Raw genomic sequence first — 144,179 nt, forward strand, 5'->3', positions numbered from 1 at the left:
GCCATCCCTGCTCACCCTTTATCATTGCACCCACCAATGATTACTAACAATTAGATATGGCACGCGGGCTGCATAAGCGTCAGCCGCACAGTCATTCACAGCTACGGCAAGGCTAGAGAAGAAGGCGCGTGCTCTCCTTCCCATTCGCGTTTGATTACGTGACCTACAACTAACCCGAATATTGAGCGCGTGGGAAGATAATGCCCTTCAAGCCACCATCCTTTTCGGCTCACTGTTACGTGCTTTTTCCCGCACCCACAGTGTATGGGTCGCTCATTGATCTGGCTTTTGGTTTAATACGGAACATCACGGCGACGATAACAGTGAAAATTTGACTGGAGTGTCGATATAATTGCGTTCGCCATTAAGCGAGAAATAGAAAATTGTTAGCAAAGCGTATATATATATATATATATATATATAAGTTAAACGAAGTCCAGGCGCACGTAGAAAAGAGTGATGAAGGCCGGACCCCGGCCAGAACGTCGAAATTAAAATGTTTGTGCGCCTACGTGCGCCTGCACTTCTTTTAACTTGTGAAACACTGGATATATATATATATTCAAAAATTCTTAATGTTTACCTGTGGCAGATAGCCCAAATCTAGTTAATGAGCCGGTCTACTCGTAGCGGCGGACATTACTTGCGCAAAAAATTGAAATGCATAATCGACTAATTAATAAAAATTCACGACTTACGTTTTAAACTAATTACCTGATGGCCCATATTGTAATCTACAAATTGTAGCCGTGGAGTTCGCAAGGCGGATCCACTTGGAACGAATTCCCGGGATGACACCGCTTTCGAGAAATTAATTCCCGAACTTTGCGAAGAAATGCATTGATGTTCCAGTTAGTTTCTTAAGAAAACGTCGCTTTATACATTGAAGCACAAAATTAACTGGAACGCCAATGCATTTATCCGCAAAGTTCGGGAATTAATATCCCGAAACTGGCGTCATCCCGAGAATTCGTTCCAAGTGGATCCGTCTTGCGAACTCCACGGCTACAATTTGTAGATTACAATATGGGCCATCAGGTAATTAGTTAAAAACCTAATTAGTTAACTTTTATTATTTAGTCTATTATGCATTTCAATTTTTTGCGCAAGTAATGTCCGCCGCTTCGAGTAGACCAGTTCATTAGCTAGAATTGGGCTATCTGCCACAGGCAACCTTAAATTTATTTTGAGTGTTCGCTGAAACACCCTGTATATATATATATTGTAACGCCGCACCGGAAGAGAATAGAAGTGGCGCGAGGTTTTTCGGGCATCGGCTGTTTCGGACCATCCCATGTCTTCTCTGCCCCTTTCATTGTAAATAAATCCCTTCTACATCCTTCACACGTGGTGGAGGTGCGGGGTACTGGACGCCCTGGACCACCCAGTCCTACCAGATCTTCGCAGAAGCAGACGCCTGGCCGGACTACCACCAGAGCGAACAAGCATGGCCGACGTCCAAGCAGGCCGGTCAATGAGCACCGCCGAAGAGGGCATCGATCAAGTCAGCCTGAGACCTAGGCAACCGAGCTACTGGACGCCGGAACCACGCATATTCTCCGTTAAAACAGATGAAGACGTGGATGACTGGCTGAGGCACTATGAAAGAGTAAGCCGCCATAACGGGTGGAGCACGTCCGCGCAACTTGTGAACGTTGCATTTTTCAAGTGCCTCTCGCTGATACTCAATGGTGGTGAGAGTGCCATCAATCTGGGCAAGCTGCTTTTCATACCTCCGCTTCCGCTGCAGAGCAGCAAGGGCAGCTCGCTTATTCTTCGTTCCGTGCTTTTTGGCAGCTTCTAGTTCTAATTTGACTTTCGACTCGAGAAAATTCTGCTTCTTATTAAGCATTTCTTCGATCTCGCGCAATCTTTGAATAGCCTCGCCTGGCGAAGGTGCTTTCTCGCCAGCTTTCCCGCCACCAAACAATTTCGCAAAGAAACTCATCGTGGAGTTAGTGTAGTCTCTCTGCTCGGGGATACAAGTGATGACACGTCAATACTAAAAAGAATTAAATCGACAAGTTTAGGGAAGCTTGTCGAAACTCTAGAAGAGGCTACCGTACCGTCCAAGGACTCTTCCTACGCTACACCGTAGCCTGGCCGGACTACCACCAGAGCGAACAAGCATGGCCGACGTCCAAGCAGGCCGGTCTATGAACACCGCCGAAGAGGGCATCGATCAAGTCAGCCTGAGACCAAGGCAACCGAGCTACTGGACGCCGGAACCACGCATATTCTCCGGTAAAACAGATGAAGACGTGGATGACTGGCTGAGGCACTATGAAAGAGTAAGCCGCCATAACGGGTGGAGCACGTCCGCGCAACTTGTGAACGTTGCATTTTTTTCTCGCCGGTACCGCTCTTCTTTGGTTTGACAATCACGAACATGTGCTGACTACTTGGGAAACTTTTGTCCAGGAACTGAAAGCCTGCTTTGGCGACTCGAATTCCAAAAAGAAGAAAGCGGAACACACGCTCTCGCGCAGAGCGCAATTGCCTGGCGAAACGTGCACAACGTACATTGAAGAAATATTAAAGCTATGCGGAATTGTCAACACGAATATGTCCGATGAAGACAAAGTGGGACACCTGTTAAAAGGCATCGCCGAAGACGTGTACAATTTTCTAATCACTAAAGGAAACCTGAACACTCCTTCCGAATTCCGGCAGCAATGTCGCGCGTTCGAAGCTCTGAAGACCCGCAGGATCTTATCGAAGTTCGGGCGCTTGGACAACGTTACCACAGTTGCAAGTATGGACGTCGCTGCCTGCGAGGACATCGCCTCGATCATGCGTCGAGTGGTTCAAGAGGAGCTAGCACGACTTCAGGGAATAGACGCTGATTGTCAGTGCGCGTTAAACAAGTGCTTTCCCGATACACCACCATCCTGGTCGCGAGAACGTGGCATTGAGCGCCGACCGCCATCGGAAGAACCACACTTCAACAACATGAGCTTTCGGTCCCTCCCGGCGAATCTCAGTCGCCGCCAGTCCTCACCAATCCGTCGTGATACTGCGGACTACTACCCAACATCTCGACGTGTTCCTGCAGAATACTCAATGCCGCGACATGCTCTTGCGGAATCATGCCCGGCGCCACACGTACCTGCTCCATTTAGTTCCAACCGCGACCTCCCTGTCTGCTACGCCTGCGGTTCCCGAGGACATATTGCGCGCTATTGTCGCCGCCGCCCGCAGCGAGCGCCACGTTTTTCGGCGTACCCAGCTCGTGAGCACGAAGACGCGTCTGCGCAATTCGGAGTCCATCCTCTGCGACAACGGTGGTCATACCAATCGCGCGATGAGTCCCCTGTCTCCGAGCGCAGCCTTACACCACCACCGACCCGACTGCGCCGTTCGCCATCCCCGCGCCGTCGTCGGTCGCCTTCCCCGCCGCAGCTGGGAAACTAGTTGGTGCGGCCGACGGAGGTGCGGTCGCGGGACGGTCAGACTCGCCAATTCCTCCGTCTGTTGTGATGCTGAAGAACAAGGTGTGTGTTTGTATAGACGGTGTACAAACTACTGCTCTTGTCGATACTGGTGCCGCTATTTCTGTTATGAGCCTCCGCTTCAAAAATCGCTTAGGACAGAAAGTTATATTCACGTGGGATCGCAAAGAAACTTTTCGTGGAGTTGGAGGTGAAATGTTGCGCCCTGTTGGTGTTTGTTCGGTTTTGGTTGCAATTGGTGGACAGTTTTAGAGCCGACTTCACTGCGTTGCTCCACGCAACTCATGATGTTATTTTAGGCATAGATTTCCTACGTGGATGCAGTGCTACCCTTGACTGCGGGACTGGAGAGATTTTATTACGCAGCACGTTACCAAGCGCCATACTTAATCATTTGCACACTGATCAAGCCGACGTGTTTTCGCTGTCTCAAGATGTGTTCCTGCCTGGTCGTACAGCCATGTTTGTTCCCGTGTGTTCTTCACGTGTCCGCATGGGATCATGCAGCGGTCTTGTCGAGCCAGACCACAACAATGCGCTTAAGAAGAATGTGTTGGTTCCCCGATCTATTGTTCAAGCCATCGACGGGCGTGCTTTCTTGTGTACAGTCAACGCTCCTATTGAGCCTGTTGCCCTGCCTGCCGGACTTAAATTGGGAACATTTGAGGAGCAAGTCACAATTGATGTACGAACAGTTGCAGCGTCTTCAGACATCCATCGTCCATTGCTGAACTATTCGGATGACTTGCGACGTATGCTCAACTAGTCGTTGCCGTCTTCCGAGCAAGATGTGCTCTTACAAGTGCTTACCTGCCACACGTCTGTCTTTGATTTTGCTCAAGGCGAGCGTTCTCGGATGTTGCCGGAATCCCGCATGCACCATCGCATAAACACTGCGCAAGCGACTCCGATACGCCAGAAACCCTATCGCGTATCTCCGACGGAAAGAAAAGTGATCGCCAAACAGGTCGAAGACATGCTGCAGAAAGGCGTTATTCAGGAGTCTTGCAGTCCTTGGGCAGCTCCTGTTATACTAGTGAAAAAGAAAGACAACTCCTGGGAGATTTTGTGTCGATTACCGCCGCCTGAATGCCGTCACAAAGAAAGACGTGTATCCCTTACCGCGAATCGACGATGCTGTAGACTGCCTTCACTCCGCCTCGTACTTTTCGTCGGTTGACCTCCGGTCCGGATACTGGCAGATACCGATGCACCCGTCTGACAGAGAAAAGACCGCTTTTGTAACGCCTGACGGACTCTTTGAGTTCAACGTCATGCCGTTTGGCTTATGTAATGCCCCAGCAACCTTCGAGCGGTTTATGGACTCCATCCTCCGCGGTCTCAAATGGGAGATCTGCATGTGTTATTTATACGATGTGATTATTTTCGGCCGAACATTCCACGAGCACAACCAGCGGCTCGGCGTTTTCTTGGACTGCATCCAACAGGCTGGCCTTATTTTAAACTCTAAGAAGTGCCATTTTGGTGAGCGTCAAGCCCTTGTGCTGGGATATCTCGTCGGCAAGGACGGTATACGGCCAGACCCCTAAAAGATTTCTGCTGTTCGCAACTTTATGCAGCCGAAGACAGTGAAAGACCTCAGAAGTTTCCTGGGCCTTTGTTCTTATTTCCGCAGGTTTATTAAAGACTTCGCCCAGCTTGCTTGGCCCCTGACTAACCTGCTTCGCAAGGACACTCCCTACGTATGGTCCACTCAGTGCGAGGCTGCCTTCGAGCAGCTGAAGTTTTTGCTCATCTCTGGGCCACTTCTCCGCCATTTCGACGCGGAGGCGGTCACCAAACTGCATACTGATGCCAGTGGTGTGGGCGTTGGTGCTGTGCTCGTCCACGTTTCACGACGCTCGCCAACACGTCGTTGCCTACGCCAGCCGTACTCTGACAAAAGCAGAGAGAAATTATACAGTCACAGAACTGGAATGTCTTGCTGTTGTTTTCGCCATCCACAAGTTCAGACCATATTTATACGGCCGCCATTTCAAGATTGTTACTGACCATCATTCTCTCTGCTGGCTCGTTGGACTGCGTGACCCAGCTGGCCGGTTGGCTCGGTGGGCCTTGCGGCTCCAAGAATACAACTTTTCCGTTGCTTACAAAAGTGGTCGGTGCCACACAGATGCCGACTGCTTATCTCGTCTTCCCTCTCAGAGCAACGGCACTGATGATGACGATTTCGACGACTACCTAACAGCCATCTCATCCGACTTTCATGACTTCGCCGTCTTCCAGAACGAACAACAGCACGACCCTTCACTAAAACCGATTATTGATGCGACTCACCAATCCGAACTGCCTACACCATTTGTAGTTCAGGACGGTCTGCTCTACCACAAGTATTATTCTAACAACGGTGCTCCACTTCCTCGTCGTCCCAGAATGCCTGCGCCTTGCGGTACTTCGGGCCATGCACGACGGCCTTACATCCGGGCACCTTGGATTCGCTAGAACGCTCCATCGCCTCTGACAACGTTTCTATTGGCCTCAATCGTGGAAGACAACCAAGCAGTATGTCGCCAGCTGTGATGTATGCCAACGCCACAAACAACCGACTACAGCTCCTGCAGGAACGCTGCAACCAGTTAGACCGCCGACTTCACCTTTTGAGAAAGTGGGTATAAATTTACTCGGTCCCTTCCCCAAGTCTTCCACCGGCTGCCACTGGATCATCGTGTGCGTGGATTATTTAACACGGTGTGTTGAAACAATGGCGCTTGTCGCAGCTACAGCAGCCGATATTTCGGGTTTTCTTCTGCATTCGATTATCCTCCGCCACAGGGCCCCCCGTGTGGTGATAAGTGATCGCGGCCGGCAGTTCACCGCTGACGTCGTGGAAGACTTACTACGCCTTTGTGGAACACAATATCGCCATTCTACGCCTTACCATCCGCAAACCAATGGTCTAACCGAGCGCACCAATCGTACACTCGTCAACATGCTTTCGAAGTATGTCTCAGCGGATCATAAGAACTGGGATGCCGTATTACCGTTCATCACGTATGCATTTAACACAGCCAAACATGAAGTCACAGGATACGCACCTTTCTTTCTCCTCTACGCTCGCCATCAAAGTTTTCTCGACACCATACTTCCTCTTTCACCCAACGAAGATGCTTCTGTCGCGCAGATATTGTGTCGTGCCGAAGAAGCACGCCGACTTACCCGGCTCAGAACTCTATCGTCGCATGCTCATGCTAAGGCTCGCTACGACACACAACACTTGCTGGTCAGATTTGCCACCGGTGACTTCGTGTGGCTGTGGACACCGGTTCGGAAAAGGGGACTGTGTCAAAAGCTTCGGGCCCGTTCGTCATTCTGCGATGCTTGAGTGAAGTGACCTACGTCATCGCTAAACTGACGGCTGATAACCGCCGTTGACGCAAGACGCGAGTCGTGCACGTCGCACGGCTGAAGCCGTACCATGAACGCGAACTCTGACTCGCTCGGTGAGCTTCGTCTAACCCGGAGGAAAATGTAACGCCGCACCGGAAGAGAATAGAAGTGGCGCGAGGTTTTTCGGGCATCGGCTGTTTCGGACCGTCCCATGTCTTCTCTGCCCCTTTCATTGTAAATAAATCCATTCTACATCCGTCACAATATATATATACAGGGTGTCCGAGCTATCGCGCAGCACGATTTAAAAAAAGAGCAACGGCGTTACGCGAAGCAAACCTAGTGTGTATTGTTTCCAGTACAGTGTAGTAGCCGCCAGCAATTTTTTCGTTACTGATATTTAATTAATTCATTGTAATTATCTAACTCGAGAAATACTGTCCTAATTATCAAAGTGTCAATGAGGCGTTTGTAGGCAACCACGTGGGGCATCTAACTGCGGTATTTTCAGCGCCGTACTAATTGCGTACTCATTTTTTCCAAGTGATAAAGACACCCCGCGAAATATAAAAAAATACCACTTGACGACGCTCCAACCCGCATAATAAAGCAGCGCCCTCGAACAAGCTCCCTCTGAGTTAGCCAGAATGAAATAAACGAAAGAAAGAAAGAAGAAATCGTGACCGGAGTTAGTGCTTTACCCGGACCGAAGGAGCACATCGCGTTTGGTGTTAGTTGGAAACGAGCTGCGATAGCTCTTGTCTTAGCGTAGATAGTGTGCATGGGTGGCTTTTTTTTTTCTGCACAGAACCTGTCACCGCAGAAGCTGATCGATAAAATCCGCGCAAAGGTTTAAAGGTGTGTTTTGTATCGCCCCAGTCGCCATGTCTTATTCTAATGAGCAGAAGGCGAGCAAGATGCTTGCTTTGCAGCTGCAAATGGCAACACAAGAAAGGCCGCAAAGATTTATCGGTTATGGAAGTGTGGCGGTAGACCCAACGCATCGACAATCATCAGAAATTATGAAAACCTGCGAGAAACCGGCAGCTTCAAGAAACAGCGGCAGAGGACTTCATCTTTAAGTCCTAACATACGCGCGGATGTTCTGGCATTTATGGGCTCAAACCCTCAAGCTAGCGTGCGAGACGTGGCCACCCAGGCACCAATTTCCAAGTCGTCAGTTTGGGGGATTTTAAATGACTCGGCCTTTCACCCGTATCACGTTAACCTGCACCAATGCTTGGAAGCGAAGGACTTGCAGAATCGTCTAGATTTTTCGAATTGGATCCTCACAAAATCCGATGAATCACCGAACTTTCTTAGCAACGTCATCTGGACAGATGAAGCCGATTTTTGCAGAAATGACCAGGTAAATCTGCATAATGTACACTATTGGAGAGACTCCAATCCACACTGCAGGTAAAGCGCACTCGGCACCGATGTGTTCAATGTGTGGTGTGGAATTTAGAACGGTGGTATAATTGGTCCCATATTCTTCGATCAGACACTGACTGGACAGCGTTACGTAGACGAAATCCTTGAAGGGACGATGGATGGGTTTTGCAGCGAAGTCCCGCTGTCTTCCACTTCTGTGGTATCGGCAAGATGGGGCGCCAGCACGCAGCAGCAGCCGAGCACGAAACTGGCTGAATGCGACTTTTCACACACAGTGGATTGGAAGGCAGGGGCCTGTCCATTGGCCGGCTTGGTCACCTGATCTCTCTCCACTCGATTTCTTTCTGTGGGGTTACGTAAAAGATCGTGTTTATGTGACCGAGACGAAGACGTACGTCAGATGAGCTCAAGGCAAGAATAACGGATGTCTGCAGCAGAATCCCACCCTCGGTCATCAAAAAAGCCACTGAAGATGTGATAAAGCGGGCTCAGTACTGCGTGGCTGCAGAAGGGGACCTATTCTAACACGTCCTATAAGCGGTAGTTAGTGTTCAACGGCGCTTACGAATGCACCGATAATAAAGCAACCCTGAAATGTGAATTTTTCCTTTGTTTTTCGCTCACGTTCCGATTGCCAAATCGGAACATTAGGCAGTGGAACATTACTTAATTTAACGCATCGGATTTGTCTTTTCTCTACACGTGGCCGGGTCACTTCCGAGTGTGTTTATTTTACTTTTATTTTTTGCCATGAACCTCTTTTGGAAGCACGTACTCATGAAAAATAACGCCCTCAATTTAATTTGGTTTTAGTCTGGAGCAAGCTTGTGGCGCGAAGTATAGCTGCGCATGCACTCCTTAGATGAGGTGCGGGCAGAGCTGCTATTTTGAAATATTACATGTCTATTTCATTGCTTATTGTGTTTCGTCCGTGATCAGAGTATGGCTTCTACCGCGTTATCAAGGACCATTTTTATCAATGGCTCACTCAGCCGTGAGAGACGGATAAGAAGCGTGACGTATAATTGACAGGAAGAAATCGCTGCTATGCCGCGAAACTTGCTGTTGCGGATCTTTCCATACCATTGTCAAGGTGATGTGTTGTCTCTTGGGCGGTGCCACAAGCAAAAGCCGTTGCTTTCAATCCGCTTACTTGAGGGCGCTCCTTTATGATGCGGGTGGGAGCGTCGTCACATGGTATTTTTTTATATTTCGCGGGCTTTCTTTATCACTCGGAAAAAAATCAGTACGCAATTAGTACGGCGCTGAAAATACCGCAGTTAGATGCCCCACGTGGTTGCCTACAAACGCCTCATTTACGCTTTTATAATTAGGACAGCACTTGTCGAGTTAGATAATTAATTAAAATAATTAATTAAATATCAGTAATGAAAAAATTATTGGCGGCTACTACACTGTACTGGAAACAATACGCACTAGGTTTGCTTCGCGTAACGCCGTTGCTCTTTTTTAAAATCGTGCTGCGTGATAGCTGGGACACCCTGTACACACACACACATGGGTAGGTTTCGGAAAGCTTTTCTCTTTTTTTAATTTAAATAAATTCTTGGGTCTACGTTGCAAAACCACGATATGATTATGAGGTTTAGTTTTCACCACCTGGGCTTCTTTAACGCGCACCTAAATAGAAGTACACGAGTGTTTCTCCATTTCGCTCCCGTCGAATTCCTCGCCCGCGGCGACCCGTCTGTCTCCTTTTTTTTAAAATGTAGTCTGTGGTTTCTTGGGCTCCCGGCGTATTCTTGCGTTCCTTCTGCACTGGGACAAGACAACACTGCACTCTTGGACGACGGCAAGGTGAGAAATTTTCTTTCACAGTATACGACGCAATGAGGCTTATGCCACGGGACCGAGACTTAAGACGCAGTTAGCGAAAAACAGCTCGGCATCCTGGCGCAGTTAATTTGACTTAGTGAATCGTGCTGGGACATGTTTCCAACGCTTCCCAGGGGATTATTGTAACTTGTTTCGGTTCTGTTGAGGCACACTGGCCGCGCAGCGCGCTGTGACGCAGTTAGCGAGAACCAACTCGGCCGTGGTACGTATGGTCTAGTGCATCTTGCTAGGAGAAGTTTTTGCCGCTTTCGCTGACGCCAGGCATTACTGAAAGGTAATTTCGTAACTTTTTGGGGTACTTTTGAGGCACGCTGGCCGCACAGGGCGCAGGCGCCGTGACGCAGTTAGTGAGAACCAACTCGGTCGTGGTGCGCAGTGTAGTGCATGATACCAGAAGTTTGTGCCGCTTTCTCTGACGCCAGACATTATTGTAACTTCCTTTTTTGTTGAAGCTAATTGCCCTTGTTCGTAATCTCGCCCGTTCGCCACCTTTGCACGTGTTGCTTTAAGTTTATATCAATGAAACATGCTTGTAATTTACGTTGTTCAACAGATGTCCACCTGCAGCGGTTCGTACGGCAACTACTGTTGTGTACTGTGGCACGGCCGCTGGATAAAAAAAAGGTGCGGCCTGCCGCGTCGGGCGCGCTGCTATGGGAGCGAACGTGACCACGACCTACTGAACTACAGACCTGCACAGATCTCCCTGCTCCAGCACGCCTGGTCTAGTTCACCCATTTTGCCGCTAGGGACAGAACGTACGAGCAGAGTGGCGCTAGTTATAACCTGTTCGCTGTCGTCTGCTTCTGCGATCTGTTCCAGTGCTCGTGCCGCTATTTCTGCAGCCACAGATCGTTTACATTGTTTGTAAATGCATAAATTCATGAAAATAAAGAAAGCACAATTTACGAACGATTGCTTCTCATTTCAATCACGAGGTACAGTAGGAAGAGCGGTGCAAGAAAGGAAAACGAGTACAGCCGGCAGACGATAACATTTCCTCCCGTTGCCTTCGCAGTACAGGAAAAAAATCTGATTACCAGAAGTAGCATGTTCTAGTACACTCTACCAGAAGATTCATAATATAAAATATAGTACAGTAGAGTAATAAAGAAATAAAATAATAAAGAACTTGATGTATTGATATGAACAAGGACATTTAAAGAATCACGCAGAAGATATGTATACGCAGACCACACACAAACTGCTGATCTGCAGACGCTGCAGAAGGCATGGAACTTCAGCCATAGCTACACGCAGCTTGCTTGAGTTAATTACAGATGGGATAACGTAAACGATCACATTGTGGTATATTGCTGTGTGCCATCATGTAAATCAGAACAAAGCAAGGACTCTGGCATCAGTTTTCACAGTTTCACAAAAGCTTTGCGAGGCATATTTGACGGGCCGAACAAACACGTAAACAATCACTCCATCAGTGAGTTTTTGTTTTTTTTTCTTGTGTGGAGCGGCGCGACATTTCTGCATAATAGCAAACCTAGAAAGAATTCGTGTACTATTTTACGCGTTCTTACATACCACTACAATGAGTACACTTAAACAATTTGGACATACTAACTGTTGTCTTCGTAAAAAATTGTCACATATGCTAGCAGCCCGCTTCAGAAGAGCAGGCGCACATATTGGAACGCCGCCCAGCCACCCACCGAGTAGCAGACGAACAGGTTATAAAAGCGCCACCTATGGCCACCGGTTGAACGAAAGTGGGCGCAAGCTGCTCCCATAGAAGCCGGACATCTGTGCAGGTCTGTAGTTCCAGTAGGTCGAGAACGTGACGGCCGTAGTTGCATTGTCGGCCGCTTGGCTGGGCCGAACGGCGCTAGCTGAGGGTACAGTGTACTAGAAGGGGGCAGTGGGCTTACTCTCTGGCGGAGGCTATGCGATGCGGCGGCTCCACGAATGTCACAAATATGAGCTTCTCCAATAGCCCGAGCGCGGCGCTGGCGTCGGTTTCAATGGAACGTTGGTGCGACGGCGCAGCTGCCTAGTGCCCGCCCAGTGCCCGATCATATTAGTTGGAGTTGCTGAGCTGCGTTGTTTTTTTTCTGTGGACGTCGTCGCGTGGTTTTTTTTTCCTTCAGTGTTTTTTTTCGCACATAACCTGCACGAGATTAGTATGCCTTGCAGTAACTGAGCCATGCCGCGGCATCGACAAAACCACTGTTTCGCGCTTGGGTGCCAAACAGGCTATGTTTATGTGAAGGATGGGCCGAAGTTGTCCTTGTTTGGCATCCCGAAGGATAAAAATAGGCGGAAAGAGTGAGAAAAGAACCTCCATAGAACCTCCCCTGGACGACACGAGCGCAGTATGCGAGCTCCATTACGAGCCACGTTTTGTGCTCAACCCCAACGTAGTTCCTGATCACTCTGAATTGTTTTTCTTTTTATGGTCTAGTTAGGTCAGTTAGCGAAGGAAACTGCGAAGAAGGTACACTGGCCTCCTTAGTGGAAGTTGACTCTCTCGAAGCATCAGGTGACAGAAATGAGTGCAGTCAAACTGCTGCTAGCGCTACTGCCACAGAGGCCACACAAACGTGGTACCCTAGCATTGCACAGGCCTGCGGGTTTCAAACGACCATAACCAGCACGTGGCCAGAAGCGACTCGAGGCTCACTTACCACATTGCGGGCTATGTTGCGCGGAAGTGTATTGTCCTTTCCAGCACAAAATGCCAAGAATGCATAAAGCTGCTCACTATGACGCCACCAGGCGAAAGTTTTCAACTTGCCCGGCTAACAAACTTCTGTGACCAAGGAGGCCTCCTTTATCCCTCCAGTCAGCTGTACGGCTTTGTGAAAATTCTAGAGGATCTTTTCACAGAAGGCTTCTCTCAGAGTGAGCTACACTCTGACAGCGTTATGGATATGCTGGAAGTTGTTAAGAGTAAGCTTTCCCTCGAAGTTGGCTGCAATGTGCACTCTCTTAGCCTCACAGCTAAAATAATTAGCTTCTACATTGTCACACGTCTGCATTCTTATGTGAAAGGAATTAACTGTGACAAGGCAGGAAAGCGGCAGAGGGCCAAGCAGCTGAAGTTGAACCATTGCACATGAGTCGAAGTGCATGAAACAATGGCTTGCTGTACTTCTTGCAAATAAAAGCTTTGTGTCAGCAACAGCCCTGTTAACTTCATTTTGCTTACCCTTATATAACTGTACATGAGCATAGGCCGGAGCCTTTGTCAATTGAACTAGTTTTCACTTTTTGTTCAGGCCTCCCTCCATTTCTTTATGGAAAAAACAAACCTGATGTGATTTAACAAATGTGTGCCGGCGTAATGATGGTTAATAATAAACGCAGAAGGCTACTGTGAGGCATGGAACAACTAAAGTGGAACAATGAAATATTTAAGCCATATATACATATTCATTTTGGCTAAGCAAATTAGGCACAAACCTGGTTAGCATGCCTGATTTTTTTTTTTTTGAGCCCAGCTGGGAAGTATGCACGCACTGTTTTCTGTCTGACAAAATTTTACATTAGGTCGACACGGCATGAAACCGTTTTCAAATTTTTTTTTTACGATTGCCCGATAATTCGAAAAATTCGAAGGCCCCTTCCGCATAAGCAACGTCCGTCAGCGACGAGCTCTTTGCACAAAAGGTCTAAGAGTTAGGATAGGCAGCCAATTGCCCAAGAGTTGCCGTCTTCCTTTTCCACAAGGTTCTAATATGGCAAATATCATGTGGCCTAAACAAATATAGTGCTTGCTAAAGATATGTAAAGACTGTCAAGTACGCCAAAACTAAAAACAAATAAGAGTGTGAACTGCTTCGAACTGAACCGCCAGAAACGCAAGGAAAATCAAAGCTTCTGCAAGCAAAGCTTCCATTGAAGTTGCCAGTCGCGCCACCTCTTGGATGCGACGCTGACTGCGTCAGAGGAGCGGCTGAGTAAGCCCACTGCCCCCTTCTAGTACACTGTACTGAGGGGGATGGAACGTTTCGGCTTGCACGCGCGACGTCGTTCCAAGCGCATTCCTGACGCATTTGCTATGCCGATGCCAGAAAACAGACCCCGGCGTGTGGCGCCGCGGCGGATCACACCGTTTTCGATGCACGCGGCAGGCCGCACCTTTTTTTTTTTTTTTTTATCCAGCGGCCGTGACTGTGGTGCCAAAAGAACGGAAGAACGCGAAAGAAGCCCGGAACCCGTTTTTTTTCGCATCCCACAAGACGGCAGGTTTGTTATTACAATTTATCAGCTGACTGTTTCTGCAGCTTTCAGAAAAATACCTAGCCATGAGGAATACGATTATAAGTGTTATTCATTTGAAGCAATCCGATGAGAGGCATACCATGGTTATGCTACTGAATCTGTTTGGGAGTATGAAAAAGTATTGAGCATTTCCAGGTGGCAGCTAATGCATTTTTGTGGTAAGCAGTATGACCATTGCACCCGTCAGGTGTTGCGTATCTCTTCGTCGGCATCATCTTGTTATAGAAAAATTGCAAAAACAATCATTGTATCACCTCAAGCCAAACATTGCACAGGTCCCTACAGCTGTTAGGCAATTTGAAAACGAGTCTAATCATTGTTTCTTATTAAGAAGCAATGTACTGCGTAAATGCATGATGCATCCTGCATGTACGCACTCATGGTGAGCTGCAATAAAATACTCGATGCTTATTATTTGAGCGATATGACACTTTTAAAAAACATGTGCGCAGGTCGACGGCATGGGTGACATACTCCCGAAGAGTCGACCTTATGGAAAAGCCAGCCAGCGTATTATACAGGTCATATAGGAAGTGCAGCGACCATTTTACTGCACAAGATTTCATGGACCCAGGGCACATGCGGCTCACTAAAACAGCCTTACCTACAGTTTACTCAGGTACGCAATGGGACAAAGTTGCAGGTTTCAGCACTATCTTGGTGTGCCTTCCATGTAGGTTACGGCTATCCTGCAAATGAGGAACAAGCTGGCGAGCACGTCTTACAGGAGGCGTACAAGAAAAGTTCCCTCATGACAACAAGCGGTGTTGCTGAAGGTGAGTTGGATATAAAGTTATACTTGACAAAGTTACAATGACAGGTAATTTTCCAGGAAGCCTACAAATGATGTCTTGCTCGTAACCCTCAAAGAAACTCGTAACCCTCTGCATCACGGACTACAATATCCTCCCCAAGCTATTTGTCATCCAATCAGTAAACATTTCCAATCAGCTCTTCTCTATTAGGATATACAAGCTGCCTCCCCATGACTCCTGCAAGGGTCTCATATACATCAGGTTCAACCCCACACTTGCGACATCTTCTCTGCTCGCATGATGGGCAAGATCAGCACAGCCCTCATTAGATTTCGTGGCTCCCATGTCCTGTACACAGTTTACTACAAGAACGGGGCGCAGCGATTCGCACTTCACCACCCCAATTGGCACAGTTCTGCCACACATTTCTGGCCATCGGTCATGTAAAGATGTTTGTCCAGGCCATGATCTACCCTGCTGCAAAATTTGCGGCGCTGACATCCCAGATCTTGATATACCGCACGACTGTAAGCCTGGCTGTCCAAATTGCGGCAAAGACCACGCTCCCGATGACCCCGGGTGCAAGGTTCATCAAAAGGCTGATCTTAACGTCCACAAGGCCGCCTACCTCAAACAGCTCAGCCTACACGCAGACCGATCAACCGTCCGCTTCTCTGACAACATCGCCTCCACTCTGCATTCTCAACAGCCGCTTCAGGACTCGGCTGCACCATCAAAACCGAAAAAACAAGCCCTCTTGTTAAGTAACGCCTCTAAAACAACCAGACACACTACTAAACGCAGCCTGAGCAGCCATCCACAGCTCTGTTCCCAGCCTCCAAGGACTCGCCAGTAAGTCGGCCACACCTCCGTACTCTAGTAAACAACCCCATCTTGACGATGACTCTTCTTACGCGTCCTCACACAGACCCCCGATCCCTCATGTCATTAATTCCGATGTTCCCACAAAAGTTCCCCGAAAAAAAAGTGCATAGAGCAAACCACACACAAACAAGCACCAGAACACCGGCAGCCACACTGCTGTCTTTTCACATATGTTGCCGGCAGTTCGTGTGAACACTTGGCTCATAATAGCCGCCCTCGGCACTCGTCTGACCCACAGTGGCAGTCAATCACACGTTCAGGCACACTTCCAACTTCATAGTCGTAGTCCAAGGTAAGTTCCACACCAGCTTTGATGTGTCTGCAAACAAATATAAGAAAAATGAAATGTTGTTGCAGTTTCTCCTAATAAAGTGCACTTCTGTATTCAACTCCAGTGAGTTCGATTTTTTGGTTAATTCAATCCCAAACAATGGTCCCGGCCTGCGCCCATACATTTCTATGGGCCCAACCTTCCGTTATTTCGATCTCAATATTCGCCTTTGTAGGATAATTTGAACATAACTGGCCAGCTTCGCCGCAATACAGCCCTGTAATGCGGTGAAGCATACGCAAATTATTGCGGAAATCATAGTAAGAATGAAAAGGGTCCACAGTCACAGGAAATAGATTGCGTTTCTTAATTGTACAGGCATGCATGCGCGCCATCTTCGGTTACAGTACGAGCACCTAGATGCCTACTAAGCACACCGGCAGCCATTCAGAGCTGTTTCTGACGTTGCTGTGGCAGTTTGAGCAATGGTTTCGCGTGTCGTGTGTGTCTCGTATATGAGACTGTTAACGGGGCCTAGTACACGTTCCTTAATTATATGCGTGTGCACGCACCGTGCACCAAGAAGCAGAGAAAAACCATCTGTGTTTTGGGAAAGCTAACGAAAGGGAAGGCGGTAAGATTAAAAAACTCGGAAAGCCAAGAGGACGTTTAAAGCCAACAAATGGTTGGTAGCCTATCTAAAACTCTGACAGCCTGCCAGTAGACTTATTAGGCGTCTCGGTGCTTGTATAAATTAAGAAACACGTGCTGTGTTCCTGTAACAGTGCCACTTCCCCCGCTTGGTATGCTACACGGCTGTACTGCGGTGAAGCCAACTTTAAAGACAATACTGACAAGTGAATTCTTGGCGTGTTTCGGCATTCTTTCTGCCTTTTGATAATTTGAACAATTTCATCGGTCCCGTCAGAATCTAATTAACGGCAATAGAATGTATTAAGTCAAAACCTTAATGTAACAAACGTATTACAAATTAACAGATACAGTTGCGCGCCTCTACAAAGAAATGGCCTGTATATCGAAGGAATAATTCTGTCCCGGTTCAATTGCGAGTGGTACTGTGCGGGACCGTTACAACGAAGTGACCTATATAATGAATAGTTCGGAAGCTCCAAGCTCTCTGTTATAAAGGCATCGCACTGTATAACAAGGTAAACCTACATGTTTCGTGGCGATACCAGGGTGCAACCAATTGTAACGACTGTGCTTATAACAAATATTGAATATAAAATGCAACATCATTACATTATTCAGCTGTGTGAGATTTGCTCACTGCAGTCGACTTCTGTTATTTCAACCCAGATGAGACCAACGAAACTGATCTAATTATATATATCTGACGGTCATATTAAACAAGACGCAGAAAATATTCCAAAACACTGCTGATTCATTTGGCAGTATTTGCCTGAATTTAACATTCACCTGAATTTTTTAGCTAGAAAATGGGGACAGGAACAATGGCAGCCAGTTTTTTAAAGTCAGCTTTGCCGCACAGATTTTTAAGGCTTGTTTATAGTTTGGCGTAGCCTGTGAGAGCCAGCGAGCATCGGTCAAAGTCAGCCACGTCGCACGCCGCTCTGCACACTGTTCCAATGCTCCGTTTTTATAGTCTAGCATTGCTCCACAGTATAGTGTTCTAGAATAGGGGTAGTGGGCTCAGATGACGGCTCCGCTTGAGGTCCTTGATGTCGCCTCCGAGAGGCGACATCAAGGACCTCAAGGACGGTAACATCTATGAAGGCGATGATGCGCTGCGGTACATCACAGACGTTATCAGGCATAACTTCGGTACGAGAAAAAGCGTAGTTCAGACAACAGATCCAGCAACAACAGAGAGGCTTGAGAGATCAAAATTCAGCATAGAAAGCTTTTATTGGAAAAAGGCAGCAGAAAATGTCCCTAACAACACGGCAGCAGGACCCGATGAAATCCCAATACAGCTAATCAAAAACCTCGGTCCAAAAAGCAAGGCACTGCTGACTAATGCCATAGAGCAAGTGATTAGAACAAAGAATATTCCCGTTGGATGGCGTGAAAGCAAGATGAATCTCATCTACAAAGGCAAAGGAGATAAGGATAAGACGAGCTCGTACAGGCCAGTTACAGTAACGTCGGTGATATATAGAATGGCAATGCAAGCCATAAAATTAGAACTGTCAAAGTGGGTGGAGGAAAACGGTGTATTGGGGGAACTACAGAATGGGTTCAGGCCAGGCAGACGCTTAGAAGACAATATGTTTGTACTAACTCAGTGCATAGAGATTTCAGTAGCTCAGAAAAGACCTTTATGGGTAGCATTTCTAGATATTAAAGGAGCTTATGACAACGTAGACAGGGAATTGTTGTGGGATATTCTTCAATACGAAGGCATAGATGACGATTTCGTGGAGCTGCTGAGGGAGATATATCGAGACAACCAAGTACAAGTGGCATGGGAAGGCCGAAAAGGAAATGAAATGGTGGGAATTCACCAGGGATTGAAGCAAGGATGCCCTCTGTCACCATTGTTGTTCACGCTTTACGTCAAGGGCATAGAAAGACGACTGGAAAACAGCGAATTAGGTTTTGATTTATCCTACATGCGTAATGGACAAATGGTGCAACAGAAGGTCCCTGGATTGATGTACGCAGACGACATTGTGCTACTAGCGGACAATAAAAAAGATTTACAGATACTTGCGAATATCTGTGGGAACGCAGCGACAAATCTAGGCCTTAAGTTTAGCACAGAGAAATCAGGGATTATGATCTGTAATGAACACACGAGTAACTTTGTGGTGTCAATTCAACAGCAAGTAATACCCATAGTGAAGCAATATAAGTACCTCGGCGTACACATAAACGAAGGAAAGAATTACTCAAGCAACCACCAAGATAATCTGAAAATAAAGGGGAAGCGGAATGCAGCATTAATGAAACACAGAGCACTGTGGGGCCACAATAAGTATGAGGTGGTGCGTGGAATCTGGAAAGGAGTAATGGTGCCAGCGCTAACATTCGCAAATGCCATTATATGCTTAAAATCGGATATATTGGCGGGTTTAGAAGTTAACCAAAGATCAGTAGGCCGGTTGGCTTTGGGAGCACACGGTAATACGACAAATGAGGCAGTGCATGGAGACATGGGTTGGGCCTCTTTTGAAGTCAGAGAAGCACAAAGCAAAATTAGTTTTGAAGAAAGGCTCAGGAACATGGATGAAAATAAATGGGCGGCTAAAGTGCACAAGTATCTCTACATGAAAAGCATGGACACAGAATGGAGGAAGAGGTCAAGGAAGTTGGCAATCAAGTACAGGATAATCGAAACTGTAAATAGACAAACAGGGGTCATCAGAAAGAAAGTGAGAGAAATAGAGACCGTGAATTGGATGCAAAGAATGGAAACGAAAAGGACAATGGAGATTTACAAGAATGAGAAGAAAGAAATTAGAAGGGAAAATCTGTACGATAACACGAAGGGCAGTGCCTTGCTATTTGAGGCTCGAGCCGGTTGCCTAAGGACGAAAACATATCGGAACAAATATTCGGAACTAGATGAGACATGTGTATGCTGCAGTAAAGATCCAGAGACCACTGAGCACATCCTAATGGAATGCGACGGGATCCACCCAGCGAGAACCGTAGGTAACGTGCAACTCCCAGAAGCGCTTGGGTTTAAAGTGGAAAAAAACATAAACAGATCAGCCGTAGAGATCAGCAAGAGACGATTAAGTACTGGTGGAAAAAAAGCAGGGAAACGATGGATACGACCTGATCTCTTAAAATCATAGGCAGCGGTACAAGCTAAAGTTTTGAAAAAGTAAGATAATGAGAGGGGGTTATACAAAAATGCTAGATAAAGAACATGTGTAGTATACCTGATGAAATCATGCAGGCTAGGTGACTATTTGTCGCCACCCCGTTTCAAAGGGGATGCCAATAAATCATCATCATCATCAGAGATGGCGCTACAAATATTTGCACCTGAAACGTTTTGCAGTCTTGCGCCTACGCAATGCGGGTTATTTCACTGCATAGCGTAAATTTAAAGTTCTTGCTATCTGTATTACCGGAAAGGCATCAATTCGCATTTTGTGCTCTATATATAAAACTTTACCATTGTGACTGCGACGGCTCGGGAGGCGTTGCATGAATTGGGCGCTGGTTCGCCACCAAAGTGGGCAGCTTGCAGTAGTTTGTAGCAGTTACTGTGACGATAATATGAGTGCGATGCTTATATATATAGTGCTAGTTATCAGCGTGTAATCGTCCACTGCGGTCCACTAAGGCCAGCGTCGAGCTAGCGCCGCTCTCATTAGCAGTGGACCATTGCCCAAGCTGACCGCACTTGGTCAAGTTTTGGACAGTTTTCTTGCATCATAAATGCATATACACGACGTGTGGGTACACATCGCCGGAAATAAAAACGCGGCGCATATATTTATGAAAAATTATTTTCCTTAAAATATCAAACAAGCTTATTTCTAATTGTATACAATAATTCGAGCAATGATTTCAGCGAGCAGGCGGCATTGCTCTTTGAGCGCATAAAATTGCTTTTATTTTCGAATGCACTTTCAAGTTCGTACATTTTATTAGGAACAGCATCGAAACAAAAACGATGTACAATATTGTTGCAGCAGTGAAAAATAATTAAGCAAAATCAGCTCAACTGAAGAATACTCAAAGAACTGCACAGATTCCAAAAATATTGCAAATCTCCCTGTTAGTGCATGCAGGAAATATTTCTTTGTACGTACAACAATAACAATGTTTACAAAATAAAACAAATCATTTTTTTTCTCACAGAGCACACACTAGATACAAAGCACTTTAAGAGCATGCCTAAGAATATGCAGTACGGCGAAATGAAAAAAAAAAACACTTTGCCGTTAACGACGTGAACGAAGTCCCTGATTATGTAACGCTGCTCAAAGTGCAATTCGCACACGGCAAATGTTTGGTCAAGCTTCTTTTCTTCACAGTGTAAGTTCCTTTCCCACTGTTGTCTCCTTTCTTCGTCTTGTGGGACGCTGAAAAGAGACGCCTTCGGCGAGCCTGTGCGGCACCCTGGTGCAAAACTATAATTGCGCCGGCGACTATGCATAGTTTCTTAGTGCACCGTAGAACGAGCACAAAGGAAGTCCGAGGACGTTGCAGAGACAAGTCGACGAACGTTGCGCTTTACAAAAACTATCAAAATCAAGTCGATTCGCGTCCTCGTGTGCAGACTACGTTGCGCTTTACAAAAACTATCAAAATCAAATCGATTCGCGTCCTCGTGTGCAGACTACAGCAAGCGAATGGCAGTGACGGGAGCGCACGCGCTGGCACGGGTCTTCAGGTGAAACTAGCTCCAGCGCCCCTAGCGGCCTCCGGCTCCGGCGACATGTGCGGCTTCAGTTGGAAGCGTGCGCCGCATAGGGCAGAGAGCACACTACCCAATATTCTAGTACACTGTACTCCACAGCAATGGATATCGAGCGTTTGCACACAGCAGGAGTAAATGGACAGATGCTACGGGTGCTCTTTCGAATATGGGTGTCGGTGCCACACGCAACCATGATGCACAAGCTCACCTATCTAGCTTGTTTTGGCTACAATCTTGCTTCACGCTAACTGCTGCTGACTCCGCAGCCGCGGCTCCGAACACGCTGAGCCAAAAGGTTGCCGCTTATGCACGCAGTAACATAGCGGGTAACATGAGCATCGGACTCGCCGAGATAGAGCATGCATTATCTCGATGACAGCGCTGATGGACACCAGTTACGACAACTACTTAGTGTGCCGAACTATGAAGGGTTCACCTCTTCCCAACGTAATGTAACGTCCGTGCACACGCACCGATGTTACCCGGACTAACGATGGCCTTTAAAATCAGTTTTGCCACAATACACTGATGTTATGCGATTAAGCATACAAACATCAAAGGCAGCTTTAGTTTTGCATTCGATTACATCGCAATGGAAAAGTGGAGAAAAAGCAGGCTGGTGAGCAAGCAATTGGCAACTACGGCATCGATTCTAGGAACACTAGAGCAGAGATGTTGGTAGAATTCGCTGAAAGGAATAGGCTCCGAATAATGAATACCTTCAGAAAGTGCAGCAACAGGAAGTGGACCTGGAGAAGCCCTAATGGAGAAACAAATGAAATAGATTTCATACCCTCTACCGATGCCAGCAGAGTGCAAGATGTAGAAGTGTTAGATAGGGTAAAGTGCAGTGACCATAGCTTCGTGAGGTCATAGTCCCTTAATAGCTTTTTCTGGGCACGAAACTCCCGCGTCAGTTTGATATAGAGCCAGCGCCTGCCGCTAGGGGCGCCATAGTAAAAGAAAGGCCACCAAACCGAGCGGCCGCCGCAGGTGGCAGCGGTATTTTTTCTGCTCTGGTCGTGTTGCGGCCTAAAGCCCAGCTTCTTTTCGATTGTATTTACATTCTATTTTGTCGTAGCAGTTACAGTATCAGGGGCGGATCCAGGTTTTTTCTGAGGGGGGGGTCAGCTTCTGTCAATGATGATGATGATGATAGTAGCCTTTCTTATTTACCGAAATTCACCGTTTCTGCTCCCGATGAACCCGCGTTTTATACGGTTAGAGCAACACCTGTAGCCCGCCGTGGTGGCTCAGTCAGTTCAGGCGTTGCGCTGCTGAGCACGAGATCGCGGGATCGAATCCCGGCCACGGCGGCCGCATTTCGATGGAGGCGAAATGCAAAAACGCCCGTGTGCTTGCGTTGTAGTGCACGTTAAAGAAACCCAGGTGGTCAAAATTAATCCGGAGCCTTCCACTATGGTGTGTCTCATAATCAGAACTGGTTTGTGCACGTGAAACCCCAGAAAGAGAAAGAAGACCTGTAGCAAAGCCAGGTATTGGTTTCTCCGAGCTTATAGGAAAGGGACGTTACCCAATACAGCCATGTGCTTGGCGGCTGTGCCTGATAATACAGGGTGTTCAAAACTAAGCTTTATGGTTTTCTTAAAATTAGGCACTGGTAGGCATGCGAAGACCACTTGTGCAAATAAGTTATGTGGCCAGGCGGGCACAAAGTGAGGTGATAATTGTCGCTGTGAGCAGCCCAATTAACTAAAATTGAACAATTATTTTTTGTCGACTGCAGTAAGTGGGTATGTTTGAATTGAAAAATTAGAGGCAGTTGTGTTTCAACACAGTATCAGCCGTAAGAATTATTCTAGCGTGTCCGTGCTCCGAGATATCCGACTCCAAATTTCAATTGTCATACTGCGCAGAGTTATCGAGTCGACGCGAGAGCGGTTTATGCTTTGTGTTGCTGTGGAAGGGAGGCATTTTGAACACTTTTTAGAGCATTGACATCTTGATGGGTGAAGTGTTGTCATGAGATTTGTGCATGACAACACCAAACTTAAAGCGGCAGTATGAAATATTCGTTAGCATAGCTAAAAAGGTTTCTGCTGTTGATGGTGCAGTTGTTGCTCTTGATTTCAATAAAACTTACAATACTTGGAAATCAGCAGTCACTTTATTTGCGTAGCCCAGACAAGGACCATGCCCGGTCGTCTAGTCACCATTACGCACGCGTACTGCCCTCCGGCTTCGCCGCTCGCACCATTATCTCTGCATGGCAGCTGCCGCCATCTTTACAGGCTGCGCGGTCGCGTGTTACGACAGCGGTTATGGGTTCTTAGATTTTTTTTTTTCATTTCGCCAGCCGTGAGGGGAAGGTGGACAGTTATTATCTTTGCCAATGCCTCCGCCCCGTTGTCAGACTAAACGCCGCACGCAACAGCCGCGTCACATCAGGGACGAGCTTTGCACCGATCCTCACTCTCTTGCAAATTGCATGCGTAATCATGCGAACGACAATTAAAATTTGGAGTTGGATATCTCGGAGCACAGACAGGCCAGAAAAATTCTTCCAAGTAAAACTGTGTAGAAACACGACGGTCTCTAACTTTTGAATAAAAACACACACACTTACTGCGGTCAATAAAAAGTTAATTATTCAATTTTAGTTAATTCGGCTGCTAACAGCGATAATTATCATCTCCTTTTGTGTCCCCCTGGCCACATAACTTATTTACGCAGATGGTCTACACGTGCCTCCCAGTGCCTAATTTTAAGAAAAACATAAAGCTTAATTTTGAACAGCCAGTATATCTAGCCTGCATTGTTTCTTAAAATAAAATTTAGGATGATCTGTTGCAGGTTCGTTATAAATGCGTAAGCACGCGTCCGTTTTTGGAGTTCTGTTGGGACACCTTGATTTCCTTAAGAAGATTCTTTGTGTTCGGCTGATACACCTTCGTTTGATTTGGAGGACTATAACTCCCCTATTCTCAAACAGCCCTCGACTCGAAGCTCTTCCTCCACTCCTCCTTGTTAAGCACAGTGCCGCCTCTCGACTGATAAAGACGCGACAATTCTAAAGAATTCCCGTGCATGATCATGAAGCTCAGTGACCACTTCATTGGAGGGATGGCTGCGCTATCTTTCCTCTTGAGTCGAGGTGTTATGTTGACTAGAGGAGCGTTCTTGAATACGGGCGTAACGCCCCGCTCCAACGCGGCAACCACTACGCTGGGTGTTTACGATATGCGAATCACCGCGTATGAAGACTCACGAAGCCACCTACAAGAACAACGATGTGGCGTGTTAGCCGAGAGCGCGAGCCAGCATCTTCATGTTTTGTTTCCCACTCGACGTCATCCTTTTACACAAGGAGCGCATCTGCTCCCGTTTCTCTAACCACGCGACGCCATCCTAGGCCCGCGCGCTGGCGTTGGCCACTGACGTCACGCTCCCCCACTTCGCAGACGCGGCTCGAGGCTTCACCCCGCTCCGCGAGAACGCCCACTCAGCCAAACGGATCCGGCGGGTTTGAGCCTCCTATGCTTAATGTACAACGATAAAACTGCAAAGTTTCAATGAAAAACTTGTAGCATACGAACGGTACTGTGCTCGTGCTGGATATTGTCAACGTGTAACTGTGATCACAATGAGTGCTACAGTTTAAAAAAATTGCCTATGCGTAGTTCTTAGTTTAGCTGTTATTATTTATATGTGAACACTTCAGCGAGAGACCTCTTTCATTAAGTAGGTTGCTCGCAGAACCAATGACAGCCAATGAGGCAACCGATGACACCCCGAGGGGGAACTATGTTAATCAGGCGCGAAGGCGCTAGCGCGCACATCGGCGTGCTTGGCAAAAGGGACGTCCTCTCGTTCATTCGACGCCACCGACGGGACGAGTGGGGCACGGCCGGTCCCAGGAGGTCCAAGGTGTTCATGAGAAAAAATAACTACGGCAACTGCGGGACACCACACCCCTACGGAATATAACTAAGCTTGTGAGCGAGCTAGCTTCACTTCTACATGGCTGCTACCACTGGTACTCGCGCAAAATACTTTTGAAGAATGCTGGCGGCCATATGTTTTGCGACAGGGCCATCCCCCTGTCAGCGAGGGGGCGATGCAGAAATCTGAGGGGGGGGTCAGGACATCCGGACATCCCCCCTGGATCTGCGCCTGAGTATCCAAACTTGAACATCTGAGAGTGTTTTCTAACCAAAATCAAGGTGCGTACAAAAAGTAAACAATCTCAGTCAGTTGGTGGCTCCGTGTGTCAGCAGACGACGCGCCAGTGGCGCACCGACGGGGGGGGGGGGGATTCGGGGGTTGTAACCCCCCCCCTCCTTTTGTTTAACCCCTTTTCTTTCCTTACGCATTTGAGTACTGCAACTAAGATGCAAGACGCGCAATCGTCTGCACACTCGCAAAAAGCGAATTTTTTTGACAATTTCTCGTGAGGCAATCGAAATTAGTGCTGTTTAGATGGTATTGGCAAACTGTCAATCCCCCCCCCCCCCTGGCAGAGATCCTGGGTGCGCTACTGCGACGCGCATAGAATTCTTCTGAGCAATCTGTCGTTAGTTGGCCGAACCGGCTTTGGTTAACAACTTTTAAGCGACTTTTATGCGCTGTACAAAGTATAAGACATTATAGCGGTGTGGCATTGCCAGTAAACGACAACCTGAGCTCAAGGTTGTGTGCTTTTACTGAATTCCGATTGCACTCGAGCCGTTCAGGCGATGGCGACGGATTCTAATCGCACGTAACAAAATGTTCTATGATGTCAGAATTAGTTTGGAACAGGTACATCGGCAAGATCGTAGCCGTGAATGAAATGCTTGCTCAAAGGCAAGTATTGTCATTTCCATGTATCGCGCAAGCTTTGTTAGTTTTCGTGCGTATTATTCCAAATGTGCGACAAAGCTTTCAAACGAGATTTTCGTTGTCAATATACCCTATGAAAACCCAAACGCATTATTATGCCCGACTGACTCAGCACTGCGCTTATTCATCTCTAACTCCCACAAGCAGAGTGACGAGGATTGACGGTCCGTTGCACTCAGTACCATAGCTCCTCGGCGAACTGTGACGCTAATAGCATGTGAATTGCGAGCTTTCTTTGAAGCAAATGTAGCCGTTGAACTCGCGAAAATTCTTATGACAAATAACATTTAATTTTCGCTTTCACTGAGCACTGCTGTAGTGTAGAGCTCAAAAACGATCTGAAAGTTGTTTTAATACAGCAAACTGACATCTTGTTTTTTCCTGTTGTACTAAGTTCCTAACGTCCCATTTATCACGGCTGGAAGCCTACTTTGTTTCAGGAAACAAAATTACTTCTGTGGCATGGCCCTTATTTTTGTGAGCTGCACAGCGCTGAGGTAGCAACGTTAAGCAAATGTTAGAATTGTCAATAGCTGTTGCTATCAGCATGCGAAATACATAGGCAAGAACTGAAACTAAGTGGCTATGAGAATAATTTGCCGTCTATAAATATCAACACACAGATAGTGCAATCATGGTTACAGGCAGTAGCGCACCCAGGATCTCTGCCAGAGGGGGGGGGGGGGGGTTGACAGTTTGCCAATACCATCTAAACAGCCCTAATTTCGGTTTCTTCACGGGAAATTGTCAAAAAAATGCACGTCTTACATCTTAGTTGCAGTACTCAAATGCGTAAGGAAAGAAAAGGGGTTAAACAAAAGGGGGGGGGGGTTACAACCCCCGAATTCCCCCCCCCCCCCCCGTCGGTGCGCCACTGGTTACCGGTCATAAATATTTTATTGTTTAAACCAGGACAAAGTTTTTATATGTGCCTATGTTCTCATGGAGGCCTACTAATAGGTACCGATTTTATTTGCCATCTATAAATGAAACAAATCTTGTAATCAGAACAGGCTACTGAGAATCTCAAACACACACACGCACACACACAGACATACGCACACACGCACACACACAGGCCGTCGAAAAACTCGAGGAATGGCAGTAGGCCTGGGGCGCGCCTTGTCCCTCGGCAACGATACGGCGTCACCGTTTATTGTGAAATAGTTCGTACGGAGATGGATGATGGATCAAAGTGATTTTGCGGACACACGTAGATACTTGGACTCGAAGCTGAAATCGTCCGTTTCTTGCCGTGGTATGGCTCGTTTCCAATTCTCGAAGTGCCCACGAACACTCGGCATGCAAAATAGCGATACCTTTTCGGTAGTGCCTTTGTAGCCGGAACGGACGCCCGGCACACAACACCTGAACAGCATCGTCAGACGAATGTACGTGCCACTTTAATTGTAGAATGCCAGAATTCGGATCGTGCCTAAAAATCAATCACAAATATAAAGTACGCGTCCAAAATTTCAGCCCACGCCGGCCGCATCTGCAGTCTCTCGATCCTGGTTTAACACAGAGAAAGGTGGCCTCTCAGCGGCAGTGGTGCCGCAGCGCGCCGGCTTCATGCAACATATCAAGCTCTCCCATAGAGTGACGGCGGAGTTTCATGACCAGAAAAGTATTGAGGGACCATGCTGAGGTCTAGCGTTTCTCTCAATTTGAGGAGAAAGAAAAATTTGTCAAGAAGAAACAGGCCAACCTTGACGCAATTACGGTAAAAGCAGACCAATTCAGGCTGGTACTCTCAAACAAATATGCAACTTTAGAACAGGAAGATTAAGATAACATAGAAGTAATGAATGAAACTGTAACTTGGCTGATCTCGGAAGCAGCAATTGAAGTGGGAGGTAAGGCACCAAGGCAACCAGTAGGTAAGCTCTCCCAAGTAACAAAGGACCTAATAAAGAAACGACAAAGCATGAAAGTGTCAAACTCAAGCGATCAGATAGAATTTGCTGAAATGTCAAAACTGATTAATAAGAAGAAAGTAAGGGATATTTGAAATTTAAATGTGGGAAAGATTGAGGAAGCTGTAAAACATTGATGCAGCATGAACTCAGTCGGAAGAAAACTTGGCATAGGCCAAGGCAAGACGTATGCATTGAAAGATAAGCAGGGTAATATCATCAGCAATTTCGATGACATGATAAAAGCAGCAGAAGAATTCTACACTGCAAGACATGACCTGGGGAAAATGGAATCAGGGCAACACTTGACATCAGTCAACCAAGGGAACAGGCTGGCTTCAGGAAGGGATATTCTACGATGGATCATATCTATGTCGCCAATCAGGTAATCGAGAAATCTGTGGAGTACAATGAACCTCTCTATATCGCTTTCATTGATTATGAAAAGGCGTTTGATTCAGTAGAGATACCAGCAGACATAGAGGCATTGCATAATCAAGGAGTACAGAAGGCATACGTGAATATCTTCAAAGATTCAAAATATCTACAGATTCCACAGCTACCTTGGTTCTCCACAAGAAAAGTAGAATGTTACCTGTCAAGAAAGGGGTTAGGCAAGGAGAGACAATCTGTCCTATGCATGCTTAGAAGTGTTCAAGCTCTTAGACTGGAAAGGCTTAGGAGTGAGAATCAACGGTGAATATCTCGGCAACTTTCGGTTTGCAGATTGGGTCCTATTCAGCAACAATGGGGACGAATTGCAACAAATTATTGAGGACCTTAATCGAGAAAGAGTGGGGTAAGAGTGGGGTTGAAGATTAATAGGCAGAAGACAAACATAATCTTTGATAGCCTGGCAAGGGAACAAGAATTCAGGATGGCCAGTTAGCTTCTAGAGTTTGTAAAAGAGTATGTTTTATCTAGGTCAATTACCCACAGGGGACCCAGATCAGGAGAACGAAATTTACAGAAGAATAAAATTAGGTTGTGGATACGGCAGGCACTGCCAAATCCTGACTGGGAGCTTACCACTGTCATTGAAAAGATAAGTGTACCAATCACTGCATTCTAGCGGTGTTAAGATATGGGGCAGAAACTTGAACGTCAACAAAGGAGCTCGAGAACAAGGGCCACACAAAAAGCGATGCAATGAAAAATGTTAGGCCTAACGTTAAGAGACGGGAAGAGAGCAGCGTGGACGAGAGATATAATGGGGATAAGAGAAAAAAATGGAGCTGGGCAGGCCATGTAATGCCTAGGATGGATAACCGGCGGACCATTAGAGTTGCAGAATGGATACCAAGAGAAAGGAAGCGCAGTTGAGGATGGCAGAAAATTAGGTTTGGAGATGAAGTTAGGAAATTTGCAGGCGCAAGTTGGAATCGGCTAGCGCAAGACGGGTCATTGGTGATCGCAGGGAGAGGCCTTCTTCCTGCAGTGGACATAAAATTTAGGCTCAGGATGATGACGTCACCTCAAAGAAATTTCTGACTCAATTTTCCTGAGAAAAACAGGGGCTCGTGAGAACCTGGTAAGTACCGTAATCCGACATTCTATGCTATGGTTATTGCTTGAAAATCTTCCTGGAGACGACGTGTGTGCAATGCATTCATTGACCTCTAAGCTTCGACAAGACAGACGCTGCCACTAAAGGGGCCGCTAGTGGCATCACCAGAGGTGGTCAGGGGCATGTGGGCTGACTGGTCAAGTTCGAATTATGCAGCAAAAGCAAATTTTAGGATCAAAATTAGGAAAGTTTGGCCCTAAAGAAATGCATTAACACCAGATGCAACCTTTGGTAGGGGTCGAATTAATAAAAAGTAAAATTAACTGAAGCTGAATTAAGAGAAGTTTGCCGTACAAGCATGCCTAAGCATTGCACATGCACTGCAGAAAAAAAGCCAGCAGATCCCACACCCTGTGGAAATCAATGTTATACGAAGCAGTGTGCAGGGAGCCTACCCAGTTAATGAAACGACCATAAGAGCACCAAGTCGTAGGCAGCTGTTTCATGACCTACATGACACGCATGTCATGACCGATCATTTATGTTCGTCATGCACTCTTGTCATACTATGCCAATTTTGTTACATACTAAGTTAACAAAAAGACCATGAGAGCACCAAGACACAGGCGGCTAGATAGACAGATACTATCAAAGAGACAAATGTTCGCCGAGAAATGCTTTGCATTTAGGAGCAGTCGTTTACTATATTTGTACATACACAGCTTCTAGTAAGAAAACTGATTGTTTTGTGGGTCCCCATCTTCCTGTTCTGTAGTATGACGACGGCTCTGTCTTCTGCATGGCTCACCATGTCATGACTTAACTCTATATGCAAGTTTGTGGGTCCAAAAAGAAGATTGTGTACTTGAAAACTGTCCCCTTACAGAAAGTAGAATCCTTCAACCCTGGTTCCAGCCAATGGACTGAGTTGCTTTAACCCACTGGCTGCCAATGCCAGCGACCCAGGCATCAAAATGCCAGGCATAAAAACGAGGACCATATTGTCAAAGCCGGCGATACGCCAGGTAGGAGGTACTGTTGGGTTAAAAAGCTATAATAGATGCTGCAGCAGCCAATATACACTGGACAACCTCAGAAATGTCCATAGGTGGCACTATGTGTCCACTTCAGGGGTGAGTTGTTTGATTTTTTTAAATTTATATTTGTAGAATGTTTATGCGCACATTCTGACATCTAAATGCTTTGAGCAGCACAGTGGGTGCATTTCCCACATCAGATTGAAGCCGAACCCTTGCAAACAATATCCGTCGCGACAGTGTAAGAAAAAAAAGAAAAATACAGCCAGCAAGAGTCTAAAAAGTGCAGCATTGCTCTCTACATCCCTGAGTGCTACAACCTTTTCCACAAAGAAATCGGTAACAGGCAGTTAGGGTTCTGAACTGAAGAGTGCTGCTTCATATTGTATATAAAACTTGTTCGCATGATTTTTTTAGCATTTATTATTACAGCGCATTATATAACAAACGCAACAGTGTAAGTTGGCTTAGGGCATGTAGGAGGCAAAAGTAATTGGATAGGAGGGCCAAGTGGCACGCATACAATTCGTCAGCGAATGAGCTAAAAGTACATTTTGATTTTTTAAGCATTTATACTTATGAGAGACTAATCGTCGGGCATTTGCATTGTGTGTGAATGAGTCATTTTCATATGCTCGTGTCTACGATTTTCTCTTTCCTACAGTGTAGAGTAGACAACCAGACAAGAACCAGACAGTTACTCTGGTTAACCTCAGCCTTTTTTCTCATATATTTCTTCTCTATGAACATTTTATTGCACCTCATCTTTGTGCGCACAGTACAGTTTAATCACAAATAAAATGGTATACAGTCGAAGCCACTTATAACGATACCAGTTTTAATAATATATCGGTTATAACAATAAAAGCTGCTGCACCGTCAACTTTTTAATGTTTTCTATGGTGAAATAACCCGCTCACTATAATGCCCACATGCCGCATTATCGGTTATAACGATGAAGTCTGGCTACTTGGTGCAAGATCCATATAAATAGGTCGCAAAGCTGGGAACGAACAGCGTGCCAAAAGATATCGCCAGAAATATCAATTTGCGGTGCACGATTGTAGCACGACTAGACTACGTGAGGGGGGGACAAACACTGAAACTAGAGAACCTATGTGAAAAAACAAATGTTTTCAAATTTTTAATCAGAATACTGTCATACGAGTAAACATACCATTTCAAGTATTTTTGCTGTACTATAAACAACAAATGTTAATTTTATTTATTTCACAATTTATTAGTTTGTTCTTGGTGACCCCTACCAACCAGTGATTCTGACGCAAGACTGTGCAAACCAAATATGTCGTGTGGAATGATGTTTCTCACTTGACCACAGTGCTTTCATCCGAGTTCCTTTATTTCCTTATGGGTTTGTTTATGCGCTTCACTTGAAATTTTGCAGTGACCTAGCGCATGGCATTCACTGGCGAAACGTGTGAGTGCAGGTTTTTTGTTGTCGTGCAAGTTCACGCTGTGGCATCTGACTCGCTGTGTCTCATCATGACGATAAATGCAGAATGCTCCGCGAAGAAACATCACGCTATGTTCATTTACTCTTCGTAACGCAAGCTCCGAGTATCTGATGGGCAGTAAAATTAGTAAGTTGAATGTTTTCTAAATGATAAATGAGGCAATGTTGTCTAGTGTGATAACTGTTGGATATGAAGACATGGTGTCGCACAGAATTCCGAATAATTCTGTGAAAAGGTTTCGCATATGTTGCTATTAGTGGCGAGAAGTTGGATTGGCCCCCTCTCCCGAGTGACGTCACGGCCAGGACGCTGCTCGCTCCAGCTCGCTCAGCTGCTGCGTGCTCGTTTGCTCGCTTCGTGCATGCTCGGTGTATGGAGCGCACCAGCTGTACTTCCAGAATGATGTTTGGCTGCTTTCTGCCATCACGCCTAAAGTGCAGTCTCTTTTTCGAAACTGCGTGGATCATGAAAATTTCCTGCTTCGATATCGAAGCTATATAGAGTTGGAGGGACTACTGCTTTTGCAATGCAGAGGTGGGCCGTGTCTGTTCAAAAATATTGCAAAAAAACAATGTCTGCAAATTCAGAATGGAAAATTTTAATTGTATGATGCTTTGCTCCAAACTTAACATTCCATTAGTACTTAGTTGTGACAAACATTTTGTTTTACACGGAACAGCAATATTGATATTTGGCATCAACTTTCTTATAAATCGTCATGTTAGAATAGGATACTGCTTGTGAGGCTTTCATGAAGCTTATTATTGCTCTGTTGAGTTGTTCTACTCAAATGTGGGTACTGCAGTAATGCGTAATAACAAGGCGCGTATGTATTCCGAAAGAAAATTGCTACTACTTTCACCTTTCTTCGAAACTGCCACCAATAAAAAGCATTCTACATGGCTGTAAACATGACTGCGCTTCATGTATGTATAGCAATCACATGAAAGAATAGGTTCGTGGTAAAGATAACATGCCATGCAATGTTCACAGTGGCCTGAAGCGTCTTTGTCGACAATATGGTAGACAACTCCCACAATGGAAGCAACCGACAATCATTATGACGTTATGACGAGGCTCTTATTGTTCGGGAAACCATTCTGTACACAAGTTCAAATTGAAACCATATAGGAGTCCTTTACAGTGCCAATTGGAATGCCTCTAATGTACTCGATTCACCAGAGTGCAGCTTGGGCTGCTTGGAAGAGGCATCCCCCCGCCTCATAAAGACACTATATATCCAAGCCTCATATGAATGAGTTTTGACCTCCTTCGGTGAATGCTGATATTTTTTATGTGTTCCATACCCCTAGAGAATGAAGCTTCGGCTTCGTGCTGGCTGCAGCTATATGGTCTAAATAGAATATTTCACCTAAAAAGTTGCGCCGAGCACCTGTATCAGTTTCACCAAGCAGATTGGTCAGAATGATTCCCCAAGCAACAAGCAGAGCTAAATTGTTCAACTGAGTACAAATTGTAGCATCGAAAAGAGAATAAATATTGGTCCATGCCTTCTTGTGTGTGGCAAACAGTTTAAAGCCTCAATTAGCTTTACTTAAAATTCATCATCGCCCTATATTTACGTCCACTGCAGGATGAAGGCCTCTCCCTGTGATCTTCAATTACCCCAGTCTTGGGCTAGCAAATTCCAACTTGCACCTGCAAATTTCCTAACTTCATCACCCCACATAGTTTTCCGCCGTCCTCGACTGCGCTTCCCATCTCTTGGTATCCACTCTGTAACTCTAATGCTGCACCGGTTATCCACCCTAGGCATTACATGGCTTGCCCAGCTCCATTTTTTCTGCTTAATGTCAACTAGAATATCGGCTATTCGCGTTTGTTCTCTGATCCACACCACTCTCTTCCTGTCTCTTAACGTTAGGCCTAACATCTTTCGTTCCATCACTCTTTGTGCAGTCTTGAACTTGTCCTCGAGCTGCTTTGTTAACCTCCAAGTTTCTGCCCCGTGTTAGCACCGGTAGAACGCAATGATTGTACATTTTTCTTTTCAACGACATTGGTAGGGTGCCAGTCAGGATTTGGCAATGTCTGCCGTATGCACTCCAGCCCAAATTTATTCTTCTGTAAATTTCTTTCTCATGATCCCTCTGAGTATTTGACCTAGATAAACGTACTCCTTTACAGACTCTAGAGGCTGACCGCCGATTCTCAATTCTTGTTCCCTTGCCAGGCTATTGAACATTATCTTTGTCTTCTGCATATTAATCTTCAACCCCACTCTTACACTTTCTCGGTTAAGGTCTTCAATAATTTGTTGCAATTCGTCTCCATTGTTGCTGAATAGGACAATGTCATCTGCAAACCGAAGGTTGCGGAGATATTCGCCGTTGATTCTCACTCCTAAGCCATCCCAGTCTAAGAGCTTGAATACTTCTAAGCATGCAGTGAATAGCGTTGGAGAGATTGTCTCCTTGCCTGACCCCTGTCTTGATAGGTAACTTTCTACTTTTCTTGTGGAGAACCAAGGTTGCTGTGCAATCCTTGCAGATATTTGCCAATATATTTATGGATGCATCCTGTACTCCTTGGTTGCGTAATGCATCTATGACTGCTGGTATCTCTACTGAATCAAATGCTTTTGCATAATCTATGAAAGCCATAATGAGAGGTTGATTGTACTTCACAGATTTCTCTATTACCTGATTGATGACATAGACATGATCCTTTGATTGATGACATAGATATGATCCTGATTGATGACATTGATATGATCCCTTCCTGAAGCCAGCCTGTTCTCTTGGTTGGCTGAAATCAAGTGTTGCCCTGATTCTATTGGAAATAATCTTGGTAATATTTTATACAATACTGAAAGCAAGCTAGGATGGGGCTATAATTCTTCAATTCTTTAACGTCTCCCTTCTTATAGAGGAGTATAATGTTGGCATTCTTCCAGCTTTCTGGTAAAGTTGAAGTCATGAGGCATTGTGTATAAAGGACCGCAAGCTTTTCAAGCATCATATCTCCTCCATCTTTGTTTAAATTGACTGTTATTCCATCTTCTCCATCAGCTTTTCCCCTGGTCATGTCTTTCAAGGCCCTTCTAACTTCATCGCTAGTTACAGAAGGAGTTTCTGTATTCGGTTCATCACTGTTCTGAATGAAAGTAGCTTGGCTGCTCTGGAAACTGTACAGGTCGGTACAGAATTCTTCCGCTGCTTTTACTATGTCATCAAAATTGCTGATGATATCACCCTGCTTATCTTTCAGTGCATACATTTTGTTTTGTCTTATGCCAAGTTTTATTCTCACTGATTTCATACTGCATCCATAATTTACTGCTTCCTCAATATTTTCCACGTTATAATTTCTGATATCCCTTACTTTCTTCTATTGATCAGTTTCAACAGTTCAGCGAATTTTATCTGATCTCTCGAGTTTGACACTTTCATGTTTTGCCGTTTCTTTATGAGCTCCTTTGTTATCTTGGAGAGCTTACCTACTGGTTGCCTTGGTGCCTTACCTCCCACTTCCATTTCTGCTTCTGAGATCAACCTAGTTACTGTTTCATTCATTACCTCTATGTTATCTTTATCTTCGTGTTGTAAAGCTTCATATTTGTTTGCGAGCAGCAGCCTGAATTGGTCTGTTTTTACCCTTACTGCGTCTAGGTTGGCCTGTTTCTTCATGACTAGCTTTATTCTTTTTCTCCTAATCGAGAGAAATCCTAGACCTCGCTAGCCTATGGTCACTGCACTTTACCCTTCCTAACACTTCTACATCCTGCACTATTGGCGGAGAGTATGAAATGTATTTCATTCCTTGTTTCTACATTAGGGCTTTTCCAGGTCCACTTCCTGTTGCTGTGCTTCCTGAAGAAGGTATTCATTATTCGGAGCCTATTCCTTTCCACAAATTCTACCAAGATCTCTATTGTGTTCCTAGAATCGATGCCGTAGTTGCCAATTGCTTGCTCACCAGCCTGCTTTTTCCCTACGTTTGCATTGGAGTCCCCCATGACTACAGTATACTGAGTTTGCACCTTTCTCACTGCTAATTCATCATCTTCATAGAACTGTTCTATTTCTTCGTCATCGTGACTGGAGGTTGGGGCGTAGGCTTGTACTTCCTTCATTCTATACCTCCTATTCAGCTTTATTACGACTCCTACCCTCTCATTATTGCTGTAGAATTCATCAGTGTTGCCCGCTATGTCTTTATGGACATAGCGGGCAACACTACTACAACACAACAATATTACCAAGATCCTACCCCGAATTCTCTCTTATCTGGAAGACCTCTGTAGCAGAGGGCGTTGCCATTGGTCAGCACTGTATAAGCCTCACCAGTTATTCTACCTTCACTAACGCCAATAATATCCAAGGCAATACCTGATAATTCTTCAAATAGCCCTGCTAAGCTAGCCTCAATCGATATAGGGTGTGCATGTTCAATGTTGCCAGGTTCAGTTTCCACTGGCGGCCTGTCCAGACCCAGAGATGTTTAGCACCCTCTGCCGCGTCACAGGTCTGACCGCTGCCTTGGTCAGGTGCTCCGCAGCCACTGGGGACTGAGGGCCATGGGTTAATTGTAGGAGTCACGAGGGAGGTAGTGGCCGAATACTGCACCAGGGAGGCTAATACCTGTTCTGCTGAGGGAATGAATTTGTTGAAGCTTAGTGGACCTTACTTATTTGGTTGCACCTGGACTACTATAGTCCCTCTAGCTCTCAGTGATTTTTTTTCCGGTGTTGGGTGTCATTCGCTGCCAGAAAATGTAGTGGACGGGAGCAGGATACAAATTACCACTGCTTAAAATTAAGTGCTTAAGAACGGCTTAATTTTGAGAGGCAGTTCAACAAGCAAACAGTACTGGTAAAATCTATGCTGATGTATTGTTTACTCCTCGGGCTACTGCCGAACGTTGCGGTGAATAAATGCGAAAATTTGATATTTTTCCAATGAACAGGTCGTTGTGAGCAAACAAGATTTAACGGGTCAAAATCAAGGTAAATATTGCAGAAGTCATATATAGCCAGCATTTGCTACATTATTGTTGCACCACGGCAAGTACGGTCACTTAACTAGATTGTTCTATGTTATGTTTTCGCATTTATGCTTTTATTATCCACATGAGCTACCGCTGCAGAGTGTAGAAGTGTACATGAAAAACCCAAACCACTCTGGACTGACCTCGGTTGGCCGGCACTCTAACGTTGCCTTTGAGAAATAAATTGTTGTCTAGAAAATACAGGTAGAAACCTACAGGTTGTCCGTGAGCCTACGAGAAAACACAATAACTCTGAGTCAGTGCTGGATTTATTCTTTGTAAGCGGTAACATAACAAATGATATTATGGTTGAAGTAACGAATGGCATCTCAGACCACCTTGCTGTTGTATTAACATTAAAAGGCATGTTATTACGTCACCATAATGAATATAAAACGTTTCCCAACTTTGCTCGAGCAGACAATGAGTCTGTCATTGATGAGTTGAGCTTTCTATATAACAGTTTTCAAAATAATACCCGTAGTGTGAACGATCTTTGGATTCTTTTTAAACAAATTATACAAGACTGTATAGAGCGCTTTATACTAAAGATAACTAAGAAATGTGCGCACAAAAATTGTTGGGTTACTCGAGACACTATATTTGAAGCGCAAACTTAAAAAATTAAAAAAGCAAAGGTCCTTAAAACCAAACTGTCATGAAATTAAATGTACCATAGACGAGGTATCAGAACAGTTAAAAATACAAACTACAAAAGACAAAGAAAAATATTTTGGCAAAACTGTTCCCGCTTTTATAAGAACTTCTCCCGGAAATTTTTGGAGAGCGATTACACATCATTCCAATCCTAGCGAGACATTTATGATATATGGAACATGTGAAAGCGACTAAGAGGTAATTGCTTCCGCTTTCAATGGATATTTCAAAAGCGTTTTCACCAAAGACAACGGATGTCTGCCAGAATTCAGTGCATCAGTACCCCAGATGCCAGATATAGAAATTTCGGGACAGGGTATCCTTAACTTATTGTTAAGCTTGAATGTTAAAAAGTCCGCAGGACCTGATGGAGTACCAAACGCTTTTTTGAAGCAGTACGCGGAATGGTGCTCTAAGTTTCTTCATGTACTGTTCACGAGGTCATTGAGAGAGGGTGTCATACCGGACGACTGGAGAACAGCCCGAATCGAGCCCATTCATAAATCTGGAGATAAAAAATGTATTACAAATTACCGTCCGATATCCTTAACATCAACAGCTTGCAAAATTCTAGATCATATAGTACATAAACACAGCCAATTTTTTGATGAGCATAACATATTGACAAACGCTCAACATGGTTTTCAGTAGGGATATTCTACCACTACCCAATTAGTTAGCATTATACATGACTTTGCAGAGGCTTTAAATAAAGAGAAGCAGGTGGACGTAATCTTCATGGATTTTAAAAAAGCTTTTGATAAAGTGTCGCACAAAAAAATTATTGTACAAATTAAGCTACATATTCAAAAACAACGATATTAAATTGGATCAGAGCCTATCTTTCAAATCGATGCCAATATGTGGCGTTCAATAGGGCTTCCTCCGAGGGGGTGATTATTGATTCTGGCATTCCCCAGGGGTCCATTCTCAGGCCTTTGCTTTTTCTTGTATTCATAAATGACATTGTTAAAGACATTTCTACGAATATTGGGTTGTACGCTGATGATTGCGTTCTGTATAAATTAGTAAGTTCTGTGCATGATCACGTGGAGTTCAATGATGATTTTGCGAAGCTTATTTTGTGGTGTGAGCAGTGCCAAATGCCCATCAATTTTGAAAAAAACTGTTTTCATGCGAATTACTCAAAATAAGAGACCCTTGCTCTTTAATTATTCTACTTCTGATCAAGTACTTTCTGAGGTTGAGCAATATAAATACTTAGGATTGCTAGTTACTAACAAACTTTCCTGGAATACACACATAATGTTGCAGCCAATGCCTTAAGGAAATTGTTCTTTTTAAGGCATACGCTCAAGTTAGCTACCCCTGAAGTGCGCAGTCTTGCCTATAAATCCATTATCCGTCCTATGTTAGAGTATGCCGTAGTAATTTGGGACCCTTTCACTAAATCCAACATTGAAAAATTAGAAAGAATACAGAAAAAGGCTCTAAGATTCATTTACAACTCATAGGGTCACAGCTCTATTAGTGAATTAATAAAAAAGGATATTTTCCCACCAGTTACTGATAGAAACAGGGCTTGTAGACTCAAGTTTCTTTATCAATTGGTAAATGGTTATTACAGAATTAACACATCACGTATACTAACTCTATCTACAGGATACGCAACTAGAAACCGACATTTGCAAGCAATTATACCTTTAAAACAAAGAGTCAATTCTTTCAAATATTCTTTTTTTCCTCGTACAATAAACGATTGGAATAACCTCTCCAACGAGGCTGTAACCCAAAAATCTTTGGTGTTCTTTGAAGAGCATTTATTTTAAATGTGCCGTGTCCTTCTAATACTGACTTGTCATTGTCTGTTCTTTTTTTTTCCCAAATGTATGTTTCCTACAACATGTACCACTCTGCTATGGTCTAACTAGACCGCAGTATTCATAAATAAATAATATAAAAAAATAAGCTCCTTCAAAAAATTTTGACAAACGAAGACATCATCAAAATATATTTGAGAGGACTGTCATAAGTGCACCAGCATAGCATGTTGTCCACTCTCGGGGCTAATAGATTACATCTATGTGCTGGCCATAGTACTTTTCATAATACCTTGCTGGGTGTCTGGGCCGAAAGGAAATGGAATGCGAAATCCTCCATCCTTCCCATGATTATGTTGGCATACGAATCGATAGCGCATTCTTTTCAATTCTCGATGCTAACACACCCTTGCTCGTTACCTCAACCACACTTTTTCCCCTTTAAAAAGAATCGTACCTATATATACTGTGGCGAGGAAAGCATTTGTCACCTTGAAAATGACAAGTCCACTTGTTGAAACGTTGGCTCCTGCTTTCACCTTGTTCTCGTCTTGCTCATAGTCTTTATTTTCCATCTCCCACATTCCCCGTGTTTTTCCTAGATTTCAACTGACTGAAGACGAAGGAACCAGGTGAGCATCCCCTGCTTTCCTTGGCACACGTAGCATTAATTGGCGACAGTCATTACAAGTACATTCACAAACACTTCCCGCCAGGCCAACACTCACCGCCCATTAGCTTTGAGAGTGGTGCCACGACACACACCATCCGAGACCTTATTGCCGCAACACCACAGTACATCGCACATTCCATCATTCACTGCGGGACCAATGACGTGAACCACGACAAAGGTGACAGCACAACTGAGGCCATGAAAACACTCATAAATGACTTGCACACCAACAGACCAAACAGAAATCAACTTGACAACAGTACTTTTGCAAACAAGCACAGGCCACTTATTCAACAATCAGAGACACTCCTAGTTCACGCACTAGGAGTGTCTCTGATTTTGTCAGACACTCAGAGACACTCAGTGTCTCTGAGTGCCTCAAGCTCAATGATTTTCTTCTGGCAGTGGACACCAACACGAAAACGTTGATGTCATCCACAACACTGAAATACACCAGGACCCAGACATTCTGCTCACCAGGGACGGACTACACCCCAATTTTTATGGCGTCAAGGTCAAGTACAGACTCAGGAAGTCATTTAAATGGACGCAGCAACAACACCAGTAGAGCCTCCATTACAGGTAGCTACAAGTAAGAAACACTCCTGAAATCGTCAACACCAGCTCGTACGCATGCTCCGCCGAAGCTAGAACGCAGGAAGCACCTACAAAGACGGTGAACGCAGAACCAACACCACCTGAACAACACCTGCTCAAACAGAAGCCCCACAACCACCCGCGAAGCCTTCACACAAACAGCTACATACACTAATAAGCAGACACACACACAGACAGACACCGGTGCAGGTCTCGACAAACAAAGTGTAAGAAGACACCACCTAAAGATGTTTCACCCTGGAGGTCTGCCCAAGCCAAACAGAAATGACTACCATGCGCAACAATAAATCTCACCCTTTTCTCCAATCCCACAAACTCGCCACCAAGCAAACAAATTAGATTTCACCTCGGAACTTACACTAGCTGCATTAAACACAGGCAAATCCCAAAAGGCCTTAGAATTAGGATTAGATGTGCCCTCGGCTCTTTACCCTCCAGGTTATTATTGAAGGGAATGCTGTCTTAGAAAATGCACCGCTCTCTTTAGTTGATATTCTCGAAGAACACTGCCGGGAACAACTTATGATAATTACTAATCAGCTCGACAGCATAAATTTATCTGAACACGAAAAAAAGACAACTTGAACAATTCGTCGGAACTAGGGACGAAATCCTACTACATAAATACCAACACAAAGGTATTGGAGCCACAGATCCAACTAAGGAAGCTACTATGACCCCTACAGCAAATAGGTCCACCGACAGTGTTACAAGCGAGCATCCAGAGCACAGCAGCAATGTAGAAGACATATTGCAGATTTTAAATCCTAAAGAAGTTGATCTCCTCAAACAAGGTCTAACGTTTTGTCCCACAAACAATGCAGTAAATGAGTATGAACTCCAGAAAGATATAAGAGCTGCCAAGACGCAAGTGCATCAAGGAATTCTTTTTCGATAAGCCAGACGTAGGAAAATAGGACAAACACTCTTAGGCCACCTAGCACATGCACACCGGTAGCGAAACAGTGCCCAGACCTTCATTTATACATAAAACTAATCTGAAACAAAATTCTAGAATGAACGAGGCATTGCCGCAACTGCAAAATTTTGTCCCCCGCTCAGCACCAAATTCTTAAAGAACTTAAAGTGAAGTGAACAAACGCGGCAGTATCATCATCTGGCCTTTAGAAAAGTACAAAAATGAGGCTTTCAAACAACTGAGCAACCACGCCCATTACAGAAAACTAGACTCTAACCCAACTTCAGTTTACAGCAACCTTGTGCAAAGTACAATAGTGGAGCTCCTGTCCCAGGAACTAAACACCCAGTCTGAATATCGCGTCATGATGCCCAATAACAAAGAAGCCGGCCGCTTTTACCTTCTTCCTAAAATGCATAAGGTTCCCATAGAAGCTATACAGTTAAACCTGCTTATAACAAACCTCCATATAACGAATTCCTGGATATAACAAAGTCTTTCTATCCCCTGCCGTTACTCCATAGAAGCACATGTATTTCATACCTCTATGTAACGAAGTGGCAGCGGGAGACCCCCTCGATATAACGAATTTTCCCCTCCGACAACCTAGAGATTTCGCCCCAAATTTTGTCATTTTTGCGCGAGCAGCAACCGGAAGCACCTTCTCCGCCGCGACGGAATGCGAAGCGAGCGCACGTACGTGCGCGTGCGAGCGTGTGCGAGGCCGGCCTGCACCCCTCGACCCGGTGATCTTGCCGCCGCGGGCGTGACCTTTCCCCCTCCCTTCATTCAAACCTGATCCTGCCGCTTGCTGCAGCTGGCCTAGCCCGCCAAGCCGGCACTCCTTTTCCAGTTGATGCTGCGGACGTGCTGATACACGCTGTGACACATCACACTCGATGTCCGCGCTGTCAAACGCTGGCGGCGTGTGGAAGCGCTGCTGGAGAAGCGAGCGAAGTGACCTTCGTGCTGTTGTCTATCGCTTCAACACAAACTGAACGGCGAGAACACACAGCACGCACAAAGCTACGAGCCGCCGTCGCACCTACACTGCTAGACTCTGCCCCAACGTAGATCGCTTTCAAGATACGGCCCGCGCGACCGCGCGCCGCCGCGCAGTACGCAGTTGATGCCAGAGTACAGTACAACGCCGCCCCACTATCTCTCCTCCCTCGCCGGTGCCTCGAGCGCAACGTAAGAAGGCGCGCTTCCTCCCTGCTTTTCTTGCGTGGGCGAGATTTAGACGGGGTCGTCGGCTCCCCTCGCACGTTTTCACTCGTACATACAGCATACGGCGTTATCGCCCTTGGACTTTATACGGAATATCTATGAGCGAAAACCAATTTTAGGGCCACAACGCGTCATAGACGCCAACTTTATATAGCAAATACGGATCTCAAAGGCCATACTTTTGCTGGCGGAAACCGAAAATACGTCATAGTTGTCGCCCCCGGCACTTTGGGCGGCCAATGCCATCGTCAAGCCACCAAGCCAAGCGACATGAAAAGTCAAAATGGCCTCTCGGGCCGGCGCGGGGTGGCAGTTCTCAACGTATGATGCGGGAACGGTCCCACAGTTGCGACGCAACAGCGCGGTTACCAATGCATTGGGTTCTATGTGAGCTGTGCCGGGACCGGCCGAAAACGACGTAACAGAGGGGAAAACGCCGCCCCCGGGAACGTAACAGCGGCGTTCTACTGTAACACTATACGACGCCATTGTGACGCTCGCTCTTCGTTTCCGATGCCTCGCGCTTGTGCGAAACGACACGCGTCCACGCAACCGGTACCTGGTGTGACATTCCAAGGATGAGTGCTTCGACGAAAACGGAAAACGGGTGCGCGTTACAATTGAGGGCGCGTTAGAATCGAGTAAATACGGTAAGCGTTTCTTTTTCGAATTTTCGTGCCAAACCTGCATATAACGAAATCCTCTTTATAACGAAGTTTTTCGGGAATTTGTCAATTTCGTTATATCCAGGTTTAACTGTATTTACAGCAGAAATCCCAGGCCGGCCTATAGTGTCTACAACAACACAACTATATAGTCACTATCTAAATTCTTAAAACACCGTCTGTCAAACATCCCGACCACTCTACCATCTTTTGTTCAAGATACACTCCACTTCCTTCGAATTATCGACTCGATTAACGCCAACCAAATCCTCCCCGACCGCGCAATCCTAGTAAATTGAAGGAATTGAAGTCGTGTCGAAGTCCCTCGCAGTCAATCCTCAAATGCATGCTCCTGAAGTTTACCTGTCACTTCTTGAGTTCTCATGCTCAATTATTTAGAATTCGATTCTATTCACTACCTACAAACTTTCGGCACAAGCACCAGAAGAACACCAAAGAGCACCAGAACACCACAAGAACACCATTCACTCCCATGTATGCCAACATTTTCATGGGACAGCTTGAAGCAAACCTGATACAATCATACCCTTTAAATCATCACACCTATCTGCACTAGATTGATGACATATTTGCAATATGGGAACACGGCACAAACCCGCTAACCAATCTAATTAGTCATTTCAACCGCTTTCAACTGAGTAATAAGTTTACTGCTGACCACTCTTAGTCAAATCAACTTCCTCAATGCAACGGTTTACGTAGAAAATAGAAAACTGAGAACGACACTTTACCGAAAGCCTATGGATAGCCAGCAGCATTTATACACCAGTCATCACCCGCGACACATTGAGAAATTTTTGTCGAACAAGCGAAGCAAATAAGAATCTGTAGCGAAGACAACGAATATATCCACCGCCTAAATGATCTCAAAGTAATGCTAGTGGAACCAAACTATCCACAAATTCCTTTTGACCGGGCTTATGACGTGTCAAGATTAGAGAGCCGGTCGGCATTAGTAAACAAAAACATCCTACACAAGAATCTGAGAGACCGCCAGCCTTTATAACAAAATATTTTAATGTGCTCCCAAACATAAACATCATTTGAAAATGCCACCCAATATTATCAAGTAACGAGCGTCTGAGAAAAGCATTCCCGGATGTACCAAGGGTTACCTATTGCCGCAACAGAAACCTTAGACATGTTAGTGCATGCAAAAGTGAGCCAACTTCGTTGCCCAGTAATAAAAGCATGTTCTCACCCCAGGAGCAAAACACGCAAGCACCTTCAAAGTTATGTTAAAATTATAACCATCGCAAATAGCTATACACATGAAGTGAAAACTAGCTTTACTTGCACTAGTTCCAATGTAATTTATATGCTTCAATGTTCCTTCTGTAAGAAAGAATATATCGGTGAAATAGGACAATCAATGAACGTCGGGTTACATGGACATCCCGCAGACACAGCTAAAAAACTTCCCAAAGCCAGTAAAACAGTCTTTACGGTAAAACGCATCAACTTAAATTAATAATGCACGCATCACGCCAGTTTTGGCGTTATTTGCTGCCCTCATACCAGCAACACTGGGGAGACATCGCTCAGTTGCCACTCGCATCGGGTACTTGTAGGCGATGAACGAACATGACAGCCATCTTTATTGCGCAACGTTGCTTGCATGCAGTTTATACTTAAAGGTCTTGCAGTAGGTTCTCATTAAAAAAAAGTGAATTGGTCCAACTGGTCATACCAGTTAGTAGCAATTGGACCCAAATGGAACAAATTGGTAACCAGGTGGAATGCTGCACTTGAATTGGAAAAACCAATTGGACCTCACAGTTCCAAATGGTCATTCCAATTGGTGCACCAGCTTCCATTTGGTCTCCCAGCTGGAATGCTTGTTAATCCAATTGGTGGCACACATTCCAATTGGAGACCCATTGGAACAGTGCCTTCCAATTGGTCTCCCAATTGGAATGCTTGTTTGTCCAATTGGTTGTACATCTCCAATCGGAGTAAACCCATTGGAACATAGCTCTTCCAATCAAAATTCTGGTTGTAATTACCCTAGCAAAATTCTAATAGAGTTTGTATTACTCCAATGCAGTTTTTTGTTAGACCAATAGAAATTTCTATTAGTTGTACAGATTTACCTATGAGAACAATAAGCCCTCTGTATTATACTTATTAGTCTCATACAAACAGTGTTGCATGCCTACTAGTTTCTCCATTAGACTAATAGGTCCTACTGGCCTTTTACAGATTGATGCTGGTCTCTTATACAACATGTATTGCTTGATTCCGCTGCTCTTGTTTGCTGCTTGTTTAATGCGAGGGTGAAAATTAGACTAGGGGAAAGCTTGCTTGCATGGAGAGGTGTTTCTAATTAATCACTGAATTATTAAGAATTTAGCTGTCCAAATGTGAAGCACACTACACTGCGTTCGCACGTTTGCATTAGTTTCAGCACACTAAGCTCGTGAAACTGGCCCCTATCTTTCAATGACATACACGAAAGTGATGTGCACCTACATGGTCTTGCCAATTTTGCTTCACTGAAGAGGTTGCATAACTATATAGACCGCTGTTCAGCCTCATCGCGATGAGTCGTTGAGGAAACAGCTAGTATTTACAGCACAGCGAATACTCCCCCACGAAAAAAAAACAAAAACAAGAACAACAAACAGTTGTAATCTGCAAGGCAGAGTCACGGTGTCTGGTGAGCTTCCGAACAATGATGCAATAACAGCAACCATATTTTGGCGAAAGCCTTATATATCTCGTTTTGAGGCGATCTTGAAAAAGTGGACCCAAAATTCAGACAAAAAATCAGGAAAAAGATGTACAAAAAAATCGATAACACAAGAACATCATTACAAACCCCGTAACATTATACATCAATCAATAGGTGATTATATGAGGAATATAAATAATAAATAACCATGATAGTCATTAAATAAATTATGATAATAAGCATGAAAAAGCAGAAAAATGGGTAAAAAAACCAAACTGGCAAAGAATCGAGAATTAATGATGATAATGGGTGCAAGTATGGTTATGATAGTAACGATAATGATAGTAGAACATAATAACTCAGGAAAAAATGACAATGACACAGCAAAAAAAGTTTAGCACTAAAAACCACTGAATGGGTTTGGACGACGTGGGTACTAAGTGAACGAAACACTAAACGTTGATAGTCGAAGTCATAGTCATGACCATGACCAAGGCTTTTGCCTTGAGGTCTCTTAGGCGTAGCTAAAGGGACTCCCGAGTGTTTCTTTTTTTTTTGCCGCTGAAGTTTCTTTAGTCCCATATCTTTTGAAGTGTGAATAAAGTAATGTTAAAATTGTAAGCTAAATTGCTAACTTGATACCACATATAATAGGCTGTAATATTTATTGACATCAAAGAGCAGTATCGCAGAGAAGGGAACACAACGGGCAGGAAGAACATGAAACTGCAACCGCAGTAAGCCGTAGTTGCACACAGCACGTGTGCATTGGGGGCTGCCATGTCAAGGTGAGGTGTGCGCATTTGTTAATGAATGAACAATGCATTTTAAAGGAACCCGTGGTGTTAGCACAAGTTAGCGCCTGTGCAATCTTATTCTTGCAGTAGTATATCTAGATAGTTCCATATGTGGATGCTGTTGTGACTTCAAAACAACGCAAGGCAACTGTTTTACAGTGTAAGCTGTTATGGACTCATTCTAATAGCAGTTTCGGTTCACGATGATGTCCGCTGCCGCCGCCTCCGCTGCCAATGTCTGTACGAGCTATCGCTGAGAATGAGAAAAAAAAAATACCAAGTTCCTGCCGGGATCGAACCCGGGCCCGCTGCACGGGAGTCAGCTACTGTACCACTGAGCCATGCCAGTGCTTTTTTTTTCTTTCATGGTATTTAATACATTAACATGTCATCCAATAAAACATTCCCACCATTCTATGACTAAGCCACGCCAGTGCTGGCTAGCTCGCAGCGGGAAAATGCCCTATAAATGCGTCCTAGTGCGCGAGGAGACAAGCGATGTGACATTCGCGCCACGTAGTGTCGATATGCGCACATTTTGCATGGCAGTTGCATATTATTAAACCAGGTAGAACGCCACGCGGGAGATGCTCAGGCAGCGGTACAAGGCAGTTAAAGAAGGTTCAAGGAAGAAAAAGAAAGCTTAAGGAGATGTATAAAAGAATGCTAGGAAAAATAGATGTTGCGTACCTGATTAAATCAAGCTGGCTAGGTGACTATGTCACCCCCAAGTTTCAAAGGGGATGCCACTAAATAAATCATCATCATTAGCATCGTATGGTGCCACTTATCAAGTCAAGCTGGCTAGTGATTATGTCACCAACGTGTTTCATAGGGGATGTCAATAAATCAACATCAGCAGCAGCATTGATTGTGCCACTTGTCTTGCGATACGGGATGCATGCCTCCTAGGGTCTATACATGGCCCTTTGCATTGCAGTTGCATATTATTACACCAGGTGGCACACCATGTAACACTTGCATAGGTAGCGGTACAAGGTAGACTGAGAATTCTTGAGGAAGAAAAAGAAGATTATGGAGATGCATAAATATTGATGTAATCAAAAACATGTATGGCATACCTGATTAATTCAAGCAGGCTAGGTGACTGTAACCGTCCTGTTAGAAACGGAATGCCGTTAAATCATCATCATCATTATCATCAGTAGCACCGTATCATGCCATTTGACACGCGATGTGACATGCGCACCACGTAGCATCGATACATACATACTCTGCATTGCAGTTTTGTTATATTCCATTAGGTGTCCCGACATGTATACCAGTTCCATATAGCAGTTGCATACTGCATGTAGCTGAACCTGGTTAACTTAAGCAGGCTAGGTGACTACATATCACCACCCCGTTTCGAAGGGGATGCCAATAAACCAGCAGTATCATCATCATCAACAGCAACGTACCGCGCCACAGGTAAAGGAATGTGACATGTGCTCCACGTTGTCTGGATACCTGTCTTTACTCTTTGGTACATGTTATGACGTGTCCTCGCATGTTACGAACTGCTGCTGAAGAAGCGAGTCATAGAGCTATGCACGTGGCTGCAACCAGGAAACATCGGGCTCAGAAGACCGCTGTGCAGAGAGCAGCACAAATTGCAGCTTGCCGTCAACGTCAAGCAGACATTTCAGATTGTGCACACGAAAACGACACGAAAAGACTTCGCCGCAAAGACCCTGTAGTGCGTGGTGCAAAAATGGAGCTCCTATGGAGCCGTTCCTCCAGCTTACGCTGTTGACTGTGCTGTGCGTGCCGCGCAAGCCTGTGACTTTGTTTACCCCTGTGCTTCGCGGCTTTGTGGATCTATCAGTGTGCATCAATGTGCAGTGTTTATCCCAGCGCCGTTGCTACCATTTGGAGGTAATTATTGTATTTATTTATGCTTCTATAGTACAGTATAAAGTTGTTTTCATTCTTTTTTTTATCCTAACGGTGAACATACTTCAGTACAGTGTCATTGGACCGATTGTTATGCATGTTACAGCAATGACATACCTCTTTCAGACAATGCAGTGCAAGATTTCTGCCTAGAGTTGTTCCATATCTGCCTATAGTGTCAATGTAAACACACAGAACATCTTAAGTTGATTTTGTCTGCTCTCTAATTGTTCTGCCGTGTCAGGTGGCGTCATTTTTCATTGCGAGCTAGCATATCACACTTCGTCCTAAAATTAGTTTGGCAATTGTGGAGCTGTATTATTCCAATTTAGAAGCAAATATTGGCAGCTCACATTTTAGTGGTACAACTAGCACTCCTGCTTTTAAACATTTCATGTATGTTTTTCTGCCCAGGTTTTTTTAACCACTTTCTCAAAAGGACATCCTCTGGTCGAAGTGGACCAAAAGCTCTTGGAATTAAGATTACTGACCATACCAAGATTTCTAAAGAGGAATCTGTAAAAATATAGGCTCTGTTAATAAATGCTTCTAGCAATTTTAGCAATTACACCTGTTTCTTGTTCTGTATCTGGTGCATTGCAACATTTTCTTTCACACCAAGACTTATTAACGCGAGACTGTTAAGGGCCCCGTGTCACAGAAAATCCTGCGTCGATGTCGGCGTCCATGGTGGAGAAAATCATCCCATAACACACCCCACCACACGGCAATGGAAGGCAGCGCTGTCCAGCTCCGACTCGACGGACCAGCTCAACCTGGTCAACCGAGCGAGAAGGGCAGCTAAGGCCACTGGACTGAGGGGGCTACCCACTGCAAAATGGAGGAGCTACCTACGCTCGCGTGCTCTTTTGATTAATGTTTATTTTCTCTCTCTCTCCCCAACCACCCCAACCGCGCAGGCCTTCCGCGTGGCGCAAGGTGTTAGCAAAGGTGAAAATCATCCTGAACCACCCCGACCGCATAGGCCCTCCACGTGGTGCAAGGTTTTGGTGAACAAAAATTGAATTTCTCACAGCGAAATCCATCAGAAAAATGGTAAAGTACTTTACCATTCGGCGTCGGATTGTAATTTGAATGTACTAGAAAACATAATTCTGTTACAAGGAAACTCAATCACAAACCCCTTTCCAGCATTTATAACAGCGGCACGCTCGGGTAATTTACTTGCGAAAATGCTATCTAGATGGTGCTCGCATCCTCGGCAAGTCAAATTGGGACTTCGCCTGCCTAATGCGTTCTGGACATGTGCGCGCATCAGGGCAATAGCAAACAATTAATAAAATAAGAAAAGGTGCTCGGGTCTTCACATTTTAATACAAGACGACTTATATTGCTCCTGGAAAAACTTCTTCCCAGCAATGCGTTTCTGTTTAAAAGTGAAGCCGACTTTAAGGGGATTAGTGTAAGCTTGGTCTTTGTAAGCTGGCTTTCCCACGTTCAGTGTTGAGGGAATGAAGCCTACTTGCCGTATGCGAACGGGTCCCGATAACGCTATCGTGTTCTACACTTAAAGGCGAAGCTTAAGCGTCCTCCAATTTTTAGACTAACACACTAATAGGCCTATTATATTAGACTGATGCACCAACAGACCTATTAGACTAGTACACCATATAGATTAGGCTAATACACTAATAGACTGCATTAGTTCCTCGTTTTTGTTCTGTATCGGTGCATTGCAACATTTTCTTTCACACCAAGATACCTATAGACTAACACATTAATAGGCCTATTAGATTAATACACCAGCAGACCTATTAGACTAGTACACCAATACACCAATAGATCTATTAGGCTAATACACTAATAGACTGCATTAGTGTCAACAACCACATAGGCTATTAGCTTTTGTATTACAGTTTTTGCTATGGAATGTTTCTAACATGGCAGCCTAATTAAAAGTGCCTTAGCTCACGTTAGAATTCCAGACCTATTGAACCGTAAAATGGTTCCCTGCGCACGTCGGGGATCTTGGCACCAACAAAGAAAACAGCCGCGACAACAATGACAACAACAATACTAACGGCCGAAAACACACCAGCATCCCGCCCAACCACAACGAGCGCACCCATCTCATCACGAGGCAGCTTACCCGCCGTGACGCGATCACCCAGAGGGCAGCCGCTGCCATTGTTGTGCAGGACCCCAGCGGAGGAGTTACCAACACAACCCAAATCACGGCTGGGGGCCACGGGGACGCCAACCGCGATATCGAGGAGTTTCCGGCCTCGTACTGAGATGTTCTCGATCACCACAGGAAAGAACGTAAGAAATATCCACAACCCCACGGGCAGCTGGACAGGTCCCAGGCAGTTGACCTGAGGCGGTTGCAGATGGGCACTTTCACCAACCCCTACCACCTGCACCGCCTGTGGCCCGCGCTGCACCCGTCGCCCGGCTGCCCGTGGTGCGAGCACAAGTGGGCTGATATGGCCCATATGCTTTCGGAATGCCAATGCCAATAGGAAGAAGGACCAAGAGGAAGGGGGAAGACAAACAGCAGGACCCTCTGAAGCGGGGCGCCTCGCTGAGAGATGGCAAGCCGCCCTCCTCCGCGAGGCACCCGAGGACCAGGAGTGGGCCGTCCAGCGGGCCAGGGCCATTGCCGAGGATCTCGATAGATTTTTCTCCGGTGATGGACTCCTGGAAGCCTAGCCCCGGGCACCAACAGCCATAACCATTGGACAAATAAAGTTTATTCCTATCCCTATCTTTGAACCATCTAATTTGTTCATGACTTCATAAGCTTCCGGCTAATTGAGCCAAGCATGCACATTCTTAATCTAAAATCCTTGCTAGGGTACTTCAAAAGCTGCAATCTTACACCGTTTGGATTCCCTAGCTTTGGAATTTATTATAAGGTGCATGCTATCTTGAAAAATTTGGACAGCTTATTGGGCATTACGAGCTAACGATCAGTTTAAATATGGTACAGTGTAAAATGCAGCTAGCTCTACATGTGTAGCCTACAGTTGTGCTCCCAGAAGCTTCAACTTCTCTATCCTGCAGGGCAAATGCCTAGATATAAATAAGCCCAATGCTACAAGGAAACTTTATAACTTGTGTAATTTTCTCATTTTTTCTTGGATATTCTGTGTAGGCATATCAATGCTCACTCACATAAACACAAGCTTACCGATTCTAGTAAATGAAAGGTTAAGTGCAAAAATTGACTATCCAAGTTTAGAAGAAATGTAATGTTTTAGTGCAAAACTAAGTGAGTTTACTGGAAAAGGACTCGTCTCCTAATGAATGTACAAGAAATGTATGCCATTGATGGCAGTCGTACAAGCTAGTAGGCAAGGGTGTGATACGCATGGTGTGATACATATCCCACATGCAACAAAAAGAGGCAGCTGTTACTAAAGTTGCTTCAAACTGTTGTGAACAATGCCACGAATGCTACTTTTCCACCACCTCCTTGTGTAATTAGCCTGTGCCAAGAATGTGCTCTTCCATCTGGGACGTTAAATGTTAAGAGCCATTTCCTTCGAGGAGCTGAAGAAGAATGTCACCGGGACGTTACACGCAATTCCTAGTATCCTGCACTCGTGACCATTTCTATTCCATTTATAAATAGTCTTAATATACAACACCATACTTTCCACCTACTTGGTGCCCCATCACAATATTCTTAAATGTAATAAATTATTCTAAGCAACAAGTACCTCCGTTGTATGGTTTTTATTTCATGCATGTGGCACTTAGGCACATGTTACACGTTGGGCACCAGTTTACTTCAACTGGTTGACCAGTTGGGCACCATTTAGCTTCAATTGAATAACCAGTTGGCTCCAACTGGATGACCATGTGTGTTCCACTGGTAGATCAGTTGGGGCCACCATTTAGCTTTAATTGGATGACCACATGTGTTCAACTGGTTAACCAGTTGGATACCCGTCTTCAGCTGGCTGACCAGTTAGGCACCAGTTAGCTTCAATGGGATGACCATAAGTGTTCAACTGGTTAACCAGTTACATACCAGTCTACTTCAGCTGGTTGACAAGTTGGACACCATGTAGATTATTGGATGACCAGTTGGGCATCTACTTCAGCTGGTTGACCAGTTAGCTTCAATAGGTTTACCAACTGGTTTACCAATTGGATGTAATTGGTGTACTCCAACTGGTGGCGAAATTTCAAATGGTTGAAAACTAATTGGTGGCAATTGGTACTTTTCCAATTGGACCCATTGACTTTTTTTTGACTGCGTTATTATCCTTGCGCGTATCAATATTTGGATGTTTGCTCATTCCGTGTGACAATTGGTAGTACTTATAGCTGATGTACATCCAGTCCCAGCTTAGCTAGTCGCTCATAGCACTTCTGGGTGACCAAGCGACGAATTCTAGATTTCCAGAACCGAGCGATCGAGCGATAAGAACGAGCGACCTGTTTCGTGCTCATCGCTGTCGTGCACAAAATTGCTCTCATGGGGTTTGAGCTTGACGGCGACGAGGGCAGGGATGACGCGGTAGGGCAGGCTGTTGTCCTCACTTTGCAGTTGTTATAGCAGTGCCATTCTTGAACGCCGACAGCCGCAGCTTGTTACACGTGATCGGAGCGCGCAGGAAGCAGAGTTAAACAGTTAAACGAGTTAACTCAATCAACAGCCGGATGGAGGAACGTGGCCAGGAGAAGCACTGGCCTCCCCGCCGTTATAGATTTCTCAGAACAGCTCTGCCATCCCTCTATTTTTATTTTTTTCATGCAACTCGGTTATAACAATTATCGGTTATAACAATAGAATTTTCATGGCAACTTGATCATTGTTATAAGTGGGTTCACCTGTACACACAATACAGAAATATAGGGGCCCTCTACCATGGCGTGCCTCATAATCAGAACTGGTTTTGGCACGTAAAATCCCAGAAAGACTAAAGACGATAGGGCACTGCTTCCAGAGGAATTGTTTGAGTACAAAAGGAAGTTCATCAGATCCAAGTTTTTTGCAATCTCGGCACCTCACTTAACAGTATCAATGTTTCAGCAAGCTATTTTCAGCTCGAAAACACTGCAAGAAAAGTTGGGATGATGCACCACGTGCACGCTTTCAGTTCGTTCTTGGCATCAGGAAACATCTCTAAGTCAAAATGACACTTGAAAGTGATGGCGTGCCATAGTAATGTGTATTAGGCGCCATCTGTAGTGGGCTGGAAGTTTGAATGGAATGTACATGCTTGTGCTTACCCAGCAGCAAAGAACGCAACCCAGGGAAACCTCAAGTCATGGGTGTCAACAAACACGTTCTGCACATAGACATTCGGGGAGCAGCTATGCTGTAAAAAAGAAAAAAGAAAGTAACTGAAGTAGAGCCACTGACTTCAATGCAAGCTTTCAAATGAAATAACATTTGTCGTATACGTGCACGTATCAATCAGCCAGATGTACCGTGAATGTATCAGAATTCAGAATTTCAATTGCAGAATAGTTTAACATGCTCACATGGCCATCAATTTCATTTATGGCTAGAATGCAAATGTCTGAGGTTTCATGTAAAACTCATTCATTATGTTTACATGAACAGCATATTTCTTTTTCATGAAAACTGGCTATGTGCAGCATGTTGCTCTGCCAAGGTAGAAAAAGACAGTTCATAAACTTTCCAGTTGAAAGACACACCGTTACAGCAGGCACAGATCAGGAATCGCGCAAGCATGCCTACAGTGTCCGTTCATTTGTATTGAGTCAACTAGACAGACAGCTGGATTTGGCTAAGGCTGTCAGCCTGCAGAACTTCAACTTTATTCCCCGTCATTCGTTCCATACCACCGCCAAAAACACAAATGAAACATGCCTTACGCAGGCATCAATGTGTGTCCATAGATAGCACAGCTACGCATCTTGCACGTCGCTTCTGCATGGGTCTTTCTCACAAAGAATGTCAAAGTACAAGGTTTCTTTTTTCCAAACTGTATTATGTAAAATTAACTCTAAGTTGTGAAGTGCAGAAATTGAGGTGGAAGAGGGGTTTAAATTCAATGTGGCACTCAGGCACTCCCAAAAACAGTTTGGGAGTGCCTGAGTGCCTGACCCCTCATTAGACTGACAGTCATCCTCAATGCATTGAAAATCTATACAACATAGAATGAGCACTAATGGAAGACACTGTTCCTTTTGCTGCATCTGCTGAATTGAAGGTGGACCAATCAAAGTGGATTAAAAGTGGTATCCCCAAAAGTGATCAGTCAATAATATGGCTTCTGGCACTGATAATTTTGACAGTAGGCAGTTGGGAAGGTAATTTCTATTGTTGCCCTATACAGCCGCTGAGCAATTTTTATGACCAGCACTATTATTTGCAAAATCAACCAATTATTATAATGGCAGCCGAAATTTCGAATGCTGTACAATGCCTTGCTTCAGTTTTTCAGACATGATCCCTCTGTCATCATCAGCCTATATTTATGTCCACTGCAGAACGAACTCTTCTCCCTGCAATCTCCAATTACCCCTGTCTTGCACTAGCTGATTGGAACTTGAACCTGCAAGTTTCCCAACTTCATCTAGTTTTCTGCCATCCTTGACTGCACTTCCCTTCTCTTGGTATCCATTCTGTAACTCTAATGGCCCACCGGTTATCCATCCTACGCATTACATGGCCTGCCCAGCTCCATTTTTTCCTCTTAATGTCAACTAGAATATCGGCTATCCCCGTTTTCTCTCTCATCTACACCACTCTCTTCCCGTCTCTTAATGTTAGGCCTAATAATTTTCTTTCTATCACTCATTGTGCAGTCCTTAACTTGTTCTCGAGATTCTTTGTTAACCTCCAAGTTTCTGCCCCATATGTTAGCACTCCTAGCATGCAATGACTGTACACTTTTCTTTTCAATGACCCTGCATAAGGCGTTGCAAACAGGTGGCTGTCAACAAAGTTGCCTCCGTATTAGGGCTGTCATCAATACCCTTGCTCTTGTTGGCAAGGCAGGTTATCAGCTTTACAGGAGCCCTTCAGCCACCACAAAGAGATCGACGCTGTCTCTGCACAAAATAGCAACTTTCTGTCATTGAATTATAAATTACTGTATTTACTCGCATCACGAACGCACCCGCCACTTTTCCAATCAAGAATTTTTAGAGATATGGCCACGGAAAAAAATTGCTCAAAATTTTATCCCGCATATTGAACACACCACCCCCCAACTTGGTGAATATTTTTTCGGGAAAAAAAGTGCATCCATTATGCGAGTATATACGGTACTACTAGGCGTGTGTGAATATCAAAATTTAAAATTTGAAGTAAAATTAATCGAATATTTTCCAAATACAAATACTACCTGTTTTTAAAAAATGTAATTTTGTTCACCAACCAGAGTTACACAAAAAAAAGCTACTAGTTAATTGCGCAGCAAATAATTTACAAGAAAATTATGCTTTGCGGCCAACAAAATTCTCTGGTACAACACTTCTGCTCGATAGTGCCCTAAGTTCAGTTATTTGATCGTGTCAATAGCTGCTCGACATGTTCGGGGAGCATGCTGCTACACTCTCCTGCATGTCACAATTCCTCAAGACACCGAAATGAGCTGCTCACTGGGTACCATTGATAGGTATCTCTTTGCAAGCCAAGCCAACAGTGGACACCATGCTTGCACCACCAGTTACATGGCTCTTCTCTTTTGTGCAAAATTTCATTATTCACATATCTTTCAACCTGTGCTTGTGGCAGCAAAAATTGCTTCTTGTTGATGGGCTTGTCAAGGTCTTCGAATAGTGCTGACTTGGAAGGAGCCTCTTTGGAAGCTTTTGTTGTTGAGGACTTATCTGAGTTCCTTGGTGCTGAAATTTTCCTTGCTTCTTCTAAAGCCAGGTTTTTATTTCAACTCAAATAGAATACTAACCAATTCGAATCGAATATTCAAAGTTTCGAATATTCGCACACCACTACCTACTACCATAAGTCGCAAGTTATTGGAAACCAGCCCCAATAAATAATGTCCATAGACTAGACTGACAGCCACGAAAGCTGGCAGCCGCCTTGTAACTACTGCAAGCGCTCAGCAAGTCCATCTAGGAACTAACTGTATAAAACAGCAATAGCTCACATGAAGGATGACAGTTCCAAACTGAAGTCAGACCACACAGCCAACCATATGTGATGAGCAAACATGCAATACCCCTTTGGCCTTGACTGTCATAAAATTTCAAGTATACATTTCACTGAAGCACAACATTACGAATAATTCTGTAAGCGAGTGTTCCTTCAGGCACTGTACACAGTACAGTGCACTAGAAAATATTGGGCAGTGGAAGAAGCGGCAGCCTCGGCGCGAGGCATATTGTGTAGAAGCTCACCAGATGGCGCGCGCGCTCACTTCCCGAGCACCGGCTGAGGGAGTCTGCGGCAGAACGCAGCAGGCGAGTGCAGTGGCACAGTTTCAGAATGCTGTGTTCATTTTTCCTCATGCCAAATATGTCAATATAATTTTATGTAAGCAACCCTAAGATCTGTAGCATGGGATGGCAGGGCATGGTACGTACCTACAATGTATGTTATCGCGATGCACGCACTTTATGCTGCAGCGGCAGAGTGCACTTTTAGCATCAAAATGTCACTTTTTTTACCCAGTTGCACCAGTCACAAGTCCCGTTCGAAACATAGAAAATACATTTGTCTTGAATAGGACTTGGACAGTGACTCCAACCAAGTAAGGGCATTTATTAACCCGACGTTTCGGAGCCAATTCGGCTCCTTCTTCAGGGGATATTCTTCGGAGGTGACGGTGCACAGCTTTAAAAGGTCATCGTAAGAAAGGGGAGAGGGGAAAGAAAGGAAGATGGGAAGACACTCAACAGGGCACCTGTTATTGACACACGGAAATGGCGAAAGGGTGGGGAGGCTGCGGCATTGCTGGTCGACTGGGATGACCGATGCTGGGAGACGCTTTACCCGCGGGAAACCCGTTGAAGGGCGGGGGGTGGGGGGGGAGCGAGACGTATTGGTGTTGGTGACCTAGAGCAGGGGTCTTTTCTTCTTTTCACCGTCTCCAAGGCCATGGACATACCAGAGGGTAGGACACCCTTCGCGTGGTTTATAATGCATCAGGCTAATAAAGACCCTTACTTGGTTGGCGTCACTGTCTAAGTCCTAATCAATTTTTCCAACCAGACAGGTAATTCTGTCGAAATGTTTAGCTTAAAATTTGCACTGAATGCATGCATACTGCTGCGTTCTTCCATCATTATGATTTAAACAATCGATGAAGATGTACATTTCAGAAGGATGAGCCTCCTGCAGATAGTTTATTTCAATCACAGTATCAGTAGGTAGGGGGGAGGCATTTTCAAGAAAGATACTGCAACAGATGAGTTGCACGGTAGAGAGTACACAATACCATTTCACATACTTATGTGCAGCGGCTCAAATTCAGACCCACATTTATTCGCAAGTATCTGTAAATATTTTTTATTGTCTGCTAGTAGCACAATGTCGTCTGCGTACATCAGTCCAGGGACCTTCTGTTGCACCATTTGTCCATTACGCATGTAGGGTTAATCAAAACCTAATTCGCTGTTTTCCAGTTGTCTTTCTATACCCTTAACTTAAAGCATGAACAACAATGGTGACAGAGGGCATCCTTGCTTCAATCCTTAGTGAATTCCCACCATTTCATTACCTTTTCGACCTTCCCATACCACTTGTACTTGGTTGTCTCTATATATCTCCCTCAACATCTCCACGAAATCGTCAACTATGCCTTCGTGCTGAAGAATATCCCATAACAATTCCCTGTCTACGTTGTCATAAGCTCCTTTAATATCTAGAAATGCTATCGATAAAGGTCTTTTGCTTTTTCTTTCCACCGGTCTTCAGGTCACCTGACTCTTTGGAACGGTTTAAGGACTTCACACAAACGTGCAGCCGTGTGTGGTAACATAAGAAGCTACAACCTTCACCGTCAAAGATTCTGCATGGCTGGCGCACCCTATCCGCGGTCTTGTCGGTTTCTCTTAACAAGAGTAATAACATCCTTAACACACTCATGATGCAGCTCTTGTGTACTGAATGTGGCTGTAAAAAGGTTTTCTAATTTGCGAATAAACCTGAAAAGCCATTCGGTTGGATACAGTAGGCCACCATTGTCTCCAGGTGTACTGGTGTATGCAGCAAAACTATCAACATCCTCCTTCTTTGGGAGAAGCAATTTGTGGCATTCCCCCATCACACTCCAATTTCAACAAAAACTTTCCTAGAAACATAACCACAAATATAAAAAAAATGAGCCGGTCGTCACTTTTTGCTTGAACACATGAGACATGGTCTGATACAGGGCCCTGCTTTTGATACCCTGCATTGGGAATACCATCATCATCAAGAAGGCTTTGGATTATGTCAATTTTGCCAGACTTTGGGCCTTCCATCATGTCTGGCTCAAGGAGGGCTGTAAGAACACCAGGCTCAGCATTCCCATTAGCAACAGATCTGGCAAGCCCATAAATACTCACGCAAGACACAGTAATGAGAAACTGTTGGAATGTTGGATGGGAATTGCAACCGCTTGACTGCCGTGCTATACCGAAGAAATTTTCAACTGGGTCCTGACTCATGTTTGAGGTCATTAAGTACTTGTAGCTAACATTCTTTGTCATGTAGGTCAGCAATGACAGAACGCTTGCAACTGTGACTCTCAGGCCAATAGCAGTAGATGCGGACAGGAAGCCACCTCGACCACCTGCATGCAGCTCCCATTTGGTCAGGCATTGTAGTGTCCATGCATAGCACCTTTTGTAATGTAGGAAGGCAACCCTGGTAGAGAGCAAGAGAGCTTCCATGATGGCTGCGATGTAGCACAAATAAACCCGCGTGCGTTCCCGACACAATCGGTCGTAATCAGTCGTATTACTAAAACTACGGCACGTTACAATGGCGACGAGGATGCATCTGAACTACGTGAAGGCTGCCAAACAACTATTTTAAACGGAACGAAGATATAAGCATACATCGACCGAACTTCTACTTTGTAGTATGGCGCACAGCATGCTTCCCTCGTTTCCTTTCTTAAACGCGCGTGCCACTGACGCCAACAATGTCGGCACCGAATGGTTGAGTGGGTGAAACACTTCAAAAACTTCATCATAGCCTGCGGCATCACAGCCGATGCCCGGAAGACGGCCCTACTACTACACTACGTTGGTGAAGAAGTTTATGACATTTACTGTTCGCTACCTGATTCTCCCACAGCCGCAACTGCGTCTACCGTTTCAAGCACCGATGGCTCCAGCAACGCAACACCTCTCTACACCGCAGCACGCAAGAAGCTCGATGGCTATTTCGCACCCCGAGTGAACACTACCTTCGAGATTTACCGCTTCCGTCAAGCCAAGCAAATGGAAAATGAATCACTCGACGCATTCTACGCCAGACTATGACAGCTCGTTAAGCACTGTGATTTCGCCGATGCCGACACCGAAATCAAGAATCAAATCCTACTGTCTACAGCAGGGGTTCTCAGGTACGTTCATCCCAAGGAACCCTGCTAAGCTCCATAAAGTGCCAAGGAACCCCCCCCCCCCCCCGATTTAACCGAATTATCGAGGGTATCAAGAAAACAAACAAATGCTGCACTACGTCAACACGGTTTTATTTACTCAATGAATCGTCAAATCTTGTTTCTATTTAGCACAAGACCAGTGCGGAAGCTGAAATTCTCTTCATCTCATGACTGATTAGCGCTAGCAGCGGCGAAGGCCTCGCGACATCCTTCGCGGCGCGCGTTTTCATCTGAGACGCGCTTTGCACCAACGGGCGCACATCCCGATTATTTTTTCGCCACTCAGCTGCTCGCCAACAAATTGTCCGTCCATCGCGATGTAGCCGGTGCTTTTTATCTTCGACAGCTTTGCACTGAGTAAAAGCAAAACTACTGCTTGCCGCAACCGCTGTTCATGGACGGCGACCTTGCGGTTCAGAAGGCAGGTGGCTGACGCACGCACCAACTTGGGGCCGTATTCTGAAACGTTCGCCTAGGCGAAATCAGCGTGCGCGCTGATTGGCTGGTTGAACAAAATTGAATGACGTCGGGCTCAACCACCCAATCAGCTCATCCAATTTTGCTAAAACAGCCAATCAGCGCACGCCTGAAAGCGAAAAAAGAAATTTCGCCTAGGCAAACGTTTCAGAATACGGCCCTTAAGTCAAAACGAAACTACCTTTCGCGGCAAGAAGTGCGGACGAAACCGCGGCCGCTATCGACGCGATCATGGACGGTCACTTTACGGTTCAGAAGGCAGGCTCAGCTCATCCAATTTTGCTAAAACAGCCAATCAGCGCACGCCTGAAAGCGAAAAAAGAAATTTGGCCTAGGCAAACGTTTCAGAATACGGCCCTTAAGTCAAAACGAAACTACCTTTCGCGGCAAGAAGTGCGGACGAAACCGCGGCCGCTATCGACGCGATCATGGACGGTCACTTTACGGTTCAGAAGGCAGGCGGCTGACAGACGCACCAAGTCAAAACGAAACTACCTTTCGCGGCAAGAAGTGCGGACGAAACTGCGGTCACTATCGACGCTGCCATGGGAGGCGACTACGCAGTTGTGAAGGCACGCAGCCGACGCGCGCATCGAGTGAAAACGAAACTACTATTTGCCGCAACCGCTGCGGACGAAATTGCGGTGGTTATCGACGCGATCAGAGATAGCGACTACGCACTTACGGAGGCACGTGGCTAGCCGCCAACGCGGTGTTACGCGCGGCGATAAACGCAAGAATAAAGGCTTTAAAGGCACAATTAGGCACGAAGCGCTTCGGCGTTGCTGTCAGTCACGTGCCGCGTACGATTGCCGCTGAGGACCACGGCGACGCGGACTGCGCCGCTTCGTTTCGGTTGGACGCTATGCCGTTCTTGCTCTTCTGCGGCGCCCATTTGCGGTGCTCCGCGTTTTCTTTTTTTTTTCTTTTTTTTTCCTCCAACGTATACGTTGCGTTGGAGGTCAGTGCGCACGCTATCGGCACCTACCCTATCTACAAATAGGAGAAAGACGCATGGTGGTAAGTTACGGCCTCCGAGATTCAAGTGCGAAAGCTTAGGCGCGCTGCCCGTTCTCAGAGGTTGGGCGGCTACACGCTGCTTGCGTATTTATTGCGCAGTTCGCGCGTTGCTGTTACGCACTGTGATGTGCTTTTTGACACTCGGGCATTCGTAATGGAGGTTCTTTGGATCAAGCGCACCTCGTGTTCGCCGTTTTAGACACTTGTCGAGAGCGGGACCAGGGAAAATTTATCAGTGGCTCGCGGAACCCCGAGCAGGGGCCTGCGGAACCCGTAGGTTCCGCGGAACCCACTTTGAGAACCCATGGTCTACAGTGTCAACACGTCTACGCCGGTATGCCATGCAGCATGACCTCGACTTGCAAGGAATTCTCAAACAAGGCAGGTTGTTTGAAGAGGTCGAGCACAACATCTCTGTGATCGAGCAAGAACATCAGCAGTACAAAGAAAACTCAGCACCAGCGTCTACACTTGCAGTGAACTCCAAGCGCACCTCGCGACCTCATCAACCGAAGTACCACGGGAAAGCACCGTCACGGCCTCGCAAGCCTCAGTGCCATCAAAGGACAGACGCAACATGCTACAACTGCGGAAAATCATGGCCTCATAGTGAGGGACGCTCCAGCTGCCCCGCTCTTGGCAAACAGTGTAATGCTTGTCACAAAACTGGACACTTTGCCAGTGTGTGTCGTTCAACACGCAAAACCGTGCATGCAGTCATGCGGGAAAGCAGCCCTGACAGTGATGAACACGTTTTCATGACTTCCTCTCACTGTCGCGCAATCACGGCCTCTCCCCAGGTGGATCTCAAACTCGATGATGAGACCGTCCGTTTTACCATTGACACTGGCGCTACAGTGTCTGTCATCGGTGCGAATAGCTTGAAAAAGCTTTTGAGCACGGAAACGCTGTCCAAGCAATCCAAGAAAATATTTGCTTATGGCGCAAATTCTCCTTTACCGCTACTCGGAAAGTTAGACGTTCTCATCACCTATAAGGAGAGCAGCAGCCATGAAACTCTCTATGTTGTGTCTGGAGAATGTACCCCACTACTTAGTTTCTCTGCAGCTTCCCGTCTAGGACTAGTTCAGATCACGTACAGTGTGGGAGAGGTGCCAAACAGACTGGATCCGAGAGTGGCCTACCCAGACCTTTTCAAGGGAGTGGGTTGTCTAAAGGACTTCCAAGTACACCTCCATGTTGACCCCCTTGTTCAACCAGTAGCACAACCTCACAGACACATCCCCTTCTCCATGCGAAAGCCACTGGAAGAAGAGCTTGAAAGGCTACAGTCCCTCGGCATAATTGAAAAGACTGAAGGACCAACCCCCTGGGTATCTCCAATCGTGGCAGTGCCGAAACCACATGACCCCGAGCATATTCGAATGTGTGTCAACATGCGCTGTGCTAACCAAGCGATCCAGCGTGCGAGACATGTCACACCGACAGTGGACGACATCCTTGTCGCTTTGAATGGATCCATCTTATTCTCTCTCTAGTCGCTTTGAATGGATCCATAGATGGATCCATTCAATAGATGGAATGGATCCATCTATTCTGAAAGATGGATACCACCAACTAGAACTTGATGCATCATCTCGTGTGATCACCACATTCTCTACACATGCTGGACTCTTCCGATACAAGAGACTCAACTTCGGAATCAACTCAGCAGCTGAAGTGTTCCCGGACACCATCCGTCAGGTTCTAACCAACATCCCCAACGTGCTCAACGTAAGCGATGACATATTGGTGTATGGAAAGACTGAGAAAGAGCATGATGAAGCTTTGAAGGCGACACTGGAATGTCTACTTGCAAGTGGCCTCACATTGAACGTCAAGAAATGCGAATTCTACCAACAGGAACTTACCTTTTTCAGGCATGTGTTCTCAAGCAAAGGTGTACAACCAGACCCCACTAAGGTGTCTGCAGTAATCAGTGCCTCACCACCCACCAGTGCCAGTGAAGTGAAATCTCTCCTTGGTCTTGTTAACTACTGTGGTCGGTTCATACCGAATCTGGCCCACCTCACCCAACCACTCAGGAAACTCACAGCCAAAGGAGAGGACTGGTGTTGGACAGACATACAGCAAGATGCCCTGGACGAACTGAAGAGAAAGCTTTCCGAGGCCACAGCTCTTGCCTACTTTGACCCAGGAAAGGACATCACATTCATTGTAGATGCTGCTCCTCATGGCCTAGGTGCCATTCTCACGCAGACATCCGGAAGTGAAACCAGGGTGGTAGCATATGCTGGCTGTAGTGTGGGGAATTGAGCACTTTCACATCTACCTGTATGGGACAGCATTCCACCTACTGACGGACCACAAGCCATTGGTCAGTATTCTCAGCAACCCCCGCTCTCTGCCTTCAGCACGGCTAGAGCGTTTGGCACTTCGAATTCAACAATACGCCTTTGAAGTGCAACACACTAGTGGTCCAAGCAACCCATCTGACTAGTTGTCCCGCCACCCAGTAAACTCCACGGAACCATTTCGGCGCATGGAGTCTGTTGCTGAACAGTATGTGAACTTCATCGTGTCTCACAGCCTACCTCGTGCCATGACCATAAAGGAGGTAACCGAAGCGACGTTAGCTGACCCGGTGATCAACTCGCTCAAGCAAGCCCTAAAGCAACCCCTGAAAGGCAAACATTGGAAGAGCACAACCCTTTCTCTCGCGTTGCGACAGAACTGTCAGTCTCCAAAGACGGCCTTGTGTTAAGAGGCACGCGGATAGTACTGCCAGCACAACTTCGCACAAAGGCAGTGCACCTGCTCATCGAGGCCACCAAGGCATTGTCAAGACAAAACAGCTGTTGCGTGAGAAGGTTTGGTTCCCAGGGATAGACTCTCTAGTGGACCAGACAGTTAAGAGCTGCCTGGCATGCCAAGCTAGCACACCGGTACACCATCGAGACCCTTTGCCAATTCAGAAGCTTCCTCAATTAAGGCCCGTGGACAGAACTGTCGTTAGATTTTGCTGGCCCCTTCCCTGATGGCAAGTATGCCATGGTAGTTGTGGATGATTTCTCCAAGTACCCAGTCATTAGCATCTTACACACTCTTGCAGCACCTACAGTCATCAAGCAACTGCGCACTATATTCGCTCAGTTCGGCTGTCCGGAAATTGTAAAGTCAGACAATGGCCCACCCTTTCAGAGTGAGGGTTTTGCAGAGTTCGCTAGCGAGCTAGGATTCAAGCATCACCGCATCACTCCACGGTGGCCAGAGGCTAACAGGGAAGCCGAACAATTCATGCGCACCCTCAAGAAGTCAATACTCGCAAGTCGTGTCAGCCACTTGGATTGGACCAATGAGCTTCAGTCGTTCCTCCTGGCTTACAGGTCCACACCCCATGGTTCCACAGGAAAGTCTCCGTTTGATCTTCTATTTCGGAGACCCATGAGGAATCTTCTACCGACACTTGCTGCTGATACTCAGAACTCAGCTCACTCTGAGGCGAGACAGAATGACACCCAAAGAAAAGCGTACAACAAGCAGTACATCGACTCTCGGAGACACACCAGTCACAACCAGCTGCATGTTGGACAAGTCCTCTGCAAACAAGACAGGTCAAACAAGTTCTCGTCTTACTATGACCCCCACCCATACACAATCACCAAAGTCACTGGCTCCAAAATCACAGCGTCCAGAGATGGAGTGTCGATTTGTCGCAACTCTAGCTTCTTCAAATATGCGAGCACAGTTCAAATGGAACGACACCAGGACCAGCCCGACATGCCAGATCTGGACGATGCAGCTGTGCCAACAGTGACCTTCCAAGCCACAGCACAGCTACTCCTCGTGAAGCTCCACCAGCAACTACCAAGACCGCCTCACAGCGGTACCCCCAAAGAACAAGGCAACGACCTGAGCGCCTGAAAGACTATGTGTGAACAAAAGTGCATTTTTCTTTTTCTACTATGTGTTTGAACAAAACTGAATTTTCCTTCCCTGAGGGGATGATGTAGTGTCCATGCATAGCACCTTTTGTAATGTAGGAAGGCAACCCTGGTAGAGAGCAAGAGAGCTTCCATGATGGCTGCGATGTAGCACAAATAAACCCGTGTACGTTCCCGACACAATCGGTCGTAATCAGTCGTATTACTAAAACTACGGCACGTTACAGGCATGTGAAAAACAAAAGAAGCTATTCCACAGAAGCAGATTCTGGTCGCAGAGCTTGGCTTGGAAATCTGGTTGTCATTATTTCAATGATGTCTCGGATCATCCTGCAACAAAAATGCACCAAGAATTTATTTTCTAATATCCACACTATTTACGATCGTTTGAAGATTATGCTGGGGCGCTGTCACATCCAGGCTGTCATTGCCATCCGCACCATCATCTTGGGATGATCAATCATGAACATCGCGACGAGACAAACGCACCTTCTTCGTGCGTGCAGCTGGGCACACTGCAACGCGTTTTCTCTCTGCTCTTCTCTGATGCATTTCCTTTGAGAAGTAGGATGGCAAATCGGGCAGGAGCATGGGCACCGCAGCATCGGTCAGCATCAGTTTGCTTCAAAAAATCCTTACTTCCTCACCGTTTGTGAAGTGAACATAGTGGCGAAAAATAAAATGCGCTTTAAAGGACCTCTCCAACACATTTGCAGTCTCAGAGAGTGGCTTATCTTTGCAATGAAGATTCCTCTCCCATTGTTTCTGCCGGTCATTGTGCTGTGGCACTTCAAAAAGAGACAACGTGCGCCCATTTACTTCTCGAAAACCAGGATACCCGCTCTTGCATCCGGGGGCATAGCAATGCGCATCGCTTTTTTCGTCTTCTCTTACATTAGCCAAAACGCGACAACAGGGCAGCATCGAACAAACAAACGGTCACGCTCGGCACTTTCAGCAGCTTCACTTGCGCAACAACACAAAAAGCACACTGGCTCGTAACACCAAGGAACGACGCGGTAGAACGGTTGCAGCTATGCGGGCAACGCGGGCTCCAACCGACACGGTCTCCTCGATGATGATTTACTGGCATCCCCTTTGAAACGGGGCAGCGACAAATACTCACCTAGCCTGCTTGATTTAATCAGGTATACTATACATGTTCTTTATCTAACATTTTGTATACCTCTCATTATTCTTTTTCTTTATCAAAAATTTAACTTGTACCGCTACCTATGATTTTAAGAGATCAGGTCGTATCCATCTTTTCCTGCTTTTTTTCCATGAGTACTCATATCGTCTCTTGCTTATCTCTATGGCTGATCTGTTGATGTTTCCTTCCAGTTTAAACCTAAGCGCTTCTGGGAGTTGCACGTTACCTACGGTTCTCGCTGGGTGAATCCCGTCGCATTCCATTCGGATGTGCTGAGTGGTCTCTGGATCTTTACTGTAGCATACACATGCCTCATCTAGTTCCGAATATTTGTTCCGGTATGTTTTGGTCCTTAGGCAACCGGCTCGAGCCTCAAATAGCAAGGCACTGCCCTTTGTGTTATCGTACAGATTTTCCCTTCTAATTTCTTTCTTCTCATTCTTGTAAATCTCCATTGTCCTTTTTGTTTCCATTCTTTGCATCCAATTCACGGTCTCTATTTCTCTCACTTTCTTTCTGATGACTCCTTGTTGTCTATTTACAGTTTTGATTATCCTGTACTTGATTGCCAACTTCCTTGACCTCTTCCTCCATTCTGTGTCCACGCTTTTCATGTAGAGATACTTGTGCACTTTAGCCGCCCATTTATTTACATCCATGTTCCTGAGCCTTTCTTCAAAATTAATTTTGCTCTGTGCTTCTCTGACTTCAAAAGAGGCCCAACCCATGTCACCCTGCACTGCCTCATTTGTGGTATTACCGTGGGCTCCCAAAGCTAATCGGCCTACTGATCTTTGGTTAACTTCCAAACCCGACAAAATATCTGGTTTTGAGCTTAGAATGGCATTTGTGAATGTTACCGCTGGTACCATTACTCCTTTCCAGATTCCACACACCACCTCATACTTATTGTGGCCCCACAGTGCTATGTGTTTCATTATAGCTGCATTCCGCTTCCCCTTTATTTTCAGATTATCATGCCCAGGTGAAAATTTCCAACTGGGATCCAACTGGGATCAGCTGGGATGAACTGGTTCCAGCTGGAAACCAACTGGTCCCAGTTACACACCAACTGGTCCCAGTTGGAAAGCAACTGGGTAGCAACTGGTTCCAGTTGGGATCCAACTGGAACAATTTCCAGTTATACTGGGAGTGACTGGACCCAGTTGGGATCCAACTGGAACTTTGACCAGTTGTACTGGAATCAACTGGTTCCAGTAGAGAGGCAACTGGAACTTTCACCATTTGTACTGGAATCAACTGGTTCCAGTTGGATTCCAACTGGAACTTTGACCAGTTGTATCAGTAGCAACTGGAACCAACTTAAACATTGGCCAGTTGTTCTGGTAGCAACTGTTTCCAGTTTGAATCCAAATGAAACGGTGACCAGAAGTTTAAATGAAAGCAAGTAACATCCAGTAACATGCAGCAGCTAGTCCTACTTATACTGAGCAATTAAGTTTGGCAGTTTTAGCAATCCTAGCCAACATTCTAATAGAAGTCTGTAATAATTAGTCTAATACGTCAGTTTTGTATTAGTTGTATAAGTTTTGTATTAGACCAATAGAAATTTCTATTAGTCGTACTGATTTACCTATAAGACCAAGAGGCCGTGTGTATTAGACTTATTAGTCTTTTACAAGCAGTGTAGTAGACACGCGCGTGTCTACTAGTTTCTCTATTAGACTAACAGGTCCTATTGGCCTTATGCAGATTGTTACTGGTCTGATACAACATGTACTGCTAGATTCCACAGCTCTTGTTTGCTGGTGAAAGTTAATTGACAAAAAATTAGAATAGCGGACCGCTTGCTTGCATGGAGGGGTGTTTCTAATTAATCACTGAATAATTAAAAATTCTGCTGTACAATTGTTCAGCAGATTGCGTTCGCACGTTTGCATTAGTTTCAGCACACCACCTCTCAGCGACGTACGCCTACATGGTCTTGCCAATTTTGCTTCACTGAGCCTCGTCGCGATGAGTCGAGGAAACAGCTAGTGTTTACAGCACAGCGAATACTCCCCCGCGAAAAAAAAGAAAAACGCGAACAACCAGCCGTCAGATCGCGGTGCCCGGTCAGCTTACGAACAACCATATTTGTTTGGCACTGAAGTTTCGTCAGTGTCGTTTTTCTGTTGAAGTGCGCATAAAGTAAATGTTAAACTTTTAATCTAAATTGCTAACTTGATATCGCATATAAAAGGCCGTAATATTTATTGACATCAAAGAGCAGTATCGCAGAGAAGGGAACGCGGCGGGTGGGAAGGATATAAAACTGCGGCCATAGTCAGCGGTAGTTGCGCACAGCACGTGTGCAATGGCGGCCGCCATGTCAAGGCGAGGCGTGCGTGCGTGTTAGTGAATTAACGATGTGTTTTTAAGGAACCCGTGGTGTTAGCGCCTGCGCAGTCTCATTCGTGGAGTAGTATATTTGGATAGTTTTATCTATGGCTGCTGTTGTGACTTCCAAACAACCCAAGGCAACTGTTTTACCCCTGTCCTTCGCGGCTTTGTGGATCTATCAGCGTGCATCGATGTGCAGTGTTCTCCCCGGCGCCGATTTACCATTTCGAGGTAATTATACTTCTTGTTTATGCTTCTATAGTACAGAATGAGGTGTTTTCTTTTTTTTTTTTATCCTGACGGTGGACGTAAGTACTTCTGAACAGTGCCGTCGGGCCGATTGCTGTGTGCGTTGCAGCAATGATCGACATGCCTGTTTCCGACAACGCTGTGCAAGATTTGTGTCTAGAGTTCTTTATATCTGCCTACTGTTTCGATGGAACACACATCTTATGTTGATTTTGTGTTCTTTATAATGGTCCTATCGTGTCACGTGGCGTCATTTTTTATTATGATAAACATTTTGAGCTAGCATATATCACACTGTCCTAAAATTAGTTTGGTAATTGCGGAGCCACATTACTCTAATGTGGAAGCAAATATTGCCAGCTTAAACGTTTAGTGGTAGAACTAGCACCCCTGTTTCTAACTGCTTCTATATGTGTGTATTTTTGTGCCCAGGTTTTTTTAACCACTTCCTCAAAAGGACGCCCTTTGGTCGAAGTCAACGAAAAGCTCTCAATCAAGATTGCTGACCTGACGAAGATCTCGAAGGAGGAATCTGTAAAAATACATGCTGTGCTAATAAATGCTTTTAGCAATTTTACCTGTTTTTCGTTATGTATCTGGAACATTACAACATTTTCTTTCACTCCAATAGACCTATTACACTAATACACTAAGAGACCTACTAGACTGTATTAGTGTCGATAACCGAATAGGCTATTAGGGTTTGTATTAGAAATTTTGCTAGGGACTTAAGCAATAATAGCTGAACTGCCTTAGTTGTATGAAATCCATCAGCAGAATACACTTTTGATAGGCTTCTGCACGGGCCAGTTGCAATTGGGACCAACTGGGATCAGTTGTAATGGGCTCCAACTGGGACCAATTACAATGGGGACCAACTGGGACCAATTGCAATGAGACCAACTGGGACTGGACCAATTGCAATGGCGACCAACTGGGACCAATTGCAATGGGGACCAACTGGGACCAGTTGCAATGGGGACCAACTGGGACCAGTTGCAACGGGGACCAACTGGGAATTGTTCCATAAACCAGTTTAACTGGAACCAGTTGCATTCCCAGTTGGAAATTTTCACCTGGGTGGTGGTTGCTTGAGTAATTCTTTCCTTCGTTTATGTGTACGCCGAGGTACTTCTATTGCTTCACTATGGGTATTACTTGCTGTTGAATTGACACCACGAAGTTACTCGTCTCTTCATTAAAGATGATAATTCCTGATTTCTCTGTGCTAAACTTAAGGCCTAGATTTGTCGCTGCATTCCCACATTTATTCGCAAGTATCTGTAAATCTTTTTTATTGTCTGCTAGTAGCACAATCTCGTCTGCGTACATAAGTCCAGGGACCTTCTGTTGCACCATTTGTCCATTACGCATGTAGGATAAATCAAAACCGAATTCGCTGTTTTCCAGTTGTCTTTCTATACCCTTAACTTAAAGCGTGAACAACAATGGTGACAGAGGGCATCCTTGCTTCAATCCTTAGTGAATTCCCACCATTTCATTACCTTTTCGACCTTCCCATACCACTTGTACTTGATTGTCTCTATATATCTCCCTCAACAGCTCCACGAAATCGTCATCTATGCCTTCGTGCTGAAGAATATCCCATAACAATTCCCTGTCTACATTGTCATAAGCTCCTTTAATATCTAGAAATGCTATCGATAAAGGTCTTTTCTGAGCTACTGAAATCTCTATGCACTGAGGGAGTACAAACATATTATCCTCTAAGCGTGTGCCTGGCCTGAACCCATTCTGTAGTTCCCCAATACATCGTTTTTCTCCACCCACTTCGACAGTTCTAATTTTATGGCTTGCATTGCCATTTTATATATCACCGACGTTACTGTAACTGGCCTGTACGAGCTCATCTTATCCTTATCTCCTTTGCCTTTGTAGATGAGATTCATCTTGCTTTCATGCCATCCAACGGGAATTTTCTTTGTTCTAATCACTTGCTCTATGGCATTAGTCAGCAGTGCCTTGCTTTTTAGACCGAGGTTTTTGATTAGCCGTATTGGGATTTCATCGGGTCCTGCTGCCGTGTTGTTAGGGACATTTTCTGCTGGCTTTTTCCAATAAAAGCTTTCTATGCTAAATTTTGATCTCTCATGCCTTTCTGCTGTTGCTGGATCTGTTGTCTGAACTACGCTTTTTCTCGTGTCGAAGTTATTTCTAATAACGTCTGTGATGTACCGCAGCGCATCGTCTCCTTCGCAGATGTCACCGTTGTCATCCCTTATAGCCATTTGCGAGTTTTTATTTGGAGCTCCGAGTGCTTTTATATGGTTCCAGAATATTTTGGGGTGCCTTTGTCTCTTTTATGAATGTTATGCACCCAACGTTCACTTGCACATTTAATTTTCTTTTGCACGAGCTCACTCGCCACCCTTTTCTTCTCTCGGTATGTATTCTATCTAAGGAGCGCCTCTTCTTCTTGTAATCTCAACTTTTTGGCTTCTCGATGAGCCCTAGATGCCTCTTTACGCTCTTCTATAGTTTGTTTTATTTCCTTGTTCCACCACTTATGAGGTTTTCTCTTTCCAATCTAACAATTGTTTTGCCGTGTCTGCCGTATTTCATACTGCATAACGTCCACCAGTTCATTATATTCCCAGACTGCTGCAGGAAAATCCTCAATTTTCTTCTCTATGTTGTTTGCGATCTCTATTATTTGCTCGTCATTCATTTTTAAAGACTCCGAGTCTATTGGTTCATGTTCTGCGTTGGTATCTCGCCCAAACTTTAATGCTAAACGTCTATGATCGCTTCCCAGGCTATTTTTTTCATTTTCATCTATTATCATTTGGTCTAGTTGTTCGTACACCATTTCTGAGACTAAGGCGTAGTCGATACATGACTGCCTGATTCCACATTGCCACGTTACCTGTCTGTGACACTTATTCTCCCTGTTAACTACTATAAGGTTCTGTTCATCCCACAGATCCAGCACTAGAGAGTCGTTGTAATCAGTATATCCATCTAAATCGTCCATGTGTGTGTTGATATCTGCCACTAATATCACCTGGCCTGATTTACTGAACTCATTAATATCTCTTCTAATGCAATCAACCAATTCCTTATTTTTTTCTCTGCTATCACTACCTGTCCATAGGTAAGCTACTCCCAGCCACGTCTTTTTACCTTGCCATGTGACACTAATCCATAAATGCTCTTTACATGTCTTGTTTACCCTTCGCCACTGCAGACCTCACCTAATTAGTACGCCTACACCTCCGCCTTTCCTTGACCCAGTCAGTCTGTTGCATCCTTCCCATACAAAATTGTCAATAACAGGCGGCTGTGTCAAATCTCGTAGATGCGCTTCGGTCAAGGCATACACGCTAATCGCTTCATTATTCAGCTGCGTTTGAATTTCCAGCCAATTTTCCTGCTTTCGACTACCCTGCATGTTAATGTAGCAAATTTTACCTTCTCTATTCTTATTCTTTCTGCGTCTTTTCCTGACTCCTGGTCGTCTAATTCTGCCCTTTACTGGTGAAGTGGGAAAAGCACACTAGCACCCCTAGCGGGAGTCTTCGCTCTTGACTTCACGCTGCCTGCATGCCCAGCCTTCCGCTCTTTCCACTACCCAATACTTCTAGTTCACTGTAGTACACAGCAACATAATTATTTCCTCCCTTGAAACATTTTTTAACTGCCATATTTGAAACATTTTTCACCATCTCCTTCATGCCTGAAAAATTGGTCAGCAACAGTATACATTTTCTTGTTTACATTGTTCGAACAAGGAGACTGCAGCGGTGCTGATTGGCAATCTAAATGGTAATGTAACAGCCAAACAGCTGCATTTTTTATGAGTCCCATGCAGAAACGCGTTCCATTTTGAGGAACGTTCATTGAAATTGCCACATCAAGGATGTGGACAAGACGAGCAGCAGAAATGCTACAAGATGTGAACACAGAGCTGACAGCAAGCGTGGCAGCCTGCCCATTTCTTTTCACTATGTTCAGTGCCAGCACTGAAATTTAGCAAGAATGCAATTCCAGACATGAACCCTTCATTCAACTCACGTTTATGAAGCGGCCTACGTTCCCACAATGGCTTCCATTAATGACATAGCAGAAGTCCTCATGGAAGAAACTGCGTGTTGATGCACGCTTTGGAGGCTGAGGCTCGCCACCGCAGCAGGGGCCATCCAGAGGCTTGCCAGGGCCACCTTTGTTGCATGATGTCAAAATAAAAGACACCGAAACTAAGTAAGACAACCGGAAGGAATAATGAAGTGAAATGAGTTGTACTGACACACAATTTTTGTCCTGCTTTATTGGATAGCTGCCGACTCCAGCTGCTAGGCTAGGCCTAGGCATAAACATTCTCCATCAGTGTTACTCCCCCGTTACACAGTTGTTGAATACCTAAAGTATCAACGGGAAAGACAGCAGGGAAGTTGTGGTGCCAAAAAAATGCTGTTCTTGCTTGAAAGTACTGGGTTGGACATTGCGTTGCACAAAAGCAAGAGTATTGCCGAAAGTGTCCTCAGAGGACATTAGTAGTTCCTCATGTATACTGCCTCTTTGCATATATACTATGATGCTTTTAGCATATTCTTACCACTGCCATAACTGAATCTTCCAGGCACAAACTGCTCATACATATAATACAAGTAACAAACATGCAGTGGAATAGCAACAGTAAGCTATGATAGTGTTTGCATAATTAATTTATTGCTAAACGTTTCATGAATTCTTGATGAATGTAATGTGCTAATGGTAGACATGTCAAATAAAAAACAGAAGTGCTTAAATCAGCATGTATGTCAACTGTTCAACATTTGATGCCATTAAAACTTACTACGCCTGTTTCTTTTGCTTCTTTGTTGACTTTTCATTTTCAGACTTTGTGCTCGACTTACTCTCCTAACCTGAAGAAAATTAAAGTGATGTGGTTCAGTCAATACTTGGCATACCTTACTACATGAGAATCTCAACATAAAGAAACATTGGATACAATGAGGTAAATCTAAATAAATCAAAATGCTTGAAATTTTCCCCCGCATGTGCCTATAATGACTATCGGATATATGGAGGTATATTAGTGCCAAATACATCTTCATTTAAATGAAGTTCAACTGTAATCACATTCAGTAGCACATGGCAAAGCACAAAAGCTCCTGAACATCTCAATGCCTCAAAAACTAACGAGCAAGCACATTTGTGCTTCTTCACATATGAGTGAACTGATGGCACCTTAAAGCAGGGAGGAGGAGGCACGCTGAATACCTAGCTTGGCAAGCATGCTGAATGCATAAATTTAGCTTAACAGATCGTCTAATGTATTTAAGAAGAAGCTTCTGAAGTGTTCATCAGCAGCACCGACCTTGGCTGTATGAAGCAATCAAAATAGCCGCATGGCTCACGCTTGGCCCGTTTGCGCTTCGCAGGTGTGTAAATGATATTCTTTATATGCTAAAAAAGCAACAACCCATACTTGCTGTTGCTCCCTTGCTCACAAGTATTTTGTGAAATTGCCTGTGACTGTTTTTCATTAATGTTTCTGCTACTATGCTCTGGTGATGTGGAAACAAATCCCGGGCCTGACACTCGTTCGGCATCATTGCTTTCCTTGGAAGACTTGCCCGATGATCCCGCAGATCAAATGCGAGTTCTTTTTCATTTACTGAAAGATCTGCATACTCGTTCTGTGCAATCAGCAAAAAGTCAGGCCGAGCTGTCCGCTGATATAAAAGCCATAAAAAGCAGTCAGAAAAGTATTGAAACGAAGATTGGCAACATTCACGAGAGATTGGATGAACTCGAAGAAAAAACTAAATCGTTCGACAATATGTCTGAAGAACTTAATGGAGTACGCCATACACTGGAAGGCGCTACCGCACGGCATGACTCTTTGGAAGCTCGTCTAGACGATTTAGAGGATAGGTCGCGTCGCGACAACTTAATTTTCCGAGGTATACCTGACTCTCCTCAATCGTGGGAGCAGTCTGAAACACATGTCAAATCTGCCCTTCTTTGTGTTGCGGATAATTTGCCTGATAATGCTATTGATCGTGCACATCGTATCAGATCTTTCGTCCCCAACAAGTGCCGCCCCATTGTTGTGAAGTTTTCAAACTATAAAGTTAAACAAAAAGTTTTGAGTGCACGTAAAAAGCTAAAGGAAAATGGCATCACTATGAGCGAAGATTTTTCACCCGCAACGCGTCGTATACGCTCGAAACTTGCTGATTTTGCCAAAAATCAATCGGGAACGCAGCCCTATCAGCTTAGGTACAAAAGGCTTGTCATGAATAAAAAGCATTACGTGTACACTTCAGAAACAGACAGCGTCACCGAACGTAAGCAATTTGCGTCATCTGATAACCGCCGTACAAATGGCAACGCAACTAAAGGTGCGCCAAGCTAGAGGTGCGTGAGTGGATGTGGGCAGGATCAGTTACACACATCTGTACTCTTTACTAATGTTCAAAGTCTGTCTAATAAGCGTGACCTTTTAAACTCTGCTATTGATACTTGCAATGCACACATACTCGTATTGACAGAAACCTGGCTTCGGCCAGAAATAATGGATAACTTTTTTCGTCAGTTAATCAATTTTCTGTATATCGCTGTGATCGAGAGTCGCGGATCGCCGGTGCTGTATTGCTCGCCATCTCGAAAGAACTCCCATCGTACCGCATTCACATCCCAAGTAAGTTGGAAACCGTTTGGGTTGTCACTGAATTTCCCAAGCAAAAAAACATCATTGGCGTCTGTTACCACCCCCCTGCTCACAATTCCACTTTCGTTAACGAACTACACGACGTGATCAATTCTGTGGTGTATCTATTCCCGAGGTTACCGCTTTTCTTAATGGGTGATTTTAACATCCCTAATGTTTTGTGGGATTGTGAGCCACCTGTGTTGAATCCTCCTTCACTCGCAAGAGATTTTTTGGATATGTGCACTGTATTTTCTTTAACACAATTGAAATGAAACCACCTAGAATCGTAGAATCAACAGCTAACATTCTTGATCTCGTATTAGCAACACACCCTGAATACGTTTCAAACGTCACTGCCCGGTATAAGTGACCACTCCATTCTATCATTTTGCATTAACATTTCATGTCCAAAATGCAAAAACAGAAAGAAATTTATCAAAGATTATAAAAATGCAAATTTCAAACTAATCAACCAGGAACTTTTCTCGACGTTTTTCTCGATGGTTTTGAAGAGCCAACAGTGCAATCAAATTGGGATTTATTTTTATTTAAGGTTAAAGAATTAACAAATAAATACATACCTACTTGTACGATAATTGCAAATGCTGATGCACCATGGTACAACCGCTAATTAAAACACTTGGCGAATAAGAAAACATGCACATACCGCTCAGCAATACAGTCCACAGATAACAGCCACTGGGCAGCCTACGAACAAGCTTCTGCCATGTACATAGCAGCCATAAAGAATGCTAAAGATAATTTTCTAAGTAGCACATTACCTTCAATGCTCACATCCGATTCCAAAAAGTTTTGGCGCGTGTTTCATCCTAAAAGTGATAGCACAATAAGTCTTGTTGATTCTGCAGGGAACACTATACCTGATGCGCAGTGTCAGTGCGGAGTCTTTGTCCGCAACTTTTCTACAACTCAAACAATGCTTCCTCATGTTAAACCTTTAGGATTTATAGTAATGCCTCCCTTTATAATTGACTACAATGGCGTAGTCAAAGCTATAAAAAATTTAAAAGAATCCTCCTCACCTGGATACGATTCCATTAATCCTATGTTTTGTATAATTAGTCTGCTACTCATCCATTATATTAACAAAAATGTTTCAACAGTCCCTAGATAACAGTTCCCTCCCTACTGACTGGAAGATCGGGAGGGTGGTTCCGCTTCACAAGTCTTGTAATAAACACTCGCCTCTAAATTATTGCCCCATTTGTCTAACTAGCATTCCATGTAAAATTTTCGAGCATATTCTATTTTCAAATCTTGTTTCTTTTCTTGAATCAAATTAATTTTTTTCGCTTTCACAGCATCGTTTCTGCAAGACATTCTCGTGCGATACTCCACTCGTATATTTCACTCACCGTCTTTATGCTATCCTCGATCGTTCTTCTTTAGCTGACTGTATATTTTTGGATTTTTCAAAAGCCTCCGATAAAGTATGCCATAATCTCCTTTTATATAAGTTGCAGTTAAGTCGAACCTCGATATATCGAACAGCGCGGCAATCGCGAAATAGTTCGATATATCCAGAATTCGATATAAAAAAATCAAGTAAAAAATGCGTCAAAAACTTATGGAAAACAACCAATGAACCAATCATGGTGCAGTAAGTACTCATTTGAGGATTCAAACAAAGCATTTATTGCGTCGGCTTAAAATACTGAAAAAGGGTAGCCTGCTTTTTGTTGGCAATGGCGTGTTTGACGACTGCGTCCTCAATGTAATCCAGGCGATCCACAAGTGATAGGCCGGTGCCTTCAATCGCGCCGCAGTGGCGGCGCACAAGGGCCAGAGCAGCTATGACCTCAGCTGATGTAGGGAACGGGGCATCATCAGCGCTTGCGGGATCCATCTCGGCAGCGTTTTGATTTGGCTGCTCAGCAGTAACTTTGGTGACGATCTCCACATCCGTCAGCTCCGCTGTTGTACCAGTGCTGTCGTACTCAATGTGCTCCTTGGTATGCCAAACGCTTCTGCGACGCTCGACTTCTTCTCGCCATTCTCGACGCACTAGATTGCTTCTAGTTTAGCAGCAAAAGACAGAGTCGTCCGTTTCTTAGCGTTTGCAGCCATCATTACACACACCACGACGTGAGACAGTCCTAACTCCACACACACGCGAACACAACGAGGCTACGAGCGCAACGATCGATGCGACCAGGCATAGCCTCCTCTATAACTTTTGTGCCTGCGCGGTCGGTCCCTCACCGCCGTCCCATGAACGCCTCGGCGTTCCCCTAGGGGCGCTCGCGTCCCATAATAGCTCACTCGGCGTTCGCTGCAACAGCAGGTGCACACCGCTACGCTGCGGTTTTCCCGCCGCGTGCAAAATTAGTTTACCGTGCTTGTTCTAAAACTCTGCTTGCCAGTTGATGTTCTTTCTAGTGTGGTGCGTGTCCCCAAAGTGCTTTGCTAACTGCAGCACTCACTGAGACAGCCGTGCCTGTGTGCGCTTTCTTCCAACTTTTGGTCGACTCGGGTAAGTTCTCTGTTAAATGTGTTACCTCGTAAAGAAAATTCGCTTGTTTCAAGGCAACATGCCTAAAAGTGGTATTTTTGTTGTGTGCAGCACTACCGATAAAGAGAAAAGGCGGCTGTCCAAGCTCAGAAGTTTGGTTGCGCCCCGAATGCTGCACAATGCCGTAGTGCTGCGTACCGCACTGCAAATCATGGAGCGGCCGGAAAGAAACCGGAGTATCATTCCACGAAATTCCCAGTGACCAAGAACTTCGCGAAAAGTGGCTTAAGGTAATCTGGAGAGACAACTGGACCCCAAATAGCACATCTTGTTATTCCACTGTTTGTAGCCGACACTTAATTCGTCCCGTCCGACTTTAAAGAAGGGTGCACGACGCGAAGACTGAAGAAAGGCGTTGTGCCCAGCGTCTTCCAAGAGTATCCATCATATTTGCAGCCTCGAAAGCAAACCGAAAGAAGCGATGCAGCCCTCGGGAAGCATACCACGACCTTCGAGGAGCATCTCGACAGGGGGAAGACGTTGCTCCCAACACCAGATGTTGCTGCACTAGCAATGGTTGGTGGATATATCGCACGAAAAATCCACGAAACCATTTCCTGTGATGAATGCTTCACTCTAGTAACGAAACCAAACACTTCTACGCCATCGGATGCCTTAATTAGGCACCAGGACAGAGGTGGACTCCTCTATCCGTCTGCTGAGCTTGTAATGGTTCTGCATTCGCTAAAGAAGTACCTGGAAGTTTTCCTCGCAAAAGCGAGAAAGATGAAGCAGCCACTAAAGGCTGCCGTTGACAACGCCGCGAAAGTACTTCAGAAACGTGAACAACTCAAGTGGTCAGCCCCAGGCCATCATGAAAAACTCTTGGACGTTGTGTTTATGAAGTTTCTCCGTCCACTTTTTGTGAACTTCGCGACGAGCGTGACTGACAAACACGACTTTGCGAAAGATTTCCACACCAAACCGTTGTCTCGAAAAGTGCTCAAGCTATGAGCGCGAAATCAAATATAAAAGTTCGCATTGCATTCCGCATACAGTGTTTGTGTTAAAAATTTTATGTGTACACCCTATTTAGCGTATACGCATAGTCTAATGCCATGAAGATGTTTCTAGACGATCACCAATGCAAGCGTGCACATAGGCCACGTCGTCTGCTGTTATTGTGGGATTGGGGCGGCTTCTAGCGGCAAGCACCGGAACTATGAGGGACGGACGGCGCCTGTGTATTCCGCGCCAACGCGCGGGCACGAAAAGTATAGAGGAGGCTATGGACCAGGGATGCGACGACGGGGAGGAGCTAGTCCAACAAGTGCAGTGCGTCGACCCGTCGACGCTGCAAGGATGCAGCGTGCGCACGCCGCTACGTTCAAGTGGCGCTCTCGGCGCCATCGATGTGTGCAGTGGTCGTAAACGCCCACCACACTGCCGCTAGTTTCGAAAGTGTTGCGGGAAAGCTCGCCGCCTGTCAACGGAGCGCGGGCGGTCTGGGGTGGCCGAGTTCGATATATCCATTATGCGTCAAACATCGTTCGAAATAAAAAATTAAAAATGCATGCGATTTCCCGCGTGATATAGGAACCGTTTGATATAGCAATAATTCAATATATCCGTGTTTGATATATCGAGGTTCGACTACTAAATTTGGATTCCAAACTGCTTGCATGCCTTGAATGTTTTTTACTTAATCATTCCCAGTTTGTCTCTATTATTAACACTGACTCTCCTCCGAGTTTTGTTTCCTCAGGGGTACCACAAAAATCGGTGCTCGGCCCTCTCCTCTTTTTAATCTACATTAACGACTTACCTTCCTGCGTCTCTTCCCATATCAATTTGTTTGCAGATGACTGTGTAATATTTAGAGAAATAACTAGCCCGAATGATACTACTATTCTACAGTCTGATCTTGATGCTGTGTCCGCTTGGTGTAAGACTTGGTGCATGGAATTAAACACTAAAAAATGCAAAGTTATGCGTGTAACTAGATCTACTAATGTAAATGTTTCATATCATCTCGATAACTTTCTTTTGGAAGTAGTATCGACATATAGATATCTTGGCATCATTATATCCTCAAAACTAACCTGGAATGATCATTTTGAATCTATAATCGCCAGCACCAACAAAACACTTGCATATCTTCGCCGGAATTTCTCACACGCTCCGCAGGCCCTTAAACTTTTACTTTATAAAACGCTAATTCGTTCGAAGGTGGAATACGCCACCTCTGTTTGGGACCCTTTCCATGACAATCTAATCTACTCACTTGAAATGGTTCAAAATAACTCTGCACGTTTTATTATGTCTAATTATGCTCGAACCGCAAGTATGGCTAATATGAAATGTATCCTTGAACTACCATCACTAGCATCTCGCCGTAAGATTCATTGCGTGTGTTTTTTTCACAGCATATTTCACCATCGTTCACTACACGATGATTTCATCTTTCCTCCCCAGTATGTATCATCCCACATTGACCACCAACATAAAGTCGCCGTTCCTTTTTGTAGGACTTCTACTTTTCAGTAGTCATTTTTTCCCAGGACTTGTGAGGAGTGGAACCATCTTCCTACCACTACTGCATAAATTACAGACCATCAACGTTTCAAGAATGTTTTAACTAATAGTAACTAAATAGTTCTTTACCTCATTTTATTTGTCATTGTTTCTTCTTGTTTGCTTGTGTGGGGCTGTATCATCTTGGCAGTTTACATTGTTTTATAGTTCGATGATTTGTATTGATTTGAATTGATTTGATTTGTTAGAGTATTGTATTTGTATTGGTACTCAATGTATAAATGTATCTTCTCACAGAAATGTTTTTTTTTTGCCACTCCCCTCTGTAATGCTTCAGCCCTGAGGGTAAAATAAATAAATAAATAAATAAATAAATAAAATACTGATACAGATGCCTTCCATTAATTCGACTCTGACGAGACTAACGAAAATGATCAAACTATCTGGACAGTTGGATTTAACGAGGCAAAAAAAAAATGCAGATGCACACTGCTGATTCATTTATTTGGCAGTATTTTCTTGATTCAAAGATGACCCTCAGTCGAAGGAGCATCCATTTTTTTTGTGCTCAAAGTAGAAAAATAGTGTAGAAATGAAATTAAAGCTTGTAAACAAAGTAGATATTTAACGCGTACGCACTTTTTATCAAGAAAAGTGTACCATGCTTCGATTCTGGCACTAACTAAAGAATGAAACCAGCGTACTTTGCCCTCACAAAATAGATATTGGCACCTGATAATGTCCATCAACATCACTGTCAAACAGCACTTTATTCCTGTCTATGAACAACAACATGTTCTCCGTATGGTCCATTGCATGTTTGATAATCCGCATTTATCAAATGACTTTGCAACAGTCCCAAATGAGTGGTGGCCTACACCTAAACTAACCACTCAGGTAGTTCATCCTGCCACTCATGGCAATTATCTGAAATGCATAAATGTGATGCAATTTGTTGTCGCTAGCACATCATGTTAAATAACTTTTTTAAGCAAGGTCTGAAAGCGGCGCATCATCATCATCACACTACACGAGAACTACTACTGCTGCCATTTTGTGATGGTAATGACGATCACACTGGCTATGCTGACTATGCTGGCTCTGATGACAGGCTGTTGCAAATGCAGTTTTGGTTTCGTATACAACTTTACTGTGAAGGAAATTCTTTGACTAATTTCTTGGGGGAAAAAAGGTGTGAATCAGTATCGGGTAAACACAGTAATCCTTCATTGTGAGCCATCCGTTTTTTCTTGGAAATCTTTCTAGGGCAGGCCAAAGATACTAAGCATTTTCGATGAGGACTAACATGTGTTCAACGTATTCAGTGTCCATTAAGCTCTGCTAAGATATGCACTGCTGTTAAAGGGGCCACTACTATTGAGTTGACCATAGAGGTCAGGTGGCTGAATGCTGACAAAAGCTCCACTTTAGGATCGAAATAACGAAAGTTTGGTCCCATAGGCACTGGCCAGGAACTTTGGTAGGAATCGAAATTACTGGAGTCAAGTTAACGGCAGTCTACTGCAACATTGCTCAAATAATTTTGCAGAAGTTTACTGATTGATTGGTTTTAATGTCAAAACCTAACACAGGGGCTACGAGAGGCATTGCAGTGGAGGGCTTCTGGTTAACTGTAACCGCATGGAGTTCATTAGTAATGTGCACATAAATTTAAGTAGTCTACAAGTACCTTTGCGTTCCAGTCCTATCGGAATGCAGCCATTAGGGTGAACCGAACCTGTTACCGCATGCTCAACAGGAGAATAGAATAGCCAATGAGTTACCACGGTAAGCTTTTTTTTTCCTTTCCCCTCTCTCTTTCAATAAAACGTTTTATGGGACTTCGCTCAAAACACTTCAGAGCTTTGAGAACGCACAACCCTGCACATAATCGCACTGATTACTGGTAACATGAATTCACTGAAGATTATTACACATGTTTACCATTTGTCATTTTGCACAAAGAGTATGTGCAATCAAAGAATGATTTGCGGCACAAACCTGCTGCGTCAGGTGGCTTGTCCTCTGTGCTCTCTGAGTCACATGACTTGTCTCCAGATTTCCCGGGTGAGTTCTGCCAACTTGTTTTGCTCTTTACATTCTCCTCTTTTTTGATGCCATTCACTTTCCGTACTTCGTTACTTGTGCTGTCTTCATCATGATTCGCCTTGCTGTCACAGGAGTCCTCGGCCAGCGGCGCCCTCTGCTTTCGTACCCTTGCACGTTTCCTGGAGCGATACAAAACAAATAGAGCACACATGGACAATGGACAATGTATAAAGAAATACCGACTACAAAGATTAGTCACATTGGTACTGATTGATTAGGTTTAACTTCTTAAAGTGACACGAGGGCTATGCGAGTGGCAGCTGAGAATTGCACCTGCAACATCGTACTCGGCAGGAGATAACCATTGCCACCACTTGCCATTCCTAGCCACCATAGCAGATGCGTGAATGCTTGTGTACAAGATGTCAGCTAAGAGCTGTTTAACAATGACCCAGGGAACTGTATATAAGCCACAAGAGATAATTTAACTTTACAGAAATGCACAAAGCTACAGTCTGAATTGTGTGAACCGGTAGCCCAACAATGCTGGCAATTTAAAAATTTGTTTCTTTGTAAAGGAATATATCTTCAAATCAACACTCACCCTCTGTTGCAATTCAAAGAGTAATACCACTTGCATGCTCAAGACACGAGATAATTAAGATGATACTGCATGAGGCCACAGCACTTACCTAGGAATGTGAGCACCAGCAGAATCGTCAAAATCAGATAAGCCTTCAAGGGCCTCTTCCTCACGGAAAGTATAGGAGGCAAAGTTATAAAGAATGTAAGAAATGTTCAACGAACAAGCAAAGCAATAAGCAGATGTGCAAACCCATTTCACAATGAAAGCAAAGAGCTAAGACAATTATTTGCAATGATTTAAGCTACAGGTGCCAACTGATATTTCAGACATCGCAGCACCATCACTCTCACCCAATAGACTGTGTATGAGGATGACAGATATTTTGGTTGCCTTACAGCGTGTCATTCTATATTTTGGACTCTGCTTTCACGACTGTATGCTATTTCAACCACTAAGTTGAGCAAAAAGTTTACCTTTTTGCCGTAGCTCACCAATTCCATGTTTATGAGAAGCAAATGCATTTGCAAATTCATGCTGAACCTTTTACCCACTTTCCAGCCGTTACGGTCCAAAACTATTTCGCCAGTTTTGAGTCCCACTGTGCAATAAAAACTCATAAGATCTTTATTTTGCGGTTGCTTTTTGTGCCCAAGACTTTCAGCAATATTTGGACAGCGCGTGGAAGTGCTTTGCAGTCCTTGATTATTGCAGCAAATTTTTGCAGAAAAACGCTTTCTTTTCTGCCCCCTTTTGTTTTGCGGTCGCTGCAAATACTGCAGTCCTTGCTGCTTCTGCCGGGGATCTTGTAGATGAAATAGGGCTTTCCGTCTAGCCTTCCTTCACAGTCCAAACGAGCAGACTGGCCTTGTTTCTTAGCGCGAGACCTTGCGTCACCCACCAGCTGCTCGATCAGGTTCTGGTGGTACTGCAGGTGGTGCTGCGCTTTCTGTCCCTGCTTCAGCTGCTGCATCCTCATCAAAATGAAACTGTACAATTGAAACTTCAAGAAGCAAAAAAAAAAAGATTATTTCTCCACTATTTCATGAACTTGCGGGAAAATGCATAGCTTGCACAGTAGTGATCAGCCTTGTCAACTGCAGCCATATTTTTGGTGTATAGTCAAATATCACCACGGGCATTTTTGATACTTCTTTCGTACACGCTTTGTGGGCTGAACTGAGCACTGTGACTTGATGCTTGTTGAGCCAGGCAAGTGCCATGTACGAGTTTCCTTGTCGGTAAGCAGCCACATCACCTTTTTTTTAGCTTCCTCTTGAGCTGCTGTGGCATTTATTGTCTGTTCATCATCACGGTCCTAGTTAGCAATACCCTCTGCAAAATTAACTCTTCAGCAAGCACTGGGGATGTGTAAAATCTGTAGACATAAAGATGACAGCCCCTACCCGGCGTAGCTTGCTGCACTTTCGGCAGCAGGTAGAGAACAATCCTGCATGTGAAAGGGAGCTCAGGACAGCAGAGGCTAACAGTCGTTGTGCTACCATAGTAAGGCTCAAACGTAGAAATGTAGCCTGTTTGGCAGTCAGCAAGTGCATAAACGTGCATGCCCCATTTTGTTGGCTTCTGAGGATTGTAAATGTAACACTTGAATGAGGCTTGGCCCTTGAAGCCAACAGTGCTTTCATCTATGCAAATTTTGGGGCCGGCGTTGAAATGCGCTCTGCATTTTCCTTCAACGTAAAACACAACATCCCTGACCTTGCTTCCACGAGTTGGTCAACCTAAAGAGGCATCTGTGATTGGAGCAACGTGTTGCATCCATAAGATTCGAAGAAATATCTTCCGTTGGAAAACGTGCGGGAAGAAAGGCATCTTCTTTAAGAGGTCCTTATTAAAGTACTCCTTCAATTCCGGCTTGGGATTAAAGGCCATGTTGATGATTACGCCTAGGAAGGTTTCAATTCTTCCAAGGGCACATCTTCCCAGTCCTTCCAAATGAAGTACTTCAGAAGGATGCCAGCACTTGAGATTTTTTCACATGCACAGCGGTTTGTTTTGCGCACCATTTCCTCAATCAGCTGGTCGGTGAAGAACACCTGCAAGTAGTCCAACTCGCAGTTTAAATTGGAAGCGCTTACTTGGTATCCCAGGTTCCTGATAGTGAAGGGAAGAGGGGCAAAGGCTGTAAAATTATCCATCTAGGCTTGCCAGCCTGTTCCACATGGTCGCGTGTTACCAGAGCAGCCGTCTCCAGCATCGTCATCTTCTTCGCCGCTGGCTTCTGTAGAATCACTATCTCCATCCCCTGACGGAGACACATAGTTCTCTTCCTCACTAAAATCGCCTTCACTTTTGCTAAAGGTTTTGGAATTATTGCCATAGAAGGCACTCGGCGAGAAGGCAGCTACGCTTCGCTGCAAGCAGTGTGAAAACAGAGCCACTGAGCACTCGAATAATCCAAGGCTCCGAAAAGCATAAGCACTGCCATCTAGTGTAAAAAAAAGCAAAGCTAAAGTAAAAGAACTTTACTTACTCTTTAAGAGATGGCACATCATGCGTAGCGAGGAAACGCGCGCAATTCAACCACAAAAAAGCTTGTCGGACAGTGCCGAACAGCGGACTGGTACAGCCGTGTTGCGTTGTCCGGAGGGGCCCGACAACGAACCGCAAAGGGTTAAGTTTTAGCAGTAGATGCTGCAAGCGACTGTATGTGGTGCCATTCCACAGCCCCTCGCTAAAAGCTGACAAGCAAGTACACAAAGTGTACTATACTGACAAGATACCATTTACAGCACTGAAGTTTACAGGCTGCACACTTGCAACAAGTAGGTTAGTGCTCACTTACAAGCCAAACAATTTGGTTACAAGTGTCAAAATAATAAACCAAGGAGATAATCTGCACTGCAAGTGCCTCAGACTTACTCTACACTCTTGTCGGTGTCATCATCTGAAGCTGGGACGACGTCGCTTTCGTAGCCATCCTTCTGCTTTTCAACAACTTCAATGTGGTTCAGATCAGCCAGGTATTCGTCGCCATTCTGGTTGCCATCCTGTACAAGGCATCCAAATATACATGATCATGCAGTGCCTAACCTCAAATTGGGTCCATGCACCCTTTCCTGTCTGTGAGGATATGCTCAAGCACCATGGGGCCACATTTAGTAACCCTCTCAGTTGCAGCTGAGTGATTGGAAGCCCAAGTAAATACATCTGCACTAAACACGCTGGGAAGCGCGCCTCTCTAGGAATTGTTCTAAAAATTTCCCCGTGTATTTTAACAGCAGCAAACACTGATGACCTAAAGAGATGCAGTAATGCCACACTTCCTTTAGTTCACATTTGAAATCAGTTCCATTTCAGTTTCTGTTATCCTGTGCAGAAATCCTTGAAGGGCTCCTGAGGATGCCTTGTAAAATTTTTTTTAATGTACACTGGAACTTGTAAGTATCCTGGTTGCATTCTGATGAAATAATTTTTCAAAAACATTTAATAATAGCAGAGTTAGTAGCAAGTGAAGTGTTGCAAGGTGATGGTTCAAGGTAGCGAGCCACCCTCTCTGTAGCAAAAGCTCTCTGCCTTGACCAGCACCACAATAATCATTCGTCCCATCTTCCACGTCAGACCAGAGAGCCCGCTTCACAATTACATCACAAGCCCTGCTTTGATTTAGAGCGCAGCTCCTAGGTGGCCGTTCCTGCGGCGAGTGTCAGTGGCATCCCTCGGCCTAACCGAGCAAACGAGCATAGAAAAAATTAAAGAGCATATGCAGAGCGCAGCGGGGAATAAAAGACAGTGATAGCGAAGAGAGCACAAGGATAAGGGTGCAGCGGAAGCATGAGACGGAGGAGCAGGGTATGGCGAAAGCGTGAGAAAAAAAGTGTAATGCCACGCAAGACGGCTTCTGTGGCGACGACCGCTATGAGATGGTGCCAGAGTAGCACACCGTCTGTTCACTGATGGCATGCGGCAAGCGCACCCACCAATACCATATATGGAAACAAAAGAGCTTAATGAGAGGAGGTCTATCTCCAGCGGCTGCTGTGAATCGCGCCCACACGCGTCACCCACATGCTGTCTCTCGTAATCTGATTAGCGAGGCAGTCGTGCCACACTTAGCTACATTTGCAATGTGCGGCACGAGACAAATTGTCCGCGCCAGCCAATATATCGCGAAATGAAAACACGTATAGAGTGGCACTCAAATTTCGCACTATGGAGTATTGTAATCATCGGTCAATTCTTTTTCTTTTGTGTGCTTTGCATTTCATGTGAAACCATAGTGGATGCACCCAGATCTCTGATGATCTGCAACATGGTAGGTGAGACCTGCGACACTGTCTTACTAAGCAGAGATTAGCTGATTTAAGAAAAAGAATCTGCAGACTTTAACTTAAATTTTCAGCTGTCTTTACAGTGCACGTAGGTGTAATGTTTTGAAGTCACAATAGTCAGTGCATGATCTATGCACAGTGCTTGCTTGTCTGCAATTCCTGAAACCTTGGCCTTTAACCCCTTAGGTGTTTCGGACAAGCACAGCTCGTCCTAACCAAAGCGTCCCCAAACTGTTTTGGATGAGCAGAGCTCGTCCTACCAGAATAGGTTCTCCTCTTGAGTGTTCAGGACAAGAAGCACTCGTCTACGGCTAGATCGCGTGTCGCCCACCAAATGGAAGCACTTACTTGACGATTTCGGTTTCTCTTTCGGCGGGAGTACATTTTTTTTTTCGTTTTTTTTTAAACGTGGCATCCGGTGGCAGCGACACATGCATAGCTGACCCATCAACCTAAAAAAATAGCGTTTCATCTTTGTCATCTTCCAATGAAGATGATTCAGATACTGATGTTTATCTTGTGTCAAGAAGAGAAGAAGACAGCGATGACGCCGAATTGAGCAGTTATTCTGGTGATGATAACATCTCTGAAGCAAACATTGCAAGTGCTCTTCAATGGGTATAGCTTGATGTCGACAATCCTGGTGCGAAGCCTCCTCGGTTTCCATTTTTGGCAGTTCCAGGCAAGAATTTCAATTTGATATCGCCAGATGACCGTCTGCAGTTGCATACAGCAGTTTCTCGATGAACTGATTAAAGCACTGCATGGGCCGATTTTTCAGCCCGGGCCCTGCCCAGGCCTGTTTTTACGTTGGGCTGCCTGCCCAAGCCCAACCAAAAGCTTTATAGCCAGACCCGGGCCCGCCCGGGCCCGGAAACAATCTACGTTACCCACCCGGCCTGGCCCACCATCCCTTTACCTTAGGCCTGATCCCAGCTCGAAACTGGCCCAACCCGCAGCCCGAGACCGAAAAAGATCACTGAGCGGCATTAAAAAAAATAAAGAAGAGAATGAAAGGAATTTATTCTTCAGGCATAAATACATGTCTTATGCAATTATGAACATCATTTGAGCCGTCTGAATGCAAATACCAGCGCGCGGAGTAATACGAATCACCCTGCCGAGCAGTATTGCCAGCAGTTTCCACCGGCGTGACCTTGATGCGGCCCAATCCACTTCTATAGCAGCGCCGCCACAGTATTTTTCCACGTTGGGTGCCTTACTGCAAAGCATGTGTGCTCCGCCGCAGTCGCTCGTCCCTCTCAACCATATACTAGTACACTATAGCGGAAGTGCAGCCACGACCAGTTGTGAGCGCGCATGGATAGTGTAAATGGAGAAAGAAAGCTTCTCGTTCCTCCATGATGCAGCGTAATGCGCTGCTGCTGGGCGGCCGGTTGACAACATGTGTGCAATCATGGATGAATGCAGTGCCATATTTCAGCCACGTAATGAATTGTCTTACCAGTCATCGTTTTACCAATTCGCCTTTGAAGAATCAGCAAGTCGCGAACGCGCTTGCACCGCGCTGAAAGCATTAATTACGTTGATTTAGGTAAGGAATACAATAGCATCCTTTGGTTTGAGGCGACTTCGGTCTTTCTGGACATTTACATTCTGTTCAAACAGCGCAAAATACAATGGAAGAAGAAAAGGAAAGTACACAGGAGTAGCACTGCTAGCTTCCAGCTGCGCCGGGGCAACAAGTTTTTTAGAGTCGAGATGCGTGAGGATAACTCGCTGCACGTTACATGCACACGACCAGAAAGGGCCCGCGTCAAAATACCCGAGCCCGGGTCAAAAAGCACATGCTGTGCTTGAGCCCAGCTTGAGCCCGTGAAAAAACTGCCCTACCCGGCCCGGTCCGGCCCGGTGGGCCCGGTCTTTTGGGTAAGCCCAAGCCCGTGCAGTGCTCTAGAACTGATTACACCAGTGGTCAATGAAGCAAATCTCAAAACGGCTGAAAAGCTCAAATGCTCTAGTCCCAGTGAACACTCCCACCTCAAAAAATGCGTACAAGTGACAAAGGAAGAGATGTGCATGTTCCTTGCACTCCTGCTATTGCAGGGAATAGTTCACAAGCCCCGGCAGCAGTGGTACTGGTCCAAGAACAAGTTGCTCACACACATTTTCGGAGAAGTGATGTCTTGCAATAGACCGATCCAACCAACCAGTTTCACGACGCCACCGCTGCCGCAGTGCATGCTGGTACTTGTAGTCATCGGGCCGCTCCAGCCGCCCTGAGTGCCTGTGTGTCCTGTTACCGAACGATTTTTGGCAATTTTTATGGTTCGTGTGGAGCCATCGTGTGAGGAGAGGATTCACCTGCTGTGTTCCTGGGCGCTACAACAACAGCACAAGGGACAATGTGTTTCCTAAAGAGTGAAAGCTTCGAGAGACGTCGATCCAATGGATTAATAGGTGGTACTTGATGCAAGATCTCATGCGATCAGAGAGATGTGTGTTTTGCACTTCGAGCATGAGGGGGTTGTGTCCCGTGTCAATCAGGATCTTTCTCCCTGCTGATGTAATTGAAAGCCTGGCAACCTGTGCCGTTTGCTGAGCCTCGATGACTTCTTCAAGCGTATTGTGGATTCCAAGGTCCATCAGTTTCTCTGTGCTCGTGCGCATCGGAAGACCTAGGACTCTCTTGATGCTTTTTCGAATGAGAGTGTTTAATTTAGTCCTCTCGTGGCGTTGCCACTTGTGCATGGATACGACATAGTTTATGTGGCTGGAACAGTCTGAGGAGGTTGTCCTCCCGAAGACCACCCCAATTGTTGGAGATCCTAACAGTTAATCGGATGACCCCTTCCACCTTGGAAGTCAGACGGTCGATCGTACGGCCAGTCTGTCCGCTGGCTTCGATGATCATGCCCAGAACACGTATGAAATCCACCCTCGGGATTCGCTTCCCCGCAGCCGTGGCAGCCTAATGTCGACGTCACCCAGTGGTTTCCAGTTTTTGGGTTTAGGACCCCTTCTCGTGGGCCGATATAAAAGAAGTTCGGACTTTGACGGCGAGAGCTTGAGACCCATTTCCTTGATGTACACTTCAACACAGTCAACAACCTCCTGAAGGGAGCTCTCCACGCAGCCCTCCGAGCCACCGACACTCCATATGGTAATATCGTCCGCGTAAAGGAAGTACTTGATGTTGTCCAGACTTGAGAGCTCGGCAGCAAGCCCGCACATGGCAATGTTAAACAGCAGTGAGGAGACGACTGAGCCCCGAGGAGTGCCGAAAGAACCCAGATCGTAGGGCTCAGATTTGAGGTTCCCTAGCTTGATAGTGGCTCTTCTATCCCTAAGGAACGAGCTGGTGAACTTGTGAAAGTTGGTTCCTAGGTTAAGGCGAAAGATGGATTCGAGTATGCGGAAGTGTGAAACATTGTCAATGGCCTTCTCTAGATTGAGGCCGAGAATGGCCCTAACGTCCTTTGTCTCCTGATCTATAATATGATGTTTCAGCATTTTCATGACGTCCTGGGTCGATAGGTGTGGTCTGAAACCTTTCATGTTGATAGGGAAGAGGTTTGTTTCCTCAATGTGTTTCGATATGCGATCGTTGATGACGTGCTCGGCGACCTTGCCTATACAAGACGTGAGAGAAATCGGTCTCAAATTGTTAAGACAGGGACTCCGGCCCGGTTTGGGGATGAGAATGACTGACGCCATTTTCCAGTGCTCGGGGAAAACCCCCGACTCCCAAATATGATTGATTTCTTTGGTGAGGATGGTGACAGAATCGTCGTCTAGATTACGTAGCGTCTGGTTCGTGATGCCGTCTAGGCCGGGGGCGGATTTCCCGTTAAGATTGGTTAATGCGTTCCGGACCTCTGCTTCCTGGAAGGGCTTGTCCATCTCGAGGGCTGGCAATCCCATGTATTGCGGGTAGCCAGAAGGAGGTCGGGCTATAGCCAAAGGTAGGTATGTTCGGACTAAAGACTCCATTATTTCCGCGTCTGATTTCGCTTTCCTTTCTGAGTGTAGTATTCTGTCTACCAGACGTGTCTGTGTGGATCTGGATTTGGTCTCCTGCAGCAGGTGTTTGAGGAGGTTCCATTTCCCCCCACTCTCATTTGGCCATCAACCGTGTTGCAAATTTCGTCCCAATGCTGTTTCTCCAGCATCTGACAGTGTACGGATATGTCCCGATTAAGACTCACTATGCGCTTGCGTAGTCTGCGATTCAGGCGGTGTGCTTTCCACCTGGTAATGAGGGCGCTTTTTGCCTCCAGAAGATGGGCAAGCCTGCTATCCAATTTACTGACCTTAAGATCAGTCTTGATCGTTTTGGTGGCCGACTTGACGTCTTCGCCAAGCTGAGATAACCACTTGGCGAAATCCGGTGGGTCATTGCCTTATTGTGTGTTCCTAGATCTGATCTTACGAAAGAGGTCCCAGTCTGTGAACTTGAAAGCTCTAGGGGGTTTGCCCTGAATTTGTAATGTTGTACTTAGAATATAGTGGTCGCTCCCCAAGTCCTCGGCCAAGTTAGACCACGAGACCTCTCCCGTAGTTGCAACAAAGGTGAGGTCTGGGGTGGTATCCCTAGAGCAAGAATTTCCAGTGCGGGTAGGAAACGCGGGGTCCGTTACCAGAGTGAGGTGTAGATCCGAGGCCGCTTGCCAGAGCTCGGCTCCTTTGGCAGTGGTGCGAGGATAGCCCCAAGCATGATGGGGTGCGTTGAAATCCCCCGCTATCACTATGGATGCACCCGCATTGCTAGCAATCGTAATAGCTTTCGATAACAATGTGGTGAAGCGATGGTGCCTACCTTTTGGAGAGCTATATATGTGGAGTATGAAGATGCTGTTTCTTAGCTTGCTGCCTGGTATGATCTCTATCAGAGAGTGTTCAACCTTGCTGTGTCTCATGTGTAGATTGTGCGTGATTGAAGTGTACTGGTTAGACACCAACGTGCAGATATCTCTGCCATCTGGACTTTTCGTGATGTGGGGTGTGTAGCCCGACAGGCTCACCATTTCCGTCAGCGTCTCCTGTAGCATAATAACTTGTGGTCGGATTGACTGGGATTTGATGTACTGCTGTAGGGCTGCCCTTTTTGACTGGAAGCCCCAACAGTTCCATTGCCAAATTACGAAATTGTTATGTTATTTATTGTAGGGCTGCCCTTTTTGACTGGAAGCCCCAACAGTTCCATTGCCAAATTACGAAATTGTTATGGCGTCCCGCCATTGTTGGATATCGCTGGAGGTTTCTCTTGCGAATTGCTACGGGATGGCAGCGTCTGTGCGATCGTGACCTTAGGATTTACTTTGACCGGAGTAGCCTCGGCTGAGTGCACAACTTTAACTTGGTCAGCTTCAACCTTAGTGATTCTGCTGTTCAATGCCGCTATCGACTGGACCACTGCCTTTAGTGCATTTTTGATCTCGGCTAAGGTATCCTTGACCTGCGTTTTGAAATCTGCATCCTCGTCCTTGGCCGGGTTTGCTAGTGCTCTCCTTTTTGTGGGTTTTGCCCCTGGCTGGACGTCCATAGGGACCTCATCGAGGATCGTAGCTGATGCGGCCACTGTACCGGGATGCGTGATAGGAGGACACGGTGATGAACCGGTGGGATTTCCTTAAGTCGGCTATTTCAGCTCTAAGTTGCTCAACAATTGCTCTAAGGCTAGCATTTTCTCTCTGCATTCGTACAAAAATATCCGTATGTTGCTCTGGATGAGTGCCCCCCTTTACCTGTGGGTGTAGGCTCTTAACTTTGGATGCCCAGGTCTGGTGCTGATCTCCTTGCTGCATAGCGATGCGGACGGCAGGTACTCTGGAGCGGGAATGGCCCCTGGATCTCGAACGGCCTCTGGATCCCGAATGGTCACCTGCTCCGCCCCTGGAACGGGAGCACCCTCGTGATGGGTGTAGCTGTTGGCTGACATCAGGCGAGCGCCAGCTGCTGCTCGGGCCCGCAGCGGTATTGCGTCCACCTGCGCCGGCTGGTAGCGGCAGGAAGTCTCCGCCGCCATCTGTGAAGTTTATGTCAACGTTGATGTCTTCCACAAAGGCCGGCGTATATTGCATCAGCTGCTTTCTTCTTCTTCTTCGGACTATGTAAGGCACTTGAAAACATTGTTTACACGTCTTGTCTGCCGTGGGATGTGGACCCCCGTACAACTTGCATTCCGGGGTGCAGACGTGACCCTCCGGAGGAGATTGAATACCGCAGCCTCTACAGACCGCCTCTTCTGGGTTGGGACAAACATCGACTCAATGACCGAGCTTTCCACAGGCATAACAGACATCCATCTGTCTGCGAAACAGGTTGCAATGCACCAAGCTTGTGCCACACATGATGTAATTTGGGACTTTTAGTCCGTCAAAAAGGACTATCACCGTGGTAGAATTCTTGATTCTCTTGACCTGTAGTGCAGTAGGGTTCCTTTGGTGCACGATAAGTGAATAAAGCTGTTCTTGACCAATGTCCAAGTCTATACCCCTGATGACACTTTGCATGTGTTGTCGGGGGCAAACTTCAAAACTGGCCTTACCGATAGTAATAGTGTTGATCTTGGAGTATGCCCTGGCGTTCTTCTCCGCCGGGGTACTGATAACTGCGATGTTTTGCATCATGTTTGGGCAAACTGCGTCTTCTGCGACGTCTTCTTCACTGAGCGCTGTAGCCATTGCAAGTGACTGGGCAAACTTGATTTGACTCACATTTCTCATGTCGAGGCCATTTCTAGGTCACACGATGATTCGATGGTGGTCTCTTGGGAGGTGGGGAAGTCTCGAAGCAGCAATAAGGTGCCTCTTCAATGCAGCTCGGGAGCGATGAGACGACTCTGCGTTGCGGGGCATCGAGACGCTTGCTTGCGTCTCGTTCGTGGGGGTATGCGTCGTACAAAGTTTGCGTTTAGCGATGGCCATGGACCACCCAGAGTCTTGAAGATCATCGGGAGTGATATCCTCTCCATCGACGAAGACTTGCATAGACATCTTCTGCGTAGAGTGCGGGAAAACCCTTGCGGGAACGGCCGGCGGCCGCTCCACCGCTGGGCAGCTAGGCTGAGCACGGTAGCCAAAAAAGTCTTGAAAAAGAGGTCGAAAAGTCCACCCACCGAGAAAAACTTGGTAGCGAGATGGAATCCTTGTGACTTTATGTGTTGAGTGGCACAAAAATTCGCTCACAAATAGGCAAGAAACTAACCGGAAACATTCTCGAAAACAGGATCCGATATTTGCTCGGGCGGTCTAGTCCGCATCCTCACGCAGTCTCACTGAGCTGCACATGGGCAAAAATAGTAACACAAAACGACCGCGTACATCAGCATGCACTACATATAGAAAGCTCGAACAAATACGATACTCAGCGCGTAATCAGAGGGTAATGACTGAAATGAAAGAGCAGCAGGCACTTTTCAACGTTCGCCTCGCATGCTGCAATGAACAGCCCATGTAATTTCTTAAAATACATGACGAATTTTTCTCGGGGGTGGAGTCGCAGAGATGTCTGGGAAGCTCGTGCGCAGTACTCAACAAGCGGGCACTGCAGTGGTGTGGTGGACCAGTTGACTACAACCAAGATGGTGGCAGTGCTATTTCCAGAAAACCGGCACATGCACAGATTGGCCGGTGGGATCAGTCTATTGGTTCCTGTAAATGACTTAGTATGTGGTGCAAATATTTTTTCAACATCAAGTCATCATCATCATCAGTCTATATTTATGTACACTGCAGGACGATAGATAGATCTCCAATAGATTGATCCCATGGACCGATCTGCGCATGGGGTGGTTTTCCAGAAGTAGTACTGCCACCATTTTGGTTGTATACAACTGGTCAACCACACCACCGCAGTCCGCGCTCATTGAGTACTGCATACGAGCTTCCCAGACATCTCTGCGACTCCACCACCGAGAAACATTCGTCATGTATTTTAAGAAATTACATTGGCTGTTCATTGCAGCATGCGAGGCGAATGCTTAAATGTGCCTGCTGCTCTTTCATTTCAGTTGTTACCCGCTGATTACACGTTGAGTATCGTATTTGTTCGAGCTTTGTATGTAGTACATGCAGATTTACGCGGTGGTTTTGCATTACTATTTTTGAACACGTGCATCTCGGTAACTGCAACGTTATGTTTGATTAGCGACAGACATAATAGGATTTGTATACCTGTGACAGGTTTGAAATGTGGTGCCGAAACTTTCGTGCCCTAATGATGCTTATCAACATGGGTTTCACGCACGACTTACAGACTTTGGTAACAGCAATATCTAGAAGTTCTTAGGTAAGCTAGGACCTGCCACAGTTGCTCAGTGGCTACAGTGTTGGGCTGCTGAGCACGAGGTCGCGGGATCGAATCCCAGCCATGGCGGCCGCATTTCGATGGGGGTGAAATGCGAAAACACTCGTGTACTTAGATTTAGGTGCACATTAAATAACCCCAGGTGGTCGAAATTTCCGGAGTCCCCCACTACGGCGTGCCTCATACTCAGATAAAACAGCATATTTTAATTTTTTAGGTAAGCTAGGCGGCGTTTTTGACAGCAGAGCTGTTTAAGCCGGCCATTAGTCTGTCCGTTGTGGACAAAAAATGTGGGCCGATCCTGGCGGTAGTACAAAAAGGGTCCAAGCACAATGGAAGATACCCCTGCGAACTAGTGAAGCTGAGCCTGGATAAGTCTACATAAACATGGTTGGGACTACTTAAGCTTAGTCAATCATCGATAGCCAATCAATAGCTGATCGATAATCGATCAATAATCAATAAATTCCGGGAAATGCTGGGGATGACTTAGTAGTGCTTAGCCTATCCCAAATACGTGGCCAATACCTTGCGATAGCCAATCTATAGCCAATCAATAGCTAATCGATCAATAATAAATAAATTCCGAAAAATGCTGAGGATGACTTGGTAGTGCTTAGCCTAGCCTAAATAGGTGGCCAATACCTTGCGATAGCCAATCGACAGCCAATCAATAGCTAATCGATAATCAATGAATAATCAGTAAAGTCAGGAAATGCTGGGGATGACTTGGTAGTGCTTAGCCTAGCCCAATACCTGGCGAATACCTTGCAAAAGCCAATCAATAGCTAATCGATAATCGATCAATAATCAACAAATTCCGGGAAATGCTGGGGACGACTTGGTAGTGCTTAGCGCTAACTAGCCCAAAAGCCAGGACTAGCTAGGTGCCTATCAGCTCCGCTGTCTCTTAACCATTGCACTGGAGGCACAAGCTACGCTAATTTTTCTATTTGCATTCAAGCGAATGTTACGCATGCTACTTCGAAAACTCCGACTGCTTGGCGTGAGGCGAGCGTCCCATCTTTTGCGCCGCTCTCCTTTATGAGCAGCTGCGATATACTTTCATCAATGATTCGTACTGTGGATTAAGCCGTTTAAGACAGTATCATCGCAGTCGCTGCTAGCGATGGCAGAGACCTGTTGCTCATGTTACAGTGGCACAGTTGAGCTCCCGGGAACTTCAGGCTGGCAGATGAAAATCAAAAAAAGAAAGCCATGTGCTTAAGTCTTATAACACTCTATTTATTTATTTACAATAACCTCAGCGCCCCAGGGCATTACAGAGGGGAGTTGGTATTGATTACAAAAAATTTGAACATAAACAGCAGTAAATATACATATTATTCTAAATATTAAAGAGGCTGACAAATAAAAAGAAAGTTAAATTAAAATTAAATTATAGGGTTTTACGTACCAAACCACGATCTGATTATGAGCCACGCCAAAGTGGGGGACTCCGGAATAATTTGTACCACCCGGGGTTCTTTAACGTGCACTCAAATCTAAGTACACGGATGTTTTTGCACTTTGCCCCCATTGAATTGCGGCCGCTATTTGTCCCCGTGTTTGTTCTCACGCTGTGTATTATTGGTACCACCTATTAATCTGCTGGATCCATGTCTCTCGAAGCTTTCACTTTTTAGGAAACATATAATCCGAAGCCTTTGTCCTTTGTGTGGTTGTTGTAGCACCCAGGAATGTAGTAGGTGAATCCTCCTATCGCACGAAGGCTCTACATGAACCATAAAAATTGCCAAAAATCGTTCGAAAACAGGACGCACAGGCACTCCAAGCGGCTGGAGAGGCCGGATGACTACAATTACCAGCATGCACTGCGGCAGCGGTGGCATCGTGAAACTGGCCGGTGGGATCGGTCTATTACTTCTGTCCTGCCCTAGCTGATTCCAGCTTGTGCCTGCAAATTTCCTTCCTTCATCACCCCACCTAGTTTTCTGCTGTCCTCGACTGCACTTCCCTTCTCTTGGCATCCATTCTGTAACTCAAGCGGTCCACCGGTTATCTATCCTAAGCATTACATGGCCTGCCCAGCTCCATCTTTTCTGCCTAATGTCAACTAGAATATTGGTTATTCCCGTTTGTTTTCTGATCCACACAGCTCTCTTCCTTTCTCTTAACGTTAGGCCTAACATTTTTCGTTCCATCGCTCTTTGTGTGATCCTTAATTTTTGGTTAGGAAATTTTCAAAGAAAAAATAAAACACTTAAAGGCTTAAAGCATCCTTCCCTTTCTCACAATCTCTTCCACTAGCACAAAAAAATAGAAGTGCTCATATTTGAAATTAGACATACCCAATATGATAAATACATTTAAAAACCAATTTTTCGGGCAGGCCCAGTAATATGGATGCCTTTGCAGTGCTGCCACATACCCTACAGAGCCAATGAATAAGGACATCTGAAATTTTGAATGCTGAAACTCCTTGCAGTCCGATTTTTCTTACTTTTTAAACCTTGACCACAGGTTCAAAATGGCCTTAGTCGAAGCCACCGCCGCAATCAGTTTGATATCTCAGCCTCAAACCAGCGCTCTCACATGCCGATCCACTGGAAGCCGTAGCCTGCCACAGCCATTTGTGTTTGGCCACATGGTATTTGGTGCGTGATCGTTTTTTACTGTCATGAGCTATGTAACACTAGGCCCCGCTGCTTTGACATTCATTACCAAGCTTCCGGCTGGTTGGTGCTGTGTTTTTCATTGAATAGATTCGCCGCTGCAAACAATGGCACTGACTCTGCCTTTGTCATACTTGCTAATGGCTTGAAATCACAGAGCACTGCTGTACATTGATGATATAAAAGAAAGCCGCCATTATCAAACAAGTTCAGAGTGGCTGGTCACAAGTCAACGTAAGCAAGACGTTGGACATTTCTAAGGAGAGGATTTCAGATTTCCTCAAAAAATAAAGTAAAGATCTTAGAAGCAGCTGGAAAATCCACCAGGGCTCAAAAAAAGAACAGGAGTCAGGGTGTTCATGCAAAGCTTGAGGAACCTCTTCTTGTTCACAAACGGAGGCAAGAACTCTGACTCCAACAGACCGCACAGGGTAGACACATACTTCACAGTGGGAGCTTTCAACCATCACCCACACCTGTACCAGCCACACTGTCACTTCCACCGCAAACTAGGTCACTGCTGAAGATCGCACCACTCCGCAGACACATGCACCCCGTGATTAATAAGGCTAGGCGGACACGGCGAGTAGCATACTTCAAAAGATACATAGGACGCAACCCACACGGCACATATTACTATACAGATGCTAGTGTTCAAGACAGGCACTGCTATAGCAGTGGTAGATCACACACTTCGGACGATACACAGTGAATTAGTATTTCAAACGCTGATACGACCACAGCAGAACTACAAGTGGTAGTAGCAGCGATACAACATCTCCCAGTAACACTCATCACTACACCCATCATATTTACTGATTCAATGTCAGCATGTAGAAAACTCATACATGACGACTTACCTAAACATATCACACAACAGTTACAAGAATGTCTTCATCGGCAGGTAGAGATTGTCTGGATTCCTGGTCATGAGGGGATGTTGGGGAATGAACAAGCTAATCTGCTTGCCTGCGATATGATACTCCAGGCTCCCAACATCCCCCGACCAAATCTATTCGTCTCACCAATGCCTCCACCACAATTGCACCCATTTAGGGACGAGCGCAAGATATACCCTAAGCTATACACCAAGACCTTACAAGGACACAGGGCACACTCATCCGACAAGCCCAGATGAACACCCTGCTCACTCCAGCAAGGAAACACCTCCTCTGAAGACCTCCCTCGCTGTAGCCACTGTGGTGCCTATCCTCCCAACACAGCACATATCCTATGGCAATGCCATCCAAAACTACCCTCCTTACCCAAACCTTCATCCCTCCCACCTACCCTTTCCTCCGAGTGGCTGACCACCGCAACCACCCTTCCCGACCAACGATTCCTTGAGGACATCATCGGCCTAGCGCTAAAGCACGCCGCAAGCGACGCCCTGGACTGAGGGCATCGATGCATTTTTTTATCGCAGAATAAAGTGATTTCTCTCTCTCTCTTCTTGTGCGGTTAAATGCCATGATCGCAAAGCAGGTGCTGCTTTCCAGTTGCATCATGAAACAAATAGCAAAAGCTCTCGTGCTTCAAATGAACATCGAGGACTTTAAAGTTAAATGATGGGTGGTTGAGAAATTTGAAAAAACTAGAATGACCACGGGTAGAAGAATATGTGCGGCGAAAGCAGCGCCATTAATGATTTAGCTGCTATGCAGTATCGCAAAGGAAAGCTGCAGCCTTTGCTGCAGCAGTTTGGGCCCGAGAACATTTTCAACTGTAACAAGAGTGGTTTGTTTAACAAAGCGCATTCAGAGAAAATGCTTGCCTTTCCTGATGACCCCTGCTATTGTGGCAAACACAGCAAAAAGTAGCTGACCGTGCTTGTCAGAGGCAACATATCAGGCAGAGAAAAACTTCCAATGCTTGTCATACGAAAATCGTAGAATCCAAGGTGTTTTAAGAGGGAAAATGTGAACAAGGCTTGGCTAATGCAGCAGTTATTCAAAGAGGACGTCTGCAGGTTGGGACAGAAAGTGTGAACAGCAAAATCTAAAAGTTCTCCTGTTTGTGGAAAACTGCACTGCACATGAACACATCAAGAATCTAAAGGTTGTACGAATGGAATTCCTGCTGCCGAGCATGACAGCAACCCTCAAGCCAAAGAACCAAGGCATGATATCTGCACACGGAAGCTTCTGTACAGGTCATATGCGCTCATCCGCATGGTACTGTGCTCGAACAGTCGCAAAAGTTACAATGTTGATTTCTGATTTGCTGTCAGCATGGTTTTGGGGGCTCCACGTGGAAGGCCGTGACACAAGACACGCTTCGCAACTGTTTTTGCCACACAGGCTTTACACTCTATACTGAGACGGCGATCTCATCCGAAGGTCACGACAGTTTGCCCGATCAGTCCTCTACCATGGACGTCATGATCGGCGACCTGTGCACTTCTGGTGTTTCGATTCCTACTGAGATAACATTTGAACGATTCACCGATGATACTGACAAATTTTGATCTCTGCGTGGAATGATCTGATGATGAAGGGCAAATTTGGATGACTGCGACACTGCCAGTGCCTGAGCTGCCGACGAGCTCTGAATTGACGCAAGCAGTGATGATATGATCAGTGTACTGTGATGACATGGCTCTAGCTAAAATTCAAGTAGACATTACTGCATGCGAACAAAGCACCATAAAAAAGCACATGCATAGATTAATTTTTCATGCCACTAGGCAGTAAAAGGCAGTGCTCTAACTGCCATTCAAACCCCAGTGGAAGATAGCGCCAGCTACTTTGACAGCACACCAGCTGTCGGCATATCTTTCTCCTTTTCTGTTCTTTTCTTAAATATCAACTGCTATTTTCAGCAGAGGTCTGCAACTCCGCCTATCAAAAATACAGTTGAACCCTTTTATATAACGAACTTGATAGTTCTGCGAAAAGTAGGTAGTCATTATATGAGTATACATGGACTCGCCCTTAAAAACACTCAAACATTAACCGCACTGAAACTGGCATCAGCAGCTACAGCTGAGCAGCACTTTGGTGCAAAAACCAGATTTTCAGCATAGTTTTGTTCCCATGCGTTCCCGCACCTGGCTGCTAATTTCTGTTAGAAACTTTCATCTAAAGAATGAAATACAAATATGGCGTCGTATACCTGTTTTGAAACAGTGCCCAATTCCGATCACCTGTAATTTCGTAACAGCAAGTGCAGCCGGCATTTTTTATTCGGGAGGTCGTGATATATTTTACTGCCAGTGGGACATGACAATATTCTGCATAAGAGAGCGAGGCATTCTAGTTGGCTGGAAGCGTAAACTTCAAAAACTACTGCACGTGAGCCACACAAGAGCTGTAAAATGACGCTATCCATGTCGCTTCAGGTGAAAAAAAAATCCGATGTTCAAACGGTATAATGTTACCACTAACCGTTATCAGCAATCAGCAACACGTAAGGACATTGATGGTCATTGCAAATCGGTGAAATACGCGTAACTATGAGTGCCGCCATCGTATCCCACACCCCGTGCCATGTTTTTTTATGCTTTATGCCCTCCTCCTCCCAGAGGTGTGCCTAAGAGCGAGTGACCTTCTTCGCAGCTTCCGAAATCCACACGTGGTAGTCGCTTGCTCTTCTCGAGCTAGAAAGTTGTACCATTGTAGCAGTTTGACTGGAGCAGAGCGCGCACTGCTGTGCACCGTTTCATCGGGCTTCTGCGCTTTGGTAGTTCGCAAATGTCTTTTTTTTTTCGTGACCGGGTTCAAAGTGTTCGCTGTAACAGTACGGTGATTTAAAAAAGAATGTTTGTTATATCTGGAAGGAGTTCCAATAGGCAGGGTCGGAAAATCGTAAATGCAGTGAAATGTGGTCGTTATAACCGATCGATCATTGTATCTGGGATCGTTATAAGTGGGTTTGACTGTACCTGTAAAATAGTGCGTTTTCCGAGTGCATTCATTTTTTCAGACTGTCCTATTTTACGGATGTAGACTGTCACCATTTCTAGCAAAATTCTGGTAGTATGTGTTGGACGCTCATCCAGAGCCACAGCACAGTCTTTGAGAGGCTGGTTGAGTATGGCATTCAAACAACAAGACATGTGCGACAAATGGCATATGGGTTGCCAAGATTGATTTGAGCTGGATCCTCAAAACAACAAAACCTATGATCAACATCGATCGCCAGAGTGCACATCAAATCTGAGCAATGGCTGCTTCATGATATATCCCAACTCGTCTAGTATTCGCAATACTTTTCGGCGTGTTGCCCCTAATTGACCACCCCTGTTGCAATGTTCTTGTTATCATACAAACTATTTCCCCGAGTAATGGGCACGCAAACGGCAGTACATTAATATAGCGAAATATTAGATATAAAGAAATAAATCTGAAATCTTGCCCTACATTCTTGTTTTGGTGCGTGGCTTAGAGCGCGAAAAAAAATACAGAGTAAGGCCAGTGAAAGCCCCTCCCTTCACTGTGCTCCACTCTCCCTGCCCTGTCCTTTTTTCACATTCTAAACCATACGCCAAAACAAGAATGCACAGCCTACCTAAGCACCCAAGAAGTTCTTTTGGTAAATCTAAAATGTTTCTCAGTGATATCAGCATGTAACAAATGCGTGCCTATAACAAAGATTAGATAAATAAAAATATTTTTGTGTTGGATGAGACTGTGTTATAACAAGGTTCAACTGTTCACAGTGAAAGATACTGATGAAAGAGGGCATGTAGCATCAAGCTAGGCAAAAGATGGTTTGGGTTTTCACCATAAACTTTTTGAACACCTGAGCTAACGTAACGGCACAGCAACCAGCTGATATCAAGCACTGATATCAAGGAACACTGTTATCTTGCATTAACTGGATAAGCGGACTATCTGCACCATGCCTAAGTGCCACCCCCGCCTGGCAGCCCTCGACCAACACAGTGAAGTACTACACACCTCATTGGCGGCTTGCTCATTCAGTAGCTGGCCGGAATAAATACAGATGAAGGTTCCCTGGGGTAAGTCATCGAGGCACCGGATGCCCCAGCCACATTTTTTGGTCTTGAAGACTTGGAGACGGGCGCGCAGGCCATTCTGCACCACCCTGTTGTAGCAGCGGCGTGAGCAGTGACACCACGAGTTGCACTCGTACACGCCTGCAAGGTGTGGCTCCAGCAGCCGTCGGTAGTGGTAGCCCGCATTTGGGTTCCTGCCAGTTTTCAGGGCCTCAGTCGCTGCAATGGTCAGCTGCTGGCAGCTGCACTTCTCTCGGTCCTGCATACAGTGCATTTTGGTATATGTGCATTCTGTCCGAATAGCGCAGCAATGAAATTAAAAGGTATTTTTCCAACTGTGGTCTTCCACCCGTACGAATAGAATTCCTGTAGTGCCACCGTCTTTCTTCCGTATGGGACTGCCATTTTTGTGTTACTGACAAGTTACCTGCTTAATTGGTTGTTAAAAATTTTAATCACTCTTCTGCAGGTGTAGCTCTCTGGCTCACTTAATTAACCATGCAAGTCGTCTTAGCCCTTCCTTGCAAACCGTGGAGCACTTTTCAGAGCTCTGCTTGCAAAGGTCACAATCTTTCGTCCAATATAGCCCTCACACAAATTTTGAGCACATTCAGGGGGCAATGCAAGAAGGCTTGCAGAAAAGTCTACAGAATAGCTGCAAACCTTGCGTTAAACAGCAAAATCAAAGCTTCCCAGCATTTGTACAGGTTTCAAAGACAAAAATTCAAGGACTTTTGAAGCTCCTTTTAAGGAATCTTCAAGAATACTCTGGCATACAACATGACATATTTTTATTGCACTTCTCACTTCTTTGCTAATATATATGGATTACATTCACAATACAGCATAATATACTGGGCCGTAATATACAGCACACACATACTGTGCCCACCCGAAAGTAAAGCGACGGGTGGCACAAAGGGAAGCGAAATGAACAATAGCACAAGGCAGTGAAGAAAGCAGCATCAAATGCAAAGAGCAAACCAGCACTTTTCTTCTCTCTCATTAAATGTGGGGATCTCCAGTTCCGCACGAGTCGTGTAAAGCAAAATGCACATAGTCTCGCACCAGTTTTAAATTTTAGAAGCATCACTGTGCTGTGGCATTTTTCAGGACCATGCTCACCCACCCTGAAACTCGGGGCGCATAATTGGGCTTTTTCGGCATTATCCAAAGAATTCAAGAGTTTACAAGGGGGTATTCCAGGTTGTTGACGGCCTTGAAAATGCAATGTTCAATTTCAATTCAAGGGCTTTCAAGGACCTGTTTGCACCCTGGATTTAAGAGCAGTTGGGTAAATGCCACCAAGTAAGTAAGTACTATTTGGTAATGTTTACCAGGCAATGTCTACCAAAAATTAGCACTCACCTGGCAATCATCTTCACAGTCACAGCCACAAAGGAAATCGCGGTCCAAGTTGAGCTCCACGCCGTTCCCAGGATGTCGCTTAGACGAATATTCAAAAAATGTAGGGTACATATTATCAATGCTATTTACACACGTCACAGGCACCTGCAAGAGTAAAAAAAAACGAGTTTTACTGTGGTTACCCCTTTTCAGTTTATGAATGCATACAAGCAGTCAAATAGCTTCGACAAGTGTCTGCAGCGACGGAATTTAGACTACCACTGGAACAACGCCTAAATTGTACAGCAACGCTGCTTTACAGCACATTTCTTATGGATGCTGTTATCACTTGCAGTGATGCACAGAGTGAATGCCCCTCACTATTAGCAGAAACCGAGTCCAAAACTGACTGCAGGAATTGTGTTGTGTGACAGCACTGCAATGCAGTCTAGTTGCTGCAGAAGTAGCTGGGTTTGAAAATTGAACAATGCATCCTTTTTGCAAATGAATACACTTCCTGCACCATTGAAATGCTACACTATAAATTATCAGCTATAGCCGATGACAAGGGTGATAGAAACGTACCTGCTCCTTGCCATGGGTGATGTCTTTAACAAAGGTCCTCACTGTCTGAGGCACAAATTCACAGAAAACATTGACAAGGCTGTCAAAACAAAAGAGATCCACAGTCAGGAGTGAATTGCAGAGGTTCAAATAGTAAGAAACTTCGGCGATGTCCCTTAACCGCCTCCTGCATGGTGCCACATAGTAAACTTTTCGCTTGCTTTTGTTGCTCTGCTTCACAATCTGCCTGTGACGGACAAAATTAATATATATTATTAGCCATGCCATCAAGACAGAGATGATGGCATAAGTGGCCATCTACAGCCCTAGCTTTTCCTAACCCCTTCAGGGATCCGGACGACCTCAGCTGATCACAAGCAACTGCCACTAGCTGTCATGGGTATTTCACTACTTGCTGAACGGCACTTGACGGAAACAGGCCGTCAAAAGTTGTTTTTCCTGCTTCAACACAGATGGCCATAGCTGTTTTATCGTCAGCATTTTACTGAAAACGGTTTTTCACACTAACTGGCAGCTATACTCCATCTCACAAGTTGTTTGCATCACTGCTGAAGCTACGAGGCGCACACAGGCAATATCCTTGCACAGCGGAATATAGTTCCGGGTGCAACTGTCTGATTAATGACGAGATCAGGGAGTTACGTTTTAGCTTAGTGATTGATATGGTACAGCGATACGTCACATGTTAGGGCCTTTGCACATGCACATCGCATACTACAAATTTAGCAGCCGCTGAAGAGACGGCACGGTGCGAATGAAGACATCTCGATAAGCATTCGGCCTTTTTATTCGCTGAGGAATGCTGCACCTTCCACAGCGCTGCTAACAACTAGAGAGATGGAGTACAGTGACCTAATTGCATCATTGTGCCTACTATGTAAAAAAAAGAAAAGCAACAGGAAGAACATTTGCAAGAAAATCAGAATATGCTGTACGTGATGCGAGAAAGCCCCATGGAGAGTGGCATGTTTTGAGCTATAAAACAGCTGGTCACATAGCATCAGTGAATGAAAACACTTATTCTTGTCGGAGTCTTTTTTTCAGTGCTGACTGCCTGCTCAACCCGCACCACAGAACATCATTTGCCAGTTTTGCAGTTCTTTATAAATTGGGGCATTATAGGCTCCATCGCAAACACTCTCTCGGGCATTCATACAAACCAGAGCACTGATATGTTGCCACTCGGCCCCCCCAAACAAACACTTTGGTGTCACTCTCTTTTTTCTCGGCCAAGGTGGCGAACCTACTAAGCCTGCATATGTGTATATTCACTGTGCCTGAGTGCAATCCCCAGGTAATAACGGAAGGCTCATGTTTTACGTGAGAAATTATGAAAGAAGAAAAAAGGAACTTCCAATATATTCATGCAAATGCGGCAACTCAAGAGCACTCACTCAGATATTAGGGACACTCACCTTTTCCACCCAAGCAAGCACGGAATGGAAAGGGGATTCTGTTCTGAAAAGGCTGCGAGATCATCAACCTTTTTTAGGCATCCTGGTCCACAGTGGTGTGCCAAGTATAAATTTTCATTGCACACAGTATCCTCTAGATGGAACTGAGGCTGGGTGTCAGCCTGAGACAGGAGAATAGAGAAGAAGAAAGAAAGAAGAAAGAAATCTTCATTCACGCATAATGTACTACAAAATGGTTGACAGTATCATCTAGATCCTTAGCCTATGTGGCTAGTTTTGGATCCATACTCTAGAGCCTGACCCTCATAGAATGAATTTCCGGCGTCCAAGCGGCGAGCTTCGTCCGACGGTGGCCACTCGTCGGCCGGCGTCAAAAATCGGGACGCGTGCCACCGACTTGGAGGGGATAGATATTTTCGCCTGCCACCGGAAGCGTTCAGCGCGCGGCGACAAGCCCGACCCCATCAGGAGGCAGCACTTGCGGCCTTTGCATCATGGGATTGAGTTTACGTAAAACGTGGTGGCACCCACTTTGAAGTGAACTTGGTGTTATTTTTGTAGAATTCACTTCGTTCGTAGCAAATGACTGCACAAACGGCTTTTGCTTAGTCTCATACCGCATCGAAGAGACAGTGTTATGGCTAATCTTCAGGAATTTTCGAGATCATTTCTCGTTTCGAACGTGCCTAAGCCTAGCGAGATAAATTTTCTTTGAAATGCGAGCGCCACCTGTCGGTAAAGTTGGGAGATAGGTGCGACGACGGCATATGGCCTCTGAGATGGGAAGATTTCGGAGGCTATTGTAGACAGCTTGTACTGCTTGTCTGTTTCGCTGCAGATCGGCAGACATAGGAAGTAAAAATACAACGCACTCCTGGCTTCCATTGCGCTGCCTCTCGCACTTTCTGGACACACACACACATAGAATTGCTTAGGTGCCCTATGTATGCGAAATTCAAAGCGTAATGGAATAGCGTCCTGCACGTAAACTACGCTATCACGCTATACTAAAACTCTCTTTCTGCAAAGTTCGTTTGCGGAACGGTAACGCTATTTCCCTTAACCCCGCTATTACGCTTACGTTAAACTAAAACTGTCTGACACTACCCACTGTATCTGCATGGGCACAATGTTGGCAGGTCCAAGCTGTTTCTGCGCTTTCTGGAGGTTGCGAATAGCCAAGCGTAAAATGTGGAAGAAATAACTCAAGAAAAGTTTAAAAACACTAACTTATGACGTTATTAAGTGTCGCAACATGCTAAACCTTACTGTGGGTTACATTTAAAAAACAGTGACCTCATGCTTCACGGCTGGCCACATTGATAGCGGCTCGACGGCGTTCACCGCTGGACCGTCGCATGAGGGGCGGTGAGGCGAAAACACGGCGGTGCGTCTCGCTACATTTTTTGACGCGCGAACATTGTCGGGGAATTTCGCTCCATGAGGGTCGGGCTTAAACGTCAGCATAAATGGCAATCCAAACCAAAAAGCAAAAGTAGGTAATCCTATATACGCACTTTGAAGTGATGTTTTAATGATGGAATAGCATTTGAAAGTTTTCTTATTAAGCTGGGTATTTCATTCTATATTTTTGCACCGACAAATGATAGGGAACGTTGACCGTATATATTATGCGCTTTCAGCAAGTTGAATTTATTATGCTCAGCTTGTCTAGTGTCCCTTGTAGGCCTGATTAATATTGATGTGAGATCTGGCTTGTTCGTGGTTAGTATTCTGTGTATTAGTATAGCTGCGTTATAGTCCTGAGCTTGGATGAGTGGCATTATATTTAACTGTGCAAGAAGTTGTGCAGAGGGCACGGCGCGTCCTTAGTGGCCGATGCAATGATTCTCACCGCATGTTTCTTGAATTTTGATTAAAGGATCAATGTACGAGGTCTAGGTGAAACCCCATGATTCTATGCAGTATGTTAAATGGCAGTGAAAAATGCTGAAATAAATGAGCCGTAATGTTTGGGGGTGGAAGTGTTTCCGCGCCTTTAGTATAATATAACAACCTAAAACAATTTTTTTAGTTACTTGTTCAATATGTGGAGCCTAGTGCAGCGACGAGTAGAGAGTTATTCCTAGATATCTATAACTACTAATTTGTTGAATTTGTGTATTTCCGAGGTATAAGTTGCACTTAGTAGGAGTAGTTTTTCGGTTAGAAGCAAATACTACATGCTTGGTCTTTTTGGAGTTTAAAGTAAGTTTGTTAGTTTCAAACCATGCCAAAGTATTCTGCAGCTCACTTTGAGCGATTTCTTCTGCTTCCTGCAGTGACTATCGTGGAATTATTAGAGCTGTATCATCCACGTATAAGACAGAATTAGAAAATCTGAGTGATCTAGGATAATCGTTAATGAAGAGAGAAAAGAGTATTCGACCCAGTACCGACCCTTGCAGAACGCCCGTTTTTACTGTCTTTAATGAAGATTCTTTGCCTCTAACTACTACGTATTGCTTACGATTTGTTAAATAGCTGTGAAAAAAGCCAAGTACTTGTCCTCTAAAACCATAATGTTCTAATTTTCGTAGTAGTATATTGCGATCTACCGAGTCAAATGCTTTTCTAATATCCAAGAACACTCCAAGTGCAAAGTTGTTCTTGTTAAGTGCTTGGTTTATTATTTCTGTTAGTGAGTTTATGGCAGTTGTAACAGAGCAACCGGTTCGAAAACTGTGTTGTGCGTTTGAAAGTATGCGGTATTTTTGAAGATAGCTTGTGACACGCTTTGCGGTCAGTTTTTCGAAGAGCGTGTTAATACATGATAAAATAGTTATTGGATGATAATTCGCTAAGTCATTTGGATTATCTGCTTTGTATATTGCTATCGCTCTCCCGATCTTGAGCTGGTCAGGATATGTACCCGATAGAACGGATTCATCGAACAAGTTTGCAAGCACTGGACCCAAGATGTCAATATTGTTTTTGAGTAAGCTTACAGGTAGATTATTGTGACCCGTGGCCTTATTTGATGGCATAATCTTGATAGTATCTATGATTTCCACTGTTGTTATTTCAGAGAAAACAAATGTGTTTATTTGAGGAGGAGGTAAAAATGAAACAAACTCCGTGTCATGCGTACCCGGTTGCATTGTGTAGTGGTGCCCATATTTACAAAGTAGTCATTAAATGATTCGGCAAGATCTGCTTCAGTAGTGTCTAACATGTTGCTATCAGGAAGTATACTCAACTGTTCTGTTGGCTTTATGACAGAATTCAGTATTCGCCAAATTTCTTGAGAATTTCCTTTTGCTTTTATTATTTATGTATTGTAATTTGCTTTTTTACGCTTATGCATTAATGAAAGAGAGAGATTGCATGCTGTCTTATATCAAGCACAGTAATAATCACTGTCTCTATTTTGTTTCAGTTTATTATGCCAATGTTCTTTTTGTTTGTTTGCTATGAGTATTGCGTCCGTCATCCAAGGGCAGATAGGAATCGAGAAGTACCTGGCTCTGCATGAGCTTGCATTTTGTTTAACACAGCTGGAAAGTAATAGATGAGAGAATTTTTCATATGTTTGGTTGACATCGGCGTGATTAATTTCAGCAAAGTTCAGTTGTTCTAAACGTTTTGTAGTTTTCAGGTAGTCCCACCTTTCTGCCAAGCGAGTTGTTTGAATTTTGATTTTAGAGTCATATAAGGTACATGGATATATATCTAAATGGTCTGTTATGTTTTCAGGAATGACTCCCGAATTCACGCTATTCATATCATAGTTAGAAAGTATATGATCAATTATAGATGACGTGGTTGCTGCGACTCTTATAGGGTTAGTAATGTGGTTATGAAAGCCATTGCATGATATGAGATTTTGATAATCAATATTGCTCTGATCGACAACGTTTATATCAAAATCTCTGCATAAGATCACCTTGTTACTTGTGTTTGCGAAATTTGCTATGGTTCTTTCAAGTTTATCCAAGAATGGCCGAAGTTTTGAGTCTGGTGGCCTGTATATCACGCCAATTACGAGTTTTTATTCAAGTTCTACAAAAAGCATCTCATATTCACCAGTTTTCGTTTCCCTGACATCCAGTTTCTTATATTTTATTTCCGATGACAGGTACAGTGCCACACCACCACTAGATTCGGATACTCTTGGGAGGGACAGAAAGTTGTAATTAGGAATGTTTATAAAGTCGCATTCTTTTAAGCAAGTTTCTGATAGAGCTAAGATATTGTAGGGATATTTAAGCCGTGCCAGTAATGACAATCATGAATCATAATTTTTGTGCAAGCTTCTGATGTTACAATGCAGGATATGAAGCTGGTGTGAACTCAAACTGGCTTGTTTGTGGGGCGAAATACACATAGTGATTGTAACGTCCGATGCCACACATGTAATTCAGTCGCACAATTTTTGCAAGGTCGTCCCTTGTTGCAATGTGAATAGCTCTGTGAATACCAATGTGAATCCTAAGCGCATTCGCTGTGGCATCGTCCTCCTCACCAACCTTGTGGTCACAGGTGGTTGACTTGCACGCTGACACCTTAGCCGAGTCCTTTCCGTCTTTATCACCATCACTTACCTTAGTTTGCATGTCCTCGACATGCTGCTCATCTCTGGTGACTGGAACGAGGTTGTCGTGGGGTATGCAGCCTACTGCGGCAGCAGTGTTCTGCACTGACTGGTTGAGCGCCATGTTGAACAGCGAGAGCCTCATTGAGCCACGGTAGATCCACTCGGTGCAGTTGTCCGCCTCGTATAATATCTCCACCAAATTGGAATCCACCGTAAGCACTTGTGCTCTCCACCAGCTTCCATGCCATTCGGCAAAGATTTTGCGGCCCTTGTACAGCCGGAGCATCGGTATCTCTGGGTACTTCTCGAGGTAGCTACGCACAAAGCCGCGCATGTCACCGTGCATGTCCTCCCACACGTCTCGAGAGGAACCACACATCGCAAATACTTTGTCAGTATCCACGTACTGTGTGTAGCCATCATCAAAAAACACAAGGTACCGGTTCCGGTTTGAAGGTTCCGGCGGCTCTGCAATGAGTCCCGCATACAGTGCCTGCCGAATACGCATAGATTCATCTGAGAAAGAGGCCACAACTCGTGTTCCCACAGGCAGAATGTCAGTGGCTTGCTCGGCGTATGCCATTTCACGTCTGTGGCACCACCTGAAGGTGCGAGCCCTCGATTTTGGTGTACTGAACCGGACCCGATAAATTGGCTCGGAGACAGCGTCGTTGGCATTCTTAACATCTATGATGCATGCCTTGTAAAAGACACCCAGTGGAAAGTTGTGCGTCGCCAGGACCTTAGATGAGGTATCCAGTACCCTGCAAGTAATCAAATGACAAGACCCATTAGCAAGTCTTCAGCTCGTCTTTCGCAAACCACTCTTTACAGTATTGCTCTCTCCAAGGAAGGCACAAACTTGCAATAACTCGCAGCACAAAAAGCCGCACGCATACATTTGCAGATCACGTAGGGTTCAGCCCCACCCGTGCAGTCAAGCAGTAATATCATACTATGGCCTCCTCAGTTGTCACAAGTTTGGTCATCAGCCAACAAAACAAAGCCACTGTTCAAAAGACTCAGAAAAATCACCACTATTGTGTTGTTGCCAATACAGTATTATGTTACCAAATCACCAATATTATGCTGTTATAAGAAGCTGAGATAATCAAAACAGAACGCTGGACATTCTGAAATGATTCTTCTTACGGCTGGTCAGCTGAGTGTGCCTCGCCACCCTCAACATGCATGCATGGGCATAGTCCTCATTTCCTGCATTTTTACAATCCATGCCTGTCACAAGAAAACTGTGAAGTCACTTAGATGACACCACTTTCCCAGATGTCGATCAGTTTGCAGAGCCACATAACATGACGCTACCCTCATTTCAACATGTCACCACTTCTCATATTGCTACATGTGGAAGTGAAGAGTGGCAGCCAATGTTTGCACACTCTAGCAACAACAGGCATCAAACGCTTGTGAAGCTGGCACTGCCACATGGCCCCTTGATTCCCACACACTCCAAAGCAACTGAGCAGGCATAATAAATGATACAGAAGGCTATGGTACAGCACATGCAGGTCATGTCACATAAAGTCTCCATACACACAAATGGAACATCAAGGACATACGTGCGAACAATTGGACCCTCTGGTGGAAGGTTGTGGGATGCTGGCATGTTCCTGCCAACCGGACACACAGGAATTACCTCAGAATTCGTTGGCTAAAATGAAATGTAGAATGAGGGCACATTAGATGATGCTAGATGGTAAAGTCCCACAATACATATGAGAACAAGTTAAAGACACAACCCATTGAGACACTCCATTAAGCTGGATTAGCCTGCCATACCTTGACTATGCTGGCCTACACAATGACCGAAAAGAATTTCAATCCATTGTCAAGTGATAAGAACACCATCCTCACCGAATGAGTTTTCAAAGATGGAGCTGGCCTCCTGGGAGATGTGGCATCTGGCTTCTTGAAGCCGTGCTCAGCTAAGGAGTAAAGAAAAACTAATTTAACATAGTGTTATGGCTAATGCAAAACAGACTCTCGATACCAAAGAACAAAAAAATGATTTTACATCACAGTGACTTATTCAGCGACTGCTTCAGGAACTTGAATTTATAAGCTTACTTGAGGCAAATACCTCTGCTGCACACCGGAACTTCCAATAGTAATGTCGGGGAACGACGAGTGAAACCTTTTTGCAAACAAAATTTATTTTTGTTTGCAAAAATAAATTTTGCAAACATTTTTTTTGCAAGGATATCAAGTACAGAAAATAGGAACTGTACATGGTAATACACTGAATCATGTCAGTGTTCAAGCTTGACATGAAACAAATCTCTGGCTGTTGATCAAGTGAAATGAAACGTGATGAATTTTATCCTTATTTTTTCAACTTGACCACATGGTCAGTGTCAGTGGGAGAGACACTTAAAGGTGTGCACAATTTTTAAGAGTGCACAGTAAGGTTTGCTACACAGCTGCCAGGTGCTATGTAGGTTCTAAAAAAATAGGTGCCGAAAAACATACAATAAGAGCTCCCTATGATAGAAAAAGCACTACTAAAATGGAGACTTAGCAAGAACACAGGACAAAGCGCTTTGTCCTGTGCTTTTGCTAAGTCTCTGTTTTAGTAGTGCTTTTTCCATCACTATCACACCCAACTGATAGCTATTCTAAAAGAGTTCCCTACTTTGTAATCTACTGTTAGCCACAAAAAACACCAGACCCACAGTGAGCTTTACATATGAGCCTTGCATATCCGTGTATGGGTCGCTCTTGAGGAACTCTTTTGCATTTCTACTCATTAGAATATTGTTTCCAAAGAGATGGAAAAAGGGCAAGCAGACAGAAAGGCACACTCACGCTCTAGATTGCTTCTGTTGCATGACAGATTGGACAATTTTCGTTCCTCCTCCTTCCAAACATCCTCCTTGGACATCTGCTCAACACTCGCAACGTGTTCAGTTGTGGAATGGCTGTCCTTGTCACACACATACTGCCCACTGTCATCCAAGCGCATGCGCTTAGCCTCAGAGAGTCCGTCAGCACGGTGGCCACCAGCCACCTCCTTCTCCTCGCCTTTCTGCATTGTTAAGGGTCACAATGTCTCGCAGCTTGTGCTCAGCTTAGGCACTTCCTGTACCAAGAAGAAAAAGGTCATAGTGAGAAGAAAAAATACAGATCTCATGTGCTGCGAGAATTGATGCTACACAAAGCATATTGCAGGTAACTATACAGCATCGTTTGGGACTCTGCAATGCGTTACCAGGTTGGCCATGCATGTTTGCGTACAGGGAGCAAACGTGTGTGTGATGACAGCAGCAAGGCGACAGCAATGGTGTTGGGACTGGTTTATTATCCTCCGACAAAGAAATGTTGACCTGGACCAATCCTGAAGGCTGGACAGTGCCACTCGCGTGTCTCAAAATGCTAGCTGCAACAGGGAAAGCAGGTCGACCCTGATGGTGGCACAATTTGACAGTGTCCCAAAGCGCTAGCTGCCACAAGGATGAGACTGGACTGGACAAACTTTATTTGGGTCCTGCAGGACGCGCTTAGGGCGTAGTGGGCGTCTCCCACGTAGGGACCGACAGGGAATACCTGGCGGCTGCTTTGTGGGCCTGCGAAATTGCCACATACGCATTTTTATAAGCAAATTGTTGCTAGGCAATGTACGACACATGGCAAGGCCAGCACAAAGATAGATGTGTTACATTTCTGCATCTGTACTCTAATGGAAAGGGGCACGTGTACATGTGCTCTTTCTTTTTAAAGTCACTTGTTGCCATGCAACATGACATGTACCAATTGTCTCAAAGCGCTAGTTGGCACATGAGCAAAGTATGCATGCATCTCTGGCCTCACGGGTAACGCATCAGGCTAATGTGCTGGGAGCCCCTCATTCATATTTTACCATGGGACAGAGAATTTTTTTGTTATTACTGTTAATTGAAGAGGTCTGGAATGAGGCACAGCCAGGACCTGCCTACTGTAAAGTGCCTGGTATGAAGCAAGAAATGCTCCACAATAATAGCGCCATCTAGTACAGTATAGAATGCTAAATTAGATGATCATCTGGTGTGTACGAGAGAACACATGACGTCGGAGTCAAAAATGCATATGGCAACACAACTGGCTTCAGCCCGATGCAGCTGCAGTGTGCAGGTTTCTTTGATGATCGACAACTATGAAAAACCCGCGCACATGCCTCTGTGTTTCTGTGTTAGTATGCGGCCTGCCCAGTACCCTCCCCCCCTCACCTCTTTACCCGCCCTGGTCAAGTGCACCCCCCCCCCCCCCAGGCTCGTGCGCCAAGCCTGTATGCATTTGCGCCCCTACAATGCAAAAGCCGCTTGCGGCGCTGAAAGCAGCCCGACGGTAGAGCCGCCTTGTGGAGCGCAGGGTCCCAATATTTAAGAGATTTAGCACGCACCGACGGCCTATGCACGATTGAAGCAGGTAATCAATGTTCACGGGAACACGATCACACCGCACACCAGCATATAATGAACAAAACATCAATAGAACATCACAAAAATTACAGTCACAGCGATGAACACCATCAAGGATGTCAGTAGAACACAGGGGAGGTCAGACAACAATCAACACCTTGCATAGAGAGGCAGACGGCCCGAATTCAACGTGGCAGTGACCTCAGCAGGTTACTAATGCAATTATTAACAATATCTCATAAATTAAATTTAAACTATGGCCTTCTGGTACACATTGTAATTACAGAAGTGCAGCGAGCCAGTACTGAAAGCATAACATTTTGCTAGGATCAATATGTGATTAAATATGTAACAGCGCAACTTAAGACAAGGACACAAACAGAAGAGGAGACAAGGATAAGCTCGGTGGGAGCTGCTACATAGGCCAGATGAGGAGGTATTTAACAGTGCCTGTCCTTGTCTGCTCTTCTGTTTATACGAAGTTGCGCTGTTACATTTTGAATCATACAGAACCAACTAGCTGAATCTTTGATGTTACTAAATTTCTGCATCTTACACTAGCCTTGAGAAATGAGTACCCAAATTTTCGAGCAAAATACATTGCTGTTCTAAATAGATGTTTGAGCACTGAGAGAAAATTGTGCATGAAAAACTGTTGATTGGAACAGCAATGCTATTTATGGTACATTACGAGTTTGTATTTCTGAAAACTGGTACCACGCACAAAGATTTTCGCAAAAAGTTATGCTTCGAGTGCTGGCTGACTTCAATTCTGAAATTACAATATGCCCCATAAATTTTTGCTGTGCTGAGTTCAATAGATCAAAATACAGATTTAAGCTTGACAATGATAATCAAAAAGTCTATAGTAGCATTTTTAATAAGCTGGAGTGAGATAACCCCCCCCCCTTGCCTAATTTAGGGATAGTTCAGCAAACCAATTAATAATAATTTGGATAGTATCTCTATAACTCGAATAATATTTCATTGCTTTTTTTGTATGAATGTGCCCTCCTTACTTGGCCAGGAATAAAGGTGAACAAGTTGCAATTTTCCTTGATCTGGAATGGTGCTTGAACTTTCTGTAGCCTAATTTGTAAAATTTTGTTAATTGTATTGGAATAGTGTCGTGGCATCTGAGTTTTGTGTTCCACCTCTGCTTCTAGAGTGTGATCATGTGAACAACAATAAGCTGACAGGGCAGGCTGTTAATCCTGTTCACTGGCACGTACTGATGCTTTCTCGGTGTCTGAAACATCACAACTCCTGTTGGTAATAACCAGGGCAAATCATTTGTTTCATTCCAGCAATCAATGTACATGCTTATAATCGGGGCAATCACACCTGCTGTACTGCCATGAGCCAAATGCATTTCAGTTCAATGCTGGCCAAAGAGTAAGGAGAGGGACTGAATACAGCAACAACAGGACAGCAGGGTCGCACAACATGCCGCACCTACACTCCAACATCTGGCCATTTTTTTTTACAAAATGCACACATCCACAGACACAAATGCACTGTATTCCAAATTAAACTGTTCTTACCTTCAGTCCAGTTGGTAAACTTTACTTATATTGTAGTTAAATAAAAAGTAATTCTTATGGTAGTACACTTATGGAGAGCTTTATGTTGAGTGTGATGCGACACAGTGAAAATGAAAGTAAGTGGTGTAGAGTACTGCTTTTCGCAATGACCTGCTGTCTATGCACAACATGTTGAGCTTTCTTTCTCTAAAAAAAATGAAACGAAAACGAGAAGCAGGAACATACGAAAGAAATTGTAGTGACCGCTATTTGTAGTATAATTCTTGTGCGAAGCACACACACGCTGCTTCGGTGACGCCAAGAGCTCGCCCCGCTGCCGGCGCTTCTCGCCCCGCGAGAAGCGCCGGCCGCGTCACCGGCTGCCGCCGCTACCTGGGCCGGTATTTTGTAGCGATGTCCTTTCCGGTAATAATGCCTTTTCGCGCTTATCGCGCTTTGTCAGTGGTCGGAGCGACGGTCCGCTCGCGTTATCCACGGGATCAGCCGGCCGTGAGCGGTGGATAACAATAGAGTAGAATAAGTCATAATGCCTCGCTACAAAATCGCGGCCCTGGGAACGACTTCAAGATCATTCTGCATCCCAAATCAAATGCAGTTCCAATCCAGCTGAAATCCTACTCAAATCCCGCGCTTAATGTAGCTCCAATTCTGCTCAAATCCTGCGCTTGTCCAGCGCTGATGCAGCGCTAATGCAGCTCCACTACCGTGAAACCTGGGGAAGTGCGAAGCAGTGATGGTTGAGTACGACCTTAACTTCACTCGCGCCTGCTCTCAATATTGCGCAAGCGCGAAAAATGAAGAAAATGCACTTGGGGACTTCTGACGATTCGCCTGTGTCTAGGTACTCTCGAGGAGATGTAGAGTTGCCGGTTTTGCTTTGTTCGTCCCTAGCGGAGCTCACTCGAGTGGCTGCAAGCGCGGCAACGCGCGAAGTCGTGTTCGATCATATGGTACGATTGAGGAGAGTTATTTGCATTTCTTCGAAACGGTAGCACATCAAAACTTGATTGTCGCAAGGGGATACGTTAATGCTTGAAATTGACGATGTAGTGACTGGCTTCGACGGCTTTTACATTACAGCGTGCGGATAGATGAACGCAGCTGAGTATGCACTCACGAGAAGTTCGCGTGAGTTTTCACAGTAGCGGTGAACGGCGTTTCTGAGCAAAGTCAGATGTTTCGAAACACGTTTAATACTCCGTAGGTAAAAGTAGCAATAGTGAACGTAGTCATGATGCCGTTTCGTGGCCGTAGACTGTCGCGAAAGCTGCACAGTCGGCTACGTATACGCACAGTACGTGGTTTAGGTGCGTGAAAGCACACGAGTTGCACATGAATCTGAACCCCTCTTACCGTAATGGCGCCACCCTGTTGCAACGATTCCCGTACTACGCTCTAGTTGTCGCAGCCATGGTGAAACGAAACAACTGAAGAGAGCAGGAGGAGAGGCAACACCGCCTAGAAGACTTTATAGGGGCGCGATCTTGTACGGAGGCGGTCGGAGGCGGTCCGTTCCATCGAGCCGCACACGATTGGTCAATTTGAACCGTGACGATCAAATTGACCAATCGAGTGCGGCTCGATGAAACGGACCGCCTCCGTTCCATTTGCACCGCTTCGCCTCCTCGCCCAAGCGCTACGTCACCAAGCTCGCGACGCCACCTAGTTGGTTTCGACCATGGACGCAGCTCGCGTCGCTGCGCGAGCGGCGTGACTAGGGTTGCCAGATTGGGCTATTAATAGCCAAATTGGGCTACTTTTTACGCGGCTTGGCGTCGAAAATTCCAAGTTGGCTACATGGCTATATTTTGGCTATTTTTGTATTAAGGACTGAAGGACGGGTCCCGGGACCACGTCAGCACTGCAAAAATTTGGGAACGCCGGTTTATGAAAACTCAAAGCTCATTGCTGCTAAAAAGTTATGTAGGCAATCTCGAAGGCTGTGTTTTTAGGCAATGTCGGCGCTGAGTGGATGGCGTTAAGTCATCGCTGCCATGTTTACACGTCTTTCCAGGTTAAGCTCTCTTTTTGTTTTTGTTTCGGCGCCATCTGCTGCCGATTCACGCGTGGTTGAGAAAGAAAATCGTTCTCAAAACTAAGCATGGGCAAGTGGGCGAAGTGCAGCCGTGCATATAAGAATTTTACTTAATTTTACTTAATGCGCGTATTTGATTTTAAAAGCGTCTGGTGGTGCGTTGTTTCGGAATGGAGCAAGACACTCGGCAAATTAATTACTCTATTACAAAATTTCCGAAATTCATTCCGCATTCGAAGGCAACTATTGCATCTGCAAGGCATAAAGCCATTCAACATTTAAAATATTGTACTTGAGAATGAGGATGTTTTAAGGTAGGGTCAAGGTCTTGCATGAGGCTCCCACATGATCACGAACTTCGGTACAGGCACGAGCGCGCTGTCGCACTTCGTACTTGCGGTGGACGCACTTTGTACTCGCTCGTCGTCTGCCGTTATCTCAAGATCGGTAGCCACGGCACGGTGCGCGTGGAGAACCACTGCCGTTCCGTCCCCTCTTGCCCTTCTAGTCTTTGGAAACACACAGATATTGTCGGCCCACCGGCTTTATTAAAGAAAACATAATCGAATGCGCTATAGGATATTTATTGCGTTTCCTTTTTGCAGAAGCAAGAACGCACGTGCGCCATTTTCAGTTAGTGTGACGTAGTGACAGTAACGGAGGGTTCACCAGCCTGCTCGAGCCGAGCGTGTTCGCGAAGAACGAGTTATCAGAGTGCGCGGGCTCGTTTCCTTTAATGTTGTCTGCCCCGGCGGGCTGACCACCCGTAAAATGAGTATTTTTTGGAACGTGAGAACGCTTTCACTATATAGGTATAACAATAGTGGTTGTCTATGATAAAAGAACAGGTAAATGAGCAAGAGGTATTTCCTTTTATTGCGATAGCAATTATATGGGCATTCCAAGCGCATTTCTACTGTGGTCGTGGTCGTCGCTGTGAGGTTGCGTCTAAAGTCAAAGCGGTAACATCGTCGCCGCGCGCGTATGTGTTCCCTAGTGGAATTACATTTCTTTATTTTTTTTAAAGTCACACTGAAGGTAAGGTACACAGCCCCCCTCGGAAGTTTGGCAACACACGCATTCGTGCCTGCATTCACAGAAACTTACGCACACGTTTTCAGATTGCACGAATCTTGCCAGGGAATCCCTGCTTAAAAATTGCACAGTTCAACGCTTCGATACTGATACCACCTGGGTTATTGCTAGCGCCGTAATCCAGGTGGCAATAGAAACTGTTAACTTTAATTCACCTCTTCTGCTACGGGCCAGCAAGTCGTTCCGTGTTTGCACTCAAAGGCGAACTGCAGTCACAACTGTCCCTTCTTCGCACGAGGAAATTGCGAGAAGGTTTCAAGTTTTCTCCAGAGTCCAGTGTGCCTCTAAGCGGCAGCATTTGCTAACTCAGCGTCAAGCTGCTTTCGAGTAAAAAATACAAAATTGAGAGAGAGAAAGAGAGAGAGAGCAGGATAGAAATAACATGCTTATTTTATGAATCAAGCTTAGGAACGGCATCACTATTCTAAAATGCATTGAGCTCGGGCCGCCTCTTGGGTACTCGATCGTGACCAGCCGACAGGGGCGTAGCCAGGGGGGGTTCAAACCCCCCCGAAATTTTTTCCGCAACACCCCCCTCCCCCCCCCCCCCCCCACTCAGCCACCCTTTGTTCTCGTCGCTTCGCGCTGACATAATTCATGAAACCGCGGTGCTACAATCACAATTTCATTCGTGGGCGCTTCCGTTTGGGTTGGTAATTTACAGCGAATCATGTCTGCATTTCGAAAAAAATTTCACGGCGTTTGTCAAGGCTTTGACACTCTGTGAAGTTTTGGGCGAGAATGCGGCGGCCGCATTCTGAAGCAAGAAATGCGCAACAAATGAAGCAACAAATGCGGCAGCCGCATTTTAGATGATGGCGAAAACGCTCGAGGCCCATTTACTTAGATTTAGGTGTACGTTAAAGACCCCAGGTGGTCGAAATCTCCGGTATACATTTCCGCCGCTTCCCTTCAGGTGCCGGTTAGGCCGCGCTCGCGCAGGATCTTAGGCTACGTTCACACTTGGTCTCGAAGCTGTTGGAAGCGGCAAAATCTTGCAAAAATCCGCCCGCCTAGGCGGCAAAACAGGCAGAAAAACAGGCTGCGAGCCAAATCGGTCTCGGGCCGATTTTTTCGCCATGGCGAAGCGGAAACGCGGCGGAAAGTCGTTCTGCTTCACTGGAAGCTGCACTAGCATGTAAACAACCGGTCCTAAAATTGAACATGGCACCAAAAGTGTAAGCTGTAATGCTGATCGACGCAATCAAGAACCAGCCCTTGCTCTACGACAAGAGTGGCACTAAAACGTACTGTCAGCAATACTCGCGATAGTATTCAACGTCGCGCGACCGGAGGTGCGGCAACGAAGCCTTGGCGTGACACAACTTCTCGCGCTTTTACAAATCCAGGCGAACCCACCACCGCCGTTTCCGAGGTGTCCGCGTCTTCCGTTTATTTATTGTCCATTTCTAGAAAACAAGTAGGTAGAAGTATAAAAGCCATTTCTTCTTCCACTTCCACGGCAGGCAATAGTTAGGCAGATTCCTCGTTGGCGCTCCATAATTTTCCTCGCACGTGTACGGTATGTTACAGAAGTCGCGGGGTGCTTTTCTCGTCGCGACGATAGATTGGGAGCGTAGGTCTCACGTAGGACGCGCAGGCTTTGGCGAGCCTCAACACAAGCGCCAGCCCGGGTTTTAGCTGTGGTGTTCCTGTTGCCCCTTTGGTGTCCTGGAGGCGCCGACAATACGAAATGATGAAATGATATTACAACTTGTAAATAAAAGCTAATAAAGAAATATTATCGCGCCTAGGCACCAGGCGTGATAATACTTCTTGCACACTCGGAATAACACTTTTATGTAGCAACATTCCACTGAATTCCAACATTCCAACGTTCCGTAATTCTGAATTACAGAACGCCAACGAGGAATTTACCGAAGGTCGCAGATGACACGCGAAGTTGCGTAAAATGATCACTTTTGATGACGCTACGTGGGCCAAAGAATGAACATACCGCTAGAAATAGTGCGATAATGAGCGCCTCCACGCCGACAAACGTACGCAGACAAGATGGATCTGGACGAAAACGGCAGCGGCGGCCGCGGCGGTAGCAAAACAAATGTGAACAACTTGGTCAGGCGCAGAAAAACTTTTCCGGCCGATTTGGCCTTTCCGCCCGCTTGCCGCTTCCCAAGTGTGAACGTAGGCTTAGTCTGCGCGAGAAACGTCTCTTGTTTGCGATTGCGCCCCTACGGAAGGCTGGTAATTACTGTTGTGTTGTTGAATCCCAAACCAGCAATTACGGAAGGCTGGTAGTTGCTGTTTTGTTGTGGAATCCCAAACCAGCAATGTACACACGAAGGGGTTGATGACAGCAGTGAAATTCCACCGACTCGCAACAGAATGCACGAAACAGACAGCCGACAAGCATGAATTACTGCTGTGCGCAGTAGAGCGTAAGTAAACTCTTGTTGCAGGCGCTGACAGTTCTCGTCGGAGTTCACGCGTCCTGAGAAATTGATTATGTGCACTATGCGCTGAACAAGACCGGAGTTCATTCCTGCATCACTAGTACACCAATCAGTCGAGATTCTGTGAGGTACAAGGGCGCTTCCTGTTTGCACCGGCGTAAGTGAAGCAGAAATGAGTTGCACGCACTACTTAAAATGCGTACACATACCATATCTATGCTGTGCGGTGAAATATTCTGTACAATTGTGAATCTGTTGACGTAAAGGCAAATGACGGCTGCACGCTCGCACACAGCGGAAGACACAGCGGCCCACGCACTTGCCGCAGGAAATTCAACCCTGTCGTATGAGGGATCAGGGCGACGAAAGCTTCGAAAAAAAAAAGCCTTACGCGTTTTTGCGTGTATTTAAGTTTTCTAGCGCAAAGACGCAGCGAACAAGCTATTGCTTTGGGAGTAGGTATAGCCTAGTCACACGTGCATTTTCACGCGTATAGCCGTCCTTGACTTGTGAAACTCACTTCGCCCCGACGAGGACGACGCCATCTACGCTTAACGGAAATTAACAATTAATGATGTCTTCTCCGATCGCACGGGTTGTCTCAATGATGCGTTTTCGAAGACTGGTCCATTCAGTGGTGCGTTGAGAGACCGTTGCTCCAAACGCCCACTGTACCTGTCGTACTTACTCTATTTACTGAGCTTACTTGACTTTTTACTTAATTTCTGCACAAGCGCACGCAAGGGGGGGGGGGGGGCGGTACCATGTCTTTGATATGCATGTATAGAGTCTGCTTAAACTACCGATATTTATTATCGATCACGTGACGTAGAGGAAAGCAGAAGCTTGCTCCCCCCCCCCGGTCGGCCGGTGAACCCCCCCCCCCCCCCCGAAAAAAATTTCTGGCTACGCCCCTGCCAGCCGAAGCTGATCCTAGAGGCTGGAGCTGGCAGTATTTTGCCCGACACTTATAGAAAAATGCCTAGAGTAAAGCGAGGCGTGAACTAAAGTTCGCTCACAACGTGGCTCAGTAAATACTGATAGCGTCATGAATCAATTGGAAACGAAATCCTTCGGCTCGTTGTAACAATAGGTGGTGTCCAAATCCACGTCTGAGTGGCAGCTCTCACTAGAATTCCTTACGCGGATCTTGAGGTCACTGTTGTGCTGGTTGCATACGGCAAAAGTAATTTTGGAGTCGGAAATACGCGGTGAACCATCTGCACCATCTATAAGACACCTGCAGAACATCATCAAACTTTTGGCTATATTTTTGGCTACTTTTGGGTCACAAAAAATTTGGGTCTGGCTATCTTTGGGTTACATTTTGAGATCATTTGGCTATATTTTGGTGGGGCCATCTGGCAACCCTAGCGGCGTCGCTTGACGCGTTTCGACCACGGACGCGAAGTGTATAAATGCGGGACCACCGCTTGCGCTGGCTCAGTCCGACGAACGCCGTAGGCGCGCCTGCTGCTTTGCTGTTCGCTTGCTTTAGGGCACAAGTTCGCCTAATGTTCAGTGTGTGGTGTTATAGAGACGATAGACCATGTGCTCGTGGTGTGCCCTGAGTATGCGCCCGAATGACTCACACTGGCAGCCACCTTGAGGCATTTATATAGTAGACCAATGTCGGAGGACCTCTTGCTAGGCGCAGGGCCACAGAGTTGGCAGACAATTGAGGCAATGCGTGCTTTTTCACGTTTCTTAGGCGACACGGGCCTGGAGTCACGCTTGTGATAATCATTTATGAAATGTGTCCTTTCACCTAGTTTCTCCTATTATCATCCCCCATTGTGACCCTCTTTCCCTTCCCTTACGTAGAGTAGCAGGCCAGACGCTCCGTGTTCCGGCCGACCTCTCTACATTTTCACATCAATAAACTACTACTTCTTTTTTCGCCTAATAAACACTCCAAGTTTACCGCTGACGCAGTGTCTCTTTCTGTCTGCCTGCTTACCAGGCAGCTCGCCGTCACCTACGTGACAATATTTTTGATTTCGTGCTGTGTTTGTGCACGTGAACGAACTGCAAGAATGCCCGGCTGCTGTTGCGCTCCCAACTGCAAGCCGAACTATGCAGGAGAGCCGAGCGTGCGAGTGCATGTGTTTCCGAACGACCCGGTGCCGCGGGCGGCATGGACAAGAGCGGTTTCCCGAAAGGATTTTGTTCCGACAAAGAACACAGTGGTAAGATATATGGCCTATGATTCGATATGGGGGCTTTTTATTAACGCAATGCACGTTTTTGTGGCTGAACGTATCCAGCAGCAGCTTAATCAGCTTGCTTGCGTTGTCAGAGCCTGAAACGTGAGCATACTTCTTTTGTTGTATGGAAAGCCAAACCGCGCCATTTACGTTTTCGGCATTATGAAACGTGTTCCCACATAGGCGCCGACTACGGGGGGGGGGGGGGGGGGGCTGCTCCCCATCCCCCCGCTCCTACAATGGCATTACCAGAGGCCTGTTGCCCAAATCATTTATCGTTTCTTTTGAGTTGCCTCTACCTTTTCCCTTATAATGTTAATGTGGATAAAAGCTACCTGCATCATTGTTGACGCGGATGTGAACGGCTTTTATTCATACTGTCGCTTTATTTCTGAAAATCCTGACAATAGCAAAACAAGCGCATTAGAAGCACCAACGGTGGCTACCTCATCCGTATTTTTTCCCCTCAACCTGTTATTTTAATTTCCAGTGTGAACATCATGCACAGACATTATATTTCAATGTGTACACAGGGCAAAATTTATGATATTTTGAAAGAGAAAGAGGTAGCCAACTAACAATTATTTCTAATGATACGGATAGCCTATGTCTAGAGAATCAATATGTCGCTTTATGTTCAACTCGCTACAAATTGCTTTGCGCACTTTTTTGACACTGAAAAAGCCCTGCAGACTTCAGTGACCCCTTCGGCAGAGTCTTTTATCAACGGTGTGTGAAATGCACGTGAATGATGTGTGTCTCAGCATTGCTTCTCTTTCCAGTAGTTAATGCTAGCGACTCATAAAAAAAACATAATAATTTACATCTTTTGGGGATGGAAACATCGCAACGTGCCTGCACAGGTCATAAATATACATAATTAACTTAGTAACCGAAGTAACGCCAAGCCGGATTCACTCGAAATCAGAATCAATAGCAGACATGCATAGCAGAGCTTTTACTAGGAGAATAAAAAAAAGAGGCTGCAGTTTCACCGTAAAGGCAAAGCAGTATTAGTGATAGCGAAGCATAAGACAATTAGACGAAGGTAGATTCTTCCTGTATAAATCCGTGTAAGAGCCGCACCCCCAACTTAAAAGCAAATGTTGTTTAAAAATTTAATCGAGAAGCAATTGCGTGCAGCGCTGATTCCGATCGCGATATATATAAGTCGGTTACAACTTACAACGGTTACAACGGTTACAACGAGCAGCCGATTGCTACTGCGACTAAAGAAATAGTCCCGCTGACGCGACTCGGTCCAGCTCGAAGCGCGGGCTGCCATGTCCTCTGTCGGCGGGGTCACCGGCCATCCGGCTCATGACGTCAGTCTAGAGTGCCCGCCCATTGGTGGATGCTCGTATGCATCAGCCTTTGAGGGGCAAATGTCGCTGCCTTCTAAAGTTGTACACGACTATAGATGGCGAGAGGAGGCTAACGCGAAGGTTTACGGCGGATTTCATACTCGTATTTCGAAAAATTAGATGAAATGATCGGTCACATGTAAGGCTCGTCAAAATTGCGGCAAAAAAGTGCGGCCCTCACACGAGCCTGTACGTTGCTTATGTCGCCTATATGAATTGTAGTAACATTTACTTACTAATTAAAATGACAAACATCGTGCAATGCGCCGACCATGTAAGCCTGTAAATATCTCGCTGGATGACCACGAGCAGTCGCTATCTCAACGCTGGCATTATGAAGAACGCCGGCAGCGGGGACAAACGGTTCGTACAGCCATGCGATTCACCGCGACTCCGAAAATTAGATACATCATCATCATCTGCATATTTTTATGTGCACTACAAGACGGCCTCTGTCAGCGATCTCAAATTACCCCTGCCTCTTAACTTAGGCTATGCGATCTGCAACACTTGGGGCGCGGAAAAATAGCCTAAGAAGGAAGACAGCACGCATGAAGTTAGCAGCCATCCCTGCTCGCCCTTAATCATTGCACCCCCCAACCATTACCAAAAATCAGATACGGCACGCGGGCCGCGTAAGCGTCAACCGCGGACAGTCATTCGCAGCTGCGGCAGGGCTAGATGAGAATACGCGTGCTCTCCTCCAAATGCGCGCATTTGATCGCGTGACCTCCAATTAACCCGAATATTGACCGCGTGGGAAGATAATGTCGATCAAGCCGCCATCCTTTTCGGCTCAGTGTTACGGGCTTTTTCTCGCACCCACAGTGTATGCGTCGCTCACTCATGTGACTTTTGGACTTTATAAAGGAATATCACGACGACGATGACAACGAAAATTTGCCTGGAGTGTCGATACAATTGCTGTCGAAATAAAAGGAGAGATAGAAAACAGGCGTCGAGCTCGCTTCTACCACGGCTGCGGACGTTGCAATGTGCACCGGCTACAAACACAGCATTAGAACCAACGACAAAACCAACAGTGGGCACCTCGCTTATCGGTACTTCGCCACAACCCATCTGACGCTGAAAAGGAAGTGTATTTTCCACCGTATAAGCACCAGCGGAAACATAACTCTAGGCGCGCTGTGTCGTACGCGAAGGGACGAGCCATCTCGGATGGCCCAAGCTTAAACTCGGCGCAGATTAACTCCAAAATAAAGCGCGTGACCCGTGTATGTATGGCAGAGGCAGGAAAAGTAGGCGTTGAGGACCTGTGTGGTCTATATGCTAGGCAAAAGAAGACTCCACGCTGCTATCAAGAAGGTTCCTCAGCTCACGTGTTTCCATCAGCGGGTGACATGTACCGCCAGAGGTTCTATGAAGTACTTGACACAGTCCTGTCTTCGTTAAACAACAGGTATCCACCTGATATGTGGAAGCATAAGTCCCACATTGAGCAGCTAGCCATAGGGAAGTTCTACGGTGATAGCGTTCTACGGCGACGACTTTGAACCAGGACGCCTGATTTTAGACAGAGATACCCTGATTGACATTTCAAGCTAGCAAAGGTCGGCATCATTGCACACATTCGAGGACATCGTGCACATGTTTACGGGGGGCAAGGGCGAACACCTACGAAACCTTTTGCCGAAAATGGCTAAGCTAAAAAAATTGCGTTGGCCATACCGGTCTCATCGACCACATCCGCAAGGTCCTTTTCTTGCCTTCGGCGACTGAAAATGTACTTGTGGTCGACGACTGGACAAGCCCGTTTGAACCATCTGGCGATTTTGCACGCCCACAAAGAACTCTCCCGCAAAATCAATTTGAATAAGATTGCCGACGACTTCATTTCCAGATCAAGTGCCCGAACGAACACTTTTTCAATGATGGTGAAATCATCGCATCAGACAAGGAACTGATGCCCTTAATAGGGGAGAGAAAGGCACCAACTTACAAGGCAAATCAACCCACCTGGCTTAGAAAACAGCGCAAAAAGTTATACAAAGGAACGAAAATGGGGTCCATAACAGCGCAAGCAGAGTGACACCATTTGGGTAAGAAAAGACGCGTGGTTTCGCTATTTGTAAAGCTCCCTAGTCTATCTGTGTATTTTCCTTAGTAATTTTATTCGTCATATGCTGCGTTTGCCGCTCATTAACACAATCCACGCTGTTCCTATATTTGCTATCGAGTCCTTTCGCGCTTTTGAGATATCGCTGTCTTATTTATTGATTTGTTAATATCTTTATTTATGTGAGCACCTGATGATTTTTACTCTATAATCTTTTATTCTGCCTCCGGAAAATAAACGAAACCAGTGGTATAAGGCATGCTTCGACAAGTAATGAAACTATTGCTTTATGGAATGACATTATACTTCTGCTAATAATTCATCATAAGTTGTGTTCAGAAATTGGTATATATCGTTCACTTTTTATATATGTTATGTTTTGTCTTCTCAATAACTGACCTTTCGACAGGAAAAGATATCTTGATTGTATCTTTTGTATTAAAACATTTACAAGGTGTTACATGTCTTCTTTTCATTAATCTGTATTTGTGCGACGTAATGCGCACGAAACAAATAAAACTCCCTAACGTGTTTAACTGAATCCGCTTGTCGCATGGCTCATCCCAGAGATGCCACTCTCTTGGTGGTACGAGGGGACTTGGGCAGTAAAACTGAATTGTCTCCTACTCTGAGGTCTTGATAATACTCATATAAGCTCGTCACTGCAGTGAACAATCTTTCGAGGTCACACGAAGTTTCCAGTGTAATTTTTATTGAAGGTTATGTATATATATATATATATATATATATATATATACAGGGTGTTTCAGCGAACACTTTCAAAATTTATTTAAGGTTGCCTGTGGCAGATAGCCCAATTATAGTTAATGAGCTGCTCTACTCGAAGAGGCGGACATTATTTCCACAGAAAATTGGAATGCATAGTCGACTAATTAACAAAAATTCACTAATTAAGTTTTTAACTAATTACCTCATGGCCCATATTGCAATTTCAAATTGTAGCTGTGGAGTTCGCAAGGCGGATCCACTTGTAATTATTTCTCAGGATGACACCAGTTTCGAGATAATAATTCCCAAACTTTGCGGAGAAATGCATTGACGTTCCAGTTAATTTTGTGCTTGAATGCATAAAGCGACGTTTTGTTAAGAAACTAACTGGAACGCCAATGCATTTCTCCGCAAAGTTCGCGAATTAATATCTCAAAACTGGTGTCATCCCGAGAATTCGTTTTAAGTGGATCCGCCTTGCGAACTCCACGGCTACAATTTGTAAATTGCAATATGGGCCATCAGGTAATTAGTTTAAAAATAATTAGTGAATTTTTGTTAATTATCCGATTATACATATAAGTTTCTTATGCAAGTAATGTCCGCCTCTTCGAGTAGACCAGCTCGTGAATTAGAATTGTGCTATCTGCCCCAGGCAACCTTTAAGAATTTTTGAAAGTGTTCGCTGAAACACCCTGTATATATACTAGAACTCAGCGACATACAATATACAGGGTGTCCCAGCTATCATGCAGCACGATTTAAAAAAAGAGGAACGGCGTTACGCGAAGCAAACCTAGTGCGTATTGTTTCCAGGACAGTGGAGTAGCCGCCAGTAATGTTTTCGTTACTGAGATTTAATTAGCTAATTGTAAATAATTATCTAACTCGAGAAGTACTGTCCTAATTATCAAAGTGTCAATGAGAAGTTGTAGAGCAACATGAAAAACTCCCGATACAGCTTTCTGTTGCTCAATACGTGCTACATAAATTCCAGAATTGCCGCACGACTGGCCGCTCGAGGCACTTTCTGTGTATTCGCGGGCTTCTTTCATGCTCGGAAAAACACTTTTATGTAGCACGTATTGAGCAAGGGAAAGCTGTATCGGTAGTTTTTGATGTTGCTCTACAACTTTCTAATTGACACTTTGAAAATTAGGACAGTACTTCTTGAGTTAGATAATCAATTACAATGAATTAATTAAATCTCAGTAACGAAAAATATACTGGCGGCTACTCCACTGTACTGGAAACCAGTGGCGCACCAACGGGGGTGGTTTTGGGGGTTGTAAACCCCCCCCCCCCCCTGAGGCCGACTTTTGTTTAACCCCTTTTCTTTCTTTGCGCATTTTGAGTACTGCAACTAAGATGTAAGACGCGCAATCATCTGCACACTCGCAAAAAGCGCATTTTTTGACAATTTCCCGTTAAGAAATTGAACTTAGTGCCATTTAGATGGTATTGACAAACTGTCAACACCCCCCCCCCCCCTGGCAGAGATCCTGGGTGCGCTACTGCTGGAAACAATACGCACGAGGTTTGCTTCGCGTAACGACGTTCCACTTTTTTTTTAAAATCGTGCTGCGTGATAGCTGGGACACCCTGTATATATGCATACATGGGTAGGGTTCGGAAAGCTGGGCAGCCCCCCCCCCCCCCCTCCCCCGAAAAATGAAAACTTTCCGCCTATGTGTTCCCACATAATTCTTTTTTCTTTAGTAATTTCAGCTCTGCGAGATGCATTTTGTAGCCAGCGACTACGTTAAAACGTCAAAGTGCACAGACGTGAAGACGGGCACGATTATTGAAGTGCCGCTGAAAGTCTTCCGGCTGAAGCCGGATGCGGTACCGAGTGTGTTCCCGAATTGCCCTCAATACATCTCTCGTCAAAATGCATGCACTCGGGAGGCTCCGGAGGAGAAAAGAAAACGTGTTGAGGCCAAGCTTCAACACCTCACCGTTTTGGTCTGTGATCAACATGGACTCGAAGGTTCTATTCCTGGATTTGACTGTTGATCAGGGCGCCTCTGTGCGTTCATCAGTGATTGTTCGAGACAGCATGTTTGTAGAAGTGTATTTTGGGGAAACGAGCATTGTGGAACTTGATGGTGTTAGTGTGCCTGCACAGTTGCAGGACTTGCGGCAACTAAGTGACATCCTTCATTATGCTGAGTGTCTGCGCACTCCTCATTCTTCCAACAATGTTCAGTGGGCTCATCTAGTACTTGCAACTGTGGTGGTACTGTTGGAGGAGTTTATATGCAATGATCAGCTGCATCAGCTACACGAATGGCACCTGGAAATTGTGAAGTTATAAAATCCCAAGTGGAGCTCATCCTTAACAACGCAGCACGCTACTCGTCAGACCTGCTGGTATTTGCAAGTCTCCTCTACACCATTTCGCCGCACGCATACCGATTCCTGAGAGGTTCACTGAAGGTAAAATTGCCTCATCCTGAAACAATAAGACTTCTCTGCTCCGCTTAACAAGTTAGCCCAGCCACAGAACAGCAAGACTCCTGTTTTCTGTCATATGCTAAGAAAGTTGCTACCACAACGAAAGAACATGAAAAGATAGCAACTTTATGATGGATGAAATCCACATCCAGTCATACTTTGATTTCAAAGCTGGATCAATAACAGGTGCAGCAGTCAACACTGCAAGCCCGGCAAAAACAGCATATGTTTTTATGACTCAGAGTATCCTTTCTAACCACAAAGTTCTTGTGCATATTTGCCAGTGGCTACAATTGATGCAAAATGCTTGCATGATTTTTTTGTGAATGCTAGTTGTCAAGCTTGAGCATACTGGGTTTAAAGGGATTGCTGTCATATCTGACAACAATTCCATCAACAGAAAGACAATGTCGTTGTTTTGAAGCCCCCCGAGACTAAAGATAGTTTATCAACATCCAGCTGACCAATCACGACCTTTGTTTTTTGTCGTGGACCCTGTCCACTTGTTGAAATGTGTCAGAAATAGCTGGTTAAACCAGCGCAATGTAGGAAGGTGCATGTACTTCCCAGATCCAAAAAGTACAGACCCCAAACACAAAATTTTGACCGCATCATTCAACACTTTATGGGAGCTGCATGAGTCTGAACAAAATGAGCTTTTGAAGATTGCTCTGACATTGTCATTGAACGCATTAAATCCTTCTAACATGGAGAGACAAAATGTAAAGTTGGCATTGAGAATATTCAATGCATCAACTGTGGCAGCACTTCGTAATAGCAACCTTCAGCATGCTAATAGCACGGCTCAGTACATCAACACGCTGCTAACATGGTGGAATATTGTTAACGTTAAGACTCCACGAAAGGGCCAGCGGCTTTCAGACGACCTGCAAAAGCCTCTAACCTCATCAACTTGTCCTCAGTTACAGTTTTTGGAGAAAATGATGCAGTGGATAGACTACTGGGAACGCTGGAATCACGATGCAGGACATTTGACAAGGGAAACGCACTCAGCTTTATGTCACACAACTCATGCGCTATCTACTGCCTTGAACAACTAGGTATGCAGTATGTTTTGCTGGGCAAGTTTCAGACAGATTCTCTCGAGGATCGCTTTGGTCGGTACCGTCAGTTGTCTGGTGCAAACTATAATGTGTCAATTAGGCAGATTTATGAGTCCGAGACAAAGCTGCGGTTACAGAAAGTGCTCGAGTTGCCAGACATTGACATTCTGTGCGATGTTCCTATGATTAGTGCCAGCTTGCTGCTAAGCCAGTTTTATGTCACAGTTATTGACAGCGATATTGAGAAGAAAGTGGCACGGCTTCCAGCTGTGACATATGTTGCAGGCTACTGCGCTCATGCAGCTCTAAAGAAGCTGTTATGCCAATCATGCAAAGGAAATCTGGTAATGGATGATGCAGAGATAGATATTACGAGAAATGTCCTTATTACGAGCATGACCAGGGGTGGGCTGAAGTTCCCGCGTGAACTTGTTATAAATGCTGTACTTACCACAGAAATAGTGCTCGACAAGCTTAGGAGTCCACGCTTCGCCACTCAGTTTTCTGCACTTCCTAAGCAGAAAGAAGTATTAGTGGCTCTTGTGTATGGTATCCTCAATGATGCTGATGACCTGGATGTTTGTGTTAATGGGTATTTTCCTCAACAAGTCATGCATTACATTTCGAGTGCAGCAGCAAACACCCTTCTATACAACTTATGCAAAACAGCGACCGACAAGTTGTCTGCCATAAAGGCAAAGCGAAAACTTGAAACTGTTAAAAGTTGAGGTGTCTTTTATGCAGTTTTGTTTCTACAGTATAGTTTATAAAGAAAATGCTTTTTTCTCTCATCATTTAATTTCATGTAATGTTAAATGTTTCCATTTTCTAACAAACCTGTTAGAGCTTTTGAAGCTTTAGAAAAGAACATCTGGAAGTAATAAGTATACAGGAATCACGGCAGGGTTGAAAAGTGATTACTTCATACCTACGTCATATGGAGGGGATACCCAGGACTGATGATAAAAGTTGAGATCAATTCCTTCCAATCATTTAAAAACGTTTTCTTACATGTATACGCAAAGCGCCCTCTTAAGGCGCGAGGCTACAAACTGTGACGATTTTTCCTGACCGAACTGCATACATAACTGTAGACGCGGCATTTTAGTTAGTTTAGACGTGTAACACGAGCGAGCGAACATAATTTTATTTCACGATAACGCGCCGCTTATAGATGTTTTCACAAGGGCGCTTCCGACGGTCTGGCGTCGAGAGTATGTGTCAGTGTTGCCTGTTTGGTCTGGACTGTGAACTTGCCTTGCGCTTGCGTTGCGGAGTGGTAGCTTTCCTTCGATGTTTCCGTTTATTTTTGTCCCAAATGACTTACGCTTGTAAATAATTACTTATACTCATCAAAAGGCTACAGGCCAGCACTGTGCAGTTTATGGGTGCACAAACAACCAGCGGACAATAACGATTTTGGGGACTATAGTGTGTCCACAACACAGCACTCCGCGAGACCAATGCCGATGTGGTATGTTCACGCTTCGCCGGTTTCCTGCATCACCAGAGGACTTAGCATTTCAGTCTAATATGAACCAACGCACACATCAGTTAAATAACGCATTTTGGTAAACGATTTTCGGCACATTTCATTATAGGTTGCGAGAATCGTCAGCTCTTCGATGCAATATTTTCTCGTATCTAGTGGCAGAAGCTACATTTGTTATTCTTTCAAACACGGCTTCATTCCAGTGCCAAATACGCGGGTCACACGGCGCACTTTTGATTGTGATCGAGCCCGATCTGGGTCAAATTTCTTGGTCGCGGCTGGCTTCCTTGCTCTATCTGCGAAAGGGAGCCAATCGCGGTCGAACATTCCGAAGATCGGGCTCGTTTGCTATCAAAAGTGGCCGTGTGACACCGGTATAACATAAATTGAAGCACTCTGCGAGAGAACTAGTCGGTAGATACAGTTCGCAAAGATCTGGAAAAATCGTGTCCTATGGAAGATGTATGCAGCCCCTGTGTCCACCAAAACATTGTCTGTGCGTTCACACGCGCCCTGCACAGCCCTGCACATAAAGGTAATTTAGAAATCTAGCACCTGGGTTGTATCAATTGTGCTGGCATCTGTGATCACTGTCGCGCGTCGGTTCGCTGGAGGTACCGCGCTGCTCGAGCGCCACGCTTATGCTTTGACATTTGGTTATGAGCACCCTGCATTGCACCAGATCCAATACATTTTGCATGATTGAGCTGTTGAGTTGCGTCGGAAGCGTATGGAGTAACCACCGCATATCTACCAACCACTGACACGCATCGTCGGGCCGCCGGCGCCTGGTTCTAAGCATTGCCCGACAGCTACGTACGCGCCTGCTTTCGCTAAATGAGGCAACCCTCAACCGCGAAACGCAATGGTGATCAGATTCAATCGGCGATACGGTCGCATGTGCCCAGCAATAACAATGAAATATACCTCTGATTCGCACACCAGGTCTCGACGAAGCAGAAGCGGCTGCCGACGACGAAACACCACATCCACTGGCTGTGCTTGCTGTTGCTATGGCACACCGCACTAAGCGCTCACGCGAGCACGTGAAACGTAACAAGTCAAGCGGCACAAGAGAAGTGGAAGAAAACAATCGGCGAAGATCGCACAACTGAAGTGTGGCCGGCCTGCTCTCGCAACCCAGGCAACACAAAACATCCTCAGGATGTCCTCAAATGGTCAAAACGTCCTCATCCCGCAGTGAACGTTCTGAGGACGTCCCTAACATGACCTGGTATTTGTTCCAAAAAATCTACCTTATAGGACGTCCTCTGGAAGTCCCGAAATGAGCCTACATTTTTATCCAGAAAATACACATGATAGGACATCCTCTGGAAGTCCTGAAAAGAGCCTACAGTTTAATCCAGAAAGTGCTTATGATAGGACGTCCTGTGGAAGTCCTGAAAAGGGCCTACATTTTTACCCAGAAAATTATGAATTTATTAGTGTATTAAATTACCAATTAGCGATAGTGACAAAACTGCCGACGCCTGCCGCAACGAACGATATGCTAACCATCATACCTATGCCCATGCCATGAAAAGTGCAGTGCCCTTGGTGAGTGGCATGGATTCTTCCTGGAAATAATAAGTAAATATACAATGAATTATATATATATATATATATATATATATATATATATATCCGTAAGAAAGCGTACATCTTGAGATCGATGGTGCATGTAGCCTCTATAGACTTGCGCGAGACAGGCGCAGGTGGAACGTCGCTCCGCCTCTGCCGCTTAGCCGCGCCGTGTGGAAAAATGGCACGCGCTCCTCTCTTTTAACGCGTGGGCAGTCTTCACCTAAGCTTCCCTCCGAAATCTGCCTGTCTGTACGTCTGTAACATATGTGACCGATCGCTCCATAGGAATTCATGGGGTAACGTATAAGGCTTTGGGGGCCGATCCCGGTGGTAGTGCAATACCGGGCCGACCTACGTGGCGTAGGTGGGTGCGCCGATCCCGGTGATCCTTGCACACCCGCGGCTTAGCTGAAGCAGGCTTAAACCTATGCAAATTTTCGAGGCAAGATTACTGAAACGTATACCAAAAGGGAGGTAGCAAGTAATATGGGACGCCCCAGGAAAGGATCGATCGTTGAGGATAGAGCGCGCATGAGGGGACACCGCAACGAGAAAGCTAAGAAAGTGCCGATCAATGTTTCATACGGGCAGCTCTGCGTAAGGTCGATTTGCAGCTACAATGCTTACGCACTATATGAGGATTCCTCAGATGATTTTCCTTTACGTTTTTTCGCTTCCAATTGGTCGTTTCCTCATGTTTTTCTAGGCTGTGCTTTAGCGGGCTACATGCAGAAATAGCCGGAAACGCATGGCGCAGGCTCTCAACCACCGTGCTCTCAACAAAGTGCAATCTCGGAGGCTTGCGGCTTCTGGCACGTAATGTTGTGCATAAAAGCAAAGCCTTTGAGATCAGGCGATGTTCTCAACGTTGCGCATGCAACGAAGTCAGGTCACGTCCTGACGAAAGCTAGTCAGCGCCAACGCTAGACAGACCAGCGCTTCGCACGCGTTTTGTGTGTTTCTGTGGCCGCGAGTCTGCTGTGACCTCCGTTTCCGTATTTGTTCTTCGCAGTCATGCATTCAGGATCCGAAAAAGGAGTGAGTGCATTTTTATTTGTTAGTGAAGTAAGAACCTTAAGTGAACTAGTCAGTTGCGGTATTCAAGCGACGGCTACTTTTTAGGCATAGTTAGCAGTTAGTGTGCACCATCACGTCGGCAAGCTATGACCGATGGTTTCGCCGCTTGAGAAACTGATGAGTAGATTAATTTTTTATCACCTTAAATCCATCGCAAACTGGAACTGATAGCGAGCAGAACAATGTGTACCGATCTGGCCCCGGAGAGAGCACTCGGCGCAGTCAACCTGACGCTACTAGTGGGAACCCATTGTTCAGTGATGTTGCATCAGAAACCTACCAACGTGAGCGGCCTAGCGTCGAGCACGACTCCGTGTTCTGCAGCAGCAGTTAGAATTCTGATTACCTAGAGGAGCGAATGGAGCAAAGTAATGTGCAGCTAGAAGAGCAAGCTGAGATAGACGATGTCACGCAGTTCGGGCCATTCAGTGTGGCTGTTGCCACAGCTCATTTACTACCCTTTTGAGAATCTTGCGTGACAAGGAGTGTCTTTATTATCTTCCATGATCGGCAAGAACACTGCTAGAAACGCCAAGGAAGTCATTAAGAATAGTCAACATAGTTGGAGGGCAGTGCTACCACTTTGGTATTGTGCAACCTCTTCGTGAGCTGCTAGACCTAGCAAATAATGTACCGCTGAGCTTGATCTCAATTTTCATGTTCATGGGCTCCCCCTGGCCAAGAGCTCGAGGAACCAATTTTGGACGATACTTTGTCATGTGAAAGAAATCGAAGCTCATGGCCCATTTGTTGTGGGTGTCTTAAGCGAGAGAAAACCAGATGATGCAAATGAGTTCCTTCATCAGTTTGTTGATGAAGTTAAGGAAGTCATTAGCTCTGGCATCTGTTCTGGCGCACAGGTTATACCTGTCAGAATAAATGCCATCATCTGTGATGCACCTGCAAGATCATTTATCCTCAGTGTAAGAAACCACACTGGGTACTACTGCTGTACGAAATGCACTGTGAAAGGCCTCTACAGTGAAGGGAGAGTGTGCTTTCCGGCGAAAAGTGGGAGTCTGCGCACCAGCATCGCATTTCGAGGTCAATTTCAAGAGTAACACCATATTGGCAATACAGTTCTTGGGGAGTTGCCAGTTGACTTGGTGAAAGGTGTGCCACTGGATTATATGCATCTTGTGTGCCTAGGAGTCATGCAAAAACTGCTTCTGCTGTGGTTTCGAGGTCCAAAGCAGATTAGACAAGGGGCCTGTGCACAAAATCACATTTCAGCCAAGCAAACTGAGCTTTCTCTTTTGTACCATTTGACTTCAACAGACGTCCAAGAGGCCTACCTGACATAGATCGCTGGAAAGCAACAGAATTCAGGTTTTTTGTGCTTTATAGTGGTCCACTGGTGTTAAAGGTTTGTTAAAGGTGTCCACTGGTGTTAAATGTTTGTTACAGGTGTTAAAGTTTTGTTACAGTGCCATTGGAGGGCTTCTTTAGCGCATAAATGAAATAAAACAAAACTGCTGTGTCTGTCATTTATAATTGCATTGAATTTTCTTTTTTGTGAAATACTAAGCACTGACGTCTAAAGTTTAAAACGCCTGTGAAGAGCATAGTACTATGCTAGAAACTTGTTGCATGCTGTTTGGTACAAAATGTGGATTATGTTTTACTGAACTTTGCACTGCAGCCTGAAACTCACTTTCAGTCAGTGGGTTGCTTGAAAATTGACCTGCTATAAAACAATTGCTTAGTGTTATTTGAACTGTTGGCATTCCTATTAATGGCATAAAACCTTGTGAATTGCAGATGCGGGAACTCACTGCCTTAGGAGAGAGAAATGTTAGTTTGTCTACCCGCCGCATTCTTGAAGCCCTCATGACCCAGGAAGTGGCTGTTCACTTAAGTTGGCTCGGACAAAAAGGAAAGAAGGAAGTTCTCGTCACTGAAATGTGTGACATGACATATTGAAAGTACGCTTGCTTGATTACGTAATTCAATTTTCAGTTGTCTTTCAACCTTTTCCTGGCGGACAATATATCCTATTTATCCACCACTGCAGTTATGTCAAACCGCAAACTTTTATCAGTATCCTGTTTCTGCTTTTGGCAAGTTTCTTACCCTTCACCCTGCAGGGAAAGGACTTAGAGCATAAAACTACACACATAGTATGTAGCTTTCAGCAGGCTGCTGTGGTGCACCTGAAGATAGGATATTTTTCAAAGCCTTGCTCCTTTAAGGAGTACTTTTGCTATTGACTCATAATCATTTTTTAATTTTGCCTCAACAAGCACTCTGTGTGGACATTGCCCGACTGCCAAAGAATAAGCTCACATTGAAGAGAGCGCATGTACGATTAAACTACCTTTTGTGAAGCATCACAAAGGTGCATCATTTGTAACATAAATTAAACAAGTGGTACCTGTTGGCTGATACAATAATCAGGAGGGGACACAACACCTCCAAAGGCCATGTGTGGTTTCTAGCCGCATGTCTGAAACATAAGAGTTGCGAAGTTTGAATCTTTCTCCACTCTTAAGTCGATACTATTTGCTATTAAAATAGTTCATCACTGGCTTGCCATAAACGTCTGCCTCCTATCATGGCCAAATAAGTAAGATAACTGAATGAAATGTATATGCTGGAATGTTTTTATTTGACAGTTAATATACATCATTAGATTAATTTTATAAAGTACACTGAAACCCATTCTTTTTTGTTATAGTTTCTGTAATGACCCTGCCCTCTGTTATATCATGACTGAATGTCAAGATAACTACAGAGCTTGTTCCTATTGTTGCAGAAAGTGTGAAGTGCACATTTGAAACTGTAAAAAGAAGCGAAGTTGAGGATGCTGTCAAAATGTGGCTCAGACACGCTGGGGAGAAGCTTAGAAAAAATAAAAAACAGTCTGAGAAAGTCATTGGTGAGTATTTCTACTGATGGGTGCTCATAATTCTTAAATTTATGTTTCCACCTAATAATATTTATTTATTATATATATTCCAAAGGTTTTCCGGCAGCTGATCTGATAGGTGCTTGAAAATGCAATGAGAAAACTGATTATATTTGGGCAGTTTAACATTATTTGGTGGAATAACCATACAGGCTACAGGTTTTATATGCTGGTACTCTTCAGTTTGCATGAAGTCACCACCCGCACCTTATATGCAAGGCTGATAGATGGAGTTACTTTTCATTATCGTGGCAGCAACGCCATGTCTCTGGGGAGCCTAGAGCAGCGAGAGTTGTAGCAACCAACAAGCTTTGGCAGGTAAGGCAGTACGGTATTCTGTGTGTATATTCCACACTGAGTATTCAAAAATAAAATTGAACAATAAAGAGAAAATGTGGGTTATACATGAATTTTGCCTCGAAATGTGGCTTCGTGGCAGTGTGCGCCGCGCTGCTGCAAAACCACACCATGAGGCGAAATTCGCAAATCATCCGAACCAGTCATTCTGTTTATTCCAGGGGCTTCCACCGCCTACACCTCAGGAGTAAGATTAGGCACTGTGCTATTCAATATTTCTAGCGACTCCCGCCAGGTCTCAATAATTCGTCAGCTACTCTATATCACCTTATATTAGTGTTCATACTAATTTCTTTTTTGGGTCCCCTCACTACTACACCTTTGCCTTATAATCGAATAAATATGGTATAGGCTTAGAACCACAGAACGTTGAGCTAGTTGGTAGGGATTCATCGTGAAAGAAAGTTATTTATGTTGCCTGGGCCGGTATTTTGTAGCGATGCCTTTAAAGTAATAATGCCTTTTCGCGCTTATCGCGCTTTGTCAGTGGTCAGAGCGACGGTCCGCTCGCGTTATCAACGTTGATAACGCGAGCGGACCGTCGCTCTGACCACTGACAAAGCGCGATAAGCGCGAAAAGGCATTATTACTTTAAAGGCATCGCTACAAAATAGCGGCCCTGGTTTTCTTGTGTCCGTGCTTGCACGACTGACCTTCTTTCATGATATTATATGCCTTCACTTGTTCGTTATTGAGTTCATTTCCGAAATCTCCCTTTTAATTGTCAAGTAAACTTTGAATTGCTAAGTGACTGGCATGTCTTTTCACATGTATTTTCCTCGTTTCTCTTGTAAAAGTAAGTCGGAGACCCTGAATCTGTGATGCATTGTGCATCTTTTCTCGAGCTGCTGGAGTGACAAGGCAGGCCTCACTGAAGTTCAGCATGTGCCAACCACAGCGCAGAGGACTCTTTTGCCACCACAACTTTTCGTTTTGAGGATAATTTTCTCATTTTAATACTCATTTTTGATTTTCAGTTTTTAATGTTCGAGGATTGTATTTTAATTGCTAATTTTTTAGTCATTTTTAGTCAATTGCACTTTATTACCCATGACTGTAGCAGGCAGGCAATTTTTTGTGCATCAAGAGTGATGTCTTATGTATTCGTGTTTTTTATAATAAATTTTATATTTAAGATATTGCGAGCCTTCTTTGCGAAAAGAAGCATGTTACACATTGGATTGTGATGTGTACATGAGATATTTGATGAGTACGTCAGCAGTGAGATTTACACAAATAATCCCACGTTACAACACCACCATATAATAACGTTCATGGCTTATTTAGATGTGGACGTGAGCACACCCTGGAGACATACCTTGGTGGCCTAGAGATGGTCCTGGCAGAATGTCAAAAAACAAAAGCGTTCACGGTATATGATTTGGAGAAAGAAATGGATTTGGGTGCAGTGACACTTACGCAAGTAACTCCATTGTACAGCACCAGTATGTAATCACATTCACAACTTATTTAAATGGGCAGGAGCACATACTGGAAAGGTACACAAATGGTCCAGAGATGGTCTTGACACCATGTCCGAAGAACGCTCACAGTATGTTCTTTGGACGGACAAATGGATCCGAGTAGGATCAGTTGAGGACATCTTAGGATGACCTGAGGATGTTAAAATATCCGCGATTCTACATCCTGCGGACAACCGCAGGATGTCTTTGCATTGTCTGGGAAGGCTCACAGTCCACAATGGCGGCATAACATGTTCTGACGCTAGACGTCGCCCGTGTCGGGCAATGGCGCTACCACGACCTACTCAAATACTGACCTGCTCAGCTGGCGGCTCTCTGCGTAGCCGTCTGCTCCGGTTCTCGTTCGAGACTTCGCCGCTAAGGGGGCGCTCGAGTTACCTCTCCCGAGTATCTATGGGCGCATGGTTACAGCACACCCAGCGCGCTCCACAAGTGCTTCACTCGCGTAACATGCTTCAATTTAGGCATATTTCGATTTATGGTAATGTTTGCGATAGTGAGAATGTTTATCTGCTCTTCATCCCACATTTCAAAGCGTTTATTTACAAAAGAAGCAACTGTACCAAAACTGGGGCACTTTCGATTCTTCAGCAATTAACTACTGTTGCGCAAGTTTCTTTGTCTTGTTGACCGTGCAAGTGAGAAATGGGCTTGTTTGTCGTACGCGAGCTTAGCGAACTTTATTATGTGCTCTTCAGTAGAGCCTTCCTATGTACATAATATTTCGAGCGGTCGCTTGGAGAGCAGTTGAAATGTCTTTTTTTTTTCTTAAGCCGGCAATAGCGCATAAGCTTTAGCATCTACCTCATACACGTGTACAGAGAAGAACTCCTGCCTCGGGTACGGCAACCCACCTTTCTTTGTCATAATGATCCCCGCAGCCGCAGCTAGGATGGTAGAACATAGCTTTCCACGCACAACTGAAATATCGCTATGTCTTCTGCGGCTCTTATTATCATTTCAGCTGGCGCTGAATTTTTTATGATGCTGCAAGATTTGTCCGGGACCATATAACAATTATTCCAGCTGGGTCCCGGAGAGTGTCTGTATAAATTGCATTGTACTGTTCAAGAAAGTCTACAATAAAATTCAAAGGCCCAGCGTGGAAGTCTGGGCACCTTTAACTTTATAACTTCGCGCGCAATATTCTAAAATCTAATTAAAATCAGCGGTGGATCTGCTTTTACCGATTGATGACTTCGTTCTATTTCAGGCTTTGCGACACGGATAATGTGTACGACTGAGGATCGTTTATTTACTGCATAAAAACTCGACTGTATAACGTACGTGCATGCTTGCACCTCGTTCGATTTGGCGGATTACATGCGGGTCGCTTCTTGTACGGCAGGCGCCGCACGTTTGCCTAGGCTACAATGGATAGAAGTATTGAAAGCAGTGCATCTTGCATTCAATCTTTACGTTAGATTCTGACGTAAAATCATCTCAAGTAAATCATATATGCTTCCTAGCTGATCAACTTGATTGTCGGGATCTCGGGCCGTTGCAAAGAGACGAATAATTAACTAATACAAACGTACGCGATAAGCCACCAACAGTAATACAGTT

General features: G+C 45.2%; 1 protein-coding gene and 1 long non-coding RNA gene across 2 annotated transcripts; one reads left to right on the forward strand and one right to left on the reverse strand.

Annotated features, from left to right (window-relative positions):
- Nucleotides 1-16,055: 16,055 nt before the first annotated feature.
- Nucleotides 16,056-113,937, reverse strand: LOC119440663 (histone-lysine N-methyltransferase SETDB1-B). The gene is made up of 13 exons (XM_037705556.2): nt 113,891-113,937; nt 112,321-113,077; nt 107,777-107,937; nt 106,362-106,587; nt 105,798-105,941; nt 104,371-104,688; nt 87,154-87,281; nt 86,295-86,385; nt 85,158-85,237; nt 83,640-83,866; nt 73,984-74,129; nt 54,497-54,585; nt 16,056-16,250 (listed from the first exon to the last, which is right to left on the reverse strand). The coding sequence occupies exons 1-13, from the start codon at nt 113,935-113,937 to the stop codon at nt 16,133-16,135; spliced, it is 2,532 nt and encodes an 843-aa protein (XP_037561484.2). The 3' UTR covers nt 16,056-16,132.
- On the forward strand, nt 69,775-70,525 carry LOC125942175 (uncharacterized). Its single transcript, XR_007464876.1, has 2 exons — nt 69,775-69,930; nt 70,381-70,525. It is a non-coding gene; the product is annotated as an uncharacterized LOC125942175 (long non-coding RNA).
- Nucleotides 113,938-144,179: the final 30,242 nt, after the last annotated feature.

The sequence above is a fragment of the Dermacentor silvarum genome, chromosome 1 (genome assembly GCF_013339745.2).
Source record: "Dermacentor silvarum isolate Dsil-2018 chromosome 1, BIME_Dsil_1.4, whole genome shotgun sequence".
In the NCBI taxonomy this organism is placed as follows: domain Eukaryota; kingdom Metazoa; phylum Arthropoda; class Arachnida; order Ixodida; family Ixodidae; genus Dermacentor; species Dermacentor silvarum.

Coding starts and splice junctions, on each gene's coding strand:
- LOC119440663 (XM_037705556.2), bottom strand. CDS start 113,937: ATGCCAGCATCCCACAACCTTCCACCAGAGGGTCCAATTGTTCGCAC. Junction 107,938..112,320: donor TCGAGGACATGCAAACTAAG/GTAAGTGATGGT, acceptor CTCCTGTCTCAG/GCTGACACCCAGCCTCAGTT. Junction 54,586..73,983: donor ACGTAGGCCGCTTCATAAAC/GTGAGTTGAATG, acceptor TCTTTTTTACAG/CATAGCTGCTCCCCGAATGT.